Consider the following 124,391-nt stretch of genomic DNA (forward strand, 5'->3'; position numbering starts at 1 on the left):
AGAGGACGCATACGCAGTAGGCCGAGTTGGAGTACTGATGATGCAGAGGCCATCAGGCCAAGGATCCTCTGAAACGTTCTGAGGGGTACATAAGAGCCCTCTGTGAACGATGCTGCGAGCTGCTGAATCGTTAGAGCACGGGCCGGTGTGGGCCATGCTCTCATAAGTACGGAGTCGAGAACTGTTCCCAGGAACGTGATACATTGGCTGGGCAACAGAATACTCTTGGCAAAATTGACCCTGAGCCCTAGACATTCCAGATGTCTGAGGAGCCAGGCTCTGTGAGTATGTGACTCCGCCTCTGACTGAGTCAATATGAGCCAGTCGTCGAGGTAGTTCAGGATGCGCATGCCCCGCTGTCTCAGGGGGGAGAGAGCTGCATCCATGCACTTCGTGAATGTACGAGGTGCCAGTGCCAGTCCAAATGGTAGGACTGTGTACTGGTATGTCTGCCCCTCGAAGGCGAATCTCAAGAATGGCCTGTGGTGGGGGTTCACTTGAATGTGAAAGTAAGCGTCTTTTAGATCTATTGAAAAAAAACAGTCGCCTGGGCGAATTTGCGCCAGGATGTGTCTGGTCGTGAGCATTCTGAACGGCCGTGACATGAGAGCCTTGTTCAGATGTCTGAGATCTAAAATGGGTCTCAGGCCGCCGTCTTTCTTTGGAACAAGAAAGTAACGGCTGTAAAAACCTGACTTGCTCTGAGAAGGGGGGATCTTCTCGATGGCCCCTTTGGCCAGCAGACTTAACACTTCGGTGCGGAGGACATGACTCAGTGTGCTCCTTACCGTGGTTTGTATAACCGCGCGAAAACGCGGTGGTCTGCGGGCGAACTGAAGCGAGTAACCGCGCTTTATGATGTTCATTACCCATTCTGAAACTCCGGGGATAGCTTGCCAAGCTAGAGCCCGCAGAGCCAGAGGCATTATCATCTGGAACGTCCGGATTTGGGGGTTCGAACTGACATGTATGTGAGGGAGAAATTTTGCTCGATTTGTGCTTTTTGTGGGTCGCTGTTAAAACAGCGTTTGTGTGCAGGGGTGCGTGACAGGTGACGGGCCCATGTACTGCATTTAAAACTGCTCCAACCGCCTGAACTGAAGAGGGGGCTGAGAGTAGCACTCGAGCGATCTTCGGGGCTGGTCCGGCCGCGGCGGGACAATGACCCCTCTTAATGCCGGTTAGGACGGCTTCTTGGGCTCGTGATCGAGCGTGAGCTTCGGCCGCGGGCCCTGGCGCTTAGGGAACGGGAACCGCTTTGCATGCTTCAGGCGCTGGCTGGTCTCAGCCACTGGGCGGGGCTGGAGGACCTGTGAAGCTACCCTCTCAGGTCGCGGCGTGCTCTTGGGGCGCCGTTGGACCGAACTGGAGCGTTTTGGTAGAAAATGCTTCATAGCGCTGGAAGCTTTCTGAGCCTCAGTGAAGCGCTCTGCGAAGCCGCTGACAGATGGGCCGAAGAGACCAGATGCTGTGACTGGAGAATCAAGGAAGGCGGTCTTGTCTGCGTCCCTGATTTCAGTCAAAGTCAGCCACAGGTGGCGCTCTAAAACAACCAGGCTGGCCATGTTGCGGCCCAGGGCTTGAGCGGTGGTCTTTGTGGCCCGTAGCGCCAAATCCGTCGCACTTCTGAGGTCCTTAAAAGTGTCTGGGTCAGGGCCTGACTCGTCCATGGAGCGGAGGAGCTTCGCCTGAAACACTTGAAGGGTCGCCATGGCGTGAAGAGCAGAGGCGGCTTGACCGGCGGCAGCATAAGCGCGGCTGGCAATGGCCGAAGTGGTTCTGCACGGCTTGGATGGGTGCACAGTCTTAGACCTCCAACTTCCTGCAGTGGGAGGGCATAAGTGTGCAGCGACTGCTTCCTCCAGTGGGGGGAGACACACATAACCTTTTTCGTCAGCGCCGTCAACAGTGGAGAGCGTTGAAGAAGCAGATGAGCGCGTTCGCGCTGAAAAGGGCGCGCGCCAGCTTTTAGTGAGCTCCTCGTGGACCTCAGGCAGAAATGGAGCGGCGCGCTGACGAGGGGCCTGTTGGCGCCCCGGCAGGTACCACTCGTCGAGGCGGCTTCTGGCAGGCTCGGCTGGGGAAAGCCAGTCGAGTCCCAACTCGTTGACAGCTCGAGACATGACACGGAAGAGTTCGGCGTCGATGTTCGCTCGAGTGTCAGAAGGCTCTAACTGAGAGGGGGGGCGGGGTCCGTGGAGCCCGACCAATCCTCACTCTCAGATGCCGCCACAGAAACTGCGTCGTCCATATCTTCAGCAGATCCGCCAAAAGAGACGAGTCCCGCTGCTTCAGACGAGGGGCGTTGGTCGCTCTGAGAGAACAGAACTGGAGAAGAGGGCGTGGGCGAAGCACGTGGAGAAAGGCCCGGCGTGCATTCGCTAAACTCACCGCGTTCAGGACGCCTCTGATCGCGCCGCTCGCGGGGCGCCGAAGATGGAAGATGGGCGGAATCACTCACCGACGAAGCGAGCGCGAGTCTCAAGCGGAGAGTAGAAACAGGCATCCCGTCGCAGATAAGGCAGCCGCCTTTAGTGAGCGCTGACTCGGCGTGCTCAGGGCCGAGACAGGCAGCACACTGTGTGTGTCTGTCAGACACATGCAGGGGAACCCCGCAGGATTCGCAGATAGAGAGCGGCATTTGCAACAACGCCGCGCGCTGTGAAAACAGCGATTTTGCTCTTTTAGAAAGAGAGAGAAAAAGGATACTCGTCGGATGCCACAGGGAAACGCTCAGCTGGCAGATGCCGGGATGCGAAGCTGTTCCGCTGGACGGCTGTTCGACGACGAGCGGCTTCTTTATCCGGAGAAGATCAGCGACGAGGTGAGTCGAGAGCTGAAGGAGATTAAATCTGTCAAATGGCGGATTATTCTCTATATTTATATTCTACGGTCACGTGCAGTTTCGCGCGCTTGACACTGGCAGTGTGCCAAGCGCCCTGATTGGTTCGCGCGCCTCTGCCGATCCGCCATTGGTTCGTGCAGTTGCCCACAGCACAGCCTATCAGCTCGCTCGTGCGAGCCTGGTGCTCTCGCCTGTGCTGCAGCAATGCGTTTTAAAATAAAGGCTTCAATATTCTCGAGAAAAGGAGTTTTCCCACAGCGTTTGCAACGCAGTACGAGAGAACGTTCTCGTAAGGGAACAGCTGACACGGACTGACACAGCAGAAGATCATAGACACATGATGTCTTTTATCAGCCAACAGCCGTTGATTATTCTGATAAAGAAAAAAATACAGTCCGAGTCTGAGACTGAAGGGTAATTTTGTCATGCATGTAACTATCTAGGACTAGGTCTATGGTAAAATGTATCTGGTTTTGTTCATGTAAATAATTAATTATGACTGAATATGATAGGTAGATGATATTCTTCTGGGAACACCCACCTCTGGCACAGACTTAATGCGAGGATGGAATGAGGAAGTAGATTGTTGTAGCCTGTCTCAGAAAAAGTGTCCCCAGGGTTTAGCTTGCTTAATTAATTTCTATGGACTAGACTAGAGAGCACTGCCATAATCAAGCATTAACTGACTTAAAGAGAGCTAAAGGAATCTTTATCTTTTACTGCTACTAAAATCTGTTTTACAATGATCTGCATTGTAGTATAATTTTGGTAATTGCGGGTGGGGGTGGGGGTGGGGGGAAGCCGCGAACGCTCAACACTGGCATCTGGTGGTCATATTGAATGAGTTCATATTTAAGCAAATATGAAAACGCTACTGGCAAATTTATTGTTAAAACACGTATCAGTCATCATATAATTTCTAGAGAAATTGTACAGTTCTTGGTAAGCCCACGTCCACTTAAATAAAAAGCTCGTCAAATGAAATCTAGTTTCTCTGTTTTGTTTTGGGCTGGTTGTCATGACACCGTTCAACACATGAAGTGCGAGCAGAGAAGGAGCTACAGTCACTATTATAAAGTGAGTAAAATCATTGAACAAATATAGAATATGATGATTATTTAACGTATCGAAGCATATAGGATTACAGAAGCACGAATGTTTATTGAAATTTTTAATTGATGCTCAAAACATAAAATCTAAATGTCGGATGATAATTAACGATGATTTGATACTGAAGTCGATAGTTTGACCAAACTGAAGCAAAATTATACTTCTGGATTTCTGCTTTACAGTAACATACCATGTCATCCACTGTCTCGAATGCGTCTAACGTTAACTAGCTACCCGTTAGTGAATAAAATCATCGATGATGAAGCAGAGAGAGAGATTCTACTCTCTAAGCCAACATGTTTTATCATCATTGGAAAACCAGTGAGTTTCCAACATGCATAATTATTTCTCAGTCATGAAAGTAAATATTTCTCAGTCAAAACAAATAACAGTGTTTAAACATATGATATAACAGTATTTAAAATGTTTTGTTGTAAACATTGTGTGATTTCTTTTATTTTCAGGGTGTTGGCAAATGTACTCTAGCCAGAAAATTAGCCAAGACTTGGAATTGTATCCTCATTGATGGTAAATGATCAAGTGCCTCATTTAATGCCTCCATGCCATTGCTACAAATGGACTTTCTGAATATTTGTATTTCTTCACCCTTTTAGATACAGATCTTCTCAACAGCCACATCAGTAATGAGACTGAACAAGGTATACAGGTGTGTATCACTATTGTTTATTTATTTATTTGATCATACTAGAAATAATTGAGTCCCTGCAAACAAGTCTAGCGGTGTCAAAAAACAATGTGTTTCAGCTCTTTAAGATTCTGGCTGAAGGGAAAGCTGTTCCAGAAGAGATGATGGTCCAGTTAATTGTTGACCGGCTAAAGTCACCTGATGTAGAACACTACGGTAAGGATATGAAACAACTAAAATAACATAATTTAATAAATAATTGTTTTAAAATCTGTTAATATATATTTGTAATGACTTGTTTGAATGATGGTTGAGCAGGTTATGTCCTGGCCTGTTTGCCATCAATTTCAGAGGATTACCTAAAGATACAGGAGCAAATATACCTGATTAAAAGCCTCGGAATGCCACCAGACTTCATCATCAACATCAAGGTTTTTCATAATCTTAATACTATCTATACTACTCTGAATTTTAAGATAAACACTATATTTCATACATTAGCAGCCATACAATTTAATTATATTGTTTTTGTTGTGCTGTTTTGCCATGTTTTTGCAATGCTGACATTGTGCGGTTATATTCACTTCTGTATAAACACATAAATGTGAAGTGATTGACATTGAATGTATGAGTGCAGTGTGCAGACAGAGACCTGATCCACAGGCTATCAGGTGAGCGTCAACATCCGGAGACAGGCCATGTGTTCCAGAAGGAGAAGTGGGACCCTGTGAAGAAAGAGTCAGTCATAAAAAGCAGCAGCATAGAAGATGAGGAAGAGGAAGAAACAGACGATCTGGAGGAAGAGGTAATACTTAAGCAGTGTCCTAAATGACGTACTGTACACTATGCACTTACCATACTGTATGGATTTTATATGGTTATTTTGTCATTCAACTTCGGAGTCTGATGGAGTCTGCATAAGGAAAGATGTCACAGTTGTGGATGAAGTGCATGAAGTCATGCACAGCAGTGCCTGAAGTGTCCAACAATCCATTTTTTTTCTTTCTTTTCTTTTTTTGGTTAATTAGGTGCTTCCAGGTATTTGAAATGCACTTTTTCTTTTTGGAATTTTCAGGGTGAGCACACTACTCACACTATTTAAATGCTAAAAATGGCATAGAATAGTGCATAAGTATGTAAACTGGGATGCACCTTTAAAGCAGCGGTTCTCAACCTGTTTAACTCGAAGACCCCTCATATAGGCTAAAATATTTCTTCCAGTATTTCAGATTGTTTATTAACAAAAACTGGTATATTCATTAAAATAACCAACCACAATTAATGTTGTGATTCCAGAAGTTTCAAGAACTCTATGTTCTGCAATAAAAACAACAGGAAATAAAGGAAATTAAAAAAAGAAATATCATTGCAGTTTTTGAATACATTTACAAAAATTTAGCATTTATGAAGTTAGATTATTTTATTACATAATCATAAATCATTAAATAGATTTAAATATTATTTTATTTATAATTTTAAGTTATCGGGCGGCCCTATTTGTTTTTGTAAATTTGCTACAGCCCCCTGATTGAGAACCACTGCCAAAAGTGACAGGAATAACAAAAGTGGAAATTGAGTTCAGTATATTATTTCCGTTATTTATTTCCAAGACACTTTACCAAAGCACTGTTTAAATTATATTTACAGTAAGTTGTTTCAAATGTTACTACTTCATGTTTCATGGATGCATTCAGAATTTACCAGTTTTGAAAGTCTGTGCACAAATGGCTAAATGCAATTTAAATGCAATTTAAAAAATTGTGTTTAAGATGGAAGAGATAGAGCTACAGAAAGACATCACACAGCTAGTAAGAGTGATCGAGAATTACCCAGAGAATGCCAAGAGCAGGATCATGCGCTATAAGGACACCATCCTCAGGCCTCTAGAGGTAATGGCACCTATTGCACACACCTGAATACACGCTATTATTGAAACAAAGAGCAGTTATGCTTATGCTTGATGTGTAGGATTACATGGCAGACCATAATCCCCCATATTTATTTGAGCTGGATGGAAACAAGGATCCAGAGGAGCTCTTTGAGGTGGGTGCCCTCCAACAAGCTGTTCACTGTTCACAAGCTCACAACAGGGATAACTATTATGATAATTATAAGGTTTTAATAACTGCTATAATTCTATTAGAATAATGTAGTTCACACCACCACTATAACGATAATAATACAGGGCAACAATATCGTTGGAATAATTTTTTTCCAGCTGATGAATGATAAAAACATTGATAGCCAATCAGAATTCATCCTTCTTTAAAGACCTTGAGCATCTAAAGCGACAGCTACGAAATAATTCCTGCTTATAATAAACAGATCGTTATAGTGACATGATATACCTGTATAATGTAATGTAATAATACCGAACTTTCCAATTGCCTGTGCACAGTCAGTAATGTCTCGTTTGGAGTCTATGGCTGTGAGGTGTACAGCTGTGCCTGTGCGTTTGATGCCGACAGAGGACCCAGAGCTTGCTGATCAGATGGACATGGTCAGATACTGCAAACACACACCTCTATAAAGTGACCTAGCCTACATTTTACATGCCTCTTCACCATGCCTATTTTTGTAGGGGGAGCTGTTTCGGACTCTGTCTTCCTGTAGGAATGTCGCACCAGGCTTTCATTGGCGAAGGAGTCGATGGTTCTTGAACTGCCCGGTGGCACTCAAAGAGGGCAGGATGGTCAAGGGCATAACAGAGTTCGCTGTTGGGTTAGTGAAAACGAATTTATTATACATTAAAATACTTAAATGTGAGGGGCCACATTTTCTCTCTTTTCTCCCCATCAGCTTCATGGATAAGATCTACATCCTGTCGTCTCAAAATGCTGTGCAGAAGTTCACGGCGAACCCTCGTTGCTACCTGCTGCCACCCATGCCACATTTGCCTTGCAGGGTGTCTGTGATCGGCCCACGATGCACAGGAAAGAGCACAATTTGTGCACTGCTAGCAGAGTATTGTGGGGCTGTAGTGGTAGATGTTGAGGCACTGATGGAGCGTACACGGAGTATGTTCACACAAGACATGTTGGACAAAGTCCGTCACGACGCCACCCTCGCAGGCCTGGAGAAGGTCAGAGCCAAGATGCAGCATGAGGCTACAGATGCATCAGGTTTGAAAGGTTATGAGGATGCCAACTTGGTAAACCTACCAAACAATAAGCTCCATGGCATGATAGAATTAACTTTTAAAGCATTCTGGGACACCTTTGAGATGGTTTTTCTCAATTTTTGTAGGTAATGTGACAACCAATGAGGGAGAGTCTGATGAAACTTACTCAGGTGAGGTCAATCCACAAACATGGACTTTAAACCCCCCTCAGTTTCACTGATAACAATGTATGTTCTGTGCTTTAACATTTTTCGTTAACTGTTATCGTTCACATCATTTTTATATACACACATAAAATAAATGAAAATTGTACAAAGTTAAATAGTAATTCAGTGGTTACAGAGAGTGTTAAAGGTATAGGGATATGGTGAAGGGAAAAAAAAGTAGGCAAGTATATTTATATAGCACATGTAATACACTATGGTAATTCAAAGTGCTTTAAACAAAAAGGAATTAAAATAATCACAAAATAAAAGCAAGGAAAATTAAAACAGTTATAAAAGGAATTAAAAGAGATATCATGAGATGGAGGAAATTTAGTTGTCAATGCTTTTGCGTTCTCTCGCAACAATTTTGTGTTCATCCGGGAAACTTTGCGCTCCTTCCTAATTTGATGTTTTAATTTTTTATTTATTTATTTATTTATTTTTTTTAACAGGGACAATGCACATTAATCAACACCGTAGTAAAACTTCAATGTAAATGTGCCAGAGTTAGCTAAATAGCTAATTTTCATCCGTAGTCCCGAGCAGGTGATATTAACTAATGTCCAACATCATCAATACATAAGTACAGTGCTTCATAAAATACTGCAGAAAAAAAAACAAAAAAAACAACAACAATGTAGTTCCAAGTATCATCAATATACTGCCTAATCAAATACTGCAAGAAGATGAAATACAAAATAATACATTACAAAAGTGACATAAGTGCAATATGTTAAAAGAAATATATATATATATAAATTACTAGTGGTTACATGTCTGTTGTGCCTTAAGCCATGTCTTAAATTTATATTTAAAATTTAAATAATTATTACATTCTCTCAATTCAACAGGTAAACTATTCCAGTAGCGTGTAGCTCTAACTGAGAATGTCGTCTGTCCAAGCTTACTACGCCTGTACTGTATAATACAGTCCCCTCTACTAACTGCCCTTGTTACCCTACCTCTACTATCTTTCTGCTTTATAAACTGGTTAAATGGCGGAGGGGCTAGCCCATATAACACCTTGTAAACAAGGCAAGCATCTGAAATTTTTTTTAAACTGTCTAAAGTAAATAGATTGTATTTTTTTATTATTTGACAGTGATGATAACTATTAACCTTTCTATCAAAAACTTTTATTGTCTGTTTGTACAATGACTCGATTGGTTTCAAAATTGTAATGTTTGCTTGAGACCAGCTTGTAAAGCAATATGTTATATGGGAAAAGATCATAGCATGCATAAAGAGGTTGGCTGCCTCTGTTGTTAAATATGGTCTAATCTAATATGTCTAAAATTAGCCAAATTGAATTTGATCGTGTTGGTGACTTTTTTTACCTGCTTTTTAAATGTCATCTTTGAATCTATAATGATTCCAAGGTATTTAAAGTGAGGCACCACCATGATCTTTTCACCATTAACAAAAATATCGGGTTGTGGGGAGTCAGAAGTTCTTAATGAAAAATACATACACACAGTTTTGTTTACATTCAGGTGTAAACATGAATTATTTAGCCAGTTCGAAACCTGTGCCATGGCTGCTGTTAGTTTGTCTGCAGCTTGTAGTTTATTTTTTGCATGCACATATAAAACTGTGTCGTCAGCATACATCTGTATACTGATAGAGGGACAGGCTAAGGGTAGGTCATTAATATACAAGCTAAACAAAATTGGGCCCAACACTGACCCTTGGGGAACGCCAATATTACAATGTCGGTATGTAGACTGTGCATTGCCAATACGTACACTTTGCTTCCTGTTTATTAAATACGAATTCATCCACCTAATTGCATCTTCAGAAAAATTTAAATATGATAGCTTTGAAAGGAGTACCTCATGGCTTACTGTGTCAAAAGCCTTCTTTAGATCTAAAAATACTGCTCCTATTACGCCACCTTCATCTAATTTTGATTTTATATTTTCAATAAAATAACAGTTAGCTGTTTCGGTAGAGTGGTTGGAACGAAATCCAAATTGCATTGGATGCAAAGGAAAATGATTCCCACTTAGGTGAGTAGTCAGCTGCTTTGCTACCCATCTCTCGGCAACCTTTGACACTATGGGTAAAATACTGATGGGTCTATAATTTCCCACAGTTGTTCGCTCACCTGCCTTAAAAACTGGTGTCACAATAGCTGTCTTCCAGGTGCTTGGGAAAATGCCATCCTTAATTGATAAATTAATAAGATGGGCAATAGGACAGCTTAAGACATCCTTGTTTGATTTAAAAAATGTGGTATCCAATCCATAAGCATCCCTTGCTTTGGAGTCTCTTAAGGAGCGTATAATGTTTTTAACCTCCAATTCAGTTATTTCTGCTATTCTAAAAATAGGTTTGGCGTCATTGATAGGGATACAAGCTGTAGTTCTAGAAGAGAAGCTCTGGGCCAACTCCTCCACTGAGTTTATAAAATAATTATTAAAAGTACTTGCTATCAAGTCCTGATCGTGAGTTAAAATTCCATTAACCATAAGTTCAGGTTCTTTTCTCTGAACTTTATTATGTCCAGTTAGTCTATTGAGATTTTTCCAGATAAGTTTTCCATTTCCCCTGGCATCATTTAATAATATTAATAAAAAACTCAGCTTTAGCCTTCTTTATATTCCTTACTACCTTATTTCGAAGTGATGTAAAATTCAACCTATCACTGCTATTACCTGATTTAAGTGCTCTTTTCAATGCCAGATCCCGATCTTTCATTTGTTGTCGAATAGTTTCATTAAGCCAAGGTAAAGTATTTTTATGTCTAGGTTTATATTGCACCTTCCTTGTGAAGGAGGACATTACTTTATTTATTGTTGTTAAAAATATTTTGCAGCTATTCTCAACTTCTTTGCTCGATAAAATGTTAGACCAATTAATTTGTTTTAAGGCAGTTTCAAAGTTGTTCATCTCATTTTTCGGAATTCTTTGGTGATATTGTTTTGTTTTGATGGTATTTTCATATCGTTTTGTGGTGAGTTTCCGTACCAATAGTGTAATATTATGATCTGACAAGCCAGTTAACAAGTTAAAAGATTTTGTTATTCTTTCAGGTCTGTTTGTGAACATCAGATCAATCTGTGTCTGGGATGAATTAGTTACTCTGGTTGGTCCTTGCACCAGTTGAGTAAGACTGAACTGGTCTGTTATCGCTTTAAGTTTTTTTCTATCTGATTTATTATCCCAATTTATATTGAAATCACCCATTAATATAAGCTCTTTTTTACCATCACATTCTTTAAGTATTCTATATAGCTGCTCATAAAACAAACTGTTAGATGATGGTGGTCGATACAGACAGACAACAATAAAGGACATTTCTGGAGACAATGAAATATTCAATCCAATACATTCCATATCGGTTACATGCGACCACGCAATGAGACTGCATCTAATTGTCTCTTTAACATAGATTAATAATCCTCCCCCTTTACCCTTATCTCTGTCCCTCCTAAACACGTTATACCCAGGGACATTAAAAATATCCAGAGGAGAGAATTTGTTTAGCCATGTTTCCGAAATACCAAGAAAATCCAGATTAGAGTCATACAGTAAGTGTTCCAGTTGGTTACTCTTTGAAACGACACTACGGATGTTTAAGTGTCCGCCTAATAATCCTTTAGGTTTGGAGCGTGGGTCCCAAAGAATTTTAGAGTGATTGAAAGTTTGAAAGAAGTTCATTTTGCGATGTTTCCTCACTGCTGGATTTAAACCCTTTTGTTTTTGCCTGATGACAGTCTGTTTTACGGGACTCGTAATTTCCAGCGAAGGCAACACAGCCAAAGCCAAAGTTTGGGACTCACCGCTTTCAGCCTTCCGAACATCCAAACCCGATTGTCCTCGAGCCACTGGAGAAGGAGTTACGCATGTGATCATCGACATCGCTGGAACGGAGGGAGGATTCAGCGCATCCAGGGAGTCGAGAAGCACCGTGCCAAAATCACTTCCCAGTGCACCCCATCCATTGCTGTCACCACCATGCGACCGCTGTCTCACACGGTCCGCCACACGGCCACAAGCCTCCCCCGTAAACGCAAACCGGGCCGGGGCGGAGCGCGGCTCCAGTGTATCCGGGAAGCACAGCACGCCACCGGGGATCAGATGAGGCCCAGGGTTCAGTTGAATATCACCAGCCAGCAGAAGAGTTGCCATGAGGTAAAAAGCTGATCGATATGATTGTCTTAATTTCACTCTCTCTGCGCTGACTGCTCGATTTTTTGGTAGAGTAGCTTTACCATTGTTTAGGAGTATGGCATAACTTGTGTGGTAGCTACTCATATTAAAAGAAATACTAAGCCGACATTCAATCTCTCGATGCGTAAATTCTATTGTAGAACAACAACGCACAGAAAGTAGAAGTAGCACAAACACACAACTTAGGACAAACACTGTTTGTGTGGTATCGGCAACAATCTGCCCTTGCGTTGCATTTCTTTTGCGTATTTGTTTGAAGCACACTCTGTATTTTTGAATCTTATTGACGCCCTTTGTATGTGCTCTCACAGCACCTGCCTGGCTGCGAGACACCGCCATCTTCCTTCCAATGATAGTCTATGGTTCCCTCGCAAAAACTTTTGAATTTCGCAAAACGTTTTGTAAGCATTTGCAAAGTTTCTCAGAAGAATGCAAAACATTTGCAAGAGAACGCAAAAGTATTGACTTTTTATTTTTCCTCCCATCTCATATTTTTTTCCACCACCATGTCCCTTTAGGGGCTCTGTCAGCAATACATTGTATGGGTCATAAATATAGATTTTTCTTTTATGCCAAAAATCATTAGTATATTAAGTAAAGATCATGTTCCATGAAGATATTTTGTAAATTTCCTACCGTAAATATATAAAAAAATTATTTTTGTGAGTGAATGCAGCACAATCGTGAAACAAAATTGACAACTTTAAAGGCGATTTTCTCAATGTTTCGAGATTCCAGATGTTCAAATAGTTGTATCTCGGCCAAATATTGTCCTATCATAACAAACCATACATCAATGGAAAGCTTATTTATTCAGCTTCAAATCTCAATTTAAAAAAATTGACCCATGTGACTGGTTTTGTGGTGCAGGGTCACATATAAAGATATTTTTACTGAAATCTGAGAGATTTCTGTCCCTCCATTGACAGTCTACGCAAAAAAGTTGCCATTGCAACTAACAGAAATAAATTAAATTTAAGCTGAAGTACAAATTATTCAAACGGAAATAAAAAAAAAAGCTAAATAGAAATATAAAAAATATATAAAAATAATAAAAATAACAAAAGCAATAATAGCAAAACTATTGAAATGAAAACTGAAAATATAAAAACAAAAGCCAATCCAAAATATGAATAAATACTTTAAGTAAGGAATAATTGACGACAGGCCGTTGAATTATTAGAAAAATAATGCACACCCGAGGTGGTAATGCGGTCACGACGCGAAGTGGCCGTTACACCTCGGGTGTGGATTATTTTTCTAATAATTCAACGGCCTGAAGTCAATTATTCTGCTTATACTACAGTTACCACACCTCGAAACATTGTTCAGATTATGTATTTCGAGACGTTTGTAAAGTTTTTGTCATTAAAACGCTCTTGTATGTAGGACTAATTTCTTACGCATCTAATCCAATGCCTCCGTTGCTAATTCCAAAACGTCATTTTAGAGTTAGTAACGGAGGTTTGAGCCACTGATAGCAGACTAATGCTGGGGACACACAACTAGCTGACACATTCTCTGACTGTTTTCATCGCAGCATATTTTAAACACCGACTCTGAACACAGACTGAACGCGCTGAACACGCGTTTGGGCATGATCAGTCATCAAATTACATTCATAACCGGCCTTAAAGTGTGTCCTCGGCTCGGCTTTATGCAATTATTAGAGAGAGATGTTGCAATAATGAGACAGAAAAGCATGTGCGTCAATATTATTATTTATTTATTAATTCAATTCGTTTGAATTAATTCGTTCATTCTTTTTTTTTCTATTATTGACAGATGACAGTAGACTACCCAGATAGCAAGGTGACATTGATTATAGCCAAATAAATGAAAAAAAAAAATCCTTTTAACAAGTAAGGCCTATCAATAATTATTTGTTATATTATCTGCAATAAAAATCCGTGCTGCAGGACTATCCATTTATTTAGCCTATATTCAGTTTAATTTTCTATTGATTATAGATAGGAATATACTTTATTTATTAAAATTAAACTGCATGTTTCCATTGATTGTGAAGCTAGACATTGAAAATTGCAGATCAAGCGCATGGGGCTAAATGTTTTTTTCTTGTTATGAATTGTATCCTATTTTCCGTTATTACAGTTAACTACGCGAAGTGATATGGAACTGTAATGCGGTCAAGACCTGCCTGGAACTACTTTAGCTGTGCGTTTCCCTGAAAATAATGCACACCTTAGAACGTTCGTCAACCAATCAGATTCAAGCATTCAACGGCCCTGTAGTATAATAGTATATAAATAATACTAAAATAACACTGAATGTGTAATGTGTCATTTTACAGCAATAGAGGTGACAGAAGATCATCCAGATGTTCAAGCTCTTGTGGAGGAAGCTATGAAGGAAGCAGCAGAGTCTCCAGTCACAGCTTCACGGGAGCTTTATTTGGAGGCCCTGGAGAAGCACATCAGAGAGGTAACTGCTGTGCTGCCACCCTCAGCTCTCATACATAGAACAACATTATTTGTGTTTTAAGAGTGCCTGTGGGTTGTCAGATTGAGGCTGAAGATGTGGATGCTGAATATAAAAGAGGATGGATACTGGACAACATTCCCAGCAGTAGATCACAGCTGATCACCATTGAGGAACTACATGGTGCTATAACACCTGAAGTCCTATTCTGTCTGCAAGACAATGGTGGAGAGGGTGAGAGAAAGACATGTATTGGCATGTATACTAAATAACCAAACATTTTTTGGTAATTTTTTAGTCCTGATTTTGACATCAAATGATACAGCCTATACTTGTTTAGGCCATGAAGTCCAATTGATTGTGATGGTCACTGGTCACTTGTTGTTGTTTATTGAAGGAAGGACTGTACTAACCAGGATGTATGAACAGAATAAAGAAGAGGTGGATCGAGCTGTGCTGGCTCGCCTAAAGAAAGATAGGAAACTGCATAAGACACAAGACAATCATGAGACACTGTAAGTGCAGCTAATATAAGGGCCCAGTTTCAGAAAATATAAAGTGGGAATTCAAAGTTTGAAACCTCTGGAGAAAATGCTTCTATTTTGCTTTTAATTTAAAAATTATATTATCAGCATACTTTGAATCTTACTGACCCTAAACTATTGAACGTTAGTGTACATGAAATTGAGAATTGAGACTCTCAAATGTCAGATGTTTGGATCTTGCATCTAAAAACATTAAAACCTGTGGAGAAAAATCAAACACATTGTTGATTTTCATGGTTTCATGTTGGAAAGTGGTGGTTTACATATTTCAAAATGGAGGTGTGATTCGATTCTTTTTTGTTTTTTTTGTTTTTTGCTGTAGGAAACCTACTGAAGTCTCAAAGAAAGATTCACAGCCTATTGACACCCAGCCAAAACTCGAGACATTGATTGAGGAGTCAGGTAGTACTCTTTCACATCATTGCATTACATTGCATTAACATAATGTTGAACTCTGCTCAACCTTACAGTATTGTCAGTGGTCTTAGGTCTTAAAGGTATGAATAATATGTGTTAAAATATGTTTTGATAAATAATTGATATGTATTTACAGAGAGTTCTGATAAGTCCAATGATGAAGTCAAAAGTTTAAATGATGAAGGTTTGTAGTCTTATTATATATCTGAATATTTTTCCTTCAACTCTTACTTTTCCTTTACTTGAGTGTCAGTAATGATTTCATGACTTCTTCTGCAAGGTATATATTTTTGTATATCTGTATATGTCTGGGTGTACAGAGGTGGTACTTCCAACGGTGTGGGAAAATGGTTATCCTGACGGCCCAGAGATGGATGCCTTTAGTGTTCAGCTGAAGCAGTTTGTGGCAGATTGGGAAAGCATGGAGCACACCATCACCTGCAGCTATGTAATACTGGACATTACCAACAAAACACCTCAGGACATCCTCCAAGAGATGATTTACCATATGGAGAGTACGTGGAGTAGACTGTCTGTCTGTTTCATGCTCTCTAAATTAGCGGCCACACCCTCTCATTCACTATATCCTTTTTGTTCTGTCTTTCCCTCTCTAAATTTCTCTCTTAGAGCCATTTAAATACACAGCTTGGAGGATATCTAGTGCAGACCTGAAGGAGGAGGAAGAGGCTATGAATGCGCTGGCACAGGTTGAGAAACAAGATGATGTTGATGAAGAGGAGGAACAAGAATCAGAGGTTACACATCAGTAATCCAGCACTGAACACGAATGAAGCATGAAATCAAAACTGAACCCATTTACTTTCTTAATACACATTTCTAGTCTTATTGTAAATGTATCAAAACAATTTTTATCATTGAATATCCTGTTACACTTAGAAATATACATATTACATCAGTAAAATGGTTTGTGAATATCATTTCATGTTGATTACAGCATTAGGAGCTGTTCACACAGCATTCAAAAACAACTAGGTGTAGAATTGCTCAATAGAATGGAATAAAATAGAAAACAGGTGTCTCAAACATGAAACTCATGTTGTAAGACAAATTGCAGCAGTCAGAGACATCTATACAGAGCATATTTACTTCCGAAATGTCTTTAGCTGCTTCTCCACCGTTGGGCCAAACCTTTCTCGTTGCTTAACCATTCCCATTCCGTGCCGATCCGGCCCAGCCGGTATGGATGTGGTTTCATTTTCAACCGTGAGGCTGATGACAAAGCTCTTTGGAATGTAATACAAATGCATTAGTCATTGCTTTGGTAACTCATACAATTTCCAGACTGTATGAGATGTAAATAGCCAGCCAATCCTGAACTACACGGATTCTACTAGCACGGCTCATCACGGAATTCAGTTTGTACAGTTTGTAATTTTACTGTGTCAAATGCCAAGCTTAAGTGGAAATGTAACCGTTCCATGTCATTAGACATATTAGAACCATTCGGCCCGACGGTGGAAAAACGGCTTTTGTCCACCGAATCCCTTTTTAAAATATTTACTTGAAGTACCCCCTAAGATATCAAGTTAATATTTCAATAATGTAACACATTTGCATGTTCATGGTTCTCTGATGTTGATTAATGGTTGCAAGACATGCATGTAAATAAATATTTACAATAATAATAATTATTATTTTATTTTAATTGTTTTTAAAATGATTTCAATTTAATTAAATATTATCTAAACCCCAATTTGGGAAACCCTGACTTATAAAAAAAATAGAGCAGACCAATGTAAGAACACTTACTCTGTGTGAACAACCTGTTACTGATTCTTAGAATATCATACCACTCTTTTGTTTATGATGGTCTCAGGAGGAAGTCAGCTTTAAGAGGCAGCTGGGAGACACCAAGCATTTTTGTCCAGTGGTGCTGAAGGAGAGGGGTACGCTACAACCTTGTCTGGACGAATATGCTGCCAAATACAGAGACAAAGTCTATTATTTCTCCAGCATGGAGGCACAAGAAAAGTTCCTGCAGAACCCTGAACTCTACATATCTAACACACAACCATTAAAGGTATTTTTTATGATTAAAGGGACAATAAGTAACTTTTTAGGTATTTTATTATCTAAAATCAATATTTTTATTCATAAATATGTCCTCAATGGTGTACAAATACCTCTGCCAATGATCTGACTTATCCTCGTAAACGAAGAATTTATTATCTTTATATACATAGGACCATAGATATTATATAGAGACTAGATGCCCTATTGGCCGCTGGGCACTGAGAAATGCGGCCGCCATCTTAAACCGGTCGTACTCCTAGTTTCGTTGCGTGGCAGCAGTTAAGATGCCAGAACACTGTGGAGCATTTTCCTGTTCTAAATCGGCGGACCATCGCAAATAGGGCCCGGGGGATTACTTTTAACATTACCGTTCTATTGGTTGTATTTTGTGAATAGAATATTACCAGATAATTGAGAGGAGCAAGGATCTTTGATATTAATGTACTGAAATCGTAGCCAGCTAACGTTAGCTAGGCTTTGTTTACTGCACCTGCCGGTGTTCTCCCGACATGGAGAGGTGTGGAAAAAAGTAATAATTACGAGTTTCTCGGTTATTTTAGTCCCGTCCGAATGTGCCATCTCAGTAATCATGACGGACAATGTCAGTAAAGATTACGGCGACTTTTACCTTCTGTAAAAAGGTCCGGGAAAATTACCTCAGGTAACGTTTATATTAATAGACCCTCTGTAAATAAAGTAATTTTGTGTTTAAAAGTAGTTTCCTGTGGTTGAAAATACATTCAGTTGCGTTCTAGACACTATGAGAAGTCTCCCCCAAATTTTCTCTCCCTCCCTTTACTCAAGTGTTTTCCACACACCATTCAGATCAAAAAGTTCGAAAGCACTTGTTAGAGGCACGAAACATACTTTTAGCGTTAGGTAAGTTTACCAACACAATCCAATCTGAAGTTAATTCATACATTGTTCTACCGGACATAACTGCTAATATTGTTATGTCCGGTCGAACAATTATGAATTTACTTTAGATTTCATATATATATATATATATATATATATACCCAGATAGCAGACCGATGTCGATTCAACGTTGATTTTTAGTTGTAAAGGTTAGTATCAGTCGTCGATCAAATTTCAACGTTGAATCAACGTTCACTATTTGGTCGGTATATCAGAACGTTATTACGTTGAAAATAAAACATCGATTCAACGTTGAAATGCGGTTGATTCGTCAACATATACTGCCCCGACGCATTTGGTCGAAATCATAACGTACTTGGTGAGTTATCGATCAACTGAATAAAGAGATCATGTTTTGAAAGAATGTAACCGTGTTACCAGTGTGATCATTTTAGTTTGTGTACTAAGAGATTTAATGTAGGCTATACCAAAACGAATAATAAAAAAATAAATAACCTGTAATTATGTAAACATACTGCTCTCGCTGATATTCGTGTTTGTGTGAGTCACATCTGCAATATGCTGGCAATATGAATGATATCCAGGATCTTTTAAAGTCAATCAGTAATATGTCACTTTACTGTGGCGCAAATGCAAAAAGGGTAGCCTACAACGTCTTCTTCATTAAAGGAGAAGAAGAAATGTAGGAGAAATTAAATTTATTTTGAAATGAGAATATTATGCTATTGAGTTAATTTTGAGTTTCCAGGATTTTTCTAGGATATAGCCTTAGAAAAGAAAAGTCAGAAAAGAGAAAAATGTTAAATTTGCAGTTTCTCCCTCAGCATATAGCACAGGGTTCACCAATCTCGGTCCTGGAGGGCCGCTGTCCTGCAGAGTTTAGCTCCAACCCCAATTAAACACACCTGAACCAGCTAATCAAGGTCTCACTAGGCATAGAAACTTTCAAACAGGTGTGTTGGAGCTGGCTGGAGCTAAACTCTGCAGGACAGCGGCCCTCCAGGACCGAGATTGGTGAACCCTGATATAGCATCTATTAAACCCCATTGTAGCAGTAAAGCTTTTCTTTTTTCTGACACTTGCATATTCCATATCAACAGTGGAAAATCTTTAGTCAGAGGAAACTCTAAACAATACATTTAGGCCTACTTAGTTTACATAGTGTCCATCTCTTCTACATTAAATTAGCTGAGTTAACATAATTAGTTAATGAAATTAAGATGTTAAACATAGTTCTATATACCATTGCTTGTTCCACCACACAAACAGGACTGATTTTAAGGTTGACAATCCATTAGACCCTTCCGGAACCCAGAAACATGGACCCCCCAGTGTTTTTTTTTTTTTTTACCTCATCTCAGTAATTCATCTTATGAAATAAATGTGATCTGTTGTCAAGGTTTAAGTCTGCTGTATGCAGAATGATCAAACAGGAAAACAATTTTCTGTTATGAAATTTATTTCTTTTGTGTCTCTGTGTGTGCACAGTAGCCTACTATAACTTTAAATTCTGCGATTTCTGAGAGCAGTAGGCAAGGAATCTCAAGTGACAGCTTTCATTTTTTTTTTTGGGTTTCTGAGTTGGTTGTTTAGGCCTACATCACCAAATCTAACTTTATCTTACCTGAATCACTGTCTTGTTTGCTAAAACATAGCACCTTTTTTCTAAACATGTCAGCAACGTTCCCAGAACTGGTTATTTTTGATTAACTGAGTTGCAGGAATTCAGCATAAGGGATATGTAAACGAGTTGAGATTAATAAATTGATAAAGCATGCAAACCGTTCGTCACAGCAGCCGAAAACAAGCCAAATTTGAGGTGCACAAACTTTCTACAGGCCTCCAGAGAAATCAAGTGTTTGCACAATTTAAAGATTTAAATTGTGTTAAAAATATTTACCCAAACTGATCAGTTAGTTTCACAAGCCAGAGAAAAAATTACGCCAGCATTATCAGGCAGCAGAGGGCACAATGTTGTTAGTGTTTAGTTGTAAGAATTTTCCGGGAAGGCCCCAAAAACTGCATTCAGGTCTTGATTCTTGAAGCAAATTACTAGACAACTGACAAATTGAATCCAGTTAGATTAGGCAATAGCGTTGGAAACACTTACAAGCACATTATCAATACCACCTGACGATGATTTACTATCCACATGTGCAGAATCATGTTGTGATTAGTCAGTATTTAACCACTGATACTTTACAATTCACTTTTCCCCCCATCATCTAATAATTGTAAAATGAGTGGAATTGGTTGCAAGATTGTAGTACCACACACGGTGTCTGAAAGGCAATCTCTTTGAAAGGTCTCTCAAAAGCAAAAGACGAGACATATCCCAGCTGACATTTTAACGTCGAGTCACTGTTGAATCAACGTCAGGTGCCAGTGTTGGATAACCATTGAATTTTGTTTAGATTTTGCAAATCTAATCAACGTTGAAATAGCAACGTCTTTCCAACGTCACGTTTCTCAACATAAGTGAATTCGTCAACATTGAATCAATAGATTTTAGTTTAGATTTTGCAAATCCAATCAACGTTGAAATTTCAACATCACTATAAAGTCTTGCTTTTCAACAGTTTATTTTGTTAAACTGTTTTCACTAAAGCATTGATGTGTTCAACAGTAACAGCAAACACCTTAAAATGGATACATAAACACTAAGTTTGCGGACACAGAGTCAGCTAGGAAGAAGCCAATTGGTCAAAGCAAGACCAGGAGCCGGTTGCATAAACAAAGCCATTATGTTAAGACAGTGTCTTAAGTTCAAATATGACCCAATAGCAGTTAATCAAGGGCAGTCAGTCTTAGTTTTTGCTATCAAATTAGGCTAATCTACATTTTTATGTAAATGATTTAAAAAAGATATGAACAGTCTTAAAGAAAATAAATTGATGTCTAAGTTGTAAGACTGTCTTAGAGCTTTATGCAACCGGCCCAATAAAGATCAATAAAGAAGATCAATAAAGACATTTCACTGACGTAAGAAACATTCTTTATTACACGGCTGCAAGTGTGCCAACATTTCACACAACAATTTTACGTGTCGAACTTTAACCTTTAGAAAAACGGCCCAACCATTGGGCAACATTGAACACGGCTGGTTAAAATCTTCTCTTCTAGTTACTTCTTTCTACCACCTCTCCTATACTCCTCTGGTGCATATTTCAAGAATTTGGCCATGTATTCGTTTACTTTTGTTGTAGTTGTATCAAATGAGCTCAAGACAGTGTCTGATGAGGGGGAAAAAAACAGATCAGTATTAGCAAACGTTAACCTCTTAAAGGGGTGGTTCAGGATTTTTGACATCGGTCCTCATTCACACGTTAGCCTGGGTGTTATTTATCAGTGGAGACAGTTTTCAAAAAATTTCACCCAGTCCTTCCAGTTGCATAGTTCGCTGGTGGTCAACAGTATCCTCTAGCCTGCCATTAAAAACAGTTTTACCCACTCCACAGTACACCAAAATAAAATAAATTATAACGCCAGACTATCGATGTAAATGTCTGTTGAGAGAATAAATAATAACCGTTGATAAATAACACACAGGCTAATTTGTAAATGAGGTCCGATGTCCAAAATTCTGAACCACCCCTTTAAATTAAAATATTTTTCAAATATCAACTTCTGTGGCTTTGCCAATGTTTCAAGTATATAAATTAGTATTTATCAATGTGCAAGGTCATTGATATTCATGTGCTTGGGCGAGCAACAAAAGGCAGTTGGTAGTAACCAGTGCTGCCGGTTAGTCTAGAGCCCAGAATGGAGTATTATATATTAGAGCATGCTCTGTAGAGTCCTCCAACTAAAATGATTATTATTCTGCTTACTATATTCAATTTTTTAAAACATTGTTACAAAACTACTAGGTTAAAGCAAACTCACCACAGATTATCTTGTAGAGACGGGTCTTCATGAAGGCAACCTTCCCACTTTTTCCTCTGAGGCTCATTATGGTCATCATTTTATTTGTCATAGTTCTGCCATGGTAAAACAGATTTATATTAGAATATTATATTGCAATCGAGTTCATTATGAAAATGTAGCAGAGAGCGAGTAAGTGGGTGTGTGGGGGGAGTGCATGACAGTATATGCCAGGGAACATCACTGTAAACTAATGCAAAAAAGGAACAATGTTACTTGCGCAGCCATTGACTTCACATGGTCTGCAGCATCAATGCCTCCAAACCTCTTCAGATGTTTACTCTGAAAAGGAGCAACAAGAAATTAAAAATATAACCAGAAAAGTGGTCAGTAGAGTCCAGACCTCCACAAAGCAGGCACATGATGAGGACGAGGAGTTTGTAGTGGTCACCAAGGTGAACAAGCCAATTGTTAATGAAACTTTGCCAGCACTTTACAAGATTAATTATTTAACCCTTTTGTTGTCTTCGTTTTTTTATGGGCCTTTCACACAGGACGCGGTATGCGCGGCGCTGCGCTATAAAACCCATTCATATCAATGGCTTGCGCCGCGCAAGGATGTTTTGTTGCTGCGTCGATCAAAGCGCAAGCGCAGCGGTGCGCATCATTGGCGTGCTCACGCGCACGCCGCGGTCAAAGTTCAAAATAGTTCAACTTTTGCCGCTGCGCTCTGTGACGATTACCAGCGCGGCCAATAGAAACAGGGGATCCAAACAAGCACGGAAATCAAAATGGATGATCGTCTCATAGACAGACAGATTTACATTAAAAATAGTTGTTTTAACAGTCAGGCAACTTGTAGGTAGGCAATGTGTGTAAACAGGTTTTTAATATGTGTCCCCATATAGGTTTTTAAAACTCCGCCTACGTCATAGCGCAGCGCAAATCGCGTTGTATCTGAAGGGCAACGCTGAACCCAGCGGCAAGCCCCGCGCATACCGCGTCCTGTGTGAAAGGCCCATTAGAGCACTTGTCCTCCAGGGTACATTAGCTACAACTAGCATAACACACACCTCAGAAGTGAATGAAGCCGGAAAAGGCACTTCCTGCTGTAAAGACCCGGATGAAAACATACTGTGCACGCTCTATAGGCCCCATGCTCCTATAAGACGTGCACACCTCTTCGTCTTGTCTGTCTCTGTTGTTGTCTCTGATCAAAAGGTGAAGCTGTACTTATTAGATCAGTTTGAGTGTTTGTCTTGTACCCAATCAGCGAGAGGCATAAGAATATCTCTACAAATCTTTAGCATTGAAATTCAGGGCTTAAAGCAAGAAAAGATTTGAGGTCTGAAAAGTTGTCCGGGAGGAAATGTGCACAATGTATTGAATTAATTTAAAAGTGCTCTTTGCCTGAAATCAGGAATGGTGCCTGAGAACTTTAAGCCCTGTACATTCGCCCCATGCACATTAGAGTTGTGAAACCATGTGTCACTAGCCTGATACGCAGACCCCAATAGAGTTCCGAAGTTATGACGTCACTTTTGTAGGCCAAAACGCGGAAGTGAGTTAGCATTTTAGCACTTCCGGTTCCCTCGCCCTAAAAGTCTATGGGTTTTTTGAATGGGTTTTTGCTAAATCGCCTGAAATAAGGTCTGTGGTTAAAGCCTCTTAATATTTTCACATTTTGATCTATGACATAAAACACACCAGTTATAACCTGCTTGGCATTTGGTAAAGAAAATGTTAACAAAATGAGTATATATGGTTTATTTAGGGAACATATATGGTTTAATTCTAATATATTATAATAAGCATTTGTTGATGCTATTGGACAATTCTCTTTAATTTCAACATATATAATACAACTATTATATTAAATTATATTATGTTATATTATATTATGTTATATTATATTTATTATAATACAACTATTATATTAAATTATATTATGCCTATTATATTAAATGTTTGGAATTTAACTGTGTTATGCTTGTTCAGAGATTATTTGTATAGTTATCTTAAATACATAGAACATTTATAACTCCTCTATCTCTCCCTAGTTTTACTTACCGAGACTCGATAAACCTTGTCCCTCATGCTGGCCCGTACAATACCGGCAAGTAAACCAGCATCTAAGCTGCACTGTTCTACATGTCCAGATTTATAGTGGTTCTCTCCTCGATCTATGGTTTTTCTAGCGTCTAAGAAAAAGGACATAAGATTGGAAAATGATACGGCCATAGCTAATGTTAGTGCTTCTGAGATGGTAAAAGCGCGTTTTTTTTTCTGGCGAATTAGCAAATGGTATGCAAACATACAATCAAACATAATACAGTGCAAGATAACCTTTAAAGTTTATTTTGGGGCACAATGATCAGGCATAATAATCTTAATCACAAAGAAAATAATATTAAGGTTTATATAAACTAACAAAATAACAAACGATTTTTAATCCAAAAAAAGATCTCAGAGAGGCACGCATAAACAAAAATAGTTTCTAACATTTTTGGAAAAAACGATAGGGCAATATTTCTCATGAAAAAGTGGATAAGTGTTCATACACAGCGCAGATCATGAGCGAAAATAAAGAAAACTTACCAGTTCTGCTCCCTCATTCTTGTCCTCCAGGTGATTCTCTAAAGCTTCGAGCTCTTCTTCAGTGTTTGCCGGCTTCACTTCATAACTTGTTCCAGCAGATGAGGTGGCAACGTGAATTGTATCCTTGATTTTGACAAGGAGCTGAAGAACTCTCTTCTGGAATTCTAGCCAAAAAAGAAGCGACCAATTATTATTTTTATGGACAGACACTCTTGGCCAGGGCTGAATGATCTGGTTTAAAAATAAAATAAAGAAGGGAAATTGCTACAGCAGGTATTACAAATGAAGTATAATTCTAAGTAGTGGGAATGATCAAGAGTTTTGCTGATATTTCTTCAATTTGCCTTGAGGACAGCCTACACCCTCTCGGTCCCTGTTTTAGAAAGTTCAGCAATCGTCTGACAACCCCTAGGGCAGACAACATGCATATTGTCCAGCACAAACGTTTGTATGCACTGCAAGCCTGCAGCGATCAAGGGTGAACAACCAGTCATCTTCTGTTCTTGCATCAATCTTCTCCTGTGACTGGTAGTTGAATACAACCCTGTTATGTAACACCAAGAGCAGCTCATCAACCAATGTGCGTGTTGCCTTATTTTTTACAGCCCATTTTGCCATATCACTTCTTAGATCACTTGATTCCTCCTCGGACAAAGTTCCAATTTCTGAATCACTTTCACCATCACTGTCTGAACATATAAAAACTAAATATTTTTAAGCCTAAATGTTTTATAAATAAAATCATTAAAAATTGAAAATAAGTCATAAACATTCAATCAAATGAGGTAGGCTGTGCTCATTTTTTTAAAATATTATCTTCCACATCAACCTGTATTTACATTTTACAAAAATGTAAATGATTTTAGTTTTAAGGGTAACAGTTACTTTCCGATTCAAATAGATGGTTGGGTTAGGTATGGGGACAACTCACCGTTGAAGGACGTGTTCTTCCAAATCTCTGGAAAAGAGAAGGAAGAAGAATGAAATCTCAACCTTATTTTAAAAGTTTGTGGATGGAAAGTGTGTCAATGTACCACCATGGCCTAATGGTTAGAGAGTCAGACTTGTAACCCGAATTAATAGCCAGGGCCCATCCGTAGTTGTTGAAACATGGGTTTCCTGTTTTCAAACATTACAGGGTGTGCGCGCATACCAGAGGCAGAAAGCCAGATTGGTGAACTACTGCAACAAACTTAAGTATTGAAGCTTTCCTTATTGTTTGTATATAACTGCTGACTCAATAAAACGTGATTTTAGTCGGATCTCATTGTCTGTCTTTAATTTTGCAGTGTTACTGTGATGTGTGAATTAATACTGTACTGTAAATCAAAGATTTGATCATGGATTATGTGGGAAGCCTTAGTAGGCTACCTCCAACTGTGCTGATTATTCATTCGGTTCACATCACGTCACTGTAGCTTTGCGCCGCCATCACGGTCTCAGTAATGCCTGCAATATGTTGTGCAGTTGGCTGCAACAACAGCTGAAAGAGGAACCCTGAACTGGTATTTTATTCTATACCAAAAGAAAAGGATAGAAGAGAGAATCATTTATTTAAAAGACTTGAAGTCTCATGTTGGTTTGTGGTTAATTATATTTCCATTATACTCTCAGTGCCCAACATTATACAGACAGATTTCGACAGATAATGTTTTTTCTTCATTTTATTTGTTGGATCTGTTTAAATGGTAAAGCACTTTATCATGGAAAGTTAGTAAGATTTGGAGTTGTTTTGAATATAACTGTCTGTCTGTCTGTTAGTTAATACTTACCTAAATCTAATAAATATTTTTCTGAAGTTCATAAAGATATTGTCTTCGTCACATGTACTTTAGATGTTATTTTGTGTGAGTAACGTTAGCTCTGCAGACACATAATCTCAGCCTTGAAATGCATATTAAAGGACTAGTTCTTCCAAAAATGATAATTCTGCCGTCATTTACTCACCTTCATGTGCAAATCCATAAGTTTACTTTCCGTGGAAGACAAAGGGACTTTTTTGAATATATAGCGTAATGGAGACTCTTCTTGTCGATGTAATGATGGTCCCGCTCTCTTTTCAGGGAGAAGTAGTTCTCACTCAGCTCTCTATATTGTCTTTCGAGTCAGGGGAAAGCTCATCTAAAGGAGAGAGAGAGAGAGAGAGAGACAGACACACACACACACACGCACACTTTACTAAGGAAAGGCAAACACATTGTGTAACAAACTAACAGTGTCAGTTTATGAATTCATCAAAATTAGGAGTTTGGCAAACCTGCAGCTGATTCCAGATCAGGCATGACACTAGGTCTCTCATCGGGAGCTACCTACAACAAACAGCAGAGGAAGGCATATCAACATTAAAATATCAGCAAACTAGAAGCATAAACAATCTAGGCTGCTTTCGAGAGAAAACAACATATACAGGCAGGACACAGAAACTGGCAGAAAAAAAAAAAACTGTCAAACAAATGAGGTCAAAATATTTATGGTAAAAAATAATGGTAATGGTAAAATAATAACAACAACAACAACAACAAAAAACATACAGACCTTGACACCTTTCTAGCACTGTCTCTGGTGATGCTGATATGAGGGAAAATGGAGGTGTGCGCAAGTGTGCTTGATGTCCTTGCATGTTTCTGTTCATTCTAAAACCTGTAGAAATTTCCCGCACATATTGTTAATGTATAAATAAATAAAAGTATCCTTAAAAAAAAAAAAAATGCAGGATTCCTGTAGGTTATTTTTCTAAGGAAAACAGTTTAATTCACACCTAATTAACATATATGGATGCATCTTGTACTTCTCTTACATGTTTGATTTACTTTCAATTCTTAAGATAGATTTCAAAACTGCATTTTCAAAATTATAAAGCTCCTTTAACAAAACAAATGTGCAAACGCGTTAGTCAGCTCTGGGGAAAACGCTCACAATCCCACAAATTATCATACTATGATAAAAGCATACATTTCCACATATTATTCCATATACTACTTACCTCTCTCAACCATTTGTACATCAAAACAGAATGCTGCCAGCCACCATAAAGGATGCCACGCGTTGATAGTAAACTCGTGTCTGTGACTCGCATGGTTCTTCGCTTGTATGCATGCTTATTGGTAACTCGCATATGATCGCCACCTATGGGTTGTTGAATATGTATTATGTTATGTATGTTTCCCTTCCAGGTAACCCAACACTGACTGCACAACCGATTCATTTTAATTGTTAATTAATTTTGTAAATCTAGCTTAGTTAACATATTTATATTCTAAAGTTTATATATAATTATATTTATTAAATTATTGTGGTATATCACTTTCTTGACAAGGTAACGCAAGGTATCATTATAAAAATGTACATTAAAAAAAAAATTAAAAAAATAATATACATTTGTGAGCGTGCCAAGCCCGCGAAACCTGGCAGCGGGCATATATAAGAAGGGGTTGTGACCACCGCGCGCAGAACCCGGTTTTCATTCCAAGTGGACATCCATATTCAACTACATTTCTGAGGTAAAGTACTTTTTACTTAACCGATGTAGGTAAATTACTTTTAAAACATACAAACCCCATACAAAGGTAAATGACACTTAAAACTTTGAAGAAAGTAAATAATAAAATCTAATTATAGCACATAGGCTACTGTAGGCCCCTACTCAGGGTATACAGATAAGTAAGTAAGATAAATAACGGCCGCTTTCACCTAATAAACATTTTTAATTGTCACAAAATGTATTAACTGTGTTTTCCAGTAAATGTACCACTACTTTTCACATAAACAATGGTTTTCCGGTTGTTTTCCCGTCCGCTATAAATGCCGTTACGTCTGTGACGTCATTTGGGATAGAGAAAATCCGCTCATATTGAAATTTACTTTTTTGAGTTTTTTTTTTTTTTTGTCTGTGATGTTATCGTTACTGTAAAATAAATCAATTATACAATTATTAATAATACTATCTTTACGTTGTATGGAAAGCGCGTTATTGTGGCTTGGCTGCGAGCGCTGGTGGTGTACGCGCAGCGCTCACGCGCTTGCAGCCAAGCCTATGAGAGCGAGAGACGTGCATGGCTTATAAAGATGAGGTCAGATTTGCCATCCGTCTGTCTGTCATATTATTAATACCACTACATCTAATAATATTTATAAATATAAACATTGTTAAATAAATATTGTTTTATTAATAACAATAATTATTATTGTATTTTATTAATAATACATTAATAATAATATTTTATTTAAATTATTATTGTCACCGTGTTAATAATATTATTATTTTCTTTTTTTCAGTATATATTGCAGTCTGATTATTGTAAGTGATAAATCTAGCAGTCATCCAGATTAGTCAAAAATCATTGCATTAATTCGTACAGATATCTCTCTCTCATATTCAGACATGTTTCTTCTTTCTCTTCCCTTTCCTTGTGTCAACAGCAGCTACAACACCCCCAAAGGCTCTTTTAAGAGCCCTAGCACACAGCGACTTTGTATTTTGTAAGTATGTTTTGAATGCCTACCAGATATTTAAGTTATAAGTCAGATACTGGCCTGACTCATATAGATTTCATGATTCAATTTGATTCACAAGCTCATGCAGTTTCTGATCTCTTTTTCGATTCATGATACAAATGCATTCACCTACCTAAACCAACCCAATGATTATCTTTTTTTATTTATTAGATTTTACATCGTTCCTCCTGCCCTCCTCCATTATCATACATCAGAGTCACCAGTAATGCCTTTACAAATTAAACGGATATCTTAGAAAACAATCTACTGTAGCATTATTTCCGATTTAAAATGTTCACAATGATCATTAATGAATAAACAATCCATGTCAATTCATACAGTATGCAGTGTCTGACTACTAATGTTTTTGTTTTTTTAAACTTTGTTTATGTGTCATCAGCAGCACCCCAACTCTCAACGACTGTCAACCCAACGACTCTTTTGGCATCTTTGGCTTTTTTTCTTGTGAGTATATTTTTTGACTGAGTATCAGATACTTTTAGTATTTGTATTTAGTTCAAACAGATACATCATGCAGCAATAATAATTTGTCTTAAGGATTTAAATAACTTGTTTTTTTATAATTATAGTATATTATTATATTATACAATTTTATATACATATTCATTTTTTTTTATTCAAAAATTAATTAATTTAATTAATTAGCAATAAATCATATTGATGTTTATTTGATTTTATTTACTGATTTTTAAACAAATATTTGCAATAGGCTTGCCACGATATAATACCGGTTATGAGGAACAAAATCGACAGAGATGGGAGCAAGTAACGCATGTTAAAGTCAAAACAAAAGTCCTTACTATCAAGTCTCAAGTCCCAGTGTACAAAAAATGCAGTTCCTGCTAAGGATCAAGTCAAGTCACAGTACCAATAAGTTTGCGGGCACTTCCGAGCTTATGTTTGTTTATATTATTTAATGTGCTTATTTTGCTTGCAATTTTGCAAATGAAAGGTTTGTTGTATTCTTCATACAGCACTAAATAAGTGTCTTTATACAATTAAAATAATGTATATTGTGGGAAATACACTTGTCCCTTCATTTTATGTCTAAACGTCTGGAAACTTGACCTATGTCTTCAATATTGGGATATAAAAAAGTTACATATTTAATTATAATCGTCACACAACTTTATCCGTAAACATGTTTTATTAAACTGTATTGTCAGTACCCTACATTAAAAATTAATTCAGGCTTTTGTTTGTCATTAAAAATAATGGAGACCGATTAAAAAAAAGTTTTACAAGTGATTTCTTATACTTTTGCTCCATCTAATGGACAAAATGAGTACTATAGACTTAATACGGCTAATAGTTTGTAATTATAATTATTATAATATTGCTGTTAGCCCAAACAGAACAAAACAAGTTGAGATAAATAAAGATATTAAATATAAAAATTTAATAAAAAATGATTGGCAGCATTTTTAATCTAATCTTTTGGATATATATCAGGTACAGTACATGCGTGTTTTTTCTCTAAAAAAAAGACAAACAAAGGAAAAAGGTTTGACATTAATTGCACTGAACTACACAATATTAACAATTATTTTTATCTATCTCTTATTTTTGTTTTTCAGGAGCATTTTCCAAAATCATCATTTTTATCAAACAATAACAATATACCTGTACATATAAATCTTTATATAACCAAATACATAATATATAATACTGACAATAACACACACATACCACAATGTCTTACTGGACTAAAAGGAGAAAGACTATGGCCAGTGTACAAGAGATAGAAAGAGATATTTTAGATGAATACAAAACACAAACTGAAAACACTGAGGAATCTGTTCATGGTCACAAATGTCAAGACTCTGAAAGTATAGATCTCACATCTTCTTGTAATATAGTTTCCTCTCTTTTGTCCCCACATGAGAACTCATGTGATCTGGAAAAAAACACAGATGCTGATTTCTTCTGTGATTCTGACAATCTCTCTGATCCTGGTAATATCCAATCAAATGAATCTGATAGCAGTAGCAACAATTCACTTAATCAGTTGCAAACTAAACTGCAAACATGGGCAGCATCTTTTTTCATCCCTCTAGTAGCTCTAACAGCACTATTGGCAATCCTAAGATCAGAATTTCCTGATTTGCCCAAGGATGCAAGGACTCTTCTTGGTACACAGACAAAGGTACCCGTAGTAAAGATTTGCAATGGTGAATATTACCATTTTGGACTGGTAAATGGCTTGCAAAACATATTAGGTAGGATCTCCAATATTGCTGAAAATTTAAAAACTCTTGCTTTGCAGTTTAACATTGATGGCATCCCCCTGTTTAAAAGCTCCAGAACACAATTTTGGCCAATTCTTGCAACAGTTGACTGTGATGAAACACGATCTCCATTTGTAGTTGGTTTGTTCTGTGGCAGTAGTAAACCGAGCTCACTCAGGGAGTATTTGAAAGATTTTATTGCCGCTGTAGCCGACACTGGATGCTGGTCAGGGGCTGTAGCCGACACTGGATGCTGGTCAGGGGCTGTAGCGGTCACTGGATGCTGGTCAGGGGCTGTAGCCGACACTGGATGCTGGTCAGGGGCTGTAGCCGACACTGGATGCTGGTCAGGGGCTGTAGCGGTCACTGGATGCTGGTCAGGGGCTGTAGCCGACACTGGATGCTGGTCAGGGGCTGTAGCCGACACTGGATGCTGGTCAGGGGCTGTAGCCGACACTGGATGCTGGTCAGGGGCTGTAGCCGACACTGGATGCTGGTCAGGGGCTGTAGCCGACACTGGATGCTGGTCAGGGGCTGTAGCGGTCACTGGATGCTGGTCAGGGGCTGTAGCCGACACTGGATGCTGGTCAGGGGCTGTAGCGGTCACTGGATGCTGGTCAGGGGCTGTAGCCGACACTGGATGCTGGTCAGGGGCTGTAGCCGACACTGGATGCTGGTCAGGGGCTGGAGCCCCTGTAAAAAACTCACAGTAAATGATGAGCAGCTCAGCATAGTCTATATATTGGGCCAGAGAAAACTGTATTCTTTTCTCAGGCATCCTTGAACGAACGGTTAATTTAACCCGTTTCGAAGTGTCCTTAACAGCAACATCATTGAAATCCACTAATTGAGAAAGTTCACAAAAGTCCGCCTTTATTGATTATCAAACATGACTGAATGAATTCAAAGCACACAATTGTATTACGCAAAACCCTGCTGTTAATTTAACTTGATCATAATTATTTCAGAAAGTCACATGATCTTTGAGACCAGTCCAGCTGTCTCAAGCCTCTATTCACTAGGTATGTGTTGCAATGTTATTCTTTAAAAAAAATGTTTTGCCTCTTTTACATTGTATCACAGCTGTTATAATTGCACTTCCAGATCCACAAATCCTGTAATATCCTTTTAGAAATTTATTTAGTCTATAAATAAACTGCACATTTTTCTCAGAAAATCCACACAGGGTACACCAGGGCGGACACCAGGGATCACACCAAAACACGAACACCGAAGCACACCTGGACACACACTACGGCGGACACCAGGGATCACACCAAAACACACACAACGTAGGACTCCTGGGGACACACTACGACAGACACCAGGGATCACACCAAAACACGAACAACGTAGGACTCCTGGGGACACACTACGACAGACACCAGGGATCACACCAAAACACGAACAACGGAGGACACCTGGGCACACACTACGACGGACACCAGGGATCACACCAAAACACGAACAACGGAGGACACCTGGGCACACACTACGGCGGACACCAAGACGCAAACCACGGAGCACACCGGGGCACACTGACTGAACTGGTCAATGGTAATGATCAAAGCTATTTTTTCTATTTTGAAAACAGTTATTTGAAACTTTTTATTAGACCATTAAGTTTCCTAGGGGGGAGATTTATGTTGATTTTATGTTCTTTCTTAATTTTGGAAGACATTATTCTTTTAGGTGGGACTTACAGGCTAAATGTAGGCTACTTATTCACTATAAATGTTGACATCCATCCTAACTTTTCCTGCAATGTCACTTTTTTTTTAAAGAGAGATACATGAACCACAACTCCAGTCCGACTGTCTCAGACATCTTTTCAGGTGATTCTTCAAACTGCTAACCTCTTTAAGACTAATTGTTTTACAGGTGAGTTTTAAGTGTATGAAAAAAACTGTTGTGTTGTTTTCTTCAGAAAATCCAAGTAGAGCACAACAAACACAGAATGAACATACCAACGGTAATAAATCAAAAACAAAAATTCCATTCCAATTTAAACAGTAAACCTGTTCTGCTGATGGTGATTATTAATGAACTAGTAGAGTTTCTCTCTCTTAATACAAATAAAGTATTAATATATTTATTTACTTTATTTGTAGAGTTGTCTCCTTTCAAGAGGAATGTGTTAAAAGCTCTCCTGGAAATTAAGGCAGAGCTGAAAGAGCAGAGGGCAATGATCCAAAAATTACAGGGAGTCCCTCTACCTCAACCAGAAATAGGATGCAGCTTAGGTTTACCTTTACAGTCTCTAGAAGATTTTGATGCTTTGGAGAGGTTGGACGAGACAGAAAAAAACAGATTGGTAAATCTTGTAATGCAATTACACTTAACCTACGCTGTTTGGGAAATATGGAATTTGATTTAATATCCAGGTCTTGATAAGTATGGAAAAAAGAAAACAAAGATTATTGTTTCCAGACGATTGCCCATATTCAGTTTTCATTAAAACAGAAACCATTAGAGATGACTGTACTATACCAAACATAATGCTGAAAATAATGCTGTAGAAACATTTACACTGATATGGTTACTGTAGACTTTGTCAGTTTGAACGAGTCAGGCCATTCTCTGTTGATCTCTCACCTATAGAACTTCACTGGATGTTTTAATTTTTTGGCACCAATCTGAGTAAATGCTAGAGACACTTGTCTGTAAAAATCCCAGGAAATCCACAGAAATAGAAATACTCAAACTAGCATTTGACACCGGAAGCAATCATTTATGTTTGCAAAAAAACAAAACACACACACACAAACACACACACGCACGCACGCACACACGCACACACACACACACACAAACACAGTCTAGAGTCTGTGGATGGAAATACTTTGATGAGAGATTCACAGAGAATGGCAAAAAAAATTGGGAAATGGGAATTAATGTGAACACTGATCTCTTTTTTATTAGTTTTTCCAGCTGTCACTTCTGGGTGGTCATAAACTGGAAGACACAGTAAGGAAAATGTTGAGCCACATTTTGACAAACAATCTGGCTTCATCATTTAACTGGGCAGGACGTGGACAAAAGAGGAGCTTCGAGACCTCAAATCTCTCGAAGATAATGTTCCGTAAGTAATAGACTAACTACTAAAAGAGCTTTTCACACTATCTTTGTTTAACAGTTTTGCCAAATCATTTAGGAAACTCCCCTGCAGTCAATAATTGTATCTCTTAAAACTCATCTTTGATCACCAAAAAGAAAAGGCAAAAGTCAAAGCCCTATGCTGCAATGCGAGTTTAATTTTGTTCCATAATGTTTCAGGTGCATTGAGAAGTACAGCACAAGGTAAAGAGGCTTCCAAGGCAGACTTTTCTGAGGCAGTCAAAAAATGGTTGCGTTACGCTCCAGACAGAGATGGTGGCAGTGGCAGAAGATCATCTGTTATTTAATTGTTAATTTTTTTGTGTCAATCTAAATTAATTACAGTTATTATTATATAGTATATAGTATTGTTATATAGTTTAGGTAATAATTTGTGTATCTAATATCTGTAATTACGGTGACGCATTGCTGCCACTTACATAATATTATTTTTTCCCCTCAATTATGTCGTAATAACGAGATCTTATGTCGTTTTAACGACATCTTTTCTCGTAATAACGAGATCTTATGTCGTTAAAACGACATCTTTTTCTCGTAATAACGAGATGTTATGTCATTAAAACGACATCTTTTTCTCGTAATAACGAGATGTTATGTCGTTAAAACGACATCTTTTTCTCGTAATAACGAGATGTTATGTCGTTAAAACGACATCTTTTTTTGCCCTTATAAGGACATGTGTAGTCATGTACAAAATATGCATTTATCCACATAAAATTGATCACACGTTCAAAAAGCTTAAGCAAATAGTAGCAGCCCCCAATCATGCAAAATTAATCAATAAGGCCCTTTTTTGAAAATATATTTTAAATAGGCCTATAAGTTTTTTTATATATATATATTATATAAGATTTATTTTTGTTAATAGGCTATATCTTCATTCATTACCTAGAGATATAATTAACCAAAAAGTAGTCAAAACACATCTAACAGAAAATTTTACAACATTGTGTTCTTATTTTGTTTAATTAACGAAATGTCAATCTTCGTCTTTATAACAGAAGATACAATACAATACAAAAATCTTCTAGATACAGCCTACAATCTTCACATGTATAACGGATTGTCACCTTAAACAGTCCTTTGTGTGGTGGAATAAGCAATGATATATATAAATATATGGTTAGTATCTTAATTTAAATTTAAATTTTACTTTATTATTTTATTAGTTTATTAATTATGCTAACTCAACTAATTAAATGTGAAGAGCTGGATACTAGTTACTAATGAAATAATGTCAGATATTAAATGTAGGCTATTGATTAGAGTTGCCATAGACTAAAGGATTTTTCTAGACTAGTAGTCATTCATTTAAGCAATTAGAACTAATCGCACGTTTATATTCAATGCTGGGTGCATGTACGCTATAGCCTATATTCCGCGCTCAAGCGCATGCATAAAACTTGCCGCAAAGCGCCGGCAAAAGTATGCTAATGATATGATAAATGTATCTGAAAAAAAAATAACGAAGCATTTTAATTGTTTATTAATGAACTATTATTTTCTAAATCAGTGTAGGCTGCCTGCATACGTATCTCCATACATCTCCGCTGTAATGTATGAGCCTTTCATACGGACAGGATTACATAATCAGATGGTAGTCTATAGCCTACCGTATATGCTTTCGATTGGATTTTTTTTCGTTGGTGGACATTTTTTTGTATAAACTTTATAGTTATATTTCTCATGTTTGTGACTGTGAGGCTTGTCTATACACTGTTTTCCAGTTCATTTTTGAGGCGCGCTCCAATTCACAGAGATCATGAAAGCGTGCCCTGTTCGTTTTATTTTATTTTACAAAAGCACACCGTTTTCTTGTTGTTGTGAGTTTACCCAAATAAAAGTAGTTGCGACTTATGTATTATTATTTTCTGTATGACCAGAAATGGAGTATTTTAAGTTGTTTCCACTGTTGATGGGAAAATGCGAGTGATGCCACCGGCGCCTCCATCCATGTCATATTGCGCGCTCCACACTCCGCACAAACACTTGGATATGCGCTTCATAACAGCAAACATTTATCTAGGTTAACGTTAGAGCGAGCGGCCATGCCAGACGGATAATCCTCTTCATGTTTAACTAATCAAATTCTGTTGCATTTTATTGCGCCAGTTTGAAAAGGGCGGCTGAAACACTTAGCCTATACAGATAAATGCCCAACGCTGGTGTTTTTCTTTAAACAAATTCGTTTAGGCTTTAAAATAAATATTGTTTATGGGCTAATTAATGCCACAATAATTTGTTTATTTTATTGGCTACTTGTATTTTTCATTTTTGTTTTGCATTGAATACCATTGAATATTTGCATTGAATGCATTGAATATTTGCTGTGCACCGCAATGCCATCCTCCCATAGAAAGACACGTTAAGAGCCACCTATTTTCTTTATAATAAAGGGTTTCTGTGGAAGGACAACATATTCTTTATTACTGAAGCTTTTTCTTTATTATAAGGGTGTATTATTCCATTAAAAAAGTACTGTTTATAAGGTGACAATCCGTTATACATCTTGAAGATTTTTGTATTGTATTGTAGGCTATCTTCTGTTATAAAGACGAAGATTGACATTTCGTTAATTAAACAAAATAAGAACACAATGTTGTAAAAAATAAACAACTTAGGCTATGTTCTGTTAGATGTGTTTTGACTACTTTTTGTTTAATTATATCTCTATGTAATGAAGATGAAGATATAGCCTATTAACAAAAATAAATCTTATTAGGCCTATATAATATATCATATTAAAAAAAACATATAAAATATAAAAAAGCCTATATAAAATATATTTTCAAAAAAGGGCCTCATTGATTAATTTCATGATTGGGGGCTGCTACTATTTGCTTAAGCTTTTTGAACGTGTGATAAAGGCGCGATAGGCTGTCAATTTTATGTGGATAAAGGCATATTTTGTACATGACTACACATGTCCTTATAAGGGCAAAAAAGATGTCGTTTTAACGACATAACATCTCGTTATTACGAGAAAAAGATGTCGTTTTAACGACATAAGATCTCGTTATTACGACATAATTGGGGGAAAAAAATAATATGTATGTGGCAGCAATGCGTCACCGTATGTAATAACTAATCTGTATAGGCCAACATGTTTCTCAATTGTTAAAATACTGATAAATTGTGTATACTTTGAGTTGTTAAATTAATTATAAGTATATTATATGTTTATTGAAATTATATTAAAAATATTATATGTAATATTACAGTATAACACTCTTGGCTTTTTACTGAAATATTTAAGGTTTAAACATTTTTAAATTACCCCAGGCTGTTTCAGTGAGAAAAGTTCTATAGGGTAAATAATCAACTAAATGAGGTAGGCTACAAATATAATGTTACATTGCTTGTAGTTATAATTGTTTGAACTATTATGCTAACAGATATTGTGGTCAACAATATATTTTATTTATTCATTTTATTTCTCTAGGTCTATTTTTAGGTATTTGCCAGCAATGAGACTGACACCATACAGCAGAGTTATTCGTTCCACTTAAAGGTATTTATGCATGCATGTATATCTATACTTGTTTACTTATTAATGCTAAATGGTTCAGGGGCTCAACAACTTTAGGCATGCAAGTTTTTTTTAAACAAAAATCTCATTTTAACCCACTACCTATTATACATGCATAGCAGCAAATATAAATAACGACAAAAGCAATAGCCTACTTTGTGTGAAAAAACAACAACTTTTCAACCATTGTGGTTTACCTGACCGTTTTTTCTTTGTGAGGAAAAACTGTGTCTTTGTACTTTGCAGGATTTATAGGTTGATTATATCTCGAAAGCTCATCACTCACTTGACCAGTGGATTTGGATTTCAGCCGTGCAGGTCGTAGGAATAGACGAGATGGTGGAAGACAACTGAGAGTTCGTAGGAAGCGTCATAGGAAGCATAGGAACTCGAACTTGAGGTAGGCTATTCTAGACAAAACATACACATTTTTTTTAAACAAAAATCTCATTTTAACCCACTACATATTATACATGCATAGCAGCAAATATAAATAACGACAAAAGCAATAGCCTACTTTGTGTGAAAAAACAACAACTTTTCAACCGTTGTGGTTTACCTGACCGTTTTTTCTTTGTGAGGAAAAACTGTGTCTTTGTACTTTGCAGGATTTATAGGTTGATTATATCTCGAAAGCTCATCACTCACTTGACCAGTGGATTTGGATTTCAGCCGTGCAGGTCGTAGGAATAGACGAGATGGTGGAAGACAACTGAGAGTTCGTAGGAAGCGTCATAGGAAGCATAGGAACTCGAACTTGAGGTAGGCTATTCTAGACAAAACATACACGCTGATTGGTCGTTCTTAAATGAGCGCGGGCTGAATGAACCAATGACGCTTATCTATTTTTATTTTATTTGATATTCTCCAGCTGAATGCAGATCTCCAGATGCTGACCTGGAACTACAGATGTAGCCTACTACTGTACACCACACCAACCTCTCTGCTTTTGCAGATGGCTTATTACTATCATGTTAAGGTATTATAATAGCAAAACTGAGCACCTGTGACAGTTTTTTTTTTTTTTTTTTTTTTGGAATTGCAAACTTTTTTCTCTTTTTGTCTCCAACAACACAAGTTACACCTTTTTGGACAAATTTTGCATATATAGATTGCTTGGAATACAAACAATATTGCATGTCCGATTGAAATGCGAAAAGATTTAGCAAGTGTGAACTAGGGGTGTAACGATACATCGATATGGATCGATGCATCGATATAACGTCTAACGATACGATGCATCGATTCCACACTTAAAATATCGATATGCACCTTTATTTTGACACTCTCCACATTCTCACGTAACATCCTTCCGCTAAAGCGCACATTTTCGTTTACTCACCAACCGCCTGCCGGTGTGTAACGTTAATCTCCTCATCTGAAAAAGACGCCTGACAAGACTGACTAAACCCTAAACAAGTTTTTTTTTTTTCACAAAAGCCGGTATTGTCCGCTGTCAAGGCATCGCGAGTTCATGTTTTACAGTAGAAACAGACAAGCACTCGCACCCTTGTTGGTGAACACAACACGAGAAGTCCGTTTTAGCGACTCAGCGCGCAATATTCAGGTCAGATGTCACTTTGAAAAGACGCGCGCTGGCTAAGAGGAGTTTCGTCAAAGCTGACTAAAAGTGATCGAGGATGGATCATTTCAATGAACTCGTGATATCTTCTGCGTAAAAGGAAAATAAAATCTGAAACATTTTCACGGAACCTTACTAAAGCAGCTCGTTTAGGGAACGGAATGGTGAGGGAAAAGCTCTCTGTACTGCGTGTACGTACGTTAATCACAACAACAAAGTTTGTCAGGCATATGTCAGCTGAGGAGATTAACGTTATGAAGATTAAACGAGTGTTGTATTATTTATCATAGCAATTACTTGGTTGTGTTTGACTCAGAAAGATGAAATGTGAATGTATCTGCTCTGCTAAAAAAAAAAAAAAACATATTAAAGCATACTTTCAATTAACTTTAATTTTGTAATTTACCTGTATTTTTTAAGTTATTATTATTATTAATCAAAACAACCCAGCTGCAGTTTGATTGATATTACTTGGAATGCACAATAATAATAAAAAACATGATTTATGAGTACTTGCAAATAACCACTTCTGTTATAAATGTCCCAATTGGGAGAGGGTGTGCAATTTTCAAAGAGTTTAATTAAACGTTCATGTTATATATTTTGATTGCATTTGTGAGTTAATAAAAACGTAACTGGTTGTGTGAACATAATATCTAAATATCGATTAATCGATCGATATAGCCCTGAATCGAATCGAATCGAATCGTATCGTGGAATTTTTTGAAGTATCGAAAAATATCGTATCGCTGGCTGAGAGAATCGATATCGTATCGTATCGTCATGAACTGTCCGATTTACACCCCTAGTGTGAACTGCAAAAAAAACAAAAACAAAAATACATTAAATACGAATTTTACAAATCCGTTTGTGGTTCCTACTCGAATCGCATTTCTCAAAATCTTCTGAGTCTGACTGCTCTGGCCTTAGCTCTCTACGTGCAAGATTACGGAAATCCCAAAAATGCACTTAACATTAACGCGCGAGAACACTACGTGCTACTTAAGAGTCGCTGTCCATTTGCGAAGTCCTGAAAATGATATAATCGTATCCGTGAACGTTTAACCTAATAATCGTCATCAGATGTGTATTAGCAATCAAGACAAGTGTATATAAAGCACTACATGATTTACTATTACTCCAGAGCACTCGTAGATCTACGATGATTTACGATGATTTTGCGAAACAGACATATTAGTAATATATTAAAGGATTAGTTCAGTTTCAAATAAAAAATTCCTGACAATTTACTCACCCCCATGTCATCCAAGATGTCCATGTCTTTCTTTCAAGGTTTTTGAGGAAAACATTACAGGATTTCTCACCATATAATGGAGCAAATGTTATACCACGTACTGGACATTGAAGTACGCCACCCACGTACTAAGTATTTATTCACGTGAAATTTCTCGGTACTAACAACACATATGAGATCATTAAACGACAAATTAAACCCAATGTACTAATCGATTGCTGTACACGGTATTTAATTATTATTTGTTATTTAACACATATATCTACAAACTCCACTGTCAACGGTTTTGCTATAATAATACATCATAGGCTATAATACTGTATGTAATTATAAATGTCAAGGACATTTTGTACATTGAATTGCATTTGGTTGAGGCTTAGAAAGAATGCCTGAATGTGGAATGTCTGTGTATTTTGAGTGTAAATGCTTTTTTCTATATTACTCTTAGGGTTTGTATACAGAAGATTTAAAAATGTATTTGTAAATGTATATTTTGTATAAATAATAAAGCAATGTTAACTGAATGTGACGTGTGTTTAATAAATGATTACCTATACAGACTAATTTATCAAATAAGTGATAGATTTTTAAAACAAGTAGAAAATGTGTTTATAATAACGCAATTTACACAATTGAAATCAACATCCTTTTAACGTTAGGTAAGCAAACCAATTAGATCGATTTTATGTTGATTCTATAACGTAATTTCAACAACTTGAAATCAACATCGTTTCAACGTTAGGAAAGCAAACCAATTGCGTTGATTTTCCGTTAGTTTTGAATGGCGTGTCTGACGTTGATTCAACGTTAATTCGATGAGCAAAGTGATGCCGGATCAACGTCGGAGATCAACGTTGTTTCGATGTCACGAGAAACGTCGTTTCCACGTTGATTCAATGTCAGTTTGCTATCTGGGTATATATATACATATACATATACATACATACATACGTATATATATATATATATTATACTTCAGATATAGATAAAAATAGGTTATTTGTGTTTGCGCACGTGATATCAGGAAGTAATACACACGTTTCTTCAACTTATTAAAATATCTTACTTTACTGCAACTATCTGTTTCTGCTTCTTTGTCATATTTATAGTGTGTGATTTATAAAATACCTTATATCCTACATCACATATTTTGATTTTGGACGTCTGGTCACTTAATCTCTTATATCAGAATATTATATTACTGTCAAGCCTACTATTAATATTAAAATACGCCGAACTATGTGTCCTATATCATAGCTACATGAATGACCTTTGCAGCAAAAAAACCCGCGTGAAAATCAGTTCGGTATTCAGTGAGGTATGATTAATTAAATGCGCTGACAGCTCATTGCACCTGCTATACAGATGAGTGGAGTGGAGCGGGTGACCGGTCTAAGATGGCGGCCCCACGGCTCGTCAGCGCCAATAGGCAGTAGCGGTCGATAGGGCGTCTATCTATATGATATCTATGCATAGGACGGGTAAGTCCACGGAGGCTTCCATGTAGTTCCGCCATCTTGAAAAACTATAATAGCAGAGAGGGACAAAAAGTACTAGGCCAACGCGTTTCGTTCAGAGCCCGCGTCACGTGACTGAAACCAGCAGAAACGGAGCAGAGCAGTGAGAGGCGCTTTTGTCACTGCCCCGGCAAGTTTAAAAGGCTGCACTTCACGGTTAACCCTTAATCACTGTTAAAAAAGGATAACACTTAAGGTGTTTGGGGTCAAAATGACCCCAAACTTTTAAAGAGCGATTACATAAGGAAATATACATTTTTATATGGAAAACTATATATCATTTTTTTAATTTACTTCTCAACTATACATTTATGCTGTGTTTTTGTGGAAATTTTGAAGTTTTTTAACTATTTACTGCACAATTACGTAACTAGGCCATAAATTGGCTCATGAAAAAAGATATTTTAAAGAAAAAATCACTTAAATGATGATCTTAATTAAATCTAAATAGTTTTTGGACATTGCTCTATGTGTTAGGGATAGAATACTGACATCTGCTGGTTTGTGGAAAAACTTTAGAAATTATAATTAAAGAAAGAAATTGCAATGACCACATATATCCAATAGAGGGCCATAGAGACTCATTCATTTTCACTTCATTTTTCTTGATGCTTAAACTTCTCCTCACAACTTTATGATATATATTTTGTGAATATTTATTTAAACATTTTGAAATACATAAAAAATATGTAGTTTTGTCAGAGTTATAATTTGTTGTTGTTTTCTGATATATTTTGAATTATCTTGCTTTTGCAAATTATTATACATTTACAAGTCACCACTATGACATGACTGTAGTGTGTGTATGTGTGTGTGTGTGTGTGTGTGTGTGTGTGTGTGTGTGTGTGTGTGGGTGGGTGGGTGGGTGGGTCGGGGACGGCAAGCTTGTTCCATGTTGCATATGTGACATTTTTCAGATTTATGCCAGTTTAGTTGATTTTATTTGCCAATTTCTATATAAATGCTCTCTGTTGCAGTGACATACGTGTGTGTTTGTGTGTGTTTGTGTGTGTGTGTATGAGATAGAAAGTTCATTCCACTTTGGGTTTATGCTCTAGGACCAGACCTTGATTTAAATGTAAATTTTTTTGATTTATGCCAGTTTTGTTTATTTTATTTGCCAATTTCTGTAAAAATGCTCTCTGTTGCAGTCACTTACATGTGTGTGTTTGTGTGCGTGTGTGTGTGTATGTGATAGAAAGTTCGTTCTACTTTTTATTTATGCTCTAGGACCAGACCTTGGTTTATTTGTAAAAAATTTCAGATTTATAATGGATTTACTTTTATTTTTTTGACAAACAAAATTTAAAAAAGTCATTTTTTTCATTTTCCCATTCATTTTCAATGTGGGGTCATTTTGACCCCAAACACCTTAAGTGGTAAAAAAAAATTTACACACCTTTAGAACAACCAAATCAAGCCCAGTTTTTTTGTGCATGTTTAGATAGATTATTTAGGAAAAGTCACAGAGTTTCATGCCCCTGCGATGAAGGTAACACTTTTAAAAAATGAAGGAAAAGTCCATTGGGGTCATTTTGACCCCAAACAGTGATTAGTCACAGGATAACGAGTCCTCTTCGTCGAAAAAGTCCACAATAAGACCGTAAAAGGAAACGTGATCGGAGAATACAAAAACAAGGGTTATTATAATGTCGGGATAGCTAATGCAGGAGAAAGCTTTCAAAAGAGACGCTGAAGTTGCCTGCTTTCTTCTTGACAGGTAAGTCAATGTTAAGGTCTTAATTACAGGCTTTTTATTTTTATTTTTTTATTAGCCTATATAGACCAGCGTTTCCCAGCGGGGTGACGCGGCACCCTGGGGTGCTTCTGGCGAGAGCAGGGGTGCTGTGTAAAAAAACAATTTTTACCATCAATCTCGGATCGTCGGAAGTCTCTAATAACAACAAATAATGCGCACAAATTTATAATAAAAATGCAAATCATAAGTTTTCGGCGTTGAATTGCGGAGGTTGCGTTTGCGTGTGATTTTATTCCCGTGCCTTATTCCCAGTGCGTCCACATAAAGCTGCCTATTTTTCATTGATGCGCTTACAGTCAAATACACACGAAAACATTGTCACAACGTCCGTCTTGCCGCGTATTCACATAAACACATCGGTTATGTCCGTGCTGCTGTCAACGCAACGCGTGCGATTAATGTTTTTCACTTTAACACGTTAAAAATATTTAACGCAATTAAAGCAGCATTTTTTTCTGTCATCCTTTGGCTAGCGTTACATTATATAATCACTTTCTTCTTCATGCAAATGCTTCTAACCATGCAAGCGAGAAAATACAAAAGAGAATGCGCTGTCCTGTGATGCTGACACGACGCGCGCCAGACTCGACTTCTCTTTCGCGCTTTAGCTTTGAGTATCCTCATCAGAGCAGTCTTAAATTAGTTAAATAAAGTCTTAAATGAACGTTAAGAGTTGTGAGAAAATGGGACGCGTGTGGGATCCACATGTGACAGTGCAGCAGTGACATCAGAATCAAATAACTCTTCATTCATAAAAATATGCCATTAAACAATTATTTGAAATATACTGTCTTTATGATGTTTCTACATTAATTTAGAGATTTACTGTGAAATTATTAGGCTACATAAAATATAGTAAAAACAAGCTATCTTGTGCAATTATAACAAAATTATCCCAATTATTATCCCAATAATTATCCCATACACTGAGTGAGCAAACATTTAGGTGAGATTTGCAATGGTAATTGAGCAATGTTTATATATGAATAAAAAGCCTTAATTGAATATGTCATTATGTAAAGTGATCTCTTCAGAAGAAAGTAATGATTTCCTAGATTTTAAATGGATGGACAAAAAAAATAAGAAAATAATAGATAAAAATATCTATATGACAGCAGGCCTATAAGTTCTTCCCTGTGGTATTGAAAATTGATACATTTATTTATTTATTGCTCAAGTCATACATAAATGTTTCATTCATTCATTCATGCATTCGTAACATGCATGAACGAAGAAAAAAAAAAGGAACAGGAAGAAGAAAATCTTATGGTACCTGCCATTTATTTGTGCACATCAAAAATTAAAAAAAAAAAAAACCCCAGCACATTTCAAGGTATAGTATCAAAGTAGTATCTCTACTATTGAGTAAAGTAGAGAAGGCCCTATAAACAAGGTTGTAAGTTTTGTTTGTTCAAAACTGTAACATTCGTTTGTTCGTTGTGTCAAGTTGTAGTTTGTTTGAAATAACAAACCAGTTCACCCGAAGGAAAACGTCTCCGGTTACTTTCGTAACCTCGGTTCCCTGAAAGGCAAGGAACGAGACATTACGGATGTCGTATATGGGAACTCCTCTCATCCTTCACTTCTGCTGAAATCTTATAGGCTAACGCCAGCAGAGCTGGCCAATTGACGCAAATATGCAAATACTGAAACACCGTTGCAGTTATAATGCAAGTGCAGCGTCAATTCCCTTCAGAATCGAACAAACGCTAAATCAATAGCGAACACGGCGGCGAGCGTAATGTCTCGTTCCTTGCCTTTCAGGGAACCGAGGTTACGAAAGTAACCGGAGACGTTCCCTATCAAGGCTACGGAACTCGACATTACGGATGTCGTATATGGGAACTGTATAGAATCCCGCCGTGGCAGCAAACCACTGAAAACAGACCCAATACAAACCTCGCCCCCAGAATGTAAGCGCCTGATAGGCCGAGATTGACCAATAGTGAACCTCTAACCTCCGATAGGTCCAAAGGGACCAATCACAAGCTCACAAACACTACCGGAATTTGCATATCCCGGGAAGTATAAATGGGGGAAGGTTGCACTGTAGACCAACAGGGCAACAACAACAGAGAAAGCCAACGCATAGCGGTGACAATAATACAACACACAATAGCACACAGAACAACTCATGAGCAAAGCGCAGAGCAGCTCTCTAATGCTGTGTAAATGATCAACTCACCGAAAGCACTCGAGACGCTACAGAGGGCAAATCCAACTTGTAAAATCTGGCAAACGTGTTCTGAGAAGACCAGCCAGCCGCAAGACATAAATCCTGAATAGACATACCCTTAGTCCAAGCCCACGAGGAGGCAATCGCCCTAGTCGAATGAGCCTTGATGTTCAGGGGACATTCCTGTCCCAGACAATCATAAGCCAAAACAATAGCGTCCACAATCCAGTGAGCAAGCCTCTGTTTAGAGACCCCCCGTCCCTTGTTGCATCCACCAAAGCACACAAACAGCTGGTCCGATTGTCGAAACGCGGCCGAGCGAGAAATGTATTCTCGGAGCGTTCTGACTGGGCAAATAGCACTCTGAGCATCCGAACCCTGAGAGGTTGATGGCTCAGCGGACAGGGCAGGCAGAGAAACGATCTGCGCTCTGAACGGGGTATTGAGCGACTTAGGAACGTAACCCGGCCTCGGTCTGAGAATAACATTACAGTTTCCCGGTCCAAAGCGAATACAATCTTCACTTACAGAGAAAGCCTGTAAATCCCCGACCCGTTTCGCCGAGGCGAGAGCGAGAAGCAGAGCCGTTTTTAGCGATAGCTCCTTAATGGCAATCGCGGCAAGGGGCTCGAAAGGCGGTCGTGACAAAGCCTCCAAGACCAAAGCTAAGTCCCACGGCGGCACAGAAGGCGGCCGAGCAGGGCACAATCTCCTAGCTCCCCTGAGGGACCGTGTCACCGACGCATGTCTACCGATAGACTGTCCGTCAACAGGGGGGTGAAACGCGGCAATAGCGGCCACGTATACCTTCAGAGTGGATGGTAGGCTCCCTTCATCCATCCTATACTGAAGGAAGCGTAGAATATCCGACACAGAACAGTCCGCTGGGTCTAAACCGACATCCTGACACCATTTAGAGAATACACCCCACTTCAGAGCATACAAACGCCTGGTGGACGGAGCTCGCGCCTCTGCGATAGTATTCAAAACTCGCGAATGCAGCGCGTCCCGCTCGCTCAGCGACCCTGCAGCGGCCACACGTGGAGGCTCCACAGCCCGGGGCTGGGATGCCAAATCGTTCCGCCCGCCTGAGACAGAAGGTCCTACCTGAGCGGAATCTCCCATGGCTGCCCTGCTAGTAACTCTATCAAATCCGCGAACCAGGGCTGATTCGGCCAGTTCGGGGCTACCAGAGTCACCGCCGCCTTCTCCTCCCTGATTTTGCACAACACCATGGGCAAAACTTTCACCGGAGGAAAAGCATAGAGACAGACTCTCGGCCATCGTGCAGTCAGCGCGTCCACCTCCCGAGGGGAACGGGACAGCGAGAAGAACATCTGACAGTGCGTGTTCTCGCTCGTCGCAAAGAGGTCGACCTCCGCCCTGCCAAAACGATTCCATATCAGCTGAACCGTCCCGGGGTGAAGCCTCCACTCCCCTTGGGGAATCCCTTTTCTCGAGAGCATATCCGCCCCGCGATTTAGAACACCGGGGATGTGCGCCGCTCTCACCGAGAGGAAAAACCGGTCCGCCCATAGCAGAAGGGATTCCGCCTGCCTGAATAGGGCTTTGGAATGTACACCGCCCTGGCGATTTATGTACGAGACCACAGAAGTGTTGTCGGTCCGAATCAACACATGCTGCTGCTCCAGCTGAGACCGGAAGGCTCTGAGAGCTAGAGCGACCGCTTCTAGCTCCAAGCGATTTATGTGCCACTCCGTCTGCTTCTCTGACCACCGACCCGAGGCGGGCTTGCCTAAGCAGACCGCTCCCCATCCGGTGGATGAAGCGTCCGTCAGGACCTCCACTCGCCGTGTCACTAAGCCCATAGGGACACCTGCGCTGAAGAGATCCGGGTTCCTCCAAGGAACCAGGGCACGGGCGCATCCGCCGGTGACCATGACGCGCTTGTGGCCAGAATACCACGCACTCGGGGGAACGCGCGCTTTCAGCCAGAGTTGAAGCGGTCTCATATGCAGCAGCCCCAGATGACATACCGAAGATGCCGCTGCCATCCGTCCCAGTAGCCTCTGAAACTCTTTCAGTGGGACGAGCCTGCCCGGTCTGAAGAGACCGAGAGAAGAGCTCAGAGCCTCCGCTCGCTCGGGGGAGAGGCGCGCTCTCATTCTCACCGAATCCAAGCACACTCCCAGGAATGTTGTCGTCTGGCTCGGTGTGAGCACACTTTTTTGGACGTTCACCCTCAAACCAAGCATCTCTAAGTGTCGAAGGAGGGCATTCACATGGCTGATCAGCGTTTCTCTCGACTGAGCGAGAACTAGCCAGTCGTCCAGATAGTTCAAGACGCGCATTCCGCTCGATCTGAGGGGTGAAAGTGCCGCGTCTACACATTTCGAAAACGTTCGGGGGGCTAGGGCCAGTCCAAACGGAAGCACCGTATATTGGTACGCCGAATCCTCGAACGCAAACCTCAGGAATCGTCTGTGACGCTTCACTATCTGAATATGAAAATAAGCGTCCTTTAAATCCACTGAAGCGAACCAATCCCCGGGGCGAATTTGCGCCAGGATTTGTTTCAGTGTTGTCATCCTGAAGGCGCGCTTGTGAAGCGCTCTGTTGACAGGTCTCAGATCCAGAATGGGACGGAGACCCCCTCCCTTCTTCGGCACGACGAAGTAGCGGCTGTAGAACCCGCTTTCCCGCTCGCTCGGGGGAACTGGTTCTATAGCCTTCTTTTCGAGCAAGCTGCACACTTCCTGCCTCAGCACATGAGCGTTTTGGGGCAAAGTTAATGACTGAATTACGCCGCGGAAGCGGGGTGGTCTGCGTTTGAACTGAAGCGTGTACCCGCGCCGAATTATATTCAACACCCACGGTGAAATGCCCGGAATAGCTTCCCATGCTGCCTGAAAACGACTGAGCGTGGGCTGATCTAAACCTGCGGTCATCGCCGCTGCGGTCATGGCCGCTGTGTGAGTGCTGGGGGTAGCTATTGACCGTGGCTCTGCGCTGCTCGAAGGCAGGGCGAGTAACACAGTGTGTGGTGCAAGAGGAGAAAAAAGCTCTGTTTGTGAAGTAGTGATTTGTTTTATTGCAACAGCATTGTTTACATTTACATTCACAACACAACTGCACACGTCGCTCGCAGAACTCCGAGGGACCAAGTGCATTAGAGCGCGCCGCTTGGACGCGGGGCCGAACTGGCGCTTTCTCCTCCTCTTGCCCGAGCGGTCAGGAAGACTGCTTGGGCCTCGCAGGCGACGCGGTGGGCTTCCTGCGCGGGCTCCTCTGCGTCCTCCTGTTACCCGCCCCCTGCCACTGACCGCTACGGCCCCTACGGGCGTCCTGTCCCGGGCGAGGCGCTGTTTGTCTCCTGGCCGCAGCCTGTGGTTGGCGGCCTGAGGCTGAGGACGAACGTGAGCGCGGCTGTGGCGGCGGCGGCGGCGGCGGCGCTCTCCGGGGAATAACGTGGCTCATAGCCTTGGCCTTCTTTTGCGTCTCCGAGTAACGCTCGGTGACTTTCTCCATCGCGTCACCGAACAGGCCTGCAGGGGAAATGGGCGCATTCAGGAGCGTCTTCCTGTCGGCTTCCTGTACGTCCGACAAAGTGAGCCACAGATGTCTGTGGAGGACCACGAGGAAGCCCATAGAGCGGCCGATCGCCTGGGCCGAGCGCTTCGTGGCCAGGAGCGCGAGGTCCGTGGCCGAACGGAGATCCCGGATGGCGTCAGCGTCAATAGAGGCGGCGCCATCCAGAGACTTCAGCTGCTTTGCCTGTAGCACTTGGAGAAGGGCCATGGCATGCAGCGCGGATACCGCCTCCCCCGCGGCACCGAAGGCCTTGTTAGCCTGGTGGGCCGTAAATCTGCAGGCTCGGGACGGCAGGCTGCGGTCCGAGCCCAGGGCGGGAGCCGACGGGCAGAGGTGAGCGGCGACGGTCTCCTCGACGGGGGGGATGCTGAGGTAACCGTGGTCCCCCGCATCGTCCACGGGGGCAAACATGGCCTGGGTGGAAGTGAGGGTGCGCGCCGATTGCGGGGCCGCCCACGACTTCACCACGTGCTCATGCACGTCGGGGAAAAACGGTGTTCCTCTCTTCGAAGCGGCCTGGCGGCGGCTCGATTGCAGGAACCACGAATCCAGCTTGCTCTTTGATGGTTCATCAGGAGCTTTCCACTCGAGGTCCAGTTCCTCGACGGCCTTCGAGAGGACACGAAAGAGCTCGTCCTGTAGGTCCGCCGGGGAGTCCTGCCCCGCGGCCCCGGGCGCGGCCTGCTCCGCACCCCAGTCGATCTCGGAGGCCGACAGCGACATGGAGTCGTCCTCCTCACTCACCCCGAAGGAAATGAAGTCGGCGACGTCGCGTGGGGGTTGAAAGGTGGGGTCGGGGAAGCTCACCGGGGAGCGGACCTCGACTCCGCGGTTGGGGGGGGCTACCAGCGGCTCGGAGGCGGCGGTAGGCCCAATCCCCGCTATTGCGCGAGCTTCCTCCCTCCTGGCTCTGAGGACTCGGAGGGGCATGTCCGCGCAGAGGTCGCAGGACCCTCCGTCCCCGAGGGCTGACTCGGCATGGGCCAGCCCCAAGCACGCGATGCAAAACAGGTGCGTGTCGGTGGGGGCGATGGGGGCCGAGCACAGGTTACAGGTAGCTGCCATCGGATGCAGGAGACAGTGTAAGTATCTCCGACGCAACTTCGACGACGGCGAATATATTCCAGTATTTTGAAGTATCAGCTTTCTAGCACACGATTTAAGCGTGAAGAGAGAGATTCTGAAGGGAATTGACGCTGCACTTGCATTATAACTGCAACGGTGTTTCAGTATTTGCATATTTGCGTCAATTGGCCAGCTCTGCTGGCGTTAGCCTATAAGATTTCAGCAGAAGTGAAGGATGAGAGGAGTTCCCATATACGACATCCGTAATGTCGAGTTCCGTAGCCTTGATAGGGAACTCGATGAAGTGCTATTAGAGGACATCCTGTCATAGCTTTTTGGTACATAATGGCTACCGTAGATGCAACACACATTTGAAAATGCGAGGCGCTAGAGAGCACTATTCATTTGATTGCAAAATACAATTTCACCACTAGATGGGAGAAAATCCCACTTACTGTCCCTTTAAAAAATAATAATAATAATAATAATTAAAAACTTTTTATTGTGTTTTAAATATAAAACTTTAATACACAGTCATTATAGTGATTCAGTCAACAGACCTTACTCAGGTGTCATATATATTTTTACAGGATAAATTCATCACATATATTTATATATCAGGATAAATTATAAAAACACACGTTGGAAAGTGACAACAAAACATCTTCTGCATCTGTGAAAACAAATAGAAAATGACAAATATGTACACTATGTGGCAAACTATGTACATACTAGTGCAAAAAATGCCCGTGCAAAATCAGTTTTTGTGTGTGTTTTTAGTAATTGTTGGTTTGGTGTGTTTGAGTGCTCATTGTTACAATTACACAGCAAAAGTTCAGTGACATTTTTTTTTGTGCATGGTAGAAAGCACACAGTGAACTCTGAGAAAACGCTATGCTTGAGGAAACAGTTTGTGAATAGGCCACTACAAATGATGCCCGTGAAAGAGACTGTGAACGCATTGAATAGGATATGTTTAGTTGGTGAATAGCATAGGCTACTATTACACAGTAGCAATAACGTTAAGCGCACCAGAATGAAATATAATATTCAGAAACAGCATAGCTGACATATAGATTCAGTTAACATCCACAAATGAATAAGCGTGTTGATTCAGGGAGCAGTGCAAAGTGCCCGTGCAAAATCAGTTTTTGTGTGTGTTTTTAGTAATTGCTGGTTTCTTGGTAAAGAAAACACATTTTTACTCCAATTAATCTAAATGGATTTATCACGTTTTGGAACCAAACTATAATATTCAGAAGTAAACAGTGTAGCTGACAGATTTTCAGAATGTTTATTTTTAAACCACAACCTTCTTGGGGCTTCTTTGACCGATACAACTCTCTAGTGTCAGAATGTTTATTTTTAAACCACAACCTTATAAAAATGATATATTTAACGATATCTTTAGCATTTCTCATCCAAACAACGTCAAACTTGGCACTGCACTTACTCGTGACCGTAGCGAGACACCTGTCAAGTTTGAAATCCATCGGACTAACGGTTCGAGAGATATGTGGTTAACAGACACACAGACAGACAGACATACAGACACACACACAGACACACAGACAGACAGACGTTCCTGTAATCTCTCTATAAATTACAGAAACGTCTGTCTGTCTGTGTGTGTGTGTGTGTGTGTGTGTCTGTCTGTCTGTCTGTCTGTCTGTGTGTCTGTTAACCACATATCTCTCGATCCGTTAGTCCGATGGATTTCAAACTTGACAGGTGTCTTGCTACGGGCACGAGTAAGTGCAGTGCCAAGTTTGACGTTGTTTGGATGAGAAATGCTAAAGATATCGTTAAATATATCATTTTTATAAGGTTGTGGTTTAAAAATAAACATTCTGACACTAGAGAGTTGTATCGGTCAAAGAAGCCCCAAGAAGGTTGTGGTTTAAAAATAAACATTCTGACAATCTGTCAGCTACACTGTTTACTTCTGAATATTATAGTTTGGTTCCAAAACGTGATAAATCCATTTTGATTAATTGGAGTAAAAATGTGTTTTCTTTACCAAGAAACCAACAATTACTAAAAACACACACAAAAACTGATTTTGCACGGGCACTTTGCACTGCTCCCTGAATCGACACGCTTATTCATTTGTGGATGTTGGATGTTAACTGAATCTATATGTCAGCTATGCTGTTTCTGAATATTATATTTCATTCTGGTGCGCTTAACGTTATCGCTACTGTGTAATAGTTAGCCTATGCTATTCACCAACTAAACATATCCTATTCAATGCGTTCACAGTCTCTTTCACGGGCATCATTTGTTGATTTCAAACTTGACAGGTGTCTCGCTACAGTCACGAGTAAGTGCAGTGCCAAGTTTGACGTTGTTTGGATGAGAAATGCTAAAGATATCGTTAAATATATCATTTTTAAAAGGTTGTGGTTTAAAAACATTCTGACATTAGAGAGTTGTATCGGTCAAAGAAGCCCCAAGAAGGTTGTGGTTTAAAAATAAACATTCTGACAATCTGTCAGCTACACTGTTTACTTCTGAATATTATAGTTTGGATCCAAAACGTGATAAATCCATTTTGATTAATCTGAGTAAAAATGTGTTTTCTTTACCAAGAAACCAACAATTACTAAAAACACACACAAAAACTGATTTTGCACGGGCATTTTGCACTGCTCCCTGAATCGACACGCTTATTCATTTGTGGATGTAAACTGAATCTGTAAGTCAGCTAAGCTGTTTACTTCTGAATATTATATTTCATTCTGGTGCGCTTAACGCTATCGCTACTGTGTAATAGTAGCCTATGCTATTCACCAACTAAACATATCCTATTCAATGCGTTCACAGTCTCTTTCACGGGCATCATTTGTAGTTGCCTATTCACAAACTGTTTGCTCAAGCATAGCGTTTTCTCGGAGTTCACTGTGTGCTTTCTACCATGCACAAAAGAAAATGTCACTGAACTCTGTGTAATTGTAACAATGAGCATTCAATCACACCAAACCAACCCAAACCTACTAAAAACACACACAAAAACTGATTTTGCACGGGCATTTTTTGCACTAGTTTATAGAGAGATAACACAAAGCTCTGCTTGTATGCAACCAGCCACCTGCGCTGCGTGTCTTCATGCTTGGAGTGAGGGGCTCTGGAAAGACCACCCATGGGAAGTGGCTTGCAGAGCAGCTGGGAGTTTTCCACATCCAGTTCCGAGAGCGGCTACAGGAGCTGATCCTACGGAAGACCCAGAAACATGTGTCATATGCAGATGATTCTGAACCCCCTGAGGAACCTCCAGAGGAGCTGCAGGGCCTGCTAGAGGCTCAGGCCCAGGGTCAGAGCGCTGAATCCCCTCCAGACCAGGACGACAAGACCAGTCATGAGTATACTGTATCTGATAATCCTGACACAAATGTAAGGGGACTGTAAAGGCAAGACATTTGAATTTTTGCTTGAATTTTGTTTGAATTTAATGCATTGGTGTGTTTGTAGGAAGAACCAGCATTGACTGATGATGAGGAGGCCATAAAGGCATACCTCCAGGATGGTGATCCTCTCCCTCTGGAGATACTGGAAATGGTTTTATTACAGTGGTGGGACCAGGACCCCTACAAGTAAAAATAAACTAATTCACACACATGCTACCTCATAAAACAATCCAAAAAACAACAACAACAACAACAACAACAACTACACTTGCAGATATAGCTGAAACTTTAAATCATCAAATATTCCACCTCAAAATGTAAATTTGGTCATTATTTATTCACCCTCACATCATTCCAAACCTGCACAAAAAAAGAGAGAAGAAAACCTCTTTCATACAATGGCAGTTAAGGTTTGACAGCTAGATAATGATAATGAACTCATTATCAGTTTGAGCGATACTCACACTTTTAAACGGATATCATTCTTTAATATCTATATACTTTTTAAATAACTTTTTAAAGTGTAGCTTAATTACACAGCCAAAAACAGATAAAAAATAATTTGAGAGTTATTTTAATATTATTTATTTACTATTACAGCATTTAATATTTTGAATTCAATTTCATTTTTATATAATAATTTTTGTAATTTTATGTGCTTTTGTCATTTTTATTTCTTTTTGTAAATACTTTTTATATAGCTTAAATTTATTTTATATCAGTTTTGTTTTAGTAATTTTAGTACTTATTTCAGTTTGTTGTCTTAGTTTTTTTTTTTTATCTAATATTTATATTTTACTTTTAACAATAACACTGATTTGAGACCATTTAGATTACAAAACTTTGCATAAATATAATGGCACAAATAAAAATAATAGTAATATAATAATTTTTATTATAAATAATTATTAGTAGTAGTAAAATAATCATAATGCATGTTTTTATTGGTATCATGTATTATTGTGTCAAAAATATACAAATAATAAAACAGAATTAAAAATTGATTCTGAATTATTATTATTTATTTATTTTTATTATCAGATATCTGTACTGTATCTGTCATAAAAAGGCAGTAATAGTCAATCTCTAATATAAAAGCCAAGTAGTCCATATGACTTGCATGCTATTTTCCAAGGGAAAAATAAGCATATGTGTTTGAATGTAGGAGGGTGAATATATAGTGTATGAAAGACACAATTGTCTTTTCTTTTTATTTTTTTGCAAAATATTCCTTAACTTTTCTCTCAGATCCACAGGGTTTATTTTAGAGGGATTTCCCCAAAGCCAAGAGGAGGTGTCCTTCATGGTGGAGCGTCACTTGTTTCCAGATGTGGTGGCAGTGATGTCGGTAGAGGTGTCTGAGGTGGTGCGGCGTCTCCTGCCTTCGCGGCTCATGCGTTGGAGAGAGAGACAAAAGCGCAGGCAAGAACAAAAGCGGCTGGTCATTAAGCTGCGGAGTGAACTCAGGGTGAGTGTTTAAGCGAAAATTTCAGCACTGATAAAAGGATGTAAAAATCCAAATAAGCAAAATAAACACCTGGCATTTACCGTAAAGCAGGTGAAACAAAGTTTTTGGAGTAAATATGCATTGGTCTGTGTCAAACTGCAGGAGCGGGCCATCACCCAGAGAAGAGCTGAGCTTATGGCTGAACGTGAAACCAAAAAACCAAGCCCACTCACTCTGAAGCCCCTCAAAGAACAGGTCATTGATCGCTGTCATTGTGTCTTGCATTGGTGAGTGACTGACAGATTCTGACTGGACATTCTGTTGCTTCATCAGAAGGATGAGGTTGAGGATGACGAAGAGGTGCAAGAAGAAGCAGAGGCGATGGACAAAGAAGAGCAGGAATGGGAGGAAATGGAGGCCATACTGCTGGAGGAGTTTCCTCCTGTGGAGGAGGAGGAGGAGGCAGAGGATGAAGAAACAGAAACTACTGCAGAAGAGAGGCTGGAGACGGAGATCAGTCAGAGGTTTGAGAGGGATGAAAACAACCTCACCAGTATGACAGTAAGGAGAAGCTGAAAGCTTATATTATAAACAAATTTATAATGCAATTTAAGTCCCATGGAAATGTAACTCTTGTTTAACATTATAATTTAATTTAACATTATAACTCTTGTTCAATTCTAGAAATTCTGCTGATAATACATTGTTTTTTTCATAGGACTTTCTAACAGACAACCAAATCCCCCGTCTGGTTATAAATGCAGGCAGTTTGCCTCGGATTGTGAGGTATCAGCTCCTACAGGGAATCAAACCTCTGATGGTAAACAGAGACTCACTCTTTCAGATGTGTCAGCCAACCAGCTACAGTCTCGCCAGAAGACTCCTGTACTGCTCCTTTAAATATCCCAGTGCCTTCGGGTGCTGGGATCCTATTAAGGTAAAAGCAGATATACAACATTATTGAAAATGAATTGAATAATATAAGCCAAAAAAAAAAGCCTTAGAGTATAAAACAAAAAAGTCTGTTGGCCATTATGTTCTGTAGTACACAGAAGGAGATTTGATCCAGCCTCCACAAGGCCCTTTCAACACCACATTCCCTGTCATCCTACATCAGTTCATCTACTTCTTTGCCTCCAGGGAGACACGCAACACCTTCATCCTCAACCCAATCAAATATATTCGTCAACCAAAGCCCAACCCTTCCCTTCCAATCAAACTGGTTATCATTGGCCCACCAAAAGCAGGCAAAACCACAGGTCAGATTTCTGGAAATAAAATACACGTCATTATAGATGCTCATAAAAATATTGATGCCCGATTTCACATAAGAGGCTTAAGCCTAGTCCCAGACTAAAATGCATGTTTAAGCTATCTTAACTGAAAGCAACTTGTACTGACATATCTTAAAATAGGCTATGTCAGTGCTATTGTTTGGTCTCAATATGAACACCAGTAAAAAAAAAAATTAAGCTTTTTAAAATGTAAAAGCTATTTAAATTACCTAATTTAACTAAGGCCTAATCCTGGCTTAATCTAAGCCCTATTTGTGAAATGATAAAGCAAGTGTTTTTATAGATTTCAGAATAAGTAGCTTTTAACTGTGTGTGCACTCAGTGGCCCGAGTGTTTGCACGCGAGTACGGTCTCGCTCGACTCTCAATTGGGGATGCAATACGTATGGTGCTCAACAGCCAGTCCAAAACTAAATTGGCTTATCAGGTGCAGACGCATTTGAACCAGGGCCTGACCGTTCCTGATGAACTAGCCATCCAGTGCCTGGAGGTGGCAGTAATGAGCCTGGTCTGCAGCACTCGTGGGTGAGGACCACATTTTTTCCAATCAAAGAAATGTACTTCTGCAAGAAAAAATAACAGTTATACAGTACATGTGTTTGATCCTCAGGTTTGTGTTGGATGGCTTCCCTGTGACCAAACATCAGGCTGAATTACTGCAATCCTGCAGCATTATTCCTATGCTAGTGATTGAACTGCAACTGGACATGGCGGAAGTGCTGAGGAGAGGCCTGAGAGACAGGGAAAAAAACAACAGGTCAGACCAGCACAAACACTCACACACCTCCGGTGTTTTTTTTTTTGTATTATACTATTATTGTATTTATTAATATTTTGAATTAGCTTTTATGCTAATTGCTTTTTCATTGATCTGTTATCAGAGGTGACTGTGTCCAAGCACTCTAAATAGTAGGGTGGTTAAGCGCAAAAATCGATCACTTTGCGATAAAAGCATCAAATTTGGTAGGAAGGCTGACAAAGGGGGTCTGATCAGATTTAGGACCGTAGGCGCTTGAAATTTGACCCCTGGGGGTCATGGCGGCCGATTTCGTAATGGGAAAATGGATTAAAAGCTGCCAGAAACATAAAATGCAATAACATATTTCACCATAAATACATGTAAATATGAGCACACTTTCACAAAGAAGGTCTTTAAACTTTAAAATATAAGATATGTTTTAAAATTTGCTCCTGTAATACTAAATATTACTATACATGGGTTAATGAATTATCTGTAAATTCATGTTATGTGATCAAAATTAGACATCACAGTGACAAGTGATTAAGAGCTGATCTTTGTCTGGTCTCTACCAAAGCAATTCACCAATGGTGATACAAAAAGGTTTTTAAACAGCTGACATGGAAAGAGACATGCAAGCTAATCCACCAGGTCTACTACTAACTTAAAAGATGTGTGCTAATACCTTAAAAAAATATTGGCTACTCTATTTCACTTAACTGGCACAAAAGAGATTAAATCGATTGACTAATTGTGGTAATCATGCTAATCGTGCTAATTTACGTTTTTCTTGTGAGGAAAACTCGGTCTACAATGTGATGTGTAGGCCTACCTACTAAACCACTTGCAAATAATCCAGCAGGACTCAACAGTTCTTGCAATTAATATTTCTAATCAAGGTCAGAGCATTTGGAGAGCAAAGAATTGACTGAGATTAGCTTTGGGTGGTAGCCTGGTTAAAGGGTTAGTTCACCCAAAAATGAAAATTCTGTCAGTAATTACTCACCCTCATTGTTCCAACCGCGTAAGACCTTCGTTCATCTTCGGAACACAAATTAAGATATTTTTGATGAAATCTGAGAGCTGGATCACTTCTCCATAGGCTGCTAGGTGACCGAAACTTGCTGGCCCAGAAAAGTTATTAAAGAGATCGTTAATATAGTCCAGCTTGGCGCTGCTCAGCGGCTGACATGCACAAGGAAGCTCTGACTGTTTGGTATATTGTTTGTTAGTACGTTGTTTTGTTTTGTTTTTTTGTTTGTTAAATTGCGATACTTCGGTGCTAAATCGTGTTTTTGAGTGTTTCAAACGTAAACGCCGGCAATCGGACGTAAACAATGGACAGCAACATGGCTTATATGGAACTCTTCCTGGCGATCACTCTACTCTCTCTACTCCTGGCAAATGCTGAGCCATTTAGGATAACCTACGGCAGACATCAACTACTTCAGCTGGGCTTAGCAACACAGCTGCAGTGGACACCTCCAACAGACTTTCCTTTGGAATGCCTACGTCCAACTGAACAGCAACTTGACAGGACAAAGAGAAAGCGTGGTTCGAGAGGAGGAATTAAACGCCGCGTTCGTGCAAGAGGATTTAAACCTCCACTTCCAACTATAGTCCTCTCTAATGTGAGATCGCTAAGGAACAAATTAGATGAACTTCATGCCTCCACACAATACAGGTATGAATTCAGAGACAGTTGTCTGTTATGTTTTAGTGAGACTTGGCTAAATCATACAGTGAATGATGACAGTGTTTCCCTACCTGGCTTTGGTACACCGTTAAGACTTGATAGAGAACAAGAAGCTACGGGGAAATCGACTGGTGGAGGACTATGTATGTATATAAACAACAAGTGGTGTAGACACCATATCATCAGACACACCATCAATTCCCCAAACTTAGAACTCTTATCAGTTTCCTTAAGACCTACTTATTTACCGCGAGAGTTTGGGCAACTATTCGAATGTCTAGTGTATATTCCCCCTGACGCAAACTACAAAGAGGCTGCAGATGCGATATATCACCATATACAAGAATTAGAGACAGCGTCCCCAGATACTCCCAAACTTATTCTGGGTGACTTTAATGGCTGCTCTTTGTCATCTGTATTACCCCAATATCAGCAATATGTGAAGTGCGCCACGCGCGGATCAAAAATAATTGATCTATGCTATGGTAATATAAAAAATGCCTATAAAGCAGTCAACAAAGCAGCGATAGGCGGATCTGATCATAACACTGTTTTTTTGTTACCCTCTTATCGACAAAAACTGAAAAGGGAAAAACCTAAAATGACATCGGTGCGTGTTTGGGATGATGACAGTGTGACAGCTCTTCAGGGATGTTTTGACTGCACGGAGTGGAGCGTTTTTGAGTGTGCAGATCTTGATGAGCATGCGGATGTTGTCACGTCATATATTAATTTTTGTGTGGACAATGTGATCGCGACAAAACGCGTGAAACAATTTGCTAATTCAAAACCATGGATCACAACTGAAATTAAAAAGCTGTTAGCGGACAAAGAAAGAGCATTTAAAGGAAATGATCGGTATGGAGGAAAGCTGATTCAGAAGGAAATGGGTCAATGACGTGACGCCTAAATTTTCTGTCCGATTGCATTTTTTCAGGCAAAAATGGGTTTAAATGCATAAAAAGATACTGTATATTTATAGTACCTCTCCCATGTATGTACTCACTTTAACTTTTAAAAAACCTTTACTTATTTGTTATTTTTTTTGTTATTTAAAGTGTCAAAACATCATGTGGTGCGACCGTCCGGCCATAACTTCTGTTTTGAAAACGTCTTTGAAATTACTCTGAATTTATTCAAATTTATTTTCTGCACTTTTTGGCATGATTTCCAAAGTGTTTTGTAATCCTTTAAAAAAATTCAAAGCATTTGTATTTATATTTCCATCATAATATACAAACAAACTTTGTCCGATGATGTCCATTTTATGAAATATCATGTGGTGCGACCATCAAGGAACTACCATTTTGGGACTTATATGTTGAAAACTATTCAAACACAGGAAGTTACATCATAAACCAATTTACCAAGGACCCATGGAAGCAGCAAGCAGGTTTGTAATTCTCTCAAATTGGAAAAAAAAATAACCCTTTGTAATGGTTGGTATGTAGTTGCCACATTTGGATGTCATGTGGTATGACCTCAAAAAAATAATAATATTAAAGTTATTTCTACAAATATATATCTTTATTATAAAATTCATAGTGACCTTTTTTGGCAAGCTAGCTTGTTTTGTTTAGGTGGCCAATTCTGTGCCTGTAAATTATGACTGAATTTGAAAATATCATGTGGTGCGACCAAATATCATGTGGTGCGACCACTGCAGACTGTTTTCCATGATAGATATATGTCCTAGATTGGCAGTTTTATGCTTTTATATTCACTTGACGGTTTATATTAAAAAAGTACTTTACTTTAGTATCATTTGGAATAGATTTTTATGCAATTTGGGATATTTTTTATAGATTTCAGACAGTTTGTGTTTACTCTTTGTACAAAATGAGAAAAATGCAAAAAAAAAAAATTAGAGCATGTAATTTCAGTTTAGTAATAATGCATTTATTAGTCGTGTATTTATTATTGCCTATTTATTTATTTAAAACTATTTTAATCTATTTTACCAGATGCCACTGCCAAGCGAAAAAATTCTGACCCTGCAACAAGAGCAGAGTACCTTGATAGGAGAAGAGTGAAATATTATTACAGTTTAAAATATCTGTTTTCTATGTGAATATATAGTAAACTGCAATTTATTCCTATGATCAAAGCTGAATTTTCAGCATCATTACTCCAGTCTTCAGTGTCACATGATCCTTCAGAAATAATTCTAATATGTAACCCTAGACCACAAAACCACTCAATGGGTCAATGTCACATGGGTAAATTTTTTGAAATTGAGATTTATACATCATATGAAAGCTGAATAAATAAGCTTTCCATTGATGTATGATTTGTTAAGATAGAACAATATTTGGCCGATACAACTGAAAATCTGGAATCTGAGGGTGCTACAAAATCGAAACATTGAGAAAATCGCCTTTAAAGTTGTCCATTTATGTTTGCAATATTGCTATATTCACTCACAAAAATAAATGTTTATAAATTTATGGTAGGACATTTACAAAATATAAAACATGATCTTTATTTAATATCCTTATGATTTTTTGGAATAAAAAAAAAATCGATAATTTTGACCCATACAATGTATTGTTGGCTATTGCCACAAATACCCTGTGCGACTTGTGACTGGTTTTGTGATCCAGGGTCACTAATGATTTGCTGCTCAAGAAACATTTCTGATTATTATCAATGTTCATTTTTTTTTTTTTTGGAAACTGTGATACATTTTATATGTCAGGATTATTTGATGAATATAAAGTTCAAAAGAACAGCATTTATTTGAAATAGAATCTTTCGGAACATTATAGCCTGCGCCTGAATGTGACACTGAATGTGTCCTTGATTAATAAAGTATTAATTACTTTAAAAAACTATTGACTCCAAATGTTACCTGTATACAATACTTTTATGAAATAATTTACATCTATAACATTATTATTTGTTAGAAAGAAATTCTAAGTCAAGTTAAATTAAATGGTGCACTTGTTTGTGAAGTGATTTTTTTTTTTTTATAAAAGTGAGTTTATAAATGTTTATGTTCAGGAAAATTCTGTGAAATTTGTATAAAATTTGGTTTAAATAAAAAAAATTGTATAAAATGTATTGTTCATTGATCTCTTTAAATAGATTTTTAACTATATACGTTTTTCGTGTCATTTGGAGCGACCACTTATCATGTGGTGCGACCAATAAAAGCTATCACTGTATTAAATTTAAAATAAAATATCTTATTTCTGTGGCTGAAATATGAATCACTGATACAGTATGCTTTAGTAAATTATATTTTTAAAACATTTCTATCAGTTTTATGCGATTTACAGGAAAAATAAGTCTGTTAACTGCATTTTAGAAGGCGACTGAAATTGCAGAACAAAAATATGAGATCATTATATACAAAAATTCAAAAGAAATTCAAATACTCTGTTTTTAAACACTTTAATTACTGAGAACATGTAAAAAAAATACATTTATGATAAGGAAATTCATTAATTTTAAGATAAATCACGGTCGCCCCACATGACATTTTTTAAGCCTATGGACAATTCATCTAGATGAAAAAACACTAAAATCACTTAATTTAAATTTTTTATTTGAATTTATATGTACACAACATTCTTAATGATTGAACAATTGCAATATATATTCTTAATTTTCGTATTTTAAAATTGGCCTGTTGAAAATCCTTATACGTCATTGACCCAAATACAGAAGAAAATTAAAAAAGGTAAAAGACAATATAAAGATAAAATTGAACGACAACTTCAGGAAAATAATTCGCATATGGCATGGAGGGGCATAAAAACTATAATAGGTCAAAATCACCATTCTAACAGTACGGTACACACAGTCGAGCAAGCAAATGCCCTGAATGAACACTTTGCGAGATGGGAGAATGACGCGCCAGTTAATCCAATCAGCCTTGAAGGAAGAGCAAGTGCCTCAATCAGGGTAAGCTGTGAGGAAGTGGTGCGGATCTTCTCCCATGTAAGGACTCGGAAAGCTGCCGGCCCTGACAGGCTGGAAGGCACCATCCTAAAGAGCTGCAAAGAACAACTGAGCCCGGTGTTCAGAGGGTTGTACCAGAAATCACTTGACACACACAAAGTCCCAAAGATATGGAAAACTGCAGAAATTGTACCACTTCCTAAGAAACATAAACCAGATGGACTGAATGATTTTAGACCAATAGCGCTCACTTCAGTTGCTATGAAATGCTTTGAGCGGATCATTTTAACTCATCTCAAAAAACAAACCAAAGAACACATGGATACATTACAGTTTGCCTATAGAGAGAAAAGAGGTGTGGAAGATGCAGTAACAACTCTCCTGAATGGAATTTATAAACATCTTGAAACACCTGCCTCTTATGTACGCATCCTATTTGCAGACTTCTCTTCAGCTTTTAACACCGTTCAGTTACCTATGTTGATAGAGAAGCTGATAATCATGGGTGTAAACCTCAATCTGGTAAAGTGGATTCAGGACTTTTTAACAGGCAGACTACAGTTTGTGAGAGCGGGTCACAGCCAGTCAAAAATCATCATGACAAACACAGGAGTGCCACAAGGATGTGTTTTATCATCGCTGTTATTTATTCTGTATACTAATGACTGTGTCAGCCACCATTCCAAATGTTCATTGATTAAGTTTGCAGACGATGCTGCCTTGGTTGGGCTTTTAACAGATAACGAGCAGGACTACAGGACTGAGGTTGACCGTTTCTATGAATGGTGTAGTGAAAACTCACTAATTTTAAACATCCCAAAAACAAAAGAAATGGTGATCGACTTTAGGAAAAGGCCCCCTCTACTGCAACCTGTTACTATTCAAGAGACAGTTATTGAGATTGTAGAGGAGTACAAGTATTTGGGCACTATTATTGATCACAAACTCACCTGGTCAGCCAATACATTAGCAAGATACTCAAAAGCACAGCAGCGGCTCTTTTTCTTAAGAAAATTGCGCAGTTTTAATGCAGAGACTAGTACTCTGACATTGTTTTATTTAACTTTTATTCAGAGCGTGTTGTCTTTTGCCATCCAGTGTTGGGGGGGGGGGTCTTTCTATTTCGAACAGGAACATGCTGGACAAGGTGACAAAAATGGGTAGAAAAATTACTGGATCAGACACTAAAAGCATTACAAATCTGACTGACCAGTATACTCTTAATTTGGCATTGAGAATATTGGAAGATCCATTGCACCCACTTTGTTCAGAATTTTCCCCCCTCCCCTCTGGACGTAGATTCAGAATGCCCCGAACAAAAACTAAACGATATATTACATCATTTTTGCCGAGGAGCATTCAATTACTAAATAGATCATCCATAGGCATATAGACATATTTGAAATGCGTATTATTGAATACTGAATACTTATTTATTTATTGATTCTTTTAAGCTGTTGAACTGATGATTTTATGCCTTTGCTGTATTGTTGTTGTTGTACATGTTTTGTTTTTTGTCTTATTGTTATATCATGTTTGCTGTGTTGATGTTTAATGTGGCTCCCATGAGTGCAAAACAAATTCCCCTCGGGGCAATAAAGGTTTCATTCATTCATTCATTCATTCCAAGTGACTCCAGTGGCTTAATCTTAAGTTTATCAAGCGACGAGAATACTTTTTGTGCGCAAAAACAAACAAAAATAACGACTTTATTCCACTATTCATTTCCTTCTCTCTGGGCCTCTAGTTGGTTCACGTAGTGTTTTTGCGCTGCGCGTCTGTGTTACACGTCACCACGTAGGCTCACAATTGGCCGAAGCTGGTCATGTGTGTGATGCGTGATGACGTGCAACACAGACGCGCAGCGCAAAAACACTACGAGGCCCAGAGAGAAGGAAATGAATAGTGGAAGAAAGTCGTTATTTTTGTTTGTTTTTGCGCACAAAAAGTATTCTCGTCGCTTGATATACTTAAGATTGAGCCACTGTAGTCACTTGGACTATATTAACGATCTCTTTAATAACTTTTCTGGGCCAGCAAGTTTCGGTCACCTAGCAGCCTATGGAGAAGTGATCCAGCTCTCAGATTTCATCAAAAATATCTTAATTTGTGTTCCGAAGATGAACGAAGGTCTTACGCGGTTGGAACAACATGAGGGTGAGTAATTACTGACAGAATTTTCATTTTTGGGTGAACTAACCCTTTAAAACCAGACCATTCTCAGTAGTAACTGAGTTATGGTCTGGCAAAGCTTCTTTAATAACTCATTTCCAAAGGGGCGTCACCAACGGACGTCGCTCAAATGCCTCTGGGCGCAATTGGATAGACCTAAAACCAATCAGAGCGATCGTCATCGTGTAAAGCCATATGCTGCGTCCCAATTCGCCTAAGTTACACTACACCATAAAAGTATGTACTCTTTTTGTGAAGAAAATGTATTTACTTTTGAATGTGTAGCAAAAAAGTAGGCAAGCTTTGGGACATACTACTTCGTCATCTTTATCGGACAGATCTGTCGCGTGCGTCCTGTCACGTAAACTGCCCTGTCAATCATCTTGTCACAGTTAAAATCCTCTATTAAATCTAATTTAATTTCCTACCGTTTCGGAGAGAAATGTAGTAGCACGTTCATCTGCCAGTGGGTCTTTCATGGAGACTGTCCTCATGTGTTTGCAATTTGAATCTAATAATGCATTTAAAAGTTGGTGCGCTTCACCAACGGACGTCGCTCAAATGCCTCTGGGCGCAATTGGATAGACCTAAAACCAATCAGAGCGATCGTCATCGTGTAAAGCCCGCCTCAACGTTTCTGATTGGTGCCGCGATTTCGACGGCATGGAAATGGACTTGAATGAGCTCTTTGCCAGACTACTTGCAGAGCAAATCTAAATTTGCCGGAAGTTGTCTGGGTTTTCCCAGGCTATTTGGGTGGTATAAACTAGCCGTACAAGAGCACAGATTTACAATGAAATAAATAGGATAAATTGCAGCTAGTTTAGATAACCAGCCTAAATGAAATTCTGTGGAAATGTACACCTACTTTATTTCACAGAATCCTAACTCTAAATTCCTGCAGACTAAAATCTATTTTATGTTATATTTGCCTGTCTGAGTTATGTTTGCTTACTTGCACTATTAGCCTACACTATTTTTACTGAGTAACAGTGAGAAACACATTCAACTGACTTTGCCTTTATCTCACTTGTAGTCAAGAGTAAAACATCCCACCAGTTCCCTAGATTTTAAAGAGAATAATATTTAACCATCACAAGTGGAACCTAGTGACTGAATAAGGAGGAGTCACTGACAAACTACCAAGTAAAAATGATGCGTATTAGTATATGCACAATTTAATATTAAATATTTAAATATACATTTAAAAAGTACATAATTTCTGATAGATATCATAACCTCTTTTCCTTTTTGTTTAAAAATGAACTAGATTGATTAATGATCAAATGTGCAACTTTTTCAATTGTTAATTTCTGTCATCTATCCATTATGACATTATGAAATCCATATTTGGCGGCCATTTTAATTTTTTTTAAAAACATATCTTATATTTTAAAGTTTAAAGACCTTCTATGTGAAAGTGTGCTCATATTTACATGTATTTATGGTGAAATGTGTTATTGCATTTTATGTTTCTGGCAGCTTTTAATTCATTTTCCCATTACGAAATCCATATTTGGCGGCCATTTTGAAAAATGGCCCCCAGGGGCCAAATTTTGAGCGCCTACGGTCCTAAATCTGATCAGACCCCCTTAGTGAGCCTTCATACCAAATTTCATGCTTTTATCGCTAAGTGATCGATTCTGGTGAAAATCAGAATTGTCCTAATGTTATGACTAGTCTTAAATCTAAAAATATACAGCTTAGCCGCCCCACTAAAATTCGTAAATTGTAATGTAGACATGTATTTTCTGTAAAGCTGCTTTGAAACAATATCTATCGAGAAAAGCGCTATACAAATAAATGTGATACAAATGAATGTTTTATTAGTTAGTTGCCAAGGCACCAATTCTAATTTTCGTGTAAGTTTTTTTTTTTTTTTTTAAGATTAAGTTTCATCTAATATTTATATATTTTTTTCAAGCTTTCAGTTGAGGAAAACAATTGAAATAGTTTTATAAAAATAACCCTGACCTAAACATAAATCAACGTCACTGCTAAAAACTACACCATTTTAATGCCTTAAAAATATATATATATATATTTTTAGATTTAAGACTAGTCATAACATTAGGACAATAAAGTCATATGGTTTCGAGAATAATGTCATAATAGACCGAGAATTTATTCTTTTACGAGAATAAAGTCAGAAAAAATTATAAGACGCAATGAGAATATGAGAATAAAGTTCAATATTAAAGCATAAAGCTAAATATTGCTTGTATCAAGTAGATTTTTTATTTTATTTTAACGTTGACAGTGTTACAAATGGTGTAACATGTGGTAATATGGTCTGGCATAATATGTATATCGATGCAAATAACCACAATTTGTAAGATTATGGCAACTCTCTCCAACAGGCCTTACCCAATGAATGACAGTCCCCAGGTCCTAAACATTTGAAACTCTTGCTTCAGACGGGAAGCTGAAGCTCTTAGGCAACACTTCCACCAGCAGTATCACAACTGGACTCCCATTGATGCTCACAAGAGCAAGTGGTGGGTATGGGAGCGAGTTTTAGATGAAGTTCGCATAAGCATAAGACTCATCCATGCTTACCTGGAAAGAATTCACAAAGGTGAGAGCATGCAAATGATGCACATTTGTCCAACAAGAAGCACTAGTAATATCCATCCATGTATTAAGCATTACATTTGCATTAAAGCATCAATATGTGTAGTTTTGTGACAGCTTTCTGCCATCCCCGCAGGCAAGGCAGCCTGTATAAACAGATTGTGCATTACCCCAAGAGAGCTGCAGTCTCGGCTGGGCGAGTTTGGCCAGTACTGCCCAGTTAGCTTAGCTCTCCATCGCCATCTGGTGGACTGTTCACATAACACCTCACTTGAATTGGCTGCAGAGTTCAGGGGCCACTTCTACAAAATGGCCAGCAAGGAGTCTCTAGAGGTAAAGTGTCCGATGGTCCAGAAACATGTTCACAGAAAGTTTTGTGAACTCACTACCTCTCTTTATATGCTTCTTAAAAGAGATTTTTAGATTCCCCGGAGCAGTTTGTGGTTCCAGGTTGCCCTTACCCATTACCCCCTCCTCCACTCCTGCCTCATAAGCTCAATGCAGGCCAGGTGAAGAGCAGGTTCCCTCAAAAAGTGGAGATGAAGGGGTTCTGCCCCGTCACTTATCTAGATGGTCAACAGAGGTACAGCCAAGAAAACTTTTATAGTACTTTCTAATTTTTACTACAGACTTCATCATTAATAAGCTACCTTTTCACACACATTCTATTTAAAGTAAAAGTCACATTGTCATTTAAAAGCATTAGGCCTTAAAGGACAAGTTCGGTATTTTACACTTAAAGCCCTGTTTACAGATCGTTTCTGATGAAATAGAATGGTTAAGATAAAAATTTGGACACATGCTGCTGTCCCGAGAATTTTATGTTTCTTTCACTTTCCCCCCCACCTCTAGAATGGCTGCATATGTCCACTGGAACAATCCTTCCTAAAACGCATTAAACTTTCGTTTACAACCTTTCCTTTCCAACAGGTGTTTTACCATTCGTTGTAAAACTGTGGACCTATTTTTCCAAACGCCTCACACCCGTACATTCTTCCGTTGAGAGCTTGAATAATAGACACTCCTACAGAAAGAATACAAACAACCCCACTTCCGGCGGAGTAATACTGTACCTCACAGCACATCCAATACAAGTCAATGGAGTTGGACAAAAACTACGATAAAACTTGTTGGAAAGCATCTTTTGCAGCGATTTTTGTGTGATATCAGTGAACACCCCTGACCACTCAGTGAGTTTCACATCTTTGTAAACGAAAGTTTAATGCGTTTTAGGAAGGATTGTTCCAGTGCACATATGCAGCCATTCTGGAGGTGCGGGGGGAAAGCGAAAGAAACCTAAAATTCTCGGGCCAGCAGCATGTGTCCAAATTTTAATCTTAACCGTTCTATTTCATCAGAAATGATCTGTAAACAGGGCTTTAAGTGTAAAATACCGAACTTGTCCTTTAAGTAAATGTAAATGATTCACAGTGCAGTTCTACCATGTTTTTCTCTTCATCTGTAGGTATGAGGCCTTGGTGCGTGGGAATATGGAGTATGCTGTTGAGTATCGAAATAGGATCTATATATTTGAGAGTGAGAAGAAACAAGAGCAATTTCTCCAGTGAGTAGTAATTTGGCTTGATTGGATTTTTTTTTTTTGTTTAAATAAATTAATTTGTTAATACAGCAAGGATGCATTAAATTGATCAAAAGTGACAGTATAGACTTTTACATTGTTTCAGAAATAGTCAAGTCAAGTCAAGTTTATTTATATAGCGCTTTTCACAATACAGATTGTATCAAAGCAGCTTCACAGTATTAAATTAAAATAATACATCAATGTTTGTTTCTAGTGGAAAACATCCACGTTTGGTAATGCTGATCAATAGTATTGTTGATTGATTAATTAAAGGGTTAGTTCACCCAAAAATGAAAATTCTGTCAGTAATTACTCACCCTCATGTTGTTCCAACCATGTAAGTCTTTCGTTCATCTTCGGAACACAAATTAAGATATTTTTGATGAAATCTGACAGAATTTTGACTCCTCCATAGGCTTCCAGTGTGACCGAAACTCACCGGCCCAGAATAGTTATTAAAACATCGTTAAAATAGTCCAAGTAACTACAGTGGCACTACATTAAGTTTATCATGCGACGACAATACTTTTTGTGCGGAAAAACAACAAAAATAACGACTTTATCCAACTATTAGTGTTCCTCAATGTGGGCCTCTGACGAGAGTTCACGGGAGCGCCAGGACGCATGCGCGAGAACTGAGCTTACGGCGTTCTTCTTCTACTACTACTTGTTACTGACTGCTCACTCCTTGGGAGTATTTAAGCTCAGTTCTCGCGCATGCGTCCTGGCGCTCCCGTGAACTCTCGTCAGAGGCCCACATTGAGGAACACTAATAGTTGGATAAAGTCGTTATTTTTGTTGTTTTTCCGCACAAAAAGTATTGTCGTCGCATGATAAACTTAATGTAGTGCCACTGTAGTTACTTGGACTATTTTAACGATGTTTTAATAACTATTCTGGGCCGGTGAGTTTCGGTCACACTGGAAGCCTATGGAGGAGTCAAAATTCTGTCAGATTTCATCAAAAATATCTTAATTTGTGTTCCGAAGATGAACGAAAGACTTACATGGTTGGAACAACATGAGGGTGAGTAATTACTGTCAGAATTTTCATTTTTGGGTGAACTAACCCTTTAAATTAAATATCCCCAACTGAGCAAGCCAATGGCAACAGTGGCAAGGAACCGAAAAAACAGGGAGAACCCAGGCTCAGTCGGGGGCCAGTTCTCCTCTGGCGTCTATGAACTAGAGGTCGGATTTAACTGTAAGATTAAAAGTATTATATGAATGCCTGGCTGAAGAGATGCGTCTTTAATCTAGTTTTAAACTGGGAGAGCGAGTCTGAGCAACGAACAGTATCTGGAAGGCTATTCCAGAGTTTTGGAGCTAAATGTGAAAATGCTCTCCCTCCTTTGGTGGACCTAGATATCCTAGGTATGATCAAAAGCCTCGAATTTAGTGATCTTAAAGAGCGCAATGGATTATAGGGCGATAGAAGGTCCGTTAAATAGACTGGAGCTAAGCCGTTTAGGGCTTTATAAGTCAGTAGCAATACCTTGTAATTAATACGGAACTTTATAGGTAACCAATGTAGTGATGATAAAATTGGTGTTATATGATCATATTTTCTTGATCTAGTAAGAACTCTAGCGGCAGCATTTTGGACTAATTGTAGCTTGTTTATTAAGGATGCAGGACAACCGGCTAATAAAGCATTACAGTAATCTAGTCTCGATGTCATGAATGCATGAACTAACTTTTCTGCATCAGAAACTGATAGCATGTTACGTAGCTTAGCAATGTTTCTAAGGTGGAAAAAGGCGGTTCTTGTAACATATGAAATATGATTTTCAAAAGACAGGTTGCAGTCTAGTATAACACCCAGGTCTTTTACTGTAGAGGATAAAGTAACAGGACATCCTACTATGTTAAAGTTGTAGTGTGAGAGGTTTTTTGAACCGATGATTAGTACCTCTGTCTTGTCTGGATTTAATAAAAGAAAATTGCGCGTCATCCAATCTTTTATATCTTTAACACACTCAGATAATTTAGCGTTTTCATATGGCCGTGATGAAATATAGATTTGAGTGTCATCAGCATAACAATGGAAACTAATTCCATGTTTCCTTATAATATTTCCAAGTGGCAGCATATATATTGAGAATAACAGAGGGCCTAACACAGATCCCTGCGGCACTCCATAGTTTACTGGAGTTATGATCGATTTTTCTCCATTTAAATAGACAAAATGGTAGCGGTCAGATAAGTATGATCTGAACCAGCTTAATGCTTGTCCTTGAACACCAGTATAATTTTGTAATCGATCTAAGAGTATTGTGTGATCTATAGTATCGAACGCAGCACTAAGATCAAGTAAAATTAGTATTGAGATACAGCCTTAGTCAGAAGCTAATAGTAAATCATTTGTGATTTTAACAAGCACAGTTTCAGTGCTATGATGCGGTCTGAATCCAGACTGAAACTTTTCATAGATGTCATTTTCTTGCAAGAAAGAGCCCAGTTGGGCGGATACAACTTTTTCTAGTATTTTAGACATAAAAGGAAGATTTGAAATGGGTCTATAATTTGCTAGGTTATTATGATCTAATTGTGGTTTCTTAATGAGTGGTTTTATAACTGCCAATTTAAATGTTCTTGGAACATGACCTAAAGATAAAGATGAGTTAATAATATTGAGGAGAGGCTCTTCCACTACAGGTAACACTTCTTTCAGTAGTTTAGTTGGTATAGGATCTAATAAACATGTTGTTGTTTTAGATGAAGTGATAAGTTTATTTAACTCTTTTTGTTCTATAGTTGTAAAGCACTGTAATTGTTCTTGCGGGGTGATAATTGAGGCTGGATTATAAGGCGCGATTGAGGACTGAACGTTTACAATTGTGGTTCTGATGTTTTCTATTTTCTCAGTGAAGAACTTCATGAAATCATTGCTACTAAACTGTAATGGAATATTTTGTTCAGGTGACATCTGTTTATTTGTTAGTCTAGCCACGGTGTTAAATAAAAACCTAGGATGGGTTTGGTTGTTTTCTATTAGTTTGCGGAGGTGCTCAGCCCTGGCCGATTTTAGGGCCTTTTTATAACGTGACATACTGTCTTTCCATGCGATTCTAAAGACCTCTAAATTAGTTTGTTTCCATTTACGCTCTAAATTACGGGTTTCTCTCTTTAGAACATGCGTAGTATTTTTGTACCAGGGTGCTTTACTTTTCTCTCTGACCTTTTTTCCAGAGAGAATGGTGCTCATAGTGCTAGTTAATTCCTCTAGTGCTAGTACTAGTACCTCTAGTATTAATAGATATTTGTTTGGGTTCACTGAGCAGCTGAGACAGATCAAATAAGCTATTTGAAAAATTATCTATGGTGGATGGAGGGATTGTTCTGCCTGATCGATAACGCGGTGCAGCATGACATATTACAGGAGTACGTAATATGCAAGTTACCATGTAATGGTCAGTGACATCATCACTTTGTGGAATGATGTCTATATCGGTTGGATCGGTTCCATGTGATATAATTAAATCGAGTGTATGATTAAAACGATGAGTTGGTCCGGTAACGTTTTGCTTGACCCCAAAGGAGTTTAATAAATCTGTAAACGCAGCCCCTAACGCATCATTTGGATTATCTACGTGTATGTTAAAATCTCCAACAATTAATGCTTTATCGACATTGACTAATAGGTCTGAGAGAAAATCTGCAAACTCTTTTAGGAAATCAGCGTAAGGCCCAGGCGGTCTATATACAGTAGCCAAGGCTAGAGATAATAGGGATGTTTTTCTAACATCTAAGAGCATGTAGTTTAGTACAAGTACTTCAAACGAAATAAACTTATAACCCGTTTTCTGAGTAACATTGAGAATATCTCTATAGATTGTTGCAACACCGCCGCCACGACCAATCAGACGGGGCTCATGCTTATAGGAGTATCCTGATGGAGTAGACTCATTTAGACCGAAATAATCATTTGGTTTAAGCCAGGTTTCAGTAAGGCAAAGTACATCGAAGCTATTATCTGTGACTAATTTACTTTTTAATTTACAATAACTGCCTTAGGTGTGAGTGATCTAATGTTTAGAAGACCTAGCTTTAGAAATTGTTTTTGTTTACTAATAGCAACATTTTCTGTTTTAATAACAATTAGATTTTTCCTAGATCCTGCAGTAGATTTATTATTTGATCTCACTAAACGAGGAATAGACACAGTTTCTATGCAATGTTCTACACTAGTATTTATATCAGTTAAATTGGTGCAGCAGAGACTGTGATTTGGACTTTTGGTTACTAGTCAAAAGGTATTTAACATTTTGGAGATGTTATCCGACAGAAGATCCGCTCCAAATCTGCTTGGGTGTAAGCCATCAGCACGGAAATGCCTAGGACGCTCCCAAAACAGATTCCAATTATTTACAAAGAGCAGTTTCTGCTCATTGCACCATGACATTAACCATTCATTTAGCGCGAATAATCTACTAAACTTTTCATGTCCTAGTCGGTACGTGGGAAACGGTCCTGACACAATGATCGTTGTTTCAGGCGATGTGCTGCGTACCGTATCGATCAGAGTCCTGAAGTCTTTCTTCAGAACCTCCGTCTGGCGCAGCCTGATGTCGTTCACTCCCGCGTGCAGGACCACAGTTCCGACGCGCTCGTCACCGTTCAGAATCTCGGGAGCGCGAGCAGCGATTTCAGAAACACGAGCACCAGGAAAGCAGTGACTGTGCACCTTACTTTTACCTGACGTAGTGTGTACGTGCCGAACGATGGAATCGTTCTATTATTCTATTTCAAATAATAATAATTGAATAGTCAAATAATAATAATAATAAAATAATAATTGAAATATTCTATTTTAAATAAATGCTGTTCTTGTGTTCTTTCTATTATCAAAGCATCTGAAAAAAATGTATCATAGTTTCCACAAAAATATAAAACAGCAACTGTTTTCAGCATTGATAATAATAAGAAATGCTTCTTAAGCTCCGAATCAGCATGTTAGAAAGAACGATTTCTGAAGGATAATGTGATAATCATGGGGATCATGCGAGTAATGAGTAATGCTGCTGAAAATTCAGCTTTGCCATCAAAGGAATAAATTACATTTTAAAAAAAATCACAATATTACTGTTCATACTGTATTTTTGATAAAATAATACAGCCATATACATTAATAATTAATTAATAATTAATTAACATAACTGCCATTTATATATTATCTTAACTAATGATCATATTAATAATAGCCATAGCAACAGGCTATTTGTAATACTGCAACATGAAACAGATCATTCACAACAGAACTGTCCTCAGGTCACCTGAGATTTACTGGGACCAGAAACTTCCACATAAACTACCTCCGTTGGAAGATCCGGTCTTACTAACCTCTTTACCGATCATGGGCTATTTGGAACAAGTAAGAAAACACTGAAACACAGACACTCACTTCAGTCTGTTAATCTGCTGCAAAATGGTCTGTGTAACCATCAATAAACTATGCTTTTAACAAGTGGTAAAATAATTTTCTTAACCACTGATGAGATTGTAATTATTGTACATGTATATTTTTTATGTATGTATTTTTTATTTTTTATTTTTGTAGAGTGTGGCAGTACCCATAATCAAAGCCATGACTGCTGTTGGTCAACTCAAGCCAAAGTTCCCCTTTCTCAGTGTGAAGAGATCTGCTTTATTGTACCTGGCCTTTCATCTGAAAGGTGGCCTTGATTTTCTTATTTTGGCTTACTTATGAATAGCTGGGGATGAAAACGGTCTAGACTCTAGATAATATATTTTAATAACTTTCTACCCCTCCACCCTCACAGCATTCAACACCAGGAACCCAGACTATATTCGACAGAAGTACAAAAAGAAACTTCAAAAGTTTGAAGAAGGCTGTGAGCTCATCTCATACCTGGGTACCGACATGAAGACATACAAATCCCCTCACAACCTGCCCCCAGATTTTGCACTGAAGCTGGACAGGTTTCTGGCCCTTGAGAAGTCCACCAAAACAGCCTCAGGTCTGATACAGCTCGGGGGCAGTTGAAACTACTTCAAATAATAAAAAACTTGAGTCAGCACATCACAGTATTTGATCAGTGTTGGTTGACATTTGCATGAATACATTTTGCAAGCACTTTGTTAATGTGTTCTGTTCAATTGACAATTAAATGAATGAGTCGAATAAATATGTTTTAATCTATTTTGTTAAGTGTATTTGTTTTCAACATATACCCTTGGTTTCACAGAAGCCTAGTCCCAATCTAAAATGCATGTTTTAGCTATTTTAACTGAAAGCAACTTGCTCTGACACATCTTAAAATGTCTGTGCCATTGTTTTGTCTCAATATGAACACCAGTAATGTTTTTTTTTCCTAGGGTAACGTAACGTTTATAAAAGCTACTTAAATGTCCTAATTGAGCTAAATCCTGGTATAATCTAAGCCCCGTTTGTGAAACCTCTGCAGGCCTTGGTGTGTTTTTTTTTTTTTTTTTTACAGACATATTCCAACTGACATATAAACTTTAAGAAATATAAACTGTATGAATAAATAAAACGATAGATAGATATACGGAACGTCATCGTTGTGCGCCACTCGCATCGGTTACCCTGGCAACGAGACTCTAACTTGACACAACATGGCATCCCCTGTACATTTAGAGATCGTCGGTCTGTTAAGCGAACACAATTTTCAAAGAGCCAAAAGCATTGCGGAGGTAAAGTTTTTTTAAGATGCTGACCACTTTGCATTTTGGCGTGGCTAACTAATAAAGATGCTGACTGCACCTGTTCACAAAAGCTATAACGTCTGCTGCACTTACAGGGTTTGAAAAATAAATTCCCGGAGTCATTTGATGATCCAACAATTCGCCCGCTCCTTGAATGTGACTGGCATGACTATTTAGCAAACAAAAAGAAGGTATGGCACTTGTTATTTTACTGCTCGCTTGTTTTCAACACTACAGTATATCTGCGGAACAAATCAAATAACGTTAGCCTACGTAGCCTACGTTTTCTTCTCAAGGAGCTGAGAGGAGAGGTTTGGCAGTACACTGGATGTCTAATGTCCTTTGCAAACGGTCAGTTGCTCGGTGATGAGAGGAAACTGTCCACCTGGGCAGAGAAAGAGTGGAAGTTTTCTTTTCATCGACCACAGGCGCTTTATATGGCCCTGGCTGAGGAGTATTACACCAGCTATCTGCTAAGCACAGCTGTAAATAAACACGACAAACAACGGAGCGAGACATAACTAATAATACAAACCCAGAGAAATACATAAATAAACATACTTCATTTGTATGCGACTACAACCATTTAACATTTCTCATAATACCTCCAAGGTGTGCAACATCTGCTCTCTCTTTCTCACAGCACATTTTTGTTTATATGGATATTGAAAGCGGTGGAGAGGTATTTGGCAGGCTGTTGTTTGAGGTAAGGAAATCTTCTGCTTCTTGATGAGGTAAGTTACAGTGAAAATGTATTTCCGTACCATTCTTCTCTACTCTGAAAGTTTAAAATGTAACCTGCCAGCTGTTCTCAGACGTGTGTCCAAAGACGTGCAGGAACTTCAAGGCCCTGTGCAATGGAGAGGCAGGTTTGTCCAAGAGTAACCTTGAGTTGAGCTACAAGGCCTCAATTTTCCACAGAGTTGTGCCAAATGGCTGGCTGCAGGGTGGAGGTAAGAAGCAGTAATGCATTTACACATTTATGATAATTTAATACATTTCATAAATGTGAAAATTTGAATTATACATCCATTTTATACAGGTATACATTTATGTACACACACACACACACACACACAATACCAGTAATACAGTTATGACTGTATAAAAATGTTTATGTTTTTAATTACAGATATTTCACCTGAAAGGAAAGGCACTGGGGGAGACTCTATCTATGGTCCAACATTTGAGGGTATATGCTTATTAACAAATTTATGTGGCACACAAATTCTGTGTGAAATTCATACTTTAACACAATACTTGCTTAAATGTATGAAATAGGCTACATATTGATTCATGCATATAAAAAGCACTAGGCTGTTCCCTCCTCTAGATGAGAGTTTTGTCATATCCCACAACAAGCGTGGCATCCTGGGAATGGCTAACCAAGGTGCTCATAGCAACGGCTCTCAGTTCTACATCACACTACAGCCAGCGTCCTGGATGGACTACAAATATGTGGCTTTTGGGTAATGACCCTAATAAATTGTCTTGACATTTGGCTTTGCATTATTAATGCAGACATCATACTCAGTTACCTTTGCTATTTAACACTCTTACAAAATTCAAAGTCTCCATCACAACTTTTTCCCTCTCTCCCAGGCAACTCATTGAAGGCACTGCGGTTCTAAAGAGAATAGAGGCAGTGCCCACCTACAACGAACGGCCCAAACAGGACTGCAAAATAGCAGCATGTGGAATATTTGAGCCCTGAGTTTTCACATGTGGCCTATAGATCAAGAAAGCAATACAAAAGGAGAAGCATTTTTAATAACCATTTGTGATGTATGTGGACAGGTGTGCACCATGTGTTTTTTAATGGTCGACCCAATATTTTTGCCATATTGCCAATATTTCAGCATAAACATTCAACAAATAAATTGACCTAAAATTAAAAACCTCTCTTTATATGATTTAAATATTCAGTTTGACTTATTTCTATGGTGCTTTTCTTCCTTTGCCCATGGCAACTAACCGCTGTTGTTCCAAAAAGCAGTGATCTGCAGTGACGTGCACATTATCGTGAGCTTGGCAAAAGAGTCTGTTGAAGTGCTGCTGAGAAACAACCACGTCGAGTGTGCATTGCTGTAAAACAGATTTATTTACGAGAGAGAGAGAGAGTCCCTGTCAGTTAAACCCAAAAAGACTAAAATAATGATGTATTCCGAAAAAGATCCAACCACCAAGACCAACATCATAGCTTTAAATTAGACAACATGCTCCTCGAACACACGCAGAACTACACTTACCATGGAATAAATATTAGCAACACAGGAAATTTTAACAAAGCTGTCAACGACCTCAGAGATAAGGCACAGAGAGCTTTTTATGCTATTAAGAGAACTATCCAAATTGAAATCCCAATCAGAATATAGACCCCATGGCGCTCTACGGGTGTGACGTCTGGGGTCCACTCACAAACCAAGAGTTTACTAAAAGGGACAAACACCCAATAGAGACTCTTCAGACCGAACAATGCAAAAACCTCCAACGAGTACAGTGCAAAAACTCAAATAATGCCTGCAGAGCAGAATTAGGATTATACCCAATTATAATCACAATTTAAAAAAGGGCCATTAAATTCTATGCCCACTTACAAAGCCCTGAACTACCAAGAGCTGATGCCAGAAAGAAACATCTTTGGCCAATTGGTCTTAGAGCTGACTACACAAACCAAAATATGTCTGACTGACTGAGAATAAAAACTTAGCCAGACCAAACCAAATAATTAAAACACAAAAAGAAAAATACCTCAAACTTTGGACAGATGCAACAGCCCAACAAAGTAAACTGGAATGCTATTTGGCCCTAAACAGATATTATAATTTGGCAGGATACTGAGCAGTGACCGTCCCTAAGCTTAGAAAAGTCCAGAGCATGTACAGACTTCCTATGTGCTGTTGCTTGGGTATTCACAATATTCATAAAACTAGGTGAAAAGTTCCCAGACTTTAGCAAGATTCTGAAATGCACTGCTGAATTCGGAACTACATATGGTACTAACTTACTACTCTTAATATTTTTACTACGATTTCTTTCTGGCTACAGGTAAGACTAGTACGCTAGTAGCCTATGTGGTTCCGAACTCATCAACCCTTGTGAAAAAAAAGTGCACTTAAGTGTACTTTTATAAAGTGTACTTATTACATAAATAATATACTTTAAATATATACACTTAAGTGTGAATTAAATGCCATCTTTTCGGTGCACTTAATGCACATTAAGTATAATTAATTTCAAATATATCATATATTAAGTTGAAATAAAATGCAATAAGTTTCCATTAAGAGTGATTTTTTGGAACAACTTAATTGGTACTTTATTACAGCTTTATATATACTTTCATAATTGCTTCTAGTGTTTTTAAAATATACTTAAAGTGCACTACAAAATGTAATGACACGCAATTAATGTGATTTAAAATATACTTTGTCACTTAACAATACACTTAAGTGTGAATTAAATGCAATGTTTTCCACTCACTGAATGCACATTAAGTGCAATTAATTTAAAATATATCACATATTAAGTTTAAATAAAATGCAATAAGTTGCCATTAAGAGTGATTTTTTGGAACAACTTAATTGGTACTTTAATACAACTTTATATCTACTTTCATAATTGCTTCTAATATCTTCAAAATATAGTTAAAGTGCACTACACAATATAATGACACGCAATTAATGTGATTTAAAATATACTTTAATGTCAGTTAATAATACACTTAAGTGTGAATTAAATGCAATGTTACAATCAGCAAAAACTAAATGTAAAACCCTCTAAATTTACTGACAAAATAATTTTTAAAAGAAATACATAAAAACCTTTCTGTTGATGCACAAGAAAACCACAAGAAACACTATGCATAAACACAAACAGTTTTGGAAAGAGACCTTTGGGTAATGCTTTACAAAAATATATTAGTTACCTACTTCAGTTAACATGAACTAAGAATGAATAATACTTTTAAGCATTTATTAGTCTAAGTAAGATAATAGTCTTGGCTAAAAAATAAACTAATATTAAAGCTAGGGTAGGTAATCCTGTTCAGAAACACTTTTTTTTATACTGGGTGAAATGGTCCTTCCATCCTGAGAGTAGTCAATACATTATGTGTTCAGAAAAAGGAATGAAAAAAATCAGACCTCTGTAGCAGCTGCAGGACAGTAAAAACTCTGACCAATCACTGCCATTCGGTGCGAATGTAAAGAACCAATCAGATGCCTTCATGTCTCGTGCCCGAGCCCCACTGCGCGCACTCATCACATGTCACCGTTCCGGAAACATTCAGCTCACTACACCGAGTAAGCAGGAGTTTGCTGCACAATGGAAGAGAAAATGCAGCAAAATCTACCAATGCCAGCTTTGCTGGTAACTGCTCGCCCTGATAAAAAGCCTAAAAAAAGAAAATCGGAGGCAGAAAAGGCTGCAACTAAACAGGCACTGGATAAAGCCAGAGGACAAACTCGCGTCAACATTGCAGCATTTGAACGGTGGAGACAACTGAGGGAGCTGAAAAGCGATGCCGAGGTTGCGTTCTTTCTGCTGAACAGGTAATTATTTGTTTGCTTCGGGGGGATTTGTTATTTCCATGATATATGTTACGTTAGGCAACGTAGCTACTTTTGTAGCTAGTATTAGCCCAATGCTAACATTAGCTTCTCTGTCGGTGTAAGCCAGTTGCGTTACAGGTCTGTCTGCTTATCTGACTTTTAGGACATGACATTTTGAACATATTGCACAGCCATAGTCGCAAGTGTCTGCATTATAATTGTGATAAAATTACGTTAATATATTGCTTATAAACGGGACAACTGTGGTGATGTGGCATAACTGTTATGTGTTTTGTTAGCTACGAGAAGAAATGTTTGTTACTGTGTGAAATGGAAACAAAGTTGTGTTGTCATTCATTGCGTGTCTTTGAGATGCAGTAATTATTGTCAGATGTGTAATTGTGATATTCTTCTTAAAGACGAGGCTGAATCCAGCTTCTTATTCGCAGCTTCTTATTGACGCTATCCGTTCCACCTTAAATGACGCGAACTTCCGCGTTTGATGGCTTCTTATTGACGCTCAACTTAGGGACCGTGCGGTTTTTCTCTTTCGCGTTTTTTAACGGAATTGTGTTACTTTTGTGTCTATTTTCAGAATGAAAGTATAATAAAAAATGTTTAAATGCAAATAACACTGATATATCAGCGAAAATGGACTGTAAAAATATAAAGGCACATACGGTATTCTTTAATTATTCAGTTTATTCACTTTAATTATTAGTCATCAGCTCAATTTAGGGACCATGTGGTTTTTCTCTTATTTACACTTTTTAGGGACCCTGTTTATTGTAGGCCTATCTATTTTTCCGAAAAGAATAATACACTATTTTGAAAGGTAAATAACAAATAATAATAACATAAAATGATTGTAAAAAAATATAATGAGGCCTATACATCAATCTTTAATTAGGCTACTGCAAATAACATAATTTGAATGTATTTAAAAATAAATATATTGAATACTTTTTTTTTAATTTTTTTTATTATTATTACAAATTAAAATTTCACAATAACCAGAGATTATGCTCCAGCTTGGATCCAGACCCTTATGAGGTCTTCAGACACATTTGAAGAGATGAAACCTACTCCTGCAAGGACTCCAGAACATCAAACATGGATGATTATAAATAAATAAATGATCATTTTATCATTGCTTTAAAATGCACATTAATTTAGCTTAAAATGCATGAGTTTGTAAATACTAATTTGTTCTATCTTATAACTGTACTTTATATCTCATAAAATCCTACTGTGGTTTTGTAACAGAAATCTGCATTTTCTATAAAGCTGCTTTGAATTATGTATTGTGAAAAGTCTTATACAAATGAATGTATGTATAAATTAAATTGAACTGACTTGAAAGAGCCATTGCATTGTTACTGTACATTTTAAAGTTATGGACCCAATCTGACAACAATGCACTTTACACGTCCAATAATCCGCCTAATGTATTTTCTGCCCATTTCGCGGCGCTGTTTCTCAGCTGCCTCAGAGGGTGCGTTAAATTGGACATTATCCCATTATAGTAGAGCTACTACTCTAACGAAATCCAAATTTTAAGCACTTTTTACTGTGGAATAATTTTTTTATGAAGCTTTAAACTTGGTACCGTACACAATGTACAATAATCCGCCTAATGTATTTTCTGCCTAATTCGCGGCGCGTTTTCTCAGCTGCCTCAGCGGGTGCGTTAATTTGGACATTATCCCATTATAGTAGAGCTACTCCTCTAACGAAATCCAAATTTTAAGCACTTTTTACTGTGGAATTATTTTTTTATGAAGCTTTAAACTTCACACAATGTCCAATAATCCGCCTAATGTATTTTCTGCCCATTTCGCGGCGCTGTTTCTCAGCTGCCTCAGAGGGTGCGTTCAATTGGACATCATCCCATTATAGTAGACCTACTCCTCTAACGAAATCCAAATTTTAAGCACTTTTTACTGTGGAATTATTTTTCTATGAAGCTTTAAACTTCACACAATGTCCAACAATCCGCCTAATGTATTTTCTGCCCATTTCGCGGCGCTGTTTCTCAGCTACCTCAGAGGGTGCGTTAAATTGGACATTATCCCATTATAGTAGAGCTACTCCTCTAACGAAATCCAAATTTTAAGCACTTTTTACTGTGGAATTATTTTTTTATGAAGCTTTAAACTTGGTACTTTACACAATGTCCAATAATCCGCCTAATGTATTTGCTGCCCATTTAGCGGCGCTGTTTCTCAGCTGCCTCAGAGGGTGCGTTCAATTGCACATCATCCCATTATAGAAGACCTACTCCACTAACGAAATCCAAATTTTCAGCAGTTTTTACTGTGGAATTATTTTTTTATGAAGCTTTAAACTTGGTACTTTACACAATGTCTAATAATCCGCCTAATGTATTTTCTGCCCATTTCGCGGCGCTGTTTCTCAGCTGCCTCAGAGGGTGCGTTAAATTGGACATTATCCCATTATAGTAGAGCTACTCCCTTAACGAAATCCAAATTTTAAGCACTTTTTACTGTGGAATTATTTTTTTATGAAGCTTTAAACTTCACACAATGTCCAATAATCCGCCTAATTTATTTTCTGCCCATTTCGCGGCGCTGTTTCTCAGATGCCTCAGAGGGTGCGTTCAATTGGACATCATCCCATTATAGTAGAGCTACTCCTCTAACGAAATCCAAATTTTAAGCACTTTTTACTGTGGAATTATTTTTTTATGAAGCTTTAAACTTGGTACTTTACACAATGTCCAATAATCCGCCTAATGAATTTTCTGCCCATTTCGCGGCGCTGTTTCTCAGCTGCCTCAGAGGGTGCGTTAAATTGGACATTATCCCATTATAGTAGAGCTACCCCCCTAACGCAATCCAAATTTTAAGCACTTTTTACTGTGGAATTATTTTTTTATGAAGCTTTAAACTTCACACAATGTCCAATAATCTGCCTAATGTATTTTCTGCCCATTTCGCGGCGCTGTTTCTCAGCTACCTCAGAGGGTGCGTTCAATTGGACATTATGCCATTATAGTAGAGCTACTCCTCTAACGAAATCCAAATTTTAAGCAGTTTTTACTGTAGATTTTTTTTTTTTGTATGAATTTTTAAACTTGGCACTTTACACAATGTACAATAATCCGCCTATTGCAATTTCCGCCCATTTCGCGGGACTGTTTCTCACCCGCCTCAGAGGGTGCGTTAAATTGGACATTATCCCATTATAATAGAGCTACTACTCTAACGAAATCCAAATTTTGAGCAGTTTTTACAGTGGAATTATTGTTTTATGAAGCTTTGAATTTGATACATTAAACAATGCACAAAGAGCCGTATTGCACCTAAGGCCCATTTCGCGGCGCTGTTTCTCGGCCGCCTCAGAGGGTGCGTTAAATTGGACATTATCCCGTTTTAGGACAGCTGTTCCTCTAATGAAATCCAAATTTTGAGCAGTTTTTACTGTGGAATTATTGTTTTATGAAGCTTTGAACTTGACACATTACACAATGCACAAAGAGCCGTATTGCACCTGAGGCCCATTTCGCGGCGCTGTTTCTCGGCCGCCTCAGAGGGTGCGTTAAATTGGACATTATCCCGTTTTAGGACAGCTGTTCCTCTAATGAAATCCAAATTTTGAGCAGTTTTTACTGTGGAATTATTGTTTTATGAAGCTTTGAACTTGACACATTACACAATGCACAAAGAGCCGTATTGCACCTGAGGCCCATTTCGCAGCGCTGTTTCTCGGCCGCCTCAGAGGGTGCGTTAAATTGGACATTATCCCGTTATAGGATAGTTGTTCCTCTAATGAAATCCAAATTTTGAGCAGTTTTTACTGTGGAATTATTGTTTTATGAAGCTTTGAACTTGACATTACACAATGTACAATAATCCCCCATTGCATTTTCCGCCCATTTCGCGGCGCTGTTTCTCATCCGCCTCAGAGGGTGCGTTAAAGTGGACATTATCCCGTAATAGGACAGCTGTTCCTCTAATGATATCCAAATTTTGAGCAGTTTTTACTGTGGAATTATTGTTTTATGAAGCTTTGAATTTGACACATTAAACAATGCACAATAATCCGCCTATTGCATTTTCCGCCCAATTCGCGGCGCGGTTTCTCGCCTGCCTCAGAGGGTGCGTTAAATTGGACATTATCCCATTATGGTAGAGCTACTACTCTAACGAAATCCACATTTTAAGCAGTTTTTACTGTAGAATTCTTTTTGTATGAATTTTTGACCTTGACATGTTAAACAGAGCTTGACTAGATACTGGCTAAAGACAGAGAAAACATGCTTTACACAGGTTGCAGTGAGAACACACAATCAATCATTTATTGGTACAGGTGCAGCTTAAATAGAACATCACATGGCATGGACACATGACAAACACAATAATTGGGAGCATACTCATTAACCAATCAATCAATTAACATGACACATTACACAATGCACAAATACGCCTCTTTGTGCATTGTGTTATGTCCTCTGAGTCGGCCGAGAAACAGCGCCACCAAATGGGCCTAAGGCGCAATACGGCTTTGTGCATTGTGTAATGTGTCAAGTTCAAAGCTTCATAAAACAACAATTCCACAGTAAAAACTGCTCGAAATTTGGATTTCATTAGAGGAACAGCAGTCCTATAACGGGATAATGTCCACTTTAACGCACCCTCTGAGGCGGCCAAGAAACAGCGCCGCCAAATGGGCCTAAGGCGCAATACGGCTCTTTGTGCATTGTGTAATGTGTCAAGTTCAAAGCTTCATAAAATAATAATTCCACAGTAAAAACTGCTCCAAATTTGGATTTCGTTAGAGGTGTAGCTCTACTATAATGTGATAATGTCCACTTTAACGCACCCTCTGAGGCGGCCGAGAAACAGCGCCGCGAAATGGGCAGAAAATACATTAGGCGGATTATTGTACATTGTGTAAAGTTTAAAGCTTCATAAAAAAATAATTCCACAGTAAAAAGTTCTTAAAATTTGGATTTCGTTAGGGGAGTAGCTCTACTATGATGGGATAATGTCCAATTGAACGCACCCTCTGAGGCAGCTGAGAAACAGCGCCGCGAAATGGGCAGAAAATACATTAGGCGGATTATTGTACATTGTGTAAAGTTTAAAGCTTCATAAAAAAATTATTCCACAGTTAAAAGTGCTTAAAATTTGGATTTCGTTAGGGGAGTAGCTCTACTATAATGGGATAATGTCCAATTTAACGCACCCTCTGAGGCAGCTGAGAAACAGCGCCGCGAAATGGGCAGAAAATACATTAGGCGGATTATTGGACATTGTGTGAAGTTTAAAGCTTCATAAAAAAATTATTCCACAGTTAAAAGTGCTTAAAATTTGGATTTCGTTAGGGGAGTAGCTCTACTATAATGGGATAATGTCCAATTTAACGCACCCTCTGAGGCAGCTGAGAAACAGCGCCGCGAAATAGGCAGAAAATACATTAGGCGGATTATTGGACATTGTGTAAAGTACCAAGTTTCAAAGCTTCATAAAAAAATAATTCCACTGTAAAAACTGCTGAAAATTTGGATTTCGTTAGAGGAGTAGGTCTACTATAATGGGATGATGTCCAATTGAACGCACCCTCTGAGGCAGCTGAGAAACAGCGCCGCGAAATGGGCAGGAAATACATTAGGCGGATTATTGGACGTGTAAAGTACCAAGTTTAAAGCTTCATAAAAAAATAATTCCACAGTAAAAAGTGCTTAAAATTTGGATTTCGTTAGAGGAGTAGCTCTACTATAAAGGGATAATGTCCAATTGAACGCACCCTCTGAGGTAGCTGAGAATCAGCGCCGCGAAATGGGCAGAAAATACATTAGGCGGATTATTGGACATTGTGTGAAGTTTAAAGCTTCATAAAAAAATAATTCCACAGTAAAAAGTGCTTAAAATTTGGATTGCGTTAGGGGGGTAGCTCTACTATAATGGGATCATGTCCAATTTAACGCACCCTCTGAGGCAGCTGAGAAACAGCGCCGCGAAATGGGCAGAAAATTCATTAGGCGGATTGTTGGACATTGTGTAGAGTACCAAGTTTAAAGCTTCATAAAAAAATAATTCCACAGTAAAAACTGCTGAAAATTTGGATTTCGTTAGAGGAGTAGCTCTACTATAATGGGATAATGTCCAATTGAACGCACCCTCTGAGGCAGCTGAGAAACAGCGCCGCGAAATGGGCAGAAAATACATTAGGCAGATTATTGTGCATTGTGTAAAGTACCAAGTTTAAAGCTTCATAAAAAAATAATTCCACAGTAAAAAGTGCTTAAAATTTGGATTTCGTTAGAGGAGTAGCTCTACTATAATGGGATAATGTCCAATTGAACGCACCCTCTGAGGCAGCTGAGAAACAGCGCCGCGAAATGGGCAGAAAATACATTAGGCGGATTATTGGACATTGTGTGAAGTTTAAAGCTTCATAAAAAAATAATTCCACAGTAAAAAGTGCTTAAAATTTGGATTTCGTTAGGGGAGTAGCTCTACTATAATGGGATAATGTCCAATTTAACGCACCCTCTGAGGCAGCTGAGAAACAGCGCCGCGAAATGGGCAGAAAATACATTAGGCGGATTATTGGACATTGTAAAGTACCAAGTTTAAAGCTTCAAAGAAAAAAAAAAAAATTCCACTGTAAAAACTGCTGAAAATGTGGATTTCGTTAGAGGAGTAGCTCTACTATAATGGGATAATGTCCAATTTAACGCACCCTCTGAGGCAGCTGAGAAACAGCGCCGCGAAATGGGCAGAAAATACATTAGGCGGATTATTGTACATTGTGTAAAGTACCAAGTTTAAAGCTTCATAAAAAAATAATTCCACAGTAAAAAGTGCTTAAAATTTGGATTTCGTTAGAGGAGTAGCTCTACTATAATGGGATAATGTCCAATTGAACGCACCCTCTGAGGCAGCTGAGAAACAGCGCCGCGAAATGGGCAGAAAATACATTAGGCGGATTATTGGACATTGTGTAAAGTACCAAGTTTAAAGCTTCATAGAAAAATAATTCCACAGTAAAAACTGCTGAACATTTGGATTTCGTTAGAGGAGTAGGTCTACTATAATGGGATGATGTCCAATTGAACGCACCCTCTGAGGCAGCTGAGAAACAGCGCCGCGAAATGGGCAGAAAATACATTAGTCGGATTATTGGACGTAAAGTACCAAGTTTAAAGCTTAAAAAAATAAAATAAAATAAATAAATTCCACAGTAAAAACTGTTGTCAATTTGGATTTCGTTAGAGGAGTAGCTCTACTATAATGGGATAATGTCCAATTTAACGCACCCTCTGAGGCAGCTGAGAAACAGCGCCGCGAAATGGGCAGCAAATACATTAGGCGGATTATTGGACGTGTAAAGTGCATTGTTGTCAGGTTGGGTCCATAACTTTAAAATGTACAGTAACAATGCAATGGCTCTTTCAAGTCAGTTCAATTTAATTTATACATACATTCATTTGTATAAGACTTTTCACAATACATAATTCAAAGCAGCTTTATAGAAAATGCAGATTTCTGAAAACCACAGTAGGATTTTATGAGATATAAAGTACAGTTATAAGATAGAACAAATTAGTATTTACAAACTCATGCATTTTAAGCTAAATTAATGTGCATTTTAAAGCAATGATAAAATGATCATTTATTTATTTATAATCATCCATGTTTGATGTTCTGGAGTCCTTGCAGAAGTAGGTTTCATCTCTTCAAATGTGTCTGAAGTCCTCATAAGGGTCTGGATCCAAGCTGGAGCATAATCTCTGGTTATTGTGAAATTTTAATTTGTAATAATAATAATAAAAATAAATATAGCTGCGAGCAGCGATTACGGGCCCAAGCCGGTGGCACCGCAACCCCGGTGCCTTTACCTAAAGGCACCGGGGTGGCGGTACCGCCGGCTTTGGCCCTTCATCGCTGCTCGCAGCTATATTTATATATATATATATATATATATATATATATATATATATATATATATATATATATATATATATATATATATATATATATATATATACAGTATATATATATATATATATATATATATACACACATATATAAATATATAAAAGACAGAAAATATTACTTGACTTACCTTATTCTGATTTTACGATACACTCAAAATATTCCACACCAAATCCTTTAAATTTAATGTAAAAATAAAAATGAAAGTAAGCAGTGTTGGGTTCACGTAACCCTCTCATTAGAATCAAAATGTTTCAACATTTGCCATGTATTTGGATGCTAAACTATTCTTTATTATAGGCTTTGTTCTTCACTCGTGTTCCAATATTGATGGAAAAAATCATCCTCTTCACATGCGCAAAAATGTGCTTGGAAACATCACAGTGGAGCGGTGCTTACTGTGAATGTACGAATTGTTCTACTGACTATTTAGAGCAGTGTAATTTTTATATGTTAGGTTGACTATTTTATTATTATATTTTATTAAGGCTATAATGATCAGGCTGCGATGTCAAGATTGCAATGCTGGAATGTGTGTGTGTGTGTGTGTATATGTGTGTTCATGTTTTTCTATCCCGGTGGGGACTTCAACCTGAATTCACACAGACTCATGGGGACTCGTGTCACAGTGGGGACCTAAATAGAGGTCCCCATGGGTAAACAAGCTTATAAATCATACAGAATGAGTTTTTTGGGATATGTAAAAATGCAGAAAGTTTTCTGTGATGGGTAGGTTTAGGGGTAGGGTTAGTGTGAGGAGATAAAATATACAGTTTGTAAAGTATAAAAACCATTAAGTCTATGGAGAGTCCCCACAAAGATAGTAAACCGTGTGTGTGTGTGTGTGTGTGTGTGTGTGCGTGTGTGTGTGTGGCGTGGGCGCGATGGAACAGTGGACACATAAAAACATACTCCGTCATTATACAGGACGACATTCAAACTGCAAAGTGTTAACTTATATTTGTGTACAGTCGCAATAAAACACAACATTGTGCTTTTGTAAAATAATTTCAAGCAATCAACCCCCGAAAGGCGCTAATTTTAAAATGAAACTAAAATGCTCATGGCTGCACGGGCATTCATAACGGTGCGCATCCACGGCGAGGAACGAGCAGAACAGAGTGAACGTTTTTCAGTTAATTCCTACTTCCATAGGAATTAATTTGAAACGCTCGCTCAACCACTATCAATGTCAGTGTGGACGAACATATTTTACTTTCGTTTTTAAGTTGGCGATTCAAAAGCCCCCAGCGGTGTCACACGTCGATTAACCGGTGGTAAAATATTCTCACCGTCACATACCTAGTATATTTTTAAGTAGATACAATAGGCCTACCTGATTTTGAACATAAGAGGGCAGTATAGCCCTATGTATGACTTGACTTTTATGGGACTAAATAGTACAATTACTATTTTTAAACTTATAAATATTTATTAAATTGAAAAAAAAAAGAATAAAATGGGTTTAGTTGTGATATTTTTATACTTTTATATAGAAATAAATGGTGTTTAATTACATTTTTAGAAGATGAGGCTTTAAGTGTTACTTTACTTTAGTCCCTCACTATAGCAAAACCGTTTGAGATGTTTAATATCCGTTCACAATTTAGCATCTTTAATGTATCTTTATCATTTTGAAAAAGTTTGGTGTGAATAAAATAAACCAGTTAGGAAGAGTAGCTAAAAACTCAGAGTCTGAAATATCCAAAAAATCCACATTCAAACCAAAATATCTGACTTCCTTTTGCTCTGAGCTAATAACTGTAAATTAGAAAGTTGTCCGGCTCGGTGAGACCAATATATATACTGATTTTTGTAACTGTTGGTAAAACTAACCCACCCACTTTTGTCAAACGCATGTTGAAAGTGACACACTTCCTGCTGCCAGTTGGTGGCGCTATAACTTTGACTCACGATAGTTACATCCATCTGATCTGCCTCTTACCACGAACACACTGCTAAAGTTTCATAAAGATCAGTTAATGTATGCAGAAGTTATAACACTTCGTCTCCTCTCTTTTCTCGCCATAAATTTGTTTCCTCGCCACGGCCAAACCGTTCGAGATATCAAAAATCCGTCCGCAATTTAGCATTCTCAATGTCTTGACTTCATGCTCACTGAGTTTGGAGGTGATTGAATGAATTCTCTAGGAGGAGTACATCACATTCCACAGCAAGCGTTTTCCAAACAACCCATAATAGCCGACTTCCTGTTGGGCTGGCGTGAAACTTGACAGAGGGAAAGTTGTTCAGCCCGATGAAATCTATATGTGTACCGAGTTTCATATTAATTCATGCAAGCGTGTTTGATATATGGACCAAGTTTTCAGACCCTGTTCAAGAGGGCGCTGTTGAGCCCCCCTGCCACGCCCGTTTCTGAAACTTTTCACATGTCTACTGGCTAATAAGTGTTATGTGTCTGTCGAGTTTCATCCAATTTCAAGCATGCTAAGAGTCTCAAACGCATCCGAAAAGAACATTAAAATTTGATGCGTTGCCACGGCAACAGTATCTAAGATATCAATAATCCTTTCACAGGTCTACATCTGCCGTGTGTTTACATTATACACATAAAGTTTGAAGCAAATCGGGTAAAAGTAAGAGGGTGACTTCAAAGCATTTTGAAAGTGACACACTTCCTGCTGCCAGTTGGTGGCGCTATAACTTTGACTCACAATAGTCACATCCATGTGATCGGCCTCTTACAACGAATACACTGCTGAAGTTTCATCAAGATCAGTTAATGTATGCAGAAGTTATAACACACTTCCTGTGTCCCATTATTCGCCATAAATTAGTTTCCTCGCCACGGCCAAACCGTTCGAGATATCAAAAATCTGTTCGCAAGAATTCATCCTCAATGTCTTGACTTTATTCTCACCGAGTTTGGTGTCGATCGGATGAAATCCCTAGGAGGAGTATTTCACATTCCATTGTATGCGTTTTCCAAACAACGTATAATAACCGACTTCCTGTTGGGCTTTTGTAAAACTTAGAGCACGAAAGTTGTTCGGCCCGATGAGATCTATATGTGTACTGAGTTTCATATTATTACACGCAAGCGTGTTTGATTTATGGACCAAGTTTTCGGACCCCATTCCAGGGGGCGCCGTCGAGCCCCCCTGCCACGCCCCGGTACCAGCTTCAGCCCGGCCCTGATGGCCGCGGGTTCTGACGTGTGTGCAAAATTTCAAGAGTTTTTGAGCATGTTAAGGGCCCCAAAAGTGTCAAAAAGGCAAAAAAAAAAATAATGAAGAAAAAAAAAAAAAAAAATCCTTACGGAAACAATAGGGCCTTCGCCCTTTCAGGGCTTGGGCCCTAAAAATAAAAAGTATTCAATATATTTATTTTTAAATACATTCAAATTATGTTATTTGCAGTAGCCTAATTAAAGATTGATGTATAGGCCTCATTATATTTTTTTACAATCATTTTATGTTATTATTATTTGTTATTTACCTTTCAAAATAGTGTATTATTCTTTTCGGAAAATAGATAGGCCTACAATAAACAGGGTCCCTAAAAAGTGTAAATAAGAGAAAAACCACATGGTCCCTAAATTGAGCTGATGACATGTACAATAATTAAAGAATACCATATGTGCCTTTATATTTTTACAGTCCATTTTCGCTTATATATCAGTGTTATTTGCATTTAAACATTTTTTATTATACTTTTATTCTGAAAATAGACACAAAAGTAACATAATTCCGTTAAAAAACGCGAAAGAGAAAAACCGCACGGTCCCTAAGTTGAGCGTCAATAAGAAGCCATCAAACGCGGAAGTTCGCGTCATTTAAGGTGGAACGGATAGCGTCAATAAGAAGCTGCGAATAAGAAGCTGGATTCAGCCTCGTTCTTAAAGGTAAATCACTGCCAAAGGAGTAGATCACCACAGCAGACGACGCCTCATGCAAAGCCTGACCTGTCAGTCATCCCTGGACACTCCTTTTCTTATATATATATATATATATATATATATATGTCTTATTTATTATATGTAAATACAGATTGTTTATGACAATCAAAAGCAGCGAAAGTACAGATACTTGTGTAAAAAGTATTTCTCTTAGGTCTCTCTTGTTCGTTTTTTTTTTTTTAAATAAAACAAAAAGTGTTATACCACATTCATTGTCATTATTCATTTAGCATGTAAGGAGGTAAGAAAAGTAATAGCTTGTTTATGCTGAAATGGTAAAGGAAAGGCATTTATCATTTCAAAATATTTATTCCAACATGACAAAAATACTCGGCTTTCCTGTGACCTGCAGCTGACTCCGACTGTGGATGCGCGTTCATGTTTGTGGGGGCGTAGCTTTGGACAGAGTACTGACGGGAGGGGGTGGAGCTTAGAAGAGGTGCCGCTTTCAAATCTTGCTAGCTCTCCAACATTACCTACTATAGCTTTAACAAATGAGACCTAATTAAAAGTGTTACCGAACCTTGTTATTTAGCTCTTAAAGGGATACTCCATTTTAAAATGAAAATTCTGTAATCATATACTCACCCTCCTGTTGTTTCAAACCTGTATGAATTTCTTTCTTCTGCTGAACAGAAAGAAAGATATTTAGAAGAATGTGTAACGGTGGCAGCCCCAAATCAAATTTGACTCAATAAATTTAAATTGTTCGGGCGCCAGACAAGTAAAACTTGTCAAGTAAAAAAAATATATATAATGAAGTTAAATTTCCCCGAAGATAACCCAGGTGAAAAAAAGTGCACTAAAATACATTTTATTTAAGTGCACTTAGTACACTTCCATAATACACTTTCATAATGTACTTAAAGTGCTCTATTTTCGACACACTTATTTTGCACTTAATATACTAAAAGCTTATCTTTAGTACTGCTTAATATAAACTTAAAATCATCTTAGTGTACTCAATTGTGCTTTTTTGAGACACACTGAAGATGAACTAAAGTGTATTTTTAATATACTATTTCATATTTTTAAAAAATGTATTTTGTTACCACTTTAAGTATAATTGAAATCATCTTTAAATACAATAATAAACTATTTAAATTATAATAATAATAATATTAAATTATATACAAATTATACTTAATGTATTCCTAGATTAAAAAAAGTGCACTAAAATACATTTTATTACACTTCCATAATGTACTTAAAGTGCTCTATTTTCGACACACTTATTTTGCACTTAATATACTAAAAGCTTACCTTTAGTACTGCTTAATATAAACTTAAGATCATCTTAGTGTACTCAACTGTGCTATTTTGAGACACTGAAGATGAACTAAAGTGTATTTTTAATGTACTATTTCAGATTAAAAAAAAATGTATTTTGTTACCACTTTTAGTAAAACTGAAACCATCTTTAATGCGTTTTAAATACACTTACCACTTTTAGTAAAACTGAAACCATCTTTAATGCGTTTTAAATACACTTATAAATTACTTAAAATATAATAAATATATACACATTATACTTATAATGTATTCCTAGGTTTAAACAAGTGCACTAAAATGCACTTAATTAGTACATTTCCATAATGTACTTAAAGTGCTCTATTTTCGCGCTCTTATTTTGTACTTAATATACTAAAAGCTTATCTTTAGTACTTCTTAAGATAAACTTAAAGATCATCTTAGTGTACTCAACTGTGCTATTTTGAGACACACTGAAGATGAACTAAAATATGCTTTTAACATACTATTTCAGCTTTAATTTATTTTATTTTGTTACCCCTTTTAGTACAATTGAACCCATCTTTAATGCATTTTTAAATACACTTATAAATTATTTAAAATGTAAGAATATACAAATCATATTTATGTATTGCTCACATATTTTTTATATAGTAAATAATTTTAAATATGTTTTAACTGTTAACAGTACCTTTATAAAACATAATTAAATGTTAATGGTGTATTAAAACACACAGTAAAAAAATATTTGTATAAAAAACACACTTTGAAAGCTAGTAAACTTTAATGTATTACCCAGCGTACATCAGTACAGCAGCATATGTAAACTGTAAAAAAAATTATACATTAACATAAAATACAGTGATCTGCAGAGGTATTATAAACAACAAAAAAACTAACTTCAATAAACCCAACTAGTCAATAAAGTGCAGTCATTAATAGCTGCAAACAGTTACAGTACTGTTACAACTCAAACCATCTTCATCCTTCAAGTGAATTGGAGTGATTGGTCTTTGAGTTTGCCTCATTGTTGCATTTCCTTCGAATCAGTGCTCACACCTCAGATGTGTTGGAAATTGTTTGATCACAGTGTCTATGAAAGGGGAAAAAGATGAGTTTATTTTTATATTAAAGCAAAATTAACCTCTGTTAAAAAAGTAACTGTTCCCTTTCAAAAGGGAATTTGCACTGCTTCGATGATGCTATTGGGGAACGATGTTCTCTAGACGCCTCTTTAATTCTTTTGAGTCGCACTAGTCGTGTCATAGGCTGTCGGCAGTCAAATTCTATTGCCGTGATTTCAAACAGCGGTTCACATGGAGGGTGTTCCTCATAGCGTCATCGATGCAGTGTCTCATTCCCTGTTCTCAGGGAACAGAGGTCGTAACCTAGATGTTTTTTTTATTACAACACAGTATGATGTTTTGACATTTCTCTCTGTTGTACATACAAGGTGAAAAAGACATACTGTTACATGTAATATAAATGCATTAAAGTATATTTGTTTTGTACTAAATACATACTTAAGTACATATTTATTACATTTAATAGTAAGTCTTTTCACCTGGTAAAAATGGAATTCTTTAACATGTCATGTAATGCTTAGTTCATATATTTTAACAGTAGACATTTAATATAAAATGTTAATGTAATTCAGAAAAGGAGTTAATAAAATATCTCTTGAACAACTGTGAAGTCTACATGGTATGTCACTGTATCACAGCAAAAAGGGCAATTTAGGCTAACTGTTTAACTGAAAAAGTATACCCAGCCAACAAGAATAATAATTATAATGTACAACAAATGCTAATCTTGTTTTAGTCAGCCCCCTTTGACTTTGAGAGCAATAAAAAAAATAAAAAAAAGTTACGTACAGGAACACATACACTCTTCAAAGAGTTAAGGAAATTAGAAGTAGTGCAAAATATTGTAAGCCAGGACAAGTGACTTGCAGCTGTCCCAAAAAAACAATTAAATAAACAGATTTTTACATGAATGAACACAAATTAGGCTAGACTAGGAAACTAGGAAAAAATGTTAGAAAAAACTAGGACAAAAACTAAACAGTGAGCTATTTATTTATGCAAACAGCAACTAAAACTTACCAGTAACTTCTGATAGCAGTATCTTCATCTCTTCTAATTCGACTTAAACTTGGCTCTGATTGGTCAAATTGAATGTAGCTGAACTGAAAAAGACGTGCTGTTACACAGAGTCAAAAATATGACTGGCAAAGTAAACGTAAATGTATTACAAATCTTACCTAGAATCACAACATAATGAGGTTCCAAATGTCACACGTCATGCAAACTTGAAGATGGAGGAAAAAATAAAAACAACACTAACAGTAACGTTTTCTATTAACGTTAGAAAAAAAAATCTAAATACTGTCATGATCACTCATTAAGTAGTTGCAAAACATTTAAGAATTCCGTTAATCTTAGAAAGAAAAACTGAGATATCGTAGGCTAATGAAACATGAGAGATTTAACTTATCCCTCTGATGAACGATTTACCTGTTCACGTTTGAAAAAGTGAATCGCAAAAAACGTCACCTAATCCATATGAATCACGTGGTTTCCTCCAAGTCCTCTAAAGAAACACGATTGCTCCAGTTTAAATTTAGACTTAATCTAAATTATTAGAAATATAATCACATTCAGTGAACGCACAGCAAGCTCTGAGTGAGTGAGGTGTGAGCTCATAAATCATAATTATCACAAGAACCAATCACAGACGTTCAACGGCTCTGGAACCAATCAGGATTAGTCACGTGTGTTATTCTTGTTTTTCAAATTTAAACAAGTACAACATATTTTTGAACAACATTTAAACATCTTTGGAAAATGTATCTATGATGCATTTAAAATAATATGATGTTGATATCCTTGTGGGAATTTCAGTAGTAAAAACATATCATGTAATGGACAACAGCCCTTTACAAGTAGCCTACAAACAAGTAAAAGTGAACAACATTAATTTTAAGTGCTTATTGCAATGCTTAATAATAGTTGACAAATGTTTATAATACATTAGAAGTTGGTACATTATACAAAAAATCTAAAATATTAAAATGGTAAAATCATAAATATTACATATTGCAGTAGGCCTAAGTGTTTAAAGTACTTTAAACACACTAAAAGCTTAATCATTTTGCTATGTTCTTACAAAAGTTACACAAATGTACTTTAATTAAGAGCAACATAAGTATGTTTTCTTTAAATACACTAAAACTTCACAAACGGTATATTGTGTTTAGCATATTTCTTAAACTAAGCATATTTATTACCAATCTACTTGTGCACTTTTTAGAAATAAATTAAAAGTATGCTTGTGTTTAGCATATTTCTTAAAAGTATAATTAAGCATATATTTATTACCAATGTACTTGTAGTGCATTTGTTAGAAATATATTAAAATGATGCTTGTGTTTATCATATTTATTTAAAGTATAATTAAGCATATATTTATTACCAGTGTATTTCTAGTATACTTTTTAGAAATATATTAAAATACAATTCAATGTATTTTTTATGCACTTCAAATAAGCATGTTGGTAATACAAATGTATTATACTATTTGTATTTCAAGTATATTTTTAATATATTTAATACTACGTCTTTTTCACATTATCTGAATACACTTAAAATCAATTTAAGAATTAGTAATATTTAGTTTATTTTTATAAAGTGTACTTAAATAGCACTTTTGGGAAAATTTAATTTGACTATTACATTTTGAATATATTTTAAGTAAAATCTATTTAATTTAAACTTATGATAGCTATCTAAAAGTGCACTAACAATGAACTATTTTTAATGTGTTAAAAATGTACTTGTAAGAAATACACTAATAAAACACTTCTGTGTATTTTTTCAATAGTACATCTTTTTTTCTTATGCACTAAAAATACATTTAAAATATCAATGTTATTTAGTATATTTTCGCAATTACACTTAAAGGGTCATTTCACCCATTTGAACATTGTTTTTTATTTAAAGTGGTTCATATATGTAGTCGAAATGTAAAATAATTTTTGAATTTGGTGCCTTCGTGACCGAGAAAAGACAAAAAATAACTTCAGAACGCATTTGTATGAAAGACAACAACTCCCACAATGCACCACATTGCACAGCTCCGCAAGCCACTCCCACTAATCCAGAAAGCGCATATCTGCCTATAAGAGAAATCACTCTTCCGTCTACAAGGCTAGCTACTACCAGAGCTTGAAATTCATTTCACATTCACACAAAATGTCTAGTTAGTTGGCGAACTCATATAGTGCATTACTCCTCGTTTGTATTTCTTTCGAAAAGGTGAATTATTGCATGGTACCTGGATGTTCAGTCAGAACATATGCGGTGCGAAACTAGGATAGTTCTCAACACAAACGTCCGTGTCCTCGTCTGATTCAGAGATTTCGTCCAGGAGAAATTGTCATCGTTGAAATTCTTTGCCGCAGACGGACTCTATCTCTGTGTTCGTAGCGGTTCGTAGCTGCATTGTGAGATCACCGGCGCCACCAGTCCGCCCTAACTCGAGCCAGTCCGGGCTCCTCGTCCGCGGCAGGCAGGTCTTCTGCCTCGGCTGCTCTTCGCTATAATGCGGCTTGTAAAGGTAGCCACAAACACCTGATTCAAGCATCAGACTTCCGAAATCCTCTTCTTATCATATTGAGCACTCTCCTCCGCTATTGTCATAACTTTACATCTGTCTCCACAGCGCCTGTTAGCTTAGCTTCAAACAAGATGGAGGATATTGCTTTCAGTTTCAGAGAGTAAAGTCCCACCCACTGATCTGTAATAGGTCTGTAGCGTGAGCGCGCCCCACCCTGGGAAAGATGAGAAACTAGTGTCTGTAGTCTTAACAGAAATCCCCCCCTTTTACACTTCCTCCTACAATGACGCAAAATGACGATTTTTGCGTCATTGTAGGAGGAAGTGTAAGAGGTAAATGACAGATTTCTCCCGTCTCAGGGGAAAATGAGAGAGTGTTGCACGACCATTCAATAGTATGACTGGGTTTCTAACAATGCAAAGCTTAATGCAAATGGGTGAAGTGTCCCTTTAAGTACTACTTAAGTAAAAATATACTTTTTATTAGTGTATTTATAGTGTATAATTTTTTAATTTTTCTTTAGCACAAAAAATAAGAATGTACTACAAATGTACTTTCTTGTATTTAAGTGTTTTTTTAGTGCACTCAAGTACACTTTTTTTTCACCTGGGAATTAACTCAAACCACTGTTACACAAAAAACGAAAATAAATTCCTTCAAATACCCACAATAATATAGAATAGGGCTTAAATGACACACAGCACAGTCAGAGATTGAAGGGTTTGGTCAAAAATATGTATATTTTAAGAAAACATTATTGCAAAAAAATAAATAAAAAATAAACTACACAAAGTTAAATTTTCACAGAGTTTGTATTTTTTCCTTTACCTCACATGACAAATAACAAAAGATGTAAGGCAAACAGACAGTAAGTAGGTTGCTGTTCAAGTTCAGTTGAAGATTTCACAAACAAACAACACCAAAATCACGATAGTCCTTGATTCACCATCATGTCTTAAAGTTCGTTCTTTTTTTTCAAACTCAGTTTTTCGTGTTCAGTTTTCAACCAAAAGAAAAAACATGAAAAAAATAAATAATCCAAACGAGTGTTTGGGTATGGGTGTGTGCGTGTGCAATGAGCGTGTATGTGTGTGTGGTGGTGGCTGCGTGAAGCAGTCTGTGTAGCGGCCGCAAATCCTGGGCCGGGGAAAGAGTTTGGAGACTTGGCGTGAGTTTGGAAACTTTTGGCGTGAGGTTAAAAAATGATGGACATCACCACTAGTACCTGAGGCAGGCGAACGAACCAGGCTGGATTGTGTTGCACCAGGCAGGCGAACGAACCATGCAGTAGAGCTCAATTTCTCCGTCACTTTGGCGATCGCACCCAGTCAGCGCATGCACAGAGATTACAGCAAAGAATAGCAACGACCTTCAGCTTCAGGTAGCGTGTGTCCCACTCCGATAACAACCTACACGTTTGTTTTGTTTTTACTCGCGCCTCCTCTTCCGTTTCTAGCTCTCTTTTATATTAAATTTCCTCATTGGTTTCCGCCCATTAGAAAAAATGAAAAGCTGATATGGATTTCTTCCATATCGCCACAAATGTTAGTAACCAGACAGTTGGTACCATTGACCATTGATTTTTTTTCCTACTATGGAAGTCAATGGTAGGCTACCAAAATCTGTCTGGTTACTAACATTCTTCTAAATATCTTTCTTTCTGTTCAGCAGAAGAAAGAAATTCATACAGGTTTGAAACAACATGAGGGTGAGTATATGATGACAGAATCTTCATTTTAAAGTGGAGTATCCCTTTACCAGCACCAACATTAAACAGGACCAAATGCTTACTCCAGCATTACAGTGCATAAGTTTGTCTAAAAAAAAAGAAAAAGAAAAAGAAAACAACTCCAAAAGCACAAAAACCAAAATGATTTGTCACCCAATTTTTTAAGTTGTTGGAAAGTGCTGTTTGTCAATGTCCCAGATGCTCTCCAGAGTATATGTGAATGGAAATGTTTCAAAGATGCAGGAAAGTCAGAAAAAATGCCTTGAGGGAAAAAACAGAAAATTTGTTTATAATACAGATCCAGTCCATTATTAGATATACAGTTGCGCTTCAAAGTTGATATACACCTTGCAGTATCTGCAAAATGTTAACAATTTTTGCAATTATAGGGATCACAAAAATGTATACGTTTTATTTTTATTTAGTACTACCCTGATGAAGCAGTTTATTCTGCAAGGTGTATGTAAAATTTTGACTGTTAACTGTTGATGAATGTGTGATGTGATTGATTACCTCAGTCACCAGGGCCACATCGTAGTAGAAAGCTGGGCAAGGTTCCTTCTATTTCCCACAAACACCAGGATTCCACTGACTATGCCATCTTTACTGACACTGGGCTTAAAGTGATTCAAAATAGAGAACCTTTTTATTGCTACTTTACATGGAATTAAGCATAACTTTATCAATTACACAAATATAGGTATATGACCCATGCAAACCCACGACCAATGCAAATTAAGAAAGGTATTCTTACATTTTAAGCTTGCCCCACATATAGCTATCTTCATGAAGGATGTTCCTGTTCCTGTATTTACCATGGTTGACACAGCAATGCTGCAAGCCTTCTTCCTTTGGTTTGTTATAAAATATATGATGATTATAGGGGCATGTGTAAATGCACAGGTGGGAATTTATTACTTGCACATGCAAAAGATTCAAAGCATTTAAAAGCTATAGGGATAGTTAGTGACTTGAAAGTAGTGTTTTAGCTTGATCAGGATGTGCTGTCATGATAAATATTGTAACATCACCTCATCAATACAGGTCTGTGATTCCACACCGCTTGCACTGTATCTCCCATAGGCGTAATTCTATGGGGGGACAGGGGGACCCCAGCAAACATTGAGACGTGTAAAGACCGTTGAAAAGACGTCCCTTCGTCACGTCCCGTTATGGTTGAAAAATAGTTCCGAAATGAAAGTTGAACCGACGTCTTTGACGTCTTCTGGCCGTGAAATGCACGTCTTTTCTGGACGTCCACGGACGTCTAAATAGGTCATCTTCTGGATGTTTATAATAAGATGTACTGCTGCATAATTTACGTGTGTACATTAAAATATAAAATAAACATACCATATCGTGAAATGCATTATGTCTCGAGGTTTACACATTTGCTGAACTTGACTAAGGTTCCAAAAAGGTCCAAAAGCGGTCCAGTCCGACCTGGACGTCTATAAAATGTTTTTCCCACGTGTACTTTACAACCAATAACACATTATTTGTGAGCTTAAATATTTTACTTTACCACAAGATACCATGAACTTAACATTTTTGAATAATATCTTCCAGTTATTAAACATTCAAACAAGACTCTACAAGTATTGCAATTTAGTTAACCAAATCTGCGGTAATTGTGTTTTCAGTATTTTTAAATTAATGTGTAGTTTTTAATCAAACAACATAACAAAAACACAGGATATAAGTATAAACACACCATTCTTTTCCAAAAAAAAAAATCTATTTTATTTTAGTGCTCCACAACATAATTGCATATTTTGTGTGTGTATGTATATTTATTTATAAAGTATAACAATAAACAGGTTAAACACTGATTCAGTAACTTTGCCATTGGGTTTACCACCATTTACTTCTTATAACCCCCACCCCCAGCTCTTCCTGGAGCATGTTTCAAGTGTTCCGCCATTGCTACTTCAATTTCCAAGTCAGTAGCATTTGGGCTCCACCTCTTCACAGCATCTGAGGGAAGAGAATATGAATGTAAAAAGCAAGAAGTTAAACAAGCACTTATTTAGAAAGTGTTTTTGTTTATCAAACTAATTGTACAATGCAGTCGAACAAGACTTCAAAATTTAAAATGAAGATTTAATTCATGACACAGGATGTTGATTTCATACATGTCCACATATGAGTACACTGGGACTAAAAACATGTTTATTATGCGTTTGGACATTTCTGATAAAAATAGGTCTTTTAAATAAATAAGACACAAGGAACATACAATGTGTGTCACAAATTACCTTGTATTATATTATATAAAGGTGTAGCCTTGAATGCCTTCTTTTCCAGCTGGCCACCACCCCTCATGTTGAATTTTGCCATTAAGGCATTTGACATGATTCTGAAAAATAAACAATTCAGGATTTACTTCATAATATTAAAATGCATTGCAAATTAGCAGTACTGTGCAGCTTGCCAGTTGCATGCAGTGTATGCAGTGTTAAAACATACACTTTCACAACCACTAGTCTATCATGTAATAAGTGCTCTGCCTCTGTCCCTATCCAAAGTTTTTGTGACACGTAATAACTCATTCATTTCTTACACTAACATTATGGTTTTTATATCTTGTTTAAAGTCCTACGAACAGCCTGATTTAGCACAGACATTAAAACTTATTTGACACAAAAACTGGCAATTATATAAGTAGATATAATGCGTGACAGAATTATAGTATTATCAAAGGTTGAGGTCATTATTGTAGCTACTGTTATTATTGTCATTTTTTCTGAAATATGACACAGCTAAACACACAAACAATGCTAGGTAAATACATACCTGTTCATGACTTTGTTTACACAGTCTCTGACTGACATTCCGCCAACTCTGGACAGTTGCTGTCTCACCGCTCCGCCTCCTCGACACAGGAGTCTAGCAAGTCCCGCGCCAGTGTCGACGCGGAACTCCTCCGCCTCCTCACCAAAGCGGTCGACCAGATGGGACTGGACTGGTCCCCACCCAAGGCCCCCGCGCCTAACAGGCTCGACGGGTGTTTTCTGCCTAGCCGCCGCCAAGCGCCCGCCTCTAGGTCAGCACCCTTCCTGCCTGAGCTCCACTCTGAGCTCGCTAAATCGTGGAACGCCCCATTCTCCGCGAGACTCCGCTCACCGGCCTCCGCGACCCTCTCCCAAGTGGACGGGGCCGCCGAGAAGGGATATACACAGATCCCTCCGGTCGAAGAAGCCGTGGCAACGCACCTTTGCCCGCCATCCGCTAGATGGCGCTCAAAGTCTGCCCTGCCGTCAAAAGCCTGCAGGACCACCTCAGCCCTCGTCGGCCGCGCTTTCGCTGCCGCCGGCCAGGCCGCTTCCGCCCTGCACTCCATGGCTGTGCTCCAGATCCTCCAAGCCGATCTCCTCCGTGATCTGGACGAGAGAGGCCCGGATCAGGACACTCTGACTGACCTGCGCAGCGCGACGGACCTCTCGCTTCGCGCCACCAAGTCAGCGGCACAAGCCATCGGAAGGTCCATGGCTTCGCTCACCGTCACCGAAAGGCACCTTTGGTTGACGCTGGCGGATATGAGCGAAAGGGAGCGCGCAGTTTTCCTCAACGCCCCGCTTTCCCCCACCGGCCTGTTCGGCCCAGCGGTCAGTGGGATTGTGGATCGCTTCTCAGAGGTGCAGAAAGCCTCACAGGCTATGAACCTCTTTCTGCCCCGCCGCTCGAGCTCCGCTGCAGGCCGCTCTCAGGATCAGCCTCCTGCACGCAGCTCGACACAGCGCTCTGCTCAGCCTCCATCTTCGCGACGCCAGGGCGGCCGCCCTAGACAGCGCTCAGTCAGCCGTCGCAGACCGCCTCCCCCCCGGGGACCCCGGCCTAGGATAGCGCTGAAACCTGAGCCCGCGAAGTCCTCCTAGCAGCCGCAGGGAGGAAAAGATGGCTGAGTCCCGCTGCGGCCGGACTGCCATCAAAGCGCTCAGCCCTGTCAGTCCCCTTAAAAAAGGCTACTGCAGTGGTTCACATCGCAGCCAACGAGCCAGTAACACAACTCGCTCGCCTGCACACAAACGCCGTTTTTACGGCGACCCAGAGATATCTCATAAAGAGTTTGGTTTCGGGTTTTCCGGCTCACGCCGAAGGTGTCATGAGTGTAGAAAATGTGCCCACACCCACGTGCTCACCACTACACACAAACACAGTTTCCCCGGTAACGCTCACAGAGCGCACTCTCATAAAGCGGGCAAGCGCCGCTCGAGTGCTAAGTGTAGAAAATGTGCCCACGAATCTGTGCCCACACCTACACGCTGCACGCTCTGTCACTCAGTTATCCCGGGATGTAGATCTTCTAAAGCTCCCCAGCACTGGCCGTGTTGTGTATGTAAGCCCCGCGCCCGCTCACGAGCGCGCGCACTTACAATCAGACACGTTTACCCCCATGCCGCTCTCGCGCCACGGGCTCCCAGCTTCAAAATGTGCCCCGTCCACAGTGATCGAGCCATTGAATGCTGCACAGCCAGTCCCCGCTGTCTGCGAGCCCCCGTATTCGAGCACCGGCGACGCGCGCAATGCGCGCGTCCCCCTATCTTCTCTGATACAGGTTCCCCATCCCGCACAGCGCGGCGATCTGAACCCAGAGACCATTCGACCCCTAGCGAGATGTGCCAGCGCATGGCAAGCTATCCAGGGCGTGTCAGAATGGGTGCTGAATACCATAAAGCACGGCTATTCGCTTCAATTCGCTCGCCGTCCGCCTCGCTTTCTAGCACGAACCGAGACGAGTGTGAACACAGAAGTGGCTCATCTGCTTCGGGCAGAAATAGCAAAGCTGTTGCACAAGGGGGCTATAGAACAAGTGCATCCTTCTCTGAGCGAGTCGGGCTTCTACAGCCGTTATTTCCTCGTACCCAAGAAGGACGGGACGCTGAGACCCATTTTAGATCTGAGACACTTGAACAGAGCCCTCATGAGACGGCCGTTCAAAATGATTACAACCAGACAAATCCTCGCGCAAATTCGCCAGGGAGACTGGTTTATCTCTCTCGATCTGAAGGATGCATACTTCCAGATCCAGATAATTCCCCGTCACAGGCCATTCTTGAGATTCGCCTTCGACGGCCGGGTATATCAGTACACCGTCCTGCCGTTCGGTCTATCTTTGGCACCCCGTACATTCACGAAGTGCATGGACGCGGCTCTCGTTCCCCTGAGAACTCAGGGGATACGGGTACTGAACTATCTGGACGACTGGCTAATTCTAGCGCATTCAGAGTCAGAGCTTTTGTCTCACAGGACAGCGCTTCTCGGCCATCTGGAAAATTTGGGTCTCTCGGTCAATTGGGCCAAGAGCTCATTACTGCCCCGCCAGTTTATCTCGTTCCTCGGAATAGAACTGGATTCGGTGGCTATGACGGCCAGACTGTCAGAGCAGCGCGCGCGCCGCATTCGACACCTAGCCGCATCTTTTCAGACGGGCAACCAGACTCCGCTGAGAACATTCCAGCGAGTTTTGGGACACATGGCCTCAGCGGCTGCAGTGCTTCAGCTGGGCTTACTGCGCATGCGCCCGCTTCAACGCTGGCTAAGAGCGCGAGTGCCTCACCGAGCCTGGACGGCCGGCAGCTTACGAGTCAGAGTGAGTCAGGGCTGTGTCTCAGCCCTTCGACCCTGGCTGGCAGCCGAATGGTATCGCACTGGGGTGACGATGGGAGTTGTCTCACGCCGGAAAGTTATCTCGACAGACGCGTCCAACGGAGGTTGGGGAGCGCTTTTCGAGGGCAGACCGGTCTATGGCCGCTGGTCAGACCAGGAGTGTCGCCTTCATATAAACTGTCTAGAGATGCTGGCGGTCGAGAATGCGCTCAAGCACTTCCTCCCATACCTGCAAGGCCACCATGTACTGGTCCGCACAGACAACATGTCAGTGGTAGCCTATGTGAACCGCCAGGGCGGTCTCAGATCCAAAATGCTCTGCACCCTGGCGGAACGCCTCCTAGTGTGGGCTCAGCACTCACTGCGCTCACTGAGAGCCGCGCACGTGCCGGGTCGCCTGAACGATGGTCCAGACAGACTGTCCAGGGACAATGTTCCCCCGGGAGAGTGGTCCTTGCATCCCCAAACAGTCCAGTTACTGTGGCGCCGTTTCGGCAGAGCGAAAGTCGACCTCTTTGCGTCACAAGACAACGCGCAATGCCCAAAGTTCTTTTCAAAGAACGAGGACGCGCTGGCCCAGAACTGGCCCAGCGGCCCGCTTTACGCTTTTCCCCCGGTCTCCCTGCTGCCGCAGGTTATCGAGAGATTCAGGGAAGCGCGCCACACGGTGCTCCTCATAGCCCCGTATTGGGAGAATCAAACATGGTTCCCGGATCTAATACGGCTGGCGGACACAGCCCCCTGGCCGTTACCGGTGAGGAGAGACCTTCTCTCTCAAGCCCACGGCTCGATTTTGCACCCCCATCCAGAGCGCTGGTCTCTGCATGCGTGGGTCATCAACGGTTACCCGTTGACTTGCCAACAGGGGTTGTGAACACGATCACACAGTCTAGAGCCCCCTCTACGAGGCGGCTCTATGCTTCAAAATGGTCTGTGTTTAGTAAATGGTGCACCGCCAAAGGGCTGGATCCACTAACATGTGGGGTATCGCAGGTGCTGTGCTTCCTCCAAGAGCTGTTGGACGCGGGCAGGTCCCCCTCCACGCTCAAAGTTTATGTTGCGGCCATCTCAGCTTTTGCCGACTCGGCGCTGGGCCGCGCATTAGGGAGGAACGAGTTCATCATCCGCTTCCTCAGGGGAGCGAGGAGATTGAACCCGCCGCGACCCCCGTCGGTTCCTATTTGGGATCTTTCCCTGGTCTTAGAGGCCATGAAAGCGCATCCCTTTGAACCCATGGAAACAGTGGATATGAAATATCTCACGCTAAAAACCGTTTTTCTGATAGCACTGTCGTCAGTTAAACGCGTGGGTGACCTTCACGCGCTGTCAGTTAACGCTGCATGCCTCGAGTTTGGACCTAATGACTCTAAAGTCATCCTCAAACCGAGACACGGTTATGTCCCCAAAAGTCTGGGCACACCGTTCAGAGCGCAGGTCATTTCTCTCTCCGCTTTGCCGTCATCCGGCAGCGAGATCGATGGTAAACTCCTTTGCCCTGTCAGAGCGCTTAGGAATTATACTACACGCTCCGCCGCTGTCAGGCGCTCGGAGCAGCTTTTCGTTTCGTTTGGTGGGCGCACCAAAGGTCTCGCCGCCTCGAAACACAGCCTGTCCAGGTGGATAGTGGACGCGATTGCAGCCGCTTATGCGTCTAAAAATCTGCAGTGCCCGCTGGGTATCAGAGCCCACTCCACCAGAGGCATGGCCTCTTCATGGGCTTGGTCTAGTGGAATTTCCATTCATGACATTTGTACAGCGGCAGGCTGGGCCTCCCCCTCTACATTTGTGAGATTTTACAATCTGGAAGTTCCTGCCCTGCAGGCTAAACTCTTATCTGTCTAAGTCCCGCGTAGCCAGCCCACTCTGTGTGCAGACTACTGCTGTGTGATTTAGCTCTCCTGGTTGAGCTCAATTCTGGGGTTGTTAGTCAGACCGGCCACGCCGCTCTGAGCCCCTTATGTGTGTGCTTATGTACTGCGCTAGCCATTCTTGGCCGCCCGGTTCCCTGTTATAGTGTTCCCCGGGTTTCTCCCTGGGACTCATTCAGTGGATGCGGGGCGCGCACGGCGTTGACAAGGGAAGTTCCCGTAGCGTAAGCTTCTTACGCAATACGAGAGAACCTCTCGTAAGAGAACGTACTCAGTTACCTAACGTAACCTCTGTTCTCTCTAGAGAGGGAACGAGTATTGCGTAAACCGCCGTGCTCGCGCCACGAGCTCACTCGCTTCAGCGACAAAAACCAGAGAATAGCAGCCTCTGAACCTTCTTTTATAAGCTAAAGCCACGCCTCCTCACATGGGCTGTGACGCGTGAGCGCGCCCAGCGCGCTCATTGGGCGTGACGTCACGCTAAGGTTTCAGCGATAGGCTGCTGCAGTTGCCGCAGAGCAGCCAATGAGCACGCGACTTCGCTTGCTCTAGGTCTGCTTGCTGCCGCACTGCGTTGACAAGATATTAAATTAAGGATAATTTTTTGGCTTCATATCTCGAGAAAAGATGACTTTACCCGTAGCGTAAGCTTCTTACGCAATACTCGTTCCCTCTCTAGAGAGAACAGAGGTTACGTTAGGTAACCGAGTACGTTTGTTTGGGTCTTACTAAACGTTTAAAGGACGTCAGTGGACGACTATTAACAACCTCTTAAAAAAATAATTGGGCACTTAAATAAATTACTGTAGTATGTGAATGTGTAAGCACAATGGCTTTTGCATATTTCATAAGGATTTTAAAGAGGTTGACGATGGACTATAAATGCACGTGTAGAAGACGTCACCTGCTGGACGTCCTTTCACAACTGAATCACAACAGGGTATATTTTGAACTACACGCAGCTAAAAGTCAAAGAAACAACTTTACATGCAACCACAGAGAATTGTAGACATGTACAAACGTATTTGAATGCATTTTTAAGAAATATTTTTTGTTACAATTTTTTGCATATTTTGTCGTCCTACCGCGACTATTTTTGGCCAGGGACAGGAAGTCGCCGTCGGACCAATGTTTGCTGGGACACGTCCCCCCCAATATTCAAAGAAGGACAATTTGTCCCCCCCCCAATATTTGATCATACTGTATGATTATGCGGGCGATATCGATGTGATTGCAAATACGTCTTTCTTTCGAGCTCCGAAAATATAAAATCCCGGCCGGTCCATTTCCCAAATTCATTCGACTGGCCTTACACTATACATTAACAAAACCTATTTCTCCTGAAATCCATGTCATGTTTTCCCTATACCTTTAGTAGCTCGTGCACCGTCAGTGAGTTAGGAAAAACCAAACAGAAGAAGAGTTAGGAGCGCGAAATCTGACAGACATTTGGCCATACCTGTCAACACTCCCGTTTTTCCCGGGTTTCTCCCGTTTTTTAGCCCTATCTCCCGGACCCCTCCCGGTTTGTTATTTCTCCCGGGAAACTCCCATAATTTGCATGGCCCAAACTGAGTAAAGCCTCTGTTTAGGCTATTAAGGAAATATAATTTTGGCAAAAGAAGAACTTTTATTTTAAATAAATGTTCATTTTAAATCAGCCTATGCAGTGTGATATGTTACCATATTATCATGCTTAACACTAAGAATTTGAATAATTGTAATGTGATGATCAGATGCAGATATCTAAATCAGAGAATATCATAGGTTCGGGCGGTTTGCGGGTGGATTATTTATTTTTAACAGTGGATTCGGGTGACTCAAAGTGCACCAGATTAATGAACTTACCTTTAAAATGTACAAAATTTTCTTCCGGGGGAGCATGCCCCCGGACCCCCCTAGAAGTACCAAGTACACTTAACAGCATGACTGTTGTATGCTGGTAAGTGTTCGGACTCTGACTTTTATTTTATTTTGATTAAAAAAATGTGTGCATGCGCCAACACAAAAAGTCCCACAGCTGTCCCCCCCAATGTGTGATTGACAATTTCGCCCTTGGTATCTCCAATAACAAATATGAACTGATCCTGCAAAATGAATGTTTAAATCCAGATAAACACAAAAATATTACATATTCCAAAACAAATAGTAATTGAACAACTCTTTAAATACAAAATGAAATTGAACACATTACAAGCATTTTTTCTAGAGGTGGGTAATATATTAAATATTTATGTTGGTTATAAGATTGATTATTTGTATTAAATGTATATAAACGTCTTCGAGTGTTACAATATTGGATCAGCATTCAATTTTTTAGTAGTGCTAGCTTGTTTAAAATAATTTAAAAAGTCGGTTTAGTTTTTTTTTTTTAAATCAGCAACCAAATTCCTCGAACACGACCACACACGCCTTCCTCACATTACATTGTAAGACATTATTAGAATGCAATCATATAGGCCTATAAATTATTGAAAACATGATTCATTCACCTCCCGAGTTTATAATATCTGCGATTAAAATGCACTCAGCAACTGACGTCAGCAAACATTGGTCCGACGGCAACGTCGTGTCCCTGGCCAAAAATAGTCGCGGTATGACGGCATAAATCGGTAAAAATATGTAACACAGAACATTTCCTAAAAATGCATTCAGATACATTTGTACATGTCTACAGTTCTCTGGGGTTGCATGTATAATTGTTATTTTGACTTTTAGCTACGTGTAGTTCAATATAGTGTATCGGGTGAGAGGACGTCACCTGGCGACGTCTTTTACACGTGCATATAGTCCATCATGACCCTCTATGAAATCCTTGTGAAATATGCAAAAGCTGTGCTTAATCCTTGCATGGTTAATACTGCAATAATTAATTTAATTGCCCAAGTAGTTTTTAAGAGGTTGTGAAGACGTCCACTGATGTCCTTTACACGTCTAGTCAAGGCTGTGAATAGGCTACACGTCCAATGACGTCTTTTACACGTCTAGTCAAGCAAGACAGAAAAAAAACAGGAATTATCTTTATGAAATACACGAATTGTATACAAAGTAAATATATTTACTTTATCTTGTTTAAATAAATTAAAATCACACAGTTCCTAGTGTGGTTAAGTGAATGCAAAGCCTCTGCATTCTAGTCATTATTTCAACCTGTAGCCTACCTGATACGTTGTGGGTTTTTTTGTGTGTTTTTTTTTTTATGGAATGTATGCATATACATGTAAAACAGAAATATATCTGGTCACCATTTATGTCTGAGTTGGATGTAATTGCCAAAACTGTGCTGCCAAGATGTAACAAAAGATCTCCCGACATTACCAAATCCCGCGATAGGTTAGATTATCTCACGAGATGTTAACGCGTTTTCCCCATAGACTCACTCCGGAACACTGAAGTTTGAACAACCACGGAGAGAGGAGGAATTGAGGCCCATATTATTAGAAATCTACTGTTGGGTACGTACTACGTACATTTTGTATTATTAGATTCACGTGCTAGAGTTTTACTTGTTTGACATGAATGAACCGAAAGAAATGATGCCCACATTGTCAACTGAAATTGGCTAACTGAGTTTGGCTAAAATTAGCTAGTAGGCTAAAAGTTAATTTGAACTTATACAACGGTATATACCATAGTATAAAGTATGTTTAATGATACAGTCAAAGTTATTACTGTAAATTATTAATGTAGCCTTTTGAGAGTTTCTTTCAGAAAGTAAATTATCTGAAGTAGAATGAAATTAGCTGGATTTGAACATGTATGTTTTCAGTAACTGCTTTAAAAATATTTTGTAATTTTAGAATTGCTAAACATGTCTATTCAGGGGACATCACAGCCCACCTGTCTTTATCAGAAATGTCCTGTTCACTTTCTCACTGTTACACACCTAGTTAAGGGTCTTTCTCAAGGGCACCACAGTGGTATTGAAGAGGCAGGGGACAAATGCTGTTTTGAATTTAGCTGAAGACCATACAAATATTTTGAAAATAAGTGCATGTCATTTACCTCAAATTTTTTATTTTCATTTAATTTAAAAAGAAATATATTCTCTTCCCTTAGATGCTGTGAAGAGGTGGAGCCCACATGCTACAGACACTGAAATTGATGCAGCAATGGCAGAACACCTGAAACATGCTCCAGGAAGAGCTGGGGGTGGTGGATACAAAAAAAGAGCCAAACAATGCGTTTAAGGGATAGTTCACCCAAAAATGAAAATTGTCATCATTTACTCAACCTCATGTTTCAAACCTGTATACCTTTCTATGCTAAACACAAAGATATTTAGAAGAATGTTTGTAACCAAGCAGATGTCGCTTCCCATTAATAATCATTTTTTCTCCAATAATGGTAGTCAGTGGATGCTCTATTTGCTTGGTTACAAACATTCTTCAAAATATCTTCTTTTGTGTTCAGCAGAAGAAAGAAACTCATACAGGTTTGGAATTTGGTGAGTAAATTACATAATTTTCATTTTTGGGTGAACTATCTTTATATAATAATTCAGTATTTTGCTATTGGTATTTAGTTTGGTTAACAAATCGAGAGCTTAGAATTATAAGGTTCTATCTCTGTTTATTGTAGTTTATTGAGGATCAAAGTTTTTAAACTCGGTTTATGTTTTGTGAGATGGAACCTTTTATTTGATTAATAACTACTAACAAAATATTTTTTTTACAAAAATAACACCACACAGGCATTAATAAACACCTAATGAATCAGATTGTCAAAAACTCAATTTCGACCAAAAGTGGAGATAGAACCTTATAATTCTAAGCTCACGAAATGTTAAACATTGAAAAAAATAAAGAGAAATTTTGGCTGTTCAAGATCAATAAAATGTTGTGCTTAATCAGAACATGCTTCTTTTTTGCTTATGTCCACAAATAATGTGTTATTGTTTTTGATGTACACCACGTGATTAAAACGTTTTATTGACGTTCAGGTCTGACTGGACCAATTTTGGACCTTTTTAGAACCTTTGTCAAGATGTGAAGGCTAAACCTCAAGACTTGATTGTCTTTCACGATGTTACACAATAGGTGTGTGATTATTTTATATGCAGGCTTATACACTTAAATTATGCAGCAACACATTTAAACACATATGACGACGCATTTAGACGTCCAGGGACGCGCAGAAGAGACGTGGAATTCACGGCCAGAAAAGACGTCGGTTCAACTTCCATTTTGGAACTATTTTTCAACCATGACGGGACGTCTCGGACGGACGTCTTTTCAACGGTCATTAAACGTCCAAATGTTTGCTGGGACATGTTACGGTGAAAAAAAAATTAACTAAAGAAAGCATCAAGATATACTTACTTGACTGATTATTTGCAGCATAACGTAGTGATGTTACGTATGACACTGAAGCTTCGATGCGCGTATCACACAAGCGACACAATAGGTGTGTTCGACATCGGCTGCGGCTGGATGCACCCGATCGGCGAGAGCAGCCGTGTGCAGGCGGGGAGGAGCTGCAAACGGAGACGTGAAGTCGGACACTTTCTGGTTCCCGTAGTGACCGCTCACGTGGTGTTTGCATACTTTACCACAGCTGAAGTGAAATAAATGCAATATTTGCCAAATAATACACAGATGTTTCAGAGACATTTTCATTCGATACTTTATGTACTGCTTCATACAGCGTCTGTTTGAACAAGAATAAAGTTCAACATAAGCTACTATCAATGAAGTGGAGTCTACGTTTTTTAATCAGTTTTAATTTGATAAACATGACACAATATAACATCGCAACGACATGAAAAGAGTGTTTACTGTTATAAAATAACTGATTTGAGAGCTTTAGAGGAACTAAAGGTGTTCGAATAAACGAAACACACGTGATCGTTGTCATGCAGTGAATCCGGCCAATCATGGAACAGCTGTGTCGTCATCAGCCCTCGTGCAGCGCAGTGCAGCCGCTCTTAAGAAGCTGCTGGCTGAGTTCTCCGGCTACTCTCGAATCGCTCTCGCGGTACTTTGATGGCATACGTCACAGTCACGTGGTGTCGGCACTGTATCAAGTCGGACAAAATTTCTAACCGGCATGCACTGCTTTAAGTCAGCCGCCGATCGGTCTGCGCAGAGCTGCATGAAGTCGAACAAGCCTATTTTCTAGTGAAGCTCCGTATCGGGGCGTGTATCGGTTTACTAGAGTCACGTGATCGATGACAAACGAAAGGTGTGTTCGACATCGGCTGCGGCTGGATGTAACCGATTGGCGAGAGTAGCCGCGTGCAGGCGGGGAGGAGCTGCAAACGGAGATATGAGGTGTGTTCGACATCGGCTGCGGCTGGATGTAACCGATCGGCGAGAGTAGCCGCGTGCAGGCGGGGAGGAGCTGCAAACGGAGACGTGAAGTCGGACACTTTCTGGTTCCCGTAGTGACCGCTCACGTGGTGTTTGCATACTTTACCAAAGCTGAAGTGAAATAAATGCAATATTTGCCAAATAATACACAGATGTTTCAGAGACGTACATTTTCATTCAATACTTTATGTATTGCTTCATACAGCGTCTGTTTGAACAAGAATAAAGTTCAACATAAGCTACTAATCAATGAAGTGGAGTCTACGTTTTTTAATCAGTTTTAATTTGATAAACATGACACAATATAACATCGCAACTACATGAAAAGAGTGTTTACTGTTATAAAAAACTGATTTGTGAGCTTTAGAGGAACTAAAGGTGGTCGAATAAACACGAAACACACGTGATCGTTGTCATGCAGTGAATCCGGCCAATCATGGAACAGCTGTGTCGTCATCAGCCCTCGTGCAGCCGCTCTTGAGAAGCTGCGCTGGCTGAGTTCTCCGGCTACTCTCAAATCGCTCTTGCAGTACTTTGATGGCATACGTCAGAGTCACGTGGCGTCGGCGCTGCATCAAGTCGGACAAAATTTCTAACCGGCACGCACTGCTTCAAGTCAGCCGCCGATCGGTCTGCGCAGAGCTGCATGAAGTCGACCAAGCCTATGAAGTCGGACACTTTCTGGTTCCCGTGGTGACCGCTCACGTGGTGTTTGCATACTTTACCACAGCTGAAGTGAAATAAATGCAATATTTGCCAAATAATAGATGTTTCAGAGACATTTTCATTCAATACTTTATGTACTGCTTCATACAGCGTCTGTTTGAACAAGAATAAAGTTCAACATAAGCTACTATCAATGAAGTGGAGTCTACGTTTTTTAATCAGTTTTAATTTGATAAACATGACACAATAACAACGCAACGACATGAAAAGAGTGTTTACTGTTATAAAAAAAGTGATTTGAGAGCTTTAGAGGAACTAAAGGTGTTCGAATAAACACGAAACACACGTGATCGTTGTCATGCAGTGAATCCGGCCAATCGTGGAACAGCTGTGTCGTCATCAGCCCTCGTGCAGCCAGTGCAGCCGCTCTTGAGAAGCTGCGCTGGCTGAGTTCTCCGGCTACTCTCGAATCGCTCTCGCGGTACTTTGATGGCATACGTCACAGTCACGTGGTGTCGGCGCTGTATCAAGTCGGACAAAATTTCTAACCAGCATGCACTGCTTTAAGTCAGCCGCCGATCGGTCTGCGCAGAGCTGCATGAAGTCGAACAAACCTGAAGCCTCACTTTCTGTCAAATCACGTGCGCGTTTCGCTTTGGGTGTCAGAACAGAAGGCTCGAACTCCAGATCGTATTTAACGAGTCATTGTTGCCTTAGTCTGGTTGATGGGTTTGTGAGGAGAGTGCTGTACTTTGAAAGTTAATCAATATTACATTTAAATAACCAACATTTATTTTTCACTACTTAGGTTATTATTTTTTGTTGTTTTTGTGTCTTTTTGTTTTTGTAAAATCTTTGCACTTTTTGGTGATTTTAGGTAATTTGGTGTTGGTATTTGGGTTTAGGGTGGGATTAGGGGGGAATGGATAGGGTGTTGGTGTTTGGTGAAGGGTTTGTATTTAGAGCAATGGCAACAGCCAAAAATAATAAATATAATTAAAAACTTTATCACCTTTCTGTCATTCCTACAGTTAAGCACAACAAGTGTCATAAGCACATTTAATAACAGATGATCCTCAGACAATGTCCTTATTCATTTTGTGTGTGTGGAGAGAGAGAGAGAGAGAGAGAGAGAGAGAGAGAGAGAGAGAGAGAGAAGGCCTACATTAAATCTTGTTGAATCATATAAGCTTATATTATATTTTGTCACACTTTAATGGGAAAATTAATTTATTTAATGAACAAATCAAACACAAACATGTAAGGCTTTTATTTGTACACATAACATTGAAACTATGGAGTGTGTTGTGGTTGCTTCATCTGCCAGAGCTTCTAACACAGGCTTCTGACTGCTTTATTTTAAATAACCACCAGATGGCGCTGTTCTCGACCAGTTCTTGACACTCTCGAAGCTTTGAATCTTTTCCCGGAACAGTCAGGGGAAAGCCTCAGTGATTCATGAGGCTTCATTTCCCCATCCCTAGCATAACGTCTCATCTGCAAACAAACATCCAAACGTGGTGCTCCTTTTGTTTTCTTGTTTGGCTAGCTTCAGTATCATCACGCACGCATCGCAAACGGATCGCAAAACATAGCGCATTTTTCAAACTCTAGTGAAGTAGTGCGTCATAATGACGTAGTATTTCTCGCGCATGCGCATTAGACAATATATTAATATATCATGCATGGTTAAATGTTATTTCAGCTTTTCTGTTTAAGTTGAAGTTGTTCTAACTCATTGTGTTGTTAAACTCTGTAAGTTCACAAAACTTTACTCATTAACCTAACTAAAAGTCAATCTTTTTTTCAATGTAGTGTAGTGTGATTAAAATTAAATGTATTTTAACTGAATTTAAATGCAAATTCATTTTGTTTACATTTGTTTAACTTTTGCTCGCAATTAATACAATTAAATGTGTGTTTAATTGACTTAGAACAACATAATGATATTGAAAGTATTATGTTCACAGATGTAAAGTAGCTACAACACATTACTATTAGGCTCCTCTCATATATTACATTTTATTTTCAAATATTAGAAAGCTGACACTAGTTGAGTTCATAGAGCAAGGGCTGGTGATAAAAATGTCAACAATAAGTTGTACTGGATTATACTGTAAGCAGATGTATTGGAAAAATACATTTCAACTGCATAATGCACACAGTATACACTGCTCAAAAAAATTAAAGGAACACTTTGAAAACACATCAGATCTCAATGGGGAAAAATATCATGCTGGATATCTATACTAATATGGACTGGGTAATGTGTTATGAACGAAAGGATGCCACATCGTTTGATGGAAATGAAAATGATCAACCTACAGAGGATTGAATTCAAAGACACCCTGGAAATCTAAGTGAAAAAATGATGCAGCAGGCTTGTCAATTTTGCTGAAATTTCATTGCAGCAACTCAAAATGGTACTCAGTAGTTTGTATGGCCCCCACGTGCTTGTATGCATGCCCGACAACGTCGGGGCATGCTCCTAATGAGACGACGGATGGTGTCCTGGGGTATTTCCTCCCAGGACCAGCGCATCACTGAGCTCCTGGACAGTCTGAGGTGCAACCAGGTGATGTCAGATGGACCGAAACACAATGTCCCAGAGGTGTTCTATTGGATGTAGGTCAGGTGAGCGTGGTGGCCCTTCAATGTTATCATTCCTTCATCCTCCAGGAACTGCCTGCATGCTCTCGCCACATGAGGCCGGGCATTGTTGTGCACCAGGAGGAACCCAGGACCCACTGCACCAGCATAGGGTCTGACAATGGATCCAAGGATTTCATCCCGATACCTAATGGCAGTCAGGGTGCCATTGTCTAGCCTGCAGAGGTCTGTGCGTCCCTCCATGGATATGCCTCCCCAGACCATCACTGACCCACCACCAAACCGGTCATGCTGAACGATGTTACAGGCAGCATAACATTCTCCACGGCTTCTCTAGACCCTTTCCTGTCTGTCACGTGCTCAGGGTGAACCTGCTCTCATTTGTGAAAACCACAGGGCACCAGTGGCGGACCTGCCAATTCTGGTGTTCAATGGGAAATGCCAATCGAGCTCCCTGGTGCTGGGCAGTGAGCACAGGGCCCACTAGAGGACGTCGGGCCCTCAGACCACCCTCATGAAGTCTGTTTCTGATTGTTTGGTCAGAGACATTCACACCAGTGGCCTGCTGGAGGTCATTTTGTAGGGCTCTGGCAGTGCTCATCATGTTCCTCCTCGCACAAAGGAGCAGATACCGGTCCTGCTGATGGGTTAAGGACCTTCTACGGCCCTGTCCAGCTCTCCTAGAGTAGCTGTCTGTCTTCCTGGAATCTCCTCCATGCTCTTGAGACTGTGCTGGGAGACACAGCAAACCTTCTGGCAATGGCATGTATTGATGAGCCATCCTGAAGGAGCTGGACTGCCTGCGCAACCTCTGGGTCCAGGTATCGCCTCATGCTACCAGTAGTGACACTGACCCTAGCCAAATGCAAAACTGGTGAAAAACAGTCCAAAAAGATGAGTAGGGAAAAAATGTCAGTGGCCTCCAGCTGTAAAACCATTCCTGTTTTGGGGGTTGTCTCACTGTTGCCCATCTAGTGCACCTGCTGTTAATTTCATTAACACTAAAGCAGCTGAAACTGATTACCAACCCCCTCTGTTACTTAACTGACCAGATCAATATCCCAGGAGTTTAACTGACTTGATGCTATTCTCTGATTAAAAAGTGTTCCCTTTATTTTTTTGAGCAGTGTATATTATAGACAAAAACACATTTAAAATATATTAACAAATTAATTTTGGACAACACACTTGAGTTGGAATTAAAATCAATTATTTTCCATGTTTTCCATTAAAACTGTTATTTTATTTAGTATATATTAGTCAATACATCAACATAATTTTCCTTTAATAACTTATAACTTTAACTTTAATAAATTTAAAACACTATAAATCATAATTATTTAAAATGTATGTTTAAGTAAAACTTAGTAGACATTACAAAGTGCATTTTTTAAAACATGCACTTAAGTGTGTTTATAAATATTGTCATGAAAGTGTTCTTTCTTTAAGTAACATTTAATTAGACATTATTAAAAAGTGCATTTGTAAAAAGTGCACTTAAGTGTGTTTATAAAAATTATGATGAAAGTGTACTTTCTTTAAGTTAAGCTTAATTAGACATTATTACAAAGTGCATTTTTAAAAAGTGTATTTAAGTGTGTTAAGAAATATTGTGATGAAAGTGTTCTTACTTTAAATTAAACTTAATTAGATATTATTACAAAGTGCATTTGTAAAAAGTGTACTTAAGTGTGTTAAGAAATATTGTGATGAAAGTGTACTTACTTTAAATTAAACTTAATTAGACATTATTACAAAGTGCATTTTTAAAAATGCACTTAAGTGTGTTTATAAATATTATTATAAAAGTGTACTTCCTTTAAGTAAAACTTAATTAGACATTATTACAAAGTGCATTTTTAAAAAGTGTATTTAAGTGTGTTAAGAAAGATTATGAAAGTGTACTTACTTTAAATTAAACTTAATTAGATATTATTACAAAGTGCATTTGTAAAAATTGTACTTAAGTGCGTTTATAAATATTGTGATGAAAGTGTACTTTCTTTAAGTTAAGCTTAATTAGACATTATTACAAAGTGCATTTTTAAAAATACACGTAAGTGTGTTTATAAATACTGTGATGAAAGTGTACTTACTTTAAGTTAAACTTAATTAGATATTATTACAAAGTGCATTTGTAAAAAGTGCACTTAAGTGTGTTAATAAATATTGTCATTAAAGTGTATTCCCTTTAAGTACACATAAGTGGTCTTTAATTTTAATTTTATTATATTATCTGCAAGTGCACTTTTCAAAAAGTATACTTTTATTATTTTAAGCCCACAAAAAGTGCGCTTTCAATACAATTAAGCACACTTCTTTTTCACAAGGGAAGGCTGTCCGAAATTAAATACTCTCTTGAGTAGGTGCTTATTTTGAATAAGTAATTACTTCATGACCGCTAAAAAAGTATGTTCTATAATCTATATTATGAATGTGTGTGTAAAATGACAATAAATAGGTAGGCTAGTTTCTTCGGATGAACACCGCGTTTATTAACAACCCGCAACACACCACCTCATGCTTCTCGTCACTGAGCAACAGTGTTGAAACAATTCACAATATCACATCACATGAGATGACAGTGTGTAGTATAAATAGGCTTGTTTGAGATGCGCCTTGCCTCGCCTGAAATATAGGCGAGAGTAGGCGGCTGCAGTGAGGGGAGGAGTGAAAAAAGTGCAGGCAAGCCGGACAGTTCTCTCTTCTCATAGTGGATCAGACAACTGCGAGATCAAAGAGGGATACCGCGGGATTCACGCTCGTGCACAGTGTTGCTAAACTGGATGTAATTTAAGTTCTGTTGCTTTTATATGAAAATAAATATAATGAACAAGACACCCAAAGTACTTGTTATTTAATACCATTCCAAATACATGTTTATCAATAATTTCTTTACTGTAATACAGACATATGTGTTTTGTTTTTTGAATAACATTGCATAACCCATAGAGATCGCACTGTCAGATAGTTTGGGAATATAATACATAACGTATACACATAAAACATGGTATCAGAGTTTTAAAATCAAACATTTTAAAAGAGAACAATACATCACGGTTATTTAAACCAATGAGCATTAAGCTGTGTCGTCAAACAAGTCGTTTCCCATCGTGCTTTTGATTAGCGCAGTCAGTGGAGAGCAACTGTGCCCGACTGCAGAATCTGACACGTCCGCCTTGCGCTCGCAAGAGTTTTTTGACATATGTCAACATGATATCAGAGCAAGGCGGACCGCACTCTGACACATTTCTAACTGGCATGCATCTCGCGCTGATCGGTTCTGCGCAGATTTTGCTCATCTCAAACAAGCCTAGTAATCAAGGGGGTAATCCATCAGCCGGAAACCGAAGCTTCCCCGGGGGCCGCCATTGATTAGCAGACCATCACTTGCTGTTAGCATTCCATTGACTCCAATTAATTTTGGCGTCACTTTGACAGCGAATAACTTTACATCTCTGAGGCATTTAAAGACTCTATTTGTCCATTATTTATTTCTAAAGAAACACGAAAATGTATAAAAGGCTCCATTACCTTGTATCTTACGTTATGGCCCCGTAGAAGCAGTTTTTGTAAAAATAGGCTAACGATTGCGTCATAACCACGCGACTCTCTGTCGCACAGTAGAGAAATTACCGTATAGACAGGAGGAGAAGCTCGCAGGCAATGGGGGGACATGGAGGCAAAATGACAAAATAATTCATCAGAATACTTAGCAAAAGTTGCTCCTGCTCCTAGCTCATGGACACCTCCTACTCACGCTCTCTGTCTCTGCAAGTTTCGGAAGGGAATGATTCAGATTTCTCTTGGCACAGCTACTAGAAGACAGACAGGTTGCTCACGTCACATCTACGTCGTCAAGCTCGGTTTGAGTCTGCGCAGTACGCTCAGCCATCGGGAAGTGAGTGCTTCTAATTGACTTCACTTGAACCCAATGGGGTCGCTGTGTCCATTTCTTTTACTGTCTATGTTAGTAATCTGTACGTTCAGCATTCACCATGTTTTTATCATCATATGACCTAGCAGTTCTTCACTGCCACTCATAAATCCTCTAACGTGGCCTCATGGGATAGAGTGTCCATCATATGCAGGCTGCTTCCGAAATCGCATACTTTCTTTAGTAGGTGGTTATTTTGAATAAGTAATTACCTTACAACCGCTAAAAAAGTATGTTCTATGTAGTATGAATGTAATCCGGACGTACTACATTCGCCATGTTGTCATTATTATGTGACCTACCAGCATCAGTTGCATCGCTTTACTGCCATAACGAATCCTCTCCCGTGGCCTCATGGGATAATAAAGTGACCATCGTATGCACACTTCAGAATCTTGCCGGAAGAAGAAGGTCATCCGGGCATAGCCAGGGGAACATGTTTTATCAGGGGGGTGCTGGGGGTCGGGCTTAATGGGCGGGGCTTGATATTGCGGGGCGGTGCTATGGTAGAGTTTTTTTAAACAAAATCCTAATATTAAAGGACAAGTTCGGTATTTTACACTTAAAGCCATGTTTACAGATCGTTTCTGATGAAATAGAACGGTTAAGATTAAAATTTGGACACATGCTGCTGTCCCGAGAATTTTAGGTTTATTTCGCTTCCCCCCCCCCACCTACACAATGGCAGCCTATGGGCACTGGAACAATCCTTCCTAAAATGCATTAAACTTTCGTTTACAAAGACGTGAAACTCACCAAGTGGTCAGGGGTGTTCACTGATATGCTCACACAAAAATCGCTGCAAAAGATGCTTTCCAACAGGTTTTATCGTAGTTTTTGTCCAACTCCATTGACTTGTATTGAATGTGCTGTGTGAGGTACGGTATTACTCCGCCACTTCTTCTTCTGCTGCTTCTGTGTATTCAATGAAATGCCAGCGGTTTGCTTGCAATTGGCAAAGGTGCATTATCGCCACCAACTGGGCTGGAGTGTCTATTATTCAAGCTCTCAACGGAAGAATCTACGGGTGTGAGACGTTTGGAAAAATAGATTCACAGTTTTACATCGAATGGTAAAACACCTGTTGGAAAGCATCTTTTGCAGCGATTTTTGTGTGAGCATATCAGTGAACACCCCTGACCACTCGGTGAGTTTCACGTCTTTGTAGTTTAATGCGTTTTATGAAGGATTGTTCCAGTGCACCTATACACCCATTCTAGAGGTTTTGGGGAAAGCGAAAGAAACCTAAAATTCTCGGGACAGCAGCATGTGTCCAAATTTTAATCTTAACCGTTCTATTTCACCAGAAACGATCTGTAAACAGGGCTTTAAGTGTAAAATACCGAACTTACCCTTTAAACAGCCCAAACAAAAAGATGAACATACAAATGAATGAGTACAGAGTTGTGAGAATGCTCAGAACTCATGATACATTTTAAAAAGCACAGCACACAAATCTGCATATTACCTTATGATACTCACTCAGGAGTACCGGTTCATACAGAAAGCATAATCTTTCAAAGCGAAAACGCAAGACGCCAAACGCGGGCAGTGGAACGGGGGAAAACGCAAGGTCTCGAGGCGCGTTTTAGTTGAACTAATTTTAACTTGAGTGCTGCGTTTTGAGAATGCTGTGTCATGCGCGAGACGCGACCACAACACTTAAACATGAGTAGTGCGTTCACGCTGAAAAACAATGGAAAGGTAGCAGAGTGGAATGGTTGACGTTCTGTGTAAACAGCCCCTAATGCCGATGAATGCTTTAATCAATACATCTCTATTTATTTTTTTCACATGCATTAAAGGAGAAGTTCACTTTTAAAATGAAAATTCTGTCATCATATACTCACCCTCATGTTGTTTCAAAGCTGTATGAATTTCTTTCTTATGCTGAACAGAAAGGAAGATATTTAGAAGAATATCAGTAACCAGACAGTTTTTGGGTCCCAATGACTTCCATAGTAGGAAAAAAATATACTATGGAAGTCATTGGGACCCAAAAACTGTCTGGTTACTGATATTCTTCTAAATATCTTCCTTTCTGTTCAGCATAAGAAAGAAATTCATACAGCTTTGAAACAACATGAGGGTGAGTATATGATGACAGAATTTTCATTTTAAAAGTGAACTTCTCCTTTAAATGAGTGTCACGTCACTCACTCCATGCGAGATCGGCTTATTGCCTTATGATATATTAATTTCTTTTAGTCATAAAACCCTATTCGACAACATATAAAAAATAAATAATCTTTAGAGTAATTTTATAAAGATTGAAGGTGTTCTTAAAAAACAGGTTGAAAAACAAAAAGTTATTTAAAAGTCAAGTCATCTAAAATTCCAATGTAGTGAAACAGCTGTCGTCAGGGGGTGCTGCAGCACCCTCAGCACCCCTAGTTCCCGCGGCCATGCATCCGGGTACTATTTGCCTACTCTTCTACGAGTACTATGAATTCGGACATACTTCTTTTGTCACATACTGTTTTCGCCTACTATATAGGGAAGTATACGATTTCGGATGCAGCCCAATTTCATGTTTGTCATCTCACACCAACGTTAGCTTTACGACATCTTGCGACTCAAAACACAAATAACTGGCTACGGAATGTAACCCTGCAGATTAATAGCAGGCCAATTAATAATAAGAAGAAGAATATAAATTAATACCATAATAT

General features: G+C 38.9%; 4 protein-coding genes and 1 long non-coding RNA gene across 15 annotated transcripts; 4 read left to right on the forward strand and 1 right to left on the reverse strand.

Annotated features, from left to right (window-relative positions):
- Positions 1–2,716: 2,716 nt before the first annotated feature.
- LOC307168911 (adenylate kinase 9-like) lies at positions 2,717–18,864 on the forward strand (the record flags this gene model as incomplete). Its single annotated transcript, XM_079889216.1, has 22 exons — positions 2,717–2,892; positions 4,186–4,276; positions 4,420–4,483; positions 4,570–4,622; positions 4,721–4,817; positions 4,920–5,032; positions 5,239–5,406; positions 6,371–6,490; positions 6,570–6,644; positions 7,000–7,101; positions 7,183–7,322; positions 7,401–7,723; positions 7,848–7,892; positions 14,416–14,546; positions 14,627–14,777; positions 14,941–15,058; positions 15,411–15,490; positions 15,642–15,689; positions 15,826–16,020; positions 16,133–16,260; positions 17,343–17,546; positions 18,853–18,864. The coding sequence occupies 22 exons, from the start codon at positions 2,717–2,719 to the stop codon at positions 18,862–18,864; spliced, it is 2,634 nt and encodes an 877-aa protein (XP_079745342.1).
- A 2,439-nt stretch (positions 18,865–21,303) lies between these two features.
- Positions 21,304–28,659, reverse strand: LOC307168131. 4 transcript variants are annotated; one of them, XR_013822896.1, is made up of 8 exons: positions 27,864–28,659; positions 27,416–27,520; positions 27,138–27,189; positions 26,828–27,001; positions 25,812–25,838; positions 24,881–25,044; positions 22,304–24,483; positions 21,304–21,651 (listed from the first exon to the last, which is right to left on the reverse strand). It is a non-coding gene; the product is annotated as an uncharacterized lncRNA (long non-coding RNA). The 4 variants fall into 4 exon arrangements; XR_013822897.1 differs by having other exon boundaries at positions 22,304–22,398; positions 22,559–25,044; XR_013822899.1 differs by adding an exon at positions 26,252–26,395 and having other exon boundaries at positions 22,304–25,044.
- A 1,470-nt stretch (positions 28,660–30,129) lies between these two features.
- LOC307168124 (uncharacterized protein) lies at positions 30,130–41,870 on the forward strand. 8 transcript variants are annotated; one of them, XM_079887760.1, is made up of 6 exons: positions 30,130–32,645; positions 32,797–33,180; positions 33,408–33,458; positions 33,551–34,705; positions 34,900–34,923; positions 38,183–41,870. In XM_079887760.1, the coding sequence occupies exons 1-4, from the start codon at positions 32,600–32,602 to the stop codon at positions 33,637–33,639; spliced, it is 570 nt and encodes a 189-aa protein (XP_079743886.1). In that variant the 5' UTR covers positions 30,130–32,599; the 3' UTR covers positions 33,640–34,705; positions 34,900–34,923; positions 38,183–41,870. The 8 variants fall into 8 exon arrangements, with proteins under 8 accessions (XP_079743886.1, XP_079743884.1, XP_079743880.1 ...); XM_079887758.1 differs by having other exon boundaries at positions 30,130–33,180; XM_079887754.1 differs by having other exon boundaries at positions 30,130–34,705; positions 38,183–39,031; positions 39,141–41,870.
- A 9,168-nt stretch (positions 41,871–51,038) lies between these two features.
- On the forward strand, positions 51,039–76,123 carry LOC307168913 (adenylate kinase 9-like; the record flags this gene model as incomplete). Its single annotated transcript, XM_079889219.1, is given in 18 exon segments — positions 51,039–51,236; positions 54,263–54,568; positions 54,647–54,768; positions 55,831–56,050; positions 56,192–56,284; positions 56,363–56,590; positions 56,748–56,966; positions 57,075–57,288; positions 57,647–57,848; positions 57,934–58,080; positions 68,197–68,236; positions 68,240–68,414; positions 68,547–68,743; positions 68,824–68,993; positions 69,876–69,974; positions 75,263–75,365; positions 75,552–75,666; positions 75,775–76,123. Coding segments are annotated over 18 exon segments (3,072 nt in total). The 3' UTR covers positions 75,999–76,123.
- A 468-nt stretch (positions 76,124–76,591) lies between these two features.
- Positions 76,592–78,561, forward strand: ppil6 (peptidylprolyl isomerase (cyclophilin)-like 6; the record flags this gene model as incomplete). The annotated part of the gene is made up of 8 exons (XM_079887768.1): positions 76,592–76,669; positions 76,777–76,872; positions 76,978–77,166; positions 77,325–77,387; positions 77,487–77,634; positions 77,814–77,873; positions 78,015–78,150; positions 78,284–78,561. 8 exons carry the CDS (start codon positions 76,592–76,594, stop codon positions 78,393–78,395), a joined length of 882 nt encoding a protein of 293 aa, XP_079743894.1. The 3' UTR covers positions 78,396–78,561.
- Positions 78,562–124,391: the final 45,830 nt, after the last annotated feature.

The sequence above is a fragment of the Squalius cephalus genome, assembly GCF_949319135.1.
Source record: "Squalius cephalus genome assembly, chromosome: 12".
Lineage (NCBI taxonomy): Eukaryota > Metazoa > Chordata > Actinopteri > Cypriniformes > Leuciscidae > Squalius > Squalius cephalus.

Excerpts from the sequence above, each read along its gene's own strand:
- LOC307168124 (XM_079887753.1), top strand. The coding sequence starts at position 31,089 with ATGTCTTACTGGACTAAAAGGAGAAAGACTATGGCCAGTGTACAAGAG.